Source organism: Dreissena polymorpha, chromosome 1, assembly GCF_020536995.1.
Source record: "Dreissena polymorpha isolate Duluth1 chromosome 1, UMN_Dpol_1.0, whole genome shotgun sequence".
In the NCBI taxonomy this organism is placed as follows: Eukaryota; Metazoa; Mollusca; class Bivalvia; order Myida; family Dreissenidae; genus Dreissena; species Dreissena polymorpha.
In genome coordinates, this window is record NC_068355.1 from 98,082,574 (window position 1) to 98,226,752 (window position 144,179).

At 35.6% G+C, this 144,179-nt stretch overlaps 5 protein-coding genes and 1 long non-coding RNA gene across 17 annotated transcripts; 4 read left to right on the forward strand and 2 right to left on the reverse strand.

Moving 5' to 3' along the window:
* The first annotated feature begins 30,694 nt into the window (after nt 1-30,694).
* LOC127839749 (uncharacterized) lies at nt 30,695-35,574 on the forward strand. Its single transcript, XM_052368169.1, has 5 exons — nt 30,695-31,150; nt 32,168-32,332; nt 32,890-33,000; nt 33,241-33,421; nt 35,492-35,574. The coding sequence occupies exons 1-5, from the start codon at nt 30,695-30,697 to the stop codon at nt 35,572-35,574; spliced, it is 996 nt and encodes a 331-aa protein (XP_052224129.1).
* Nucleotides 35,575-53,056: 17,482 nt separating this feature from the next.
* Nucleotides 53,057-80,645, reverse strand: LOC127841896 (protein moonraker-like). 11 transcript variants are annotated; one of them, XM_052371084.1, is made up of 20 exons: nt 80,527-80,645; nt 80,219-80,296; nt 79,616-79,848; nt 77,399-77,566; nt 75,771-75,926; nt 73,961-74,157; nt 68,940-69,170; nt 68,189-68,363; nt 67,244-67,297; nt 66,597-66,882; nt 66,114-66,326; nt 64,820-64,918; nt 64,237-64,297; nt 61,946-62,029; nt 61,126-61,296; nt 60,577-60,737; nt 60,203-60,340; nt 59,761-59,901; nt 56,965-57,010; nt 54,875-54,992 (listed from the first exon to the last, which is right to left on the reverse strand). In XM_052371084.1, exons 2-19 carry the CDS (start codon nt 80,278-80,280, stop codon nt 56,968-56,970), a joined length of 2,673 nt encoding a protein of 890 aa, XP_052227044.1. In that variant the 5' UTR covers nt 80,281-80,296; nt 80,527-80,645; the 3' UTR covers nt 54,875-54,992; nt 56,965-56,967. The 11 variants fall into 11 exon arrangements, with proteins under 11 accessions (XP_052227005.1, XP_052227015.1, XP_052226988.1 ...); XM_052371077.1 differs by lacking the exon at nt 56,965-57,010 and adding an exon at nt 57,169-57,214; XM_052371093.1 differs by lacking the exon at nt 56,965-57,010 and adding an exon at nt 57,305-57,350.
* Nucleotides 80,646-87,221: 6,576 nt separating this feature from the next.
* Nucleotides 87,222-101,468, reverse strand: LOC127841946 (uncharacterized). Of its 2 annotated transcripts, XM_052371108.1 has the most exons (6): nt 101,283-101,465; nt 95,072-95,197; nt 94,144-94,247; nt 90,858-90,911; nt 90,134-90,284; nt 87,222-89,019 (listed from the first exon to the last, which is right to left on the reverse strand). In XM_052371108.1, exons 1-6 carry the CDS (start codon nt 101,342-101,344, stop codon nt 88,830-88,832), a joined length of 687 nt encoding a protein of 228 aa, XP_052227068.1. In that variant the 5' UTR covers nt 101,345-101,465; the 3' UTR covers nt 87,222-88,829. The 2 variants fall into 2 exon arrangements, with proteins under 2 accessions (XP_052227068.1, XP_052227079.1); XM_052371119.1 differs by lacking the exon at nt 90,858-90,911 and having other exon boundaries at nt 101,283-101,468.
* Nucleotides 101,469-102,349: 881 nt separating this feature from the next.
* LOC127839851 (dCTP pyrophosphatase 1-like) lies at nt 102,350-115,040 on the forward strand. Its single transcript, XM_052368275.1, has 4 exons — nt 102,350-102,392; nt 102,613-102,757; nt 105,108-105,142; nt 114,612-115,040. The coding sequence occupies exons 1-4, from the start codon at nt 102,350-102,352 to the stop codon at nt 114,866-114,868; spliced, it is 480 nt and encodes a 159-aa protein (XP_052224235.1). The 3' UTR covers nt 114,869-115,040.
* Nucleotides 115,041-115,225: 185 nt separating this feature from the next.
* LOC127841951 (uncharacterized) lies at nt 115,226-121,539 on the forward strand. Its single transcript, XR_008031440.1, has 2 exons — nt 115,226-120,303; nt 120,449-121,539. It is a non-coding gene; the product is annotated as an uncharacterized LOC127841951 (long non-coding RNA).
* Nucleotides 121,540-139,150: 17,611 nt separating this feature from the next.
* On the forward strand, nt 139,151-139,540 carry LOC127839950 (uncharacterized). The gene has a single exon (XM_052368373.1). It carries the CDS (start codon nt 139,151-139,153, stop codon nt 139,538-139,540), a length of 390 nt encoding a protein of 129 aa, XP_052224333.1.
* The last annotated feature ends 4,639 nt before the right edge of the window (nt 139,541-144,179 follow it).

The following is a 144,179-nucleotide window of genomic DNA, read 5'->3' on the forward strand; positions in this document are numbered from 1 at the left end:
GAAAACATAAGAACAGTTATCTTGAAACTCTCTATTTCCTTCTTTATTGTAGCTCTAGTATTATTTTGTTGTTACTGATTTCGTTACTTAAAACGCGATACAACCGTGAAAGCATACACACAGGGCGGTTTAAAATGATTGACATATAAATTCTTACAGATGGTCTTAAAGCTTGCCGAATCAAATCATTTAAACATCATCTTTAATATAAAACATAACCAAATTTTTATGTGATTTCTTTGCAATTTCTTAATGATTTATTCTAAAAGAATCAGATTAAAGCCGACTATATATGTTCACTAGAAATTCAATCAGATTGTAGACGATATATTTAAGGTCCTCTGAACTTAAGTGAAACGGAGTTTAAAGAAACTTGTACAGATTTTTAGTAATATCAGTCACGTGAATAGTTTTCTTAAAGCATGGACAACCGACAGATAAAACTGTGTATGTTTCGTTCGTGTTTGACCTTTTGGTACTAACGTGTGGATGTTCTCTATTGCGTTGTTGTTATCATTGTTTGGTAATTGGTACCTTGCCATTCAAAGCACCACATTGTATAATACGGTTCCTTTCATGCTATTGCAACTGAAATTACAGTTTATGTGTTTTTCATAAATTCTTTAACTCTTTACTTATTATAAAGTTTTACATTTTGTCTGTGTAAATGTTATATTCCGTAACAACGTGTACATTTGAGTACATAACAACTATTAAATTTATTAAATTTATAAATGTACCAATAGTGTGGAACACCTATATAACCTAAGTGCCGGCATGTTATATAGTTTCGATTAATTAAACATAATAATATTATATATGAGTCAAATAATAGCGATTTTCTTAAAAACTGTACCATCATCAAAAGCATTGCAGGTGAATGGATAGTCGAAAGATTAGAAAAAGTTATCAGTCACACGAATTTTTACTATAATATGTTAAGGAATCAATCGCAATCTCCAGTCTGCCAATTTATATAAAGAAAAAAATAATTATGCAGAAACAAACATATTGCACAATAGGAATCTTATTTTGACAAAGACTTCGGCATCAAATGTTCAGTGAACCGTTTAGAATGGCACGCAATACCAAAACGCGTCAATGTTAATAATAAAAACATATCATTCCAAATGATTATTACTTTGTTATTATTCCGAACTTCAACTGATTTGAGTGATATTTAATGGATAAGAAGCCAACTATGTACTTGACATTTTATTTTTATTATAAACAAATAGATTTGTTAACACATAAGTTAATCACGCACAAATAACAATTTGTTTATTTAATCTTAAATGTTCCCATTGTTTGCATTTGTAAAACTAAGAATCACGATAGCATACCCAATAGTCATCATTGATTGCAAATCTTCAGAAACGACTTAAACATGAAAAAAGAGAAACATTGTGGGACCATTTTCGTCATAACAATTATCACTGTACTATTGTTGTTTTGTTCTTTTCTCTATATGTCGAAATCTATAACGGTACGTACAATGGGACCGCGTAGTTTATGTTTGTCGACAAATGTTTGAGCGTCTTATACATCATTTAAATATATTATATATATATAGATATGCGTGTAAAACTGTGTGTATTTTTTTTGTTATTTTTGTGTTGTTTTTTGAAAACACAGAATACGAATAATGATTTCAAAACTGATCATTCAATGGAATCTTCAAAAAATAAATGCCAATGTTTAAATGTGGTTTCTGCTTTCATGCTGAGCAAAACTAGTACAGAATCTCACGACCTTTCCATACAATTTATTACAATGCCGTTTGAAATAAGACATAAAACTGGCAGATGCACGGTATAGGGTCTCAATATAAAATTGCTAAAACTACACGGTTTCATCACGCCTTATGTTCTAAACTAAATTTGTATAATGTGTGTTCTTAAATGAACGTTTGGAGGCTCTTAAAAATATTAGTCGCGTATGTTCTTATTTCCAGTTACAAAACATTGTCTGAAACACATACCGTCGTAATAAAGGTTCACAAAAACATGGATTAATGTTAAACAGTCTCATTTTGCTACAAAAATAGCCTAGAATATAAACAGTTAGTATTTCTCATTTAGTTGTCTTATAGAAAGGAAAATAAACTTCATCTTCAAACGTGGAAACTGTTCCTATATCACCGAGCAATTAGGTCCATAGCTGCAAACCTCTTATATTTTCCTGCACGTGTCTTGAGATGACCATCAGCCATGTGTACAATATATAATAAACAATGTGTATATAATAAACTATGACCCGTTTGAAACACATTGATAGTTTCGAGTTATGTGAAACATAATATTAAATTCTTCTTTTAATGAATTAATCCAGATATTGTTATAATTTAAATGTATCAAAAGTAAATCTTTTACTTCCAATGGTCGCTTAACAGTATAAAAGATCGACGTTACTCTGGAAAACAACTCTCGGGGTCTTGAGATTTTCAGTAAAATCAAATAAAGTTAAATATGATTATATTTGGTAATTGACGCGTCGCTGAGTAGCGTAGCCATGTTAAATAAGTGTACACTTGCTTTAATTGAATGCAATATGTGTTGGTAAATGTTCCACGATGACTTCAGGTAACAAAATATCAATAATATATTGCGCGAAGAAAAACATGCTAAGACCTGCGTTTATAGTCTGATTATGATACTAGATTCATTTAATACCGAATTATACATTTACTCTCCAATTACTTGGATATAATTCGTACGCTTCTATTTCACAAATAACACTTAAAGTGTATGTGTATTCATTTTTTTATGATTTGCCTCTGTAAATTTCATTTCCCTTGGACGTTTAATGCAGAGAATGATATAACGAATATATTTAACGTTATCAAACATAAATACGTCCAATAGTATCAATATTTCTCCATCACGGAGATCGCTAAATCCTTTCTTTCTCGAAACATTCTCATCTCTCTTGGTCGACCAACGTTTAAAGCGCGTGCGGCCGCCATGTTTACGAAGGTTTACGAACGCTAAGAGTGGTCTTACCCAGTCGTAGCTTTAAGCACAAATCTTACGACATCTTAGCTGCGATTTCTTTGATAAAACGGTACGCAGTACTTACGATAAGCGTACGACAAAATCCTACGAATCTTACGTAAGATCATGCTAAGATCTTTTGATAAAACGGCCTCCTGTTGTATACTGTTGGGCTGCCAAATTGTATTTTGGAACATGATAATACAATAAGGTCGAAATCGTGTAATTTAATCATGGTTCAAATACTTTATGGGTATCCTGCGCATAGTTTTGCATATATTTTAACATGCTTTATCGGTGATTATCATATTGTCTTTTAGTACATGTATTTTGAAACAAACTTATATTTTAAATTGTAACGATGTTATTCCGATTTACGTTATTTTTTGTTTAGGCTTATAGTGAACGTATATCAACGACTGTTCATTCAGAAAAGTAGGATACGCCACTGCTACTACAGCGAAATAAGTTTTATAAAACGTGCGTATAAAATGAGGACCATCAATCATAACAACTGAACTCCTTGAGGATTGTTTTTAAGCCGACAAATTTCGGAATTTAGACAAAAACACACGACCAGAGCACTCTGGATCAGCAGACGATTTATTTCATAAATCAATCTTACGGAGGAATCCGAGATAGCCGATGTAACACGATTAACGACCAGAGCTGGAACGGACGTCTATAATCGGCCCGCGGCTGACATAACGGCCCGTTGAAAAGAACCGTTGTGTGCGTTCAATAACTAAGCCACATAAACACATTTTTTTCAACCCTTTGTTAGTCTTTAGGAATCTCGAAAATACAAAAACTCAAATATGTGTATGAGCGTCATTGAAAAACTCCTAGGGCAGCGTCATTTCCATTTTCTCCGTGAAAAAAATGTTTATTTGTTAAAAAAACTTCGCCACTAAAGATCGAAAATTTGTGATGTTTACATATTGATAGCTTTATGTCACTTCATTTCATCGAAAACAATGTCAACGTGACCTAACGAAATCAGTTTTGAATATATTATTTGCCTGTTGTATTTCGTTTTTTGTACGAGTAACATATCGCAAAATATACGTTTTTTAAGCCATATGGCACTTGATTTCGTCGAAAACAATGTCAACGTGACCTAACGAAATCAGTTTTGAATATAGTATTTGCCTGTGTTATTTCGTTTTTAGCTCACCTGAGCTGTGCTCATGGTGAGCTTTTGTGATCACTTTTTGTCCGTCGTGCGTCGTGCGTCGTGCGGCGTCAACATTTGCCTTGTGATCACTCCAGAGGCCACATTTATTGTCCGATCTTCATGAAATTTGGTCAGAACATTTGTCCTATTAATACCTTGACTGAGTTCGAAACTGGGACATGCTGGGTCAAAAACTAGGTCACTGGGTCAAAAGAGAAAAACCTTGTGAAAACTGTAGAAGTCACATTTCATGCCCAATCTTCATGTAACTTTGTCAAAATGTTTGTCTAAATGATATGTTGGTTGAGTTAAAAAATGGTTCCGGTTCGTTGAAAAACATGGCCGCCAGGGGGCGGGGCAGTATTCCTTATATGGCTATAGAGAAACCTTGTGAAAACTCTAGAAGTCCCAATTTTTGCCCAATCATCATGAAACTTGGTCAAAACATTGGTTTCATTGATATCTCGGACGAGTTCGAAAATCTGGATACGACGGTTGAGTTCGAAAATGGTCCAGATCGGTGGGAAAACATGGCCGCCAGGGGGTGGGGCAGTTTGAACAGAAAGCATTTGAACAGTCTAGTTCTGATAAGCCTTAATGTTAAAGAAAGATAACCTGTACATACTTTCTAATAGTTCACTAATAGTTAACTCCCTTGTATAAACCTGGGACTTCTTTCATAAAATGTGGTGTACATAAAGACAGTAGTTTGCACGCAATTTTATAAACCTATGTCATAAAATAACTGTACATGTACTAATGCACTGTAGAGCCTTATCTTTGATCTTTACTGATAAGCCAAGTTAACCTACTGTGTTTTGGTGTATTTAGCAGACTACTGTGCTATGAAACTGTTTCCATGGCAACCTTGTTATTTGGCATTTCCTAAATTAGAAAGACTCTTTTGATTGAAAGATCTTTTGTAAAAACTTCTTATTTTTTACATTTGTGTCACTGGAGTTTTCCACTCTCCATAAATTGTGTTCTTTAGATTAAGTTAGACTTATTTTATAAACAAAATTGTTAAAGCAACTTCTAGACTAACAGTAACTAATATTTATATCAGTTTTTTTGACAGATTGTGAACTTCTTTTTACGCCATTACGCCATAACAGACCACTTAATCACTATTTGTTTATAAATTATTGTATACGTTTACATTATTGAGGTTAATGAATGGTTTCCTATTCCGCTGTACGAAATGCTAAAATTAATTAATATATGAAAGGTTAGTAGTAGAAAATTGCAATAATTTTAATAACATGCGAATCCCACTTGTGATCGTTCCGGTAATATCTTGAAGGAGACTACCTCCAAGGACAGTCGGGTTTGTTCAGTTGAGTTGTATAGTATTTGAAGATGTAATTATCCTTATAATACTGTATAATTTTTCCGCAAAATGCAATATTTTACAATTTACCTCTATACCATATACATTTTGCTATGTAAGATAACTCATACAACTCTTCAATTTGCAATACATGCACATTTGTTAAGACCGACTGTGCACAAATGTAATAATGCAACGACAAACGGTCAACAAAAATGATATTATCCATTTCAAAACAATTATGGAACCAGACACGGTGCACAACCTGGACTCGGAGCAACTCTTACCGCTTAATTAATATGCTCACCAATTCGTGATTGGAATGGAAAAATTATTAACATGCTTTAAAAAATTTCTGTTCCATAAACACAAAGTCAAATCACATGCAAATACCCAACTACCATCTAGCAGCATTTCTTATTGATGATGCTGCGAAGCAGCTCGTCTAAGTTATCAAACCATGAAAAAATTCTTCTCAATGGCGACCTACGTAAAAGACCGAGCCGGACTGATTGAGATAGATCTATTTTTCTAATCGGCATACCTCGCTGATTATCATTGATAAAGGTATAGGAAGCTCAGCCATAAATAGGACAGCATATTCTGGGAAAAAGATTTAATGAAAGTTTGAAAACGTTAATTTCAAATCAGTTATATTCAATATATTATATGTTTATAGATCAATGAAACAACTATGAATTTTCTGTATTGTATTTGTAATTTGTCGTGTTCAGTAAATAAATTGCAAATTAAAACGTGTATAATTAACTTTCAACGCGATCATTAAAGTAAAGAAAACGAATTATTTCGAACCTGCCATTTGTAAACGTTGTAGCGACTATGGTATATAAACAGCATAATAACCGTATGACATCTGTGAAACTCGCTCTTATGCGTGCTTTCTCATTTTGCATATCTAATAAATAAATAAGCAGAAATTACAGAGCCGCATCAGTGCACATACTATGTTTGATCACTCATTCGTTTGTTGATGTTGTTTGATGTTTTAAACACATATTATGTCATATCGCGGAGATTTAGTTAACCTTACTATGTGTTCATGTGCGAACTCACGTATTCAAGTGCTCTTACGACTATGTGCTCATACCTACTTTCGGGAATTATCATGAAATTATTGCCGTACTTAACGAACAAACATGCCTAAGCTTATTGAATTAGAGAAAAAAACAATAATCAAAAGAGAAAAAATATATGTTCATGCACATGGGCGTGTGAAATCACGTCCGTACACATAGCTTCATTAACTTAGGAAAGGAAACAACGAAATATAAAGTTTGGTATGATATACATGTGAAATTAAAGAGCATGGTGTAATTAAAGAGCATGTCAAGTTTTCAATTTATATGCTGAAACGTAATGTTATGACCCACAAATGTTTTACTGTAAGAGAACGTTTTTTTAAGGTAAGTGGTACAGAAAATACACGTCGAATATCTTTTTAAAAATATTTCTTGTTATATTTGATCGAGAATGTAGCCCGCCTCCCAGTTTCGCTGAATGGATCAAGTTCCCCACGGGTACTACTTCCCCGTACCCCCAATTGTTTTCTCGTACCCTACATTTTTCGTACCCAATTGTTTTCGTACCCAATTTTTTTACCCACATTTTTGCTCGTTCCCAAATTTTATTTTCCTACCCAATTTGTTTTTCCTACCCAAATTTTGTTTCGTAACCAAATCTTTTTTCGTACCCATATTTTTACATAATTTTTGTACCCAAAATGTTCGTACCCATTTTTTACTTACCCAAAATTTTCGTACCCACATACACAATTGTGGCGATGTAGATAAACTTAAATAGATGCTTTTATATCAATCCTCTTCAAAAGCATCGTCACACCAGTACTGTCAGTACTTTGATTTAACATATAGCATACGGAAACCGTCAACAGATATGTTATTTAAGAAATCAGCATGATGTAATATTTTACTTAAATGCCATTTTATAACGTTTATTATACGCGAAAAAAGAAATGACCTGCCGAGGTGTCGGGTAGCAAAATCATTTACCGGCCTAACTTTATCTTTCAAAAACATCGATAGATTTTCAGATAATTAAGAAAACGTGTTCAGCAATGTGCTAAAACAAAAAACCTGACCCATAAGTCTATGGTTAATAAAGACAATAGTCAAATGTTAAATTTTGGAAGTATGTCCTTTAGATTTTTAACAGGAAAATAAATGTTCAACACACATTTTTAAATTTCAAATATTTTGCCAAATGATCTACCAAAAACATAAACAGCATGACACTTGTTGCAAGGTTAAGGCCAGTATTGTAAAAATTAGAACTTAAACATTCAGCATAACTGTTTCAAGTATAGATTGGATTATTTCTATGAAACCGGTTTCGATGCCTTAGGTCGTAATAAGGCTTAAAAGTTCAAATATCTAATTAAATCAAGCTCTATGACTTCCGCCGTAGTGCCACGTTTGGTTTTCTGTGTAAATCTTCAGGCCAAATCGTTCACCAAATCTTATTTTAACTTGTTCAAACTTTTAATCTGAATAAAATGCGTATCTTTGTGGCTTTCTTATCTGAATAAAGTCAAATCTTTGAATCTTTGAAAAACACTCGAGTAATTTCATTAAAATAATTGCAAATGCGATACATCTGTTTAAGCTAGCTGATGGCATAGCATAAGTACGGTGGCATAGAGTCGACATTCACTTCTCGTTTTTTAAATTGCTCTCCTCTTTAATCTATCTCGTGGCCTCGACATAGCTTAGAAAAAAGAGGAGTGCACAACAAAATAAAAGCGGAGTGCAATCAAAAAAAGAGCGGAGCAGTAAATAAAGGCAGAGTGCGTAATACAAAAGAGGAGAGAATTTTCGCTATCTCGAGATCCCGAGTTAGTCAGCCAATCGAATTTTGCGTAACATGCGTAAATATTCTGTACGCATATATATAGCTGGTCAAAGCAGGTACTACTACTACCACCACCACCACCACAACCACCACCACAACCACCACCACCACCACCACCACCACCACCACCACCACCACCACCACCACCACCATCACCACCACCACCACCACCACCACCACCACCACCACCACCACCACCACCACCACCACCACCACCACCACCACCACCACCACCACCACCACCACCACCACCACCACCACCACCCCCCCCCACCACCACCACCACAACACCACCACCACCACCACCACTACGACTACCACTGCTACTACCACTACTACTACTACTACTACTACTACTACTACTACTACTACTACTACTACTACTACTACTACTACTACTACTATTACTACTACTACTACTACTACTACAATTATCGGAGCGACAACAAACTTTAATAGCTAACATCACAATGCTTCCCATACACAAGAATCACGCACAGCGTGATACGAGTTTTCCCATTATATTGATTGGGAAATAATTTATGCTGTTTGTAATAGCACCATCTAAAATTTTAATGAGACAACAACTTGCATTTTAAAGACAGTGAATAAAATAAAATGTATCAGCTGTAATAATTCGATCGATCATCAAGTTATGTTTTCAAATCTAGAGTACAGTTCTGATATGATATCATCCGTTTAAGGTAACGTGACCGAGGAGTTTGATTTGCTGAACATCTCTGAACGTAAATGTCATTCGGCTGTAAAATAACCCAGGTTATTGTATATTACAATTGTCTTAAACGTGTGGATCCGAAACTCTAGGGAGTTACTTAGCTTTCCGCGCAGCAATACGAATCGTACGTGTAAGTTGTTAATATTTTAATATATTTGTGTTTGTCATTTGTTTGCAGCGGTTACTTTTCTGTTTGTGTGTTTAGTAAACAAATAAAGAAACAACCGAATTTCACTTAAACGACGGGTATATTTCGATACACATACTGTTAACGAACGTAAGCAGAGGGGTTACCATACTTAGCATGATTTTGATACTCAATAAGTTTCTGACTTGTGATAAATCAATAATAAGACAAGGCTGTTGTGAATTTAATTATAAAAGTAATAAAAACAATAATATTAATATAAGAAGTTTTTGTTTCAATCGCAACATGTTTTTTTATACATAAAAGATTGAAGATATGAACATTTTATGTAAAAAAAAATTAAGCGATACATCGCATTAAATTATGAGATCGATAGAACACGACTTTGACAGTTAAAAAGAGCAAAAATACTAAGGTAAGTTTCGAAATAATTTATGTTGAAGCGTTTGACGTAAAGAGTTAAGCGTGTTGCAATTGTGCTCCATACGGGTTCAACGTTAAAAATAAACATCAACGGTAAAATTATAATATAATAAGATATTAGGATATATGATATAGGATATAAGATACAATTCAGGGTACACAAGTAAAGAGTTAACTTTATTGCTACATTTTGAGGCACCGATTTTGAATTTAATACGTCGTTCCGTGTTATTTCGTGATTTGTTTTGCCAAATAGCCGGATGTTTTTTGAAGCTTTGGTTTTTGTTTGCTTATTATTTTACTCCATATGTTTGTCTGTAATACCATGGTCAAGGTAAAAACAATTACATTTTTCGCTTTATGAAGAACTTAGCTTGTCCCGGATGATATGTGCACAAGTGATATAATTTTAAATTCAAATGTGTATAATTTATAAATAAACACTTCATTTTGCGCAATTTCTGACCAGTCTCACAGGTGGTTAGCGTGTGGCTATGATATTAATTAGTTAAAACATCATTTTAAATGATAAATAATAATATAAATGTAAGGCCCTGGAATATTCATTAACTTGTTTATTATCTGTTATTTCATAATGTAAACAAACTGCTATTGTTATCCCCACGTTTTTCGGAGAAAAAGTAGGGATATTTTATTGATCTCAGTCTGTCCGTCCGTCCGTCCTGGCCACTATCTCCTCCTCATCTATTAGCACTAGAACCGTGAAACTTACAAACATTGTAGCTATGAGCATATGTGCGACCCTGCACTATTTGACATTTTTATCTGACCCCTTGGTAAAAAAATATGGGGGTTGGGGTGGGGCCAGGTCAGAGATTATCACTCATTCTTTATGTTATTTTACATTAACTTCTTAATTTCTACACGGATTTACTTCAAATTGATACTGAACCTCTACCCTGGGGCGCCCCGCCCACATAGACCTCACCCACCCAAAATTGCCTTTTACTATAATTTCTTCATTTCTACACCGATTCACTTCAAATTGATACTGAACTTCTCATTTGACAATACGGTCAATCTCAACTATGCATGGCCTCATTACCAACCCTGGGGCGCCCCGCCCACATAAACCACACCCACCCAAAATTGCCTTTACCATAACTTCTTTTTTCTACACCGATTCACTTCTAATTGATACTGAACTTCTATTATGACAATACGGTCAATCTCATCTATGCATGGCCCCATTTATAACCCTGGGGCGCCCCTGGGTCAAATATGCGACGTGGGGATACGCGTCGGCCTCTGCCGCGCCATTTCTAGTTTATATTATCATTTACTCAACCATTACACTATCCCATACACAAGATAATGGTTAAAGTGTTAAATTGTTATATTAACTGATAGAGTAATCATTTAAATATGTTTTATCTAATGATAATAAACAGAACTTTAATTCCAAAACTTACTGTCAATGTCCGAACTTCAAGGAATCTAGTCCAACCGTCATCTTGCAATGATTCTTTTGGTTATATTCATTTCTAAGTGACTTCACATTGTATAATTATAATAATACGACTGTAAGTTACTTTAAGACACTATTTTATAGACATTAAATGTTGATATATGTTGTTATTTGTGTAAAATTCGCCATTTCTAAAAAGCACTTTTCAGCTGTTGAAATATTTAGGATATATTATACCGCAATATTTCTTCTCTGAAATAACTGCATTTATGTTAAGGTCAGAGAGAAGTATATTTGTTTATTGTTAGATGAAGAATGTTTCGCTTATCTATATATGCTCCTAAAGTGTTTTTTTTTTGTTAGTTAAAATATAATTTTATTATTGAATGTTTGCCGCTATAGAACTTTGTTTAGGATTTAGGATTCCTAAATGCATTTGATTGGGTGTCGCAATCCTAAGTCGTTATGATTGGCTTAGCCAAATTCCTAAGACATTTTTCATTGGTTGGTGCGCAGAATCACGCAGAACTAAATCCTAAGTGCTTGGCGACAGGTATAAATAGCGCCGATAAACAACTTTTTGCATCTATCTGTCAAGATCAGTTCAGATCACTTTTTGAAAGTTCCTGTAAAATCTATTTATCTCTTCATTTAAAATTAGAGTACTATATCTTCGTATGGCATCATTCACCATTCCAAAGATGTTAAGCGTTATTTTGTCCGATTAAATGAGCGCTTCGTTAGGAACTCCAGAGAGTTTTAATTTATTATGAAAGTTTATCGGAATGATTAAACTTGTAATACTGTTCAATGATGTTTTGTTTATATGAGAACTGATGCGTATGGAATAATTGAAATATCTATTAAAACAAGAGTTTGAAACCGTGAAACTGTGTTCTTCACATTATTGAAAGTGCCATCCTGACACGGGCACTTGGACGACAATGAATAAAGTTAACATTGCCCGTACCTAAGGGTGGGGTATACTACATTATAACGAAAAATCAACTGAACAGCCATATCTTCATCAATTGTGCAGCGAGTTTCACGATCTCGGTCTTATTCAACTCAGAAATGATTTTCCTTTCTGGAAATGTACATGTCTTGCAATATTTTTTTACAAATGCTAGGTCAACTTTTAAGAAATAACACGAAACACAACTCGCGTGACCTACTTAACATCGATCAGACAGGATTCAAGACTGAAATCTTCACGGAGTAAAGGGCATTTTACCTGCAAAGTTCACGGACCTCGATACCATAATTCAATAAAACGTATGAAAGAAACATTCTTACCGTGCTTGCCGTTGCATTATGCATCTAAACTAACTGTCCAGCGCCGTTTGAAACCTTTTTACATAAATTTCAACTAACCGACATTTTAAAAACACGAGTGATTTCATTGGTCCAATGCGAAGGTGTGTCTTAGATTTCATTCATGAATCCTGTCTGATCGCCGTCAAGGTCACGCGAGTTGTGTATCGTGTTATTTCTTAAAATTTGACACAGCATTCGTAGCAATATAACAATATATATACATTTTCAGAAAGGAAATTCATTTCTGCGTTGAAAAAGACCGGGTTCATGAAAATCGCTGCCCAATTGATGAAGTTATGACTGTCCAAAGCGATGCACCCTGTTTTTCGGGTGATTTTTAGTTGGATACATTGTTATTTATATATATATATATTTGATAGTTATTTTTTTTTTCAGAAAAGTTGATTGTTTGTTAGAATATGGTTCTTTAACATTCAAAATGATGTTTTTACAAATTAATATCATAGTCACACGCTAACCACCTGTGACCGGTCTCATTACAATGTAAAACCAACCCACAGATTTATTGTAATTTACAATGTATCATTAAATATCATAAATCAGATCCATACAGCTGTGATTTTGTAGAAGACGGCACATTTTGCATATTTTTTGACGTCATTAACTAGTCCAACCAGTGCAAGTGATACGGATAGGTATACACAAGAATTACATAGAGGATATTTGTTGGATCCGGTGGATTATCGATTTTAATTCACGAGTGATCATAGAAAATAATATTTTTTCTATGATCACCAGTGAATTAAAATCGATAATCCACCGAATCCAACAAATTTTCTTTTTATTTAATGCATTTTTCACAGTTTATATACATTATTTAAGAGTTTAACTAAAGAATTTTGCTGGGATAATGACGTCATTTTCGATAATTCTCACTGATAATTTCACTGTTTGAAACAGTGAAATTATCAGTTTTAATTCACTGATATTTTTTTATAAACCACCGGAAAGCATTAAATAAATTCGGAATATGCGCATGTCATCATGACTTTCAATAATTGGTTAATTGATGAAAACTGCATTTAATTAAAACATCACTTATAAACATGTATAAACATTGCATTTAAGTCGATATTTAAACGTGTTACCTATTGTTACAGAAGATAGTAGTTTGAAGAAGTAATTTTAAAATTAAATAAAGATCATTAACGTTGTAATTAATACAGACGGGTGTATGGTCTTTGCACTTAACACATGGCTGCAAGGTTGTCTGTCGCTACACTAAGTTTCAACTCAATCCCTTTAATATTACCTATGGATCATTGTTTTTTGTCTTTTTTTTTTTAATAAAACAGAAACTCCACTATATTTACACTGGACAAGATTATAGTCATTGTCTATGTAAGTTATTGCGTTGTCATCATTCAAACAATATTGCTTGTCGGCGTTTTATTTGTTTCAACAATTATGCCATGAATCGATGGTTCATATTTATGCGTTCGATCGAAAGCAATTTGTAATACACATTTTATAATCGAACACGCAAATAATATGAAAATGTTAAAGTCAATCGTTACGAAAGTACATATGCAATATAAATAATCAGTTTAATGATCAAAGCAGTAATACGCAGACAAACCAATATATGGAGCGATATGACGTTAACAATTTGTGTAATGGTTAAAAAATAATAATTCCTAAATTGCTATTTTTTGTTAATTGATGTGCTTGTCCCATTTCAAACTGAGAATGTTTTTTTAAAATGTTTATTTAAATAAGTATTTAAGGCAAATTTGAGTTAAAAGCATTTTATATTGTATAAGAAAACTGGGTATGCGTCATGCTGTTCGGTTATCTGTAAACTCTTAATTCTCAAAGTCAAATGATATACGCTTAACTTAATATTGCGTATAAAACAAACGTTAAAATAATTGCCCTGGCTTGAGCTGTGTCGGTTATTAGAAGGTGTTATATATTATTAAATTGATTTTTTGGCATTTGTCGCTAAATATTACGTGGGGATTTTTATTAATATACTCCTAATTTGAGTTCGTGTGATTGTGATGGTGGTTGTTTGTATTATATCATGAGTTCGAGGACACCTACATTTTGGAATCATAAGCCGTACACCATTTAACGAAACAGTTCCAAAATCAAACAAAATAGTACGCACTTACAGTTCGAGATAGAACAGAACAGAAATTTTATTACGACTTGTACATAGTACATCGTCAGTCAAAACCATGTAATAATAAACATATCGAAGGGTCATGTGAAAAGAAAGAGATTATACAGTTTTAAAGTTGTACATACTACATAACATAATTGGTGACATTGGTGGGTAAACACAAAACAATTAATACAGGAAACACTCGAATATTTTCATAGTGTGTGTGCAACAGAGCGGCAATCAGCTATTAGCATGTATGGGAAATAAACTTACATCAACAAATGCTGTGTATCATAATGATTAAATTATAATAGAAAGAAATAGCTCACGAAATATGTATGGAATAAATTTGGCGCCAAATTTAACATTCAGACAGTAAATGGCAATTGGTTATCTTACATATATTATGCACAAATATATTTAATAAGTGAGTACATAAGATATGTCACATAACATAACTACAATAACCCAGTTTCGTACTTAGCATAAATACAATTAAATTAACACTTCTTGCGTAAATATAATTACACAAACCATTAAAATAAACAATTAAACACAATCAAACATAATCAAACCAGCGGAACATAAAATTCAGCTGGTGGTATTCGTATTATGTATATTTTATTATATACATACAATTATACAAAACAAATAGACAAGCACAAAATCAAAGCCGTGTAACATTACAATTCAGTTGGACGTATTCGTATTCTGAACAACATTCAATATAGACGTCCTAATTAAAAGAGCTTGTTTCACAAAAACAGCTAACTTAACAACTTCTTCTTTAGAACATGTTTTCATTAGGCTTAGAAATTTATATACTGATGGTCGCTTTAAATAATAAGTTTTTATGTATTTTTTTCTGATGTCGTTATAACAAGGGCATATTTACATAAAATGGTATTCGTCTTCAATGTCACGTGAGTTACAAAAAGTACAATATCTATCTTTCCTTGCTATGCGATTATTACTATACCTACCCGTTTGAATTCTCAATGGATGACTTGAAATTCTTAATCCTCAGAAGTAAAATCTCAGACTTTTGGGTAAGACATCTAAATATTTTTCATATTCAAACGATATTTTAAACTCTTTGTACAATAATAAAACTGGACTTTCAAGTGTGCGCAACCAATCTTGTTTAAAACAATCTATGACTCTGTATTTAAATTCACTGAGAAATGTATTTTTGTTAACAAACTGGTGATTTTCAAACACGTATGCAAATCCATAATTATTAAGGAGATTTTTTACATTGGTTACCCAATTTCTCTTTCCACTAATACAGTCTTTAAAAGCTTCATTATAAACAACACTTAATATAATATTATCAGTGTCTTCAATTTTAAACCAATACTTATTTATTCTGATGTATCTGTGGATATAGAGTGGATATCTGCCCAGTTCACCATATACTGCAGCAGAACACGTATTACTTCTTACTCTTAATAATCTTTCACAAAATTTAAGATGGATTCTTTCTAGTTCTTTTTATTTCGTATATCTCCAAACTTCACAAGAATAGTTAAGTATTGGTGTTACAAATGCATCAAATAGTTGACACAATGTTTTTGGCGAGAGATCAAAGTCGTTACATTTGCAGAAAAGAACATTTAAAGCTTTTAAGGCCTTTCCATTGACATATTCTATGTTTTTACAAAAGTTCCCTGTGTAATTAAAAACAGTACCTAGATAGTTAAAATCATCTACAACTTCGATTGGCTGGCTATTATAGATCAATTTTTCGTTTGCTAATAACGCCCCGCGTTTTCGGAAAACCATTATTTTAGTTTTTGTGATATTTACAGTTAGACCCCATGTGAAACACTATGAAAACAAAAGATCTAAATGCCTTTGAGTTTCCTTAGGGGTTTTACCTATAATAGCCATATCATCGGCGAATAACAATAAAATCACAATAATATCATCAATACTTAAGCCTGCGTTAATGTCATACTGCAGATAAATCTCAAAATCTTCAACAAATAATGAAAACAAAAGGGGTGACATCACATCCCCTTGCCGTAAACCAACAGCGTAGTTGAAATATTCAGAATAAGAATGACCAAACCTTCACAAAAGATTTTACTTTTTGATACATGTCTTTAACAATTCTAAGTACTTTACCATCAATACCTGTTTTATACATTTTTAGCCAAAGTGCATTTCTATAAATAGAATCAAAACATTTCATCATGTCAACGTTAATTACATAGAGCCTCGTATTTTCATTAAGATATTTTTGAACAAGAGAATGTAAAATAAAAATTAGGTCTACGTCCTTTGCGAAATCCGAATTGAGCATCCGAAACACTGTTATTGTCTGTACAAAATTTCTCAATTCGTTTATTTAGAACAGTAGTAAATAGCTTGGACAAACAACTTACAAGCGTAATACCACGATAATTTTTTACCTCGTTTTTATCACCTTTTTATGTAGTGGTATTATTAAACCTTCCATCCAGCTAACAGGGTAATACCCTGAATTTAAAATCCAGTTAAAAATATCACATACATGGCAAGCAAGGATATCAATACTACGGTGGCACTAAGGTGACATCACCGCTCCAAAAAAAGAGTCGGGAAAACACAAGTCATGTTTTCCCGTCGCCAAAAAAAAAACAACATAACTCGGGAAACACAAAATAAGTCTGTTTTCAGGAGTTACTATTTTTTTGGCAACGGGAAAACAAAAGTTCTGTTTCACGTCTTTTTTTTGGAGCGTAAAACACAAGTTCTGTTTTCCCGTCTCTTTGTTTTTGAGACTTGAAAACGCAATCGCTATATTGTGCGCACAAGATAATCGGCCAATCACAGACGCGGATTATATGGATGGAATATTTGAAAACGTCCTAAAGGCAAGTTCTGATATAACAAAACATACTACTACTACTACTACTACTACTACTACTACTACTACTACTACTACTAATACTACTACTACTACTACTACGACTACTAATACTACTACTACTACTACTACTACTACTACTACTACTACTACTACTACTACTACTACTACTACTACTTCTACTACTACTACTACTACTACTACTACAGCAGCAGTAGCAGTAGTAGGAGGAGGAGCAGTAACAGCAGTAGCAGTAGCGATAGTAGTAGTTGTAGTATTAACAGTAGTAGTAGTAGTAGTAGTAGTAGTAGTAGTAGTAGTAGTAGTAGTAGTAGTAGTAGTAGTAGTAGTAGTAGTAGTAGTAGTAATAGTAGTAGTAGTAGTAGTAGTAGCAGCAGCAGAAGCAGCAAAAACAGCAGCAGCAGTAGTAGTAGTAGTAGTAGTAGTAGTAATAGTAGTAGTAGTAGTAGTAGTAGTAGTAGTAGTAGTAGTAGTAGTAGTAGTAGTAGTAGTAGTAGTAGTAGTAGTGTAGATTTGCACAGATCTAACAATTTAAAACCGTGACTATTCAAAACATTATCAACCGAGGCCCGTTACAGAAATATCACTATTACAATTAGCCCATGATTCGTAAAGGAAGAAAATGTCAGAAGAAGCGATAATATTAACAAAATTAGATGATTGTTGTTTCACCTTTGTAAGTCCATGGACGTCCCAAGATATAATTGAAAGTTCACCCACATCGTCCTCCTAGTCACTGACTGGTTTGCCGTCCACATATAAGGTGTCGTACACTAGCAACGCACGTTTTCCTTTGTCCCTAGCATATTTCATCTGTTTAACTAGTTTCCCGCGCTTGTCAGATACCGCCTTTGGAAATTGCTCATACATGGAGTAATTGGTACCTTTGAGATGCTTCCATGCCCTACGAACACGATCGCGGTCCTGGAAATATGTAAACTTGGCCACAATGTTCCTAGTTTTACCGGTTAATGGGTGGCCAGTAGAGCGGTGAACTCTTTCAAACCTGATGGAATCGGTTATGTCCTCAGAAAGCTTCAGTGCTGTCTGCATATGTTTCCGCCGCTTCCGTTCCGTCACCTCTGCGGTCTCATTGCCCGACAAATTGTCCTCTGCAATGTTTGTAAATACGAGATTATTTCTCATTGACTGAGAATGAAGGTAGGTGACCTCTGCCTGCAACTCGTCGCGCTGCCACTCCAGGTCGCTGACTCTAGTGCTCATCATGTTAGAACCCATATCGACGAGCTCTACCCTGTCCTCTAGTCGGTTTACGCGCTCTTCAGTTGCTTTAGCACGGTCCTCGATCGCAACCCTTACTTTACGAATTTGTTTTTCAAAATCGGTCACCTTCTTCTCTATCGACTGGATACCGTCTAGCTTTTTTCAATGGGCACGACGCGCTGTACCAACAACTGTATTGTTTCAGTTAGAGCATTGATGGAGGGTTGCCCCCGGTCACTCGACATTTTCCCACGACCTATAGATGCATCCCCACAAACAAACACCTCACAGGAATCCACCGTCTGACTTAGTTCTGTATCGTTGCCATATAGGACAGAGTTAGTTTGATTTAATAATTCACTTAATCCACTTAATGATGCGTCCCAATCACTTGACGGGCCTCTTTGTTTACACTGTTTGCTTTTGTACTACACCACCACTATTCCCACTACTGTTCCGATCGTTTCGCTTACTTCCTTGATTTTTTTGGCATATTATCTTATATTGCCACATGATAATCCATCACTTGCAACATAAATATTCACTTTTGTACGCTTATTTTTTACCAAAAAAACATTTATTCTAATTTTTTTATGAGAGTTCGAAAAACACGACCGTTCTCGATCTAGTCACGTGAGAAAAATATGCCAAAGCGCTGTAGCTCGGTCGTGATCTCGTTCTTTTTGTGGTTGTAAGGATCGTAGGCTCGATCCCCCGCTCAATTCTAACCTCCTTACACGTCCGTTGTTTGTATATATGACATGTAAGTGTACAGGTGTTGTGTACTAGTTGCTGCACACAGCACACTTAAAAGAAACAAGAAATATTTTTTAAAAAGATATACGGCGTTGATTGTGGTTGCAGTTAATGAAAGGTAAAGACTTCAATGAATGAGATCAAAGATAGCGAATGTCTTTTTCTGTGCAGTTCTTAGCTGCAGCAAATGCAGTACGGGATGATACGCGGAGTTTTCGCGGCTTATTTTACATTATTACATATTGCTGGTCATAAACGTATAGATACAAAACAGAAAACCGAAAGAAGAATGGAAGTGAAATTAAAACAGATGAGTCAACCGGCCACACGCGAAGTATCCGTATATATTTTAAATATTTATACGCGCGTTCTTCGAACAAACCTGTTTTAGTGGTTTGTCTGGCGTTGCTATTTGATTCGATTTTTAACAGTATCGAGAATCATTGCGCTCATGCTTAATTCATTTGTCAATATGATGGCATAATTCTTGTTAAATTAATTAAAAATAATATTTATCATGGTATTGTTGTACATTAAGAATCTATTATTGACATACCATATGATATCGCTGGATATCTTCATTTAACATCTGTCTGGTCTAAAAAAAAATCCAGTTCACCTAGTTCACGCTATAGCGTCTTTATTATGTAACGATTATTTTCTTGGCCGCGAACTCCGATCAGCACATAGGGTAGAGACGCAGCGATGACCTGTATGTAAACTCTGACATTCACACACAGTGGCCGCAAATTGACCCGATATACCTCGCGAGTTGAAATGCAATGCATTAAAGTGAGTCTTCGCTTCCACTGCTCTCTATACTTTAACATGTTAACATGTTGACAGGAATATGGAAGTTAGTAATAAATATGAGAAAATAGCCTTTAATTGCAAACGTTCTCGCGCTGAAAATCTTCTGAAAATAAAAGGTGGACGCACAAACTGTATTGATGTCGAGATTGAGTATAAAACTGTTCTATCTATTAAGCCTTCTCATTAGATATAAAATTGCTTCATGCTGAACACGCAGTAAAACAGTGTTACAAAGACGCGGACATGTTTCCAATGTTCTGGTCGTATTCTCAAATCAGCCAATGCAGTCAATGAAGTGTATTCATCTGTACTTGGCCGCGGGAAGTTTTATTTGAATTCTATTGGACGCTAACAAAGGTCAGGCTAAGGTGAAAAGCTGGCTTAATACAGCTTACGCCGAAAAATATACGTATATAGTAATGGGTTAATTTTACCAGTTGAATTCGTTCAGAATTTAGAGGATTCCGTGTATTTTAATCGTAATCGAATACTGACCGACGGTGATGTGTTTTGTGTGACTTGTGTCTTTTCTATTCAGGCAATAAAATATACATACACCTTAATTTTAGAAAATCGTCAGCATTTCTGTTTTGTTAAAACGTGTGTAATTTCGTGTTTACAAAGTTTGTTTTAGTTGGGGGGGGGGGGGGGAGCAGATTTGCCCTATAATAACGTTTCAATTTATGCACATACCTTATGATATCTATAGTCTATTGTTGAAAAGTTTTGATGATTATGAAAATTAACACAAAACTTACAATTTACGCGGCCAATAAAGTAAGCGTTTTCTGGATCTTGTACACCGGCACACATGTGGCATGAACGCCTCTTATCAACGGATGTCTTAGTTATCCGAATGAGTTAATGAACACCATTTTTCTGTTTGATCAGCTTGACAGGCTACGATTGTCAAAAACTTTAACGTCGAGTTAAGAAACACGTATGTTAAGATAAACTTCAGTTCTAACAAATAATACATTTTAAAGGAATGCTGTTTTCAAACATTTTCAAATTATTCCAAACATTAATTTGCTAAAAATGAACGTTATTGAACAGTTAAGTCACATTAATACCTTGATGGAACAATCGACGGCTGTTAGCTAAAATGGCCGTTACAATTGTGTTAGCAACCAATTAGTATTTGTAGGGACTGAAGTTTATCAACAAGTACATTATTCATTTTTTCTTCAGATTTGTCATTTACCCCACCCACTTTCCTGTCGTACATATCACAATTATATTCAGATTGAATAATATGTCATATTATACCTAAGTTTCTTCGATGTTTATGAATGTAGTATGGTAATAATCCAGATTGCTTTTCAGGTACAAATTGAAATATATCTTTGGTAAAAATAAATCATTTTGTGTACTGATTGTTCGTGTGTTCAATCATGTTGTGTTCAATTAATTATATTATTTTATCAAAAACCTTATTTGTTTCAAAAAATAATATGTCTTAAATTTCTTAAATTCAAAAGCTTACCACACCGGTGGAAATTATGTTCTGTGTATGCCATTTGTGAAAACACAGTATTTTCTTTATTTATGAGATGCCACCTTGGCGGCCCGGTTGGATTTAAATCCGATGGGAGCAAAAAAACTTTTACCACAGATAATGTATATTATCTTCAGCATATTATTCAAATGAAACCTTCCAATCTTGCAGTGTGAGCCTCTTTTTCTTCTAGAACTGAATGTGAGATTTGTTATGCTCTTTATTGATGAATGTTTTTTTTTTTACTTTTACAATTAAAATTCAGCGAAAAGTATTTTATGTTTAAAAACAATGTGCATGCACTTTAAAGTATCAAAAATATCCAAATACATAAACATAACACGTTAAAAGACTAGCTTATCTCAAAATATATCAATATGCACAATGGGCATTTTTCCTTTATATTTGTAATTTACCTCACCCAATTTTCTTGTCTTATATATCACAGTTATTGATCATTTTGACATGAGCTATGTAATATCTTTATTCCTATCTTTATTCCTAAGTCCCATAGGTAGGTAAAAATGTAATTAGGATGATAATTGTATCTAAATTCTTTTTCAGGTACTCATTGAAACATGTCATAAGAAAAAAACATGTTTTTTGTACATATTTTTCATTGATATAATCATTTGTTCATAACATGTTTAATATTTCACCAAAAAACTTATTTGTATTATAAGAATAATATGTTCTCAATAGCTTAAATAAAAAAACTTACCAAAATCATGGAAAATATATATTGTTTGTGCCATTTGTGAAAAAAGGTATTTCCTAGGTTTTTGGTCAGGCATCTTGGCGGCCATCTTAGATTTAGACCCCGTGGGCATAACCATTTGCTTGGGAACACAATTTTTCTATAACCCAAGACAATGTAGAACATCATCAGCATATTAGGAAAAATACTTCCCAATCAAGAACTTCGCTCCTTCTAGACTATCATGCTAGTGTGAGAATAACATGTAAATGTTACAACAAAACAAGCACATCTGTTTCATCAGCTGCCACAGCATTGTCATTGCGTTATACTTCTACAGCATACACCATTTACCTGATGATAACGTCAGCTTCTACATGGGCTGTCAGCTCGATTGGTTATGACACCTGTATGTATTTCATCGGGCGTTTCATTTGATAATTTTGTGTTTGAGATAACAAGAGCTGAAATTCTTTATCTGTGCGTACATTTTTTTTAAATCAGAGAGATCATCTGTTGTTTGTTTTCAATGACACTAGTATAACATTCTGTGGTTGTAATGGGTACTTTCATTCTGTGGTGGTAATGGGTACTTTGAATAGGTATTACGCATTAATATTCAATATTTAAATGCAATACAACGATCTTGATCATGTTCGATACAAATGTGAAGAACAACATTTTTTATTAATATATATAACACAGTATTTTACATTGTGTCTCCATTGTGTTTTATTACATCAAATGAACAAAGCCAATACCTACTGAGCGGAGATCGGCGGCTGACAACTTACGGGAATCGCGTAAAAAGTCATGGTAAAAAATGAATATATATTTAAGTTAGCGTAGTGAAAATAATATATTGTCACATTTTACTTTACCACTTACGCATCTCAGGTCGATGTTGTATGTCAGAGTCAAACATATAAGTTAGCGTTGTGAAAATAATATATAGTCACATTTTACTTTACCACTTATGCATCTCAGTTCAATGTTGTTTGTCATAGTCAAACGACACATTCGTTGTATACCTAAAATCCTCAAGAACACGCATTCAAGGGCCTAATTTGACATTTACTAGTGGTAACGCATGTCGAATACTATACATAGGGTTAACGTATCCGATAAAGACAAGTCAGTCATAAGACGATTCCTGACGGCACTATGCTACACAGTGTAGTAATTTTCCGTTTTTCTTTGGAGGCCATCGTCAGCGGGACTTAGTGGCTTCAGCAAATTGTTTGTTATAATTGTTTCTCGGTCAAGGTAAACACAATGCATTTTTATATTCATTTACTTTATCGTATAATACAACATTCTTTTTTTTACAGTATTATATGAGTCTGCACTTGTGCTCTTACAATGTCTTTGTTGTGAGCGTACATTTATAAATAAATATACGAACTAATATATCTGCAAAAACATCGTATCAGTGGTAACATTTCTTTGTTTCTCATTATCAATATTTATGAGACCCACTGAATATGGTTTGTGATATTTAAATTTTGGACGACCAATCAAAGAGCATTGTTCTGTTATATGCACATCGAGCATTAACACACGCAAATGAAGAATTTAACTACTGGATCGTTAACGTTGAAAGTAAGCAAACACTCTGACAGATATGCTGGGCATTTAGGCAATGCACGTGAACAAAAGAAAACGTGATAATAAGTAAACACATAACATAGTTGACGCAAATCCGAAAAATACTTGAACCATAATAATTGTCATATAAATGTTAACAATTATGACATTTTTACCTTATTCTATTTATTTTTACTTACCTGGTCAAGCTAATGACGTTTTTCTATAGAATATTCTGCTGAATGCATTTAAAAGTGTCCTCTCGGGCCGCCAACACACAGGTGGTTAGCGTTTGGCTATGATATTAATTAGTGAAAACATCATTTTGAATGATAAATAATCATATTATAACGAAAAATTAACTTTTCTGAAAAAAAATATTTCACTATCATGTATATATATAACAAGGTATGCAACTCAAAATCAGCCCAAAACGGGGTGCATCGCTTTGAACAGCCATATCTTCATCAATTGTGCAGCGAGTTTCACGATCTCGGTCTTATTCAACTCAGAAATGAATTTCCTTTCTGGAAATGTTTATGTCTTGAAATATGTTTACAAATGCTGGGTCAACTTTTAAGAAATAACACGATACACAACTCGAATGACCCAGTTGACAGTGATCATGCTGTCTTTAAGACTGAAATCTTCACGGAGTAAAAGGCAACTTCCCTACAAAGTTCATGTAGTTCGATACCATAATTCAATAAAACGTATGAAAAAACATTATAACCGTTCTTGTCGTTACATTCTGCATCAAGACTAACTGTCAAGCGCCGTTTGAAACCTTTGTTTACATACATTTCAACTAACTGACATTTTAAACATACGAGTGATTTCATTGGTCAAATGCGGAGGTGTGTCTTTACAACTGGAGTTTCATTCATAAAGAATGCATGATCACTGTCATCTGGGTCATGCGTGTTGTGTATCGTGTTCTTTCTTAAAAGTTGACCCAGCATTTGTAAAAATATTGCAAGATATACACATTTCCAGAAAGGAAATTCATTTCTGCGTTGAATAAGACCGAGATCGTGAAACTCGCTGCACAATTGATGAAGATATGGCTGTTCAAAGCGATGCACCCCGTTTTGGGCTGATTTTGAGTTGCATACCTTGTTATATATATATTTGATAGTGAAATATTTTTTTTCAGAAAAGTTAATTTTTCGTTATAATATGATTATTTATCATTCAAAATGATGTTTTCACTAATTAATATTATAGCCACACGCTACCCACCTGTTCGCCAACATCGTTTCCCAAGCAATAACATCGATATCTCTTATTTTGATGATTGTACCGACCATATAACTTTAGCATCTTTGTTTATGATGTTGTTTAAAAAAACATTTGCGTGTGGCATGTAGATCTAAGCACAGAGTTTTTACACAGGGTTTCCGACATTCATATATGGATTTCAACCATTACGCGATATGTGTATCGTGTTATTTCTTAAAATTTGACCCAGCATGTGTAGAAATATAACAAGATATATACATTTCCAGAAAGGGGATTTATTTCTGCGTTGAATAAGACCGGGTTCATGAAAATCGGAAACATTGATGAAGTAATGGCTGTTCAAAGCGATGGACCCTGCTTTCGGGTGATTTCGAGTTGAATACCTTGCTATATATATATTTGATAGTGAATTTTTTTTTTCATAAAATTAAATTTTTCGTTACAATATGATTATTTATCATTCAAAATGATGTTTTCACTAATTAATATCATTGCCACACGCTAACCACCTGTGTGTTAACCTGGGCCAACATGATTACGGCTAGTGTGTCTATGCATGTTTTGTGTTAACCTGGGTCAATATGATTACGGCTAGTGTGTCTACGCATGTTTTGTGTTAACCTGGGTCAACATTATTACGACTAGTGTGTCAATGCATGTTTTGTGTTAACCTTGGCAAACATGATTACGGCTAGTGTGTCTATGCATGTTTTGTGTTAATCTGGGCAAACATGATTACGGCTAGTGTGTCTATGCATGTTTAGTGTTAACCTGGGCAAACATGATCACGGCTAGTGTGTCTATGCATGTTTTTTGTTAACCTTGGCCAACATGATTACGGCTAGTGTGTCTATGCATGTTTTGTGTTAACCTTGGCCAACATGATTACGGCTAGTATGTCTATGCATGTTTTGTGTTAACCTGGGCAAACATGATTACGGTTAGTGTGTCTATGCCTGTTTTGTGTTAACCTGGGCCAACATGATTACGGCTAGTGTGTCTATGCATGTTTTGTGTTAACCTTGGCAAACATGATAACGGCTAGTGTGTATGCATGTTTTTGTGTTAACCTTGGCCAACATGATTACGGCTAGTGTGTCTATGCATGTTTTGTGTTAACCTGGCTAACATGATTACGGCTAGTGTGTCTATGCCTGTTTTGTGTTAACCTGGGCCAACATGATTACGGCTAGTGTGTCTGTGCATGTTTTGTATTAACCTTGGCCAACATGATTACGGCTAGTGTGTATATGCATGTTTTGTGTTAACCTGGGCCAACACGATTACGGCTAGTGTGTCTATGCATGTTTTGTGTTAACCTGGGCCAACATGATTACAGCTAGTGTGTCTATGCATGTTTTGTGTTAACCTTCGCCAACATGATTACAGCTAGTGTGTCAATGCATGTTTTGTGTTAACCTGGGCGAACATGATTACAGCTAGTGTGTCTATGCATGTTTTGTGTAAGCCTGGGCCAACATAATTACGGCTAGTGTGTATATGCATGTTTTGTGTTAACCTTGGCCAACATGATTACAGCTAGTGTGTCTATGCATGTTTTTGTGTTAATCTGGGCCAACATGATTACGGCTAGTGTGAATATGCATGTTTGAGTGTTAACCTGGACCAACATGATTACGGCTAGTGTGTTTATGCAAGTTTTGTGTTAACCTGGCTAACATGATTACGGCTAGTGTGTCTATGCATGTTTTGGGTTAACATGGGCCAACATGATTACGGCTAGTGTGTCTATGCATGTTTTGTGTTAACCTGGGCCAACATGATTACGGCTAGTGTGTCTAAACATGTTTTGTGTTAACCTGGGCCAACTTGATTACGGCTAGTGTGTCTATACATGTTTTGTGTTAACCTTGGCCAACAGGATTACGGCTAGTGTGTCTATATATGTTTTGTGTTAACCTGGGCCAACAGGATTACGGCTAGTGTGTCTATGCATGTTTTGTGTTAACCTGGGCCAACATGATTACGGCTAGTGTGTCTATGCATGTTTTGTTTTAACCTTGGCCAACATGATTACGGCTAGTGTGACTATGCATGTTTTGTGTTGACCTGGGACAACATAATTACGGCTAGTGTGTCTATGCATGTTTTGTGTTAACCTGGGCCAACATAATTACGGCTAGTGTGTCTGAACATGTTTTTGTGTTAACCTGGGCCAACATAATTACGGCTGATGTGACTATGCATGTTTTGTGTTAACCTGGGCCAACATAATTACGGCTAGTGTGTCTATGCATGTTTTGTGTTAATCTGGGCCAACATGATTACGGCTAGTGTGTCTATGCATGTTTTTTGTTAACCTTGGCCAACATGATTACGGCTAGTGTGTCTATGCATGTTTTGTGTTAACCTTGGCCAACATGATTACGGCTAGTATGTCTATGCATGTTTTGTGTTAACCTGGGCAAACATGATTACGGTTAGTGTGTCTATGCCTGTTTTGTGTTAACCTGGGCCAACATGATTACGGCTAGTGTGTCTATGCATGTTTTGTGTTAACCTTGGCAAACATGATAACGGCTAGTGTGTATGCATGTTTTTGTGTTAACCTTGGCCAACATGATAACGGCTAGTGTGTCTATGCATGTTTTGTGTTAACCTGGCTAACATGATTACGGCTAGTGTGTCTATGCCTGTTTTGTGTTAACCTGGGCCAACATGATTACGGCTAGTGTGTCTGTGCATGTTTTGTATTAACCTTGGCCAACATGATTACGGCTAGTGTGTATGTGCATGTTTTGTGTTAACCTGGGCCAACACGATTACGGCTAGTGTGTCTATGCATGTTTTGTGTAAACCTGGGCCAACATGATTACAGCTAGTGTGTCTATGCATGTTTTGTGTTAACCTTCGCCAACATGATTATAGCTAGTGTGTCAATGCATGTTTTGTGTTAACCTGGGCGAACATGATTACAGCTAGTGTGTCTATGCATGTTTTGTGTAAACCTGGGCCAACATAATTACGGCTAGTGTGTATATGCATGTTTTGTGTTAACCTTGGCCAAAATGATTACAGCTAGTGTGTCTATGCATGTTTTTGTGTTAATCTGGGCCAACATGATTACGGCTAGTGTGAATATGCATGTTTGAGTGTTAACCTGGACCAACATGATTACGGCTAGTGTGTTTATGCAAGTTTTGGGTTAACCTGGCTAACATGATTACGGCTAGTGTGTCTATGCATGTTTTGGGTTAACATGGGCCAACATGATTACGGCTAGTGTGTCTATGCATGTTTTGTGTTAACCTGGGCCAACATGATTACGGCTAGTGTGTCTAAACATGTTTTGTGTTAACCTGGGCCAACTTGATTTCGGCTAGTGTGTCTATACATGTTTTGTGTTAACCTTGGCCAACAGGATTACGGCTAGTGTGTCTATACATGTTTTGTGTTAACCTGGGCCAACATGATTACGGCTAGTGTGTCTATGCATGTTTTGTGTTAACCTGGGCCAACATGATTACGGCTAGTGTGTCTATGCATGTTTTGTTTTAACCTTGGCCAACATGATTACGGCTAGTGTGACTATGCATGTTTTGTGTTGACCTGGGACAACATAATTACGGCTAGTGTGTCTATGCATGTTTTGTGTTAACCTGGGCCAACATAATTACGGCTAGTGTGTCTGAACATGTTTTTGTGTTAACCTGGGCCAACATAATTACGGCTGATGTGACTATGCATGTTTTGTGTTAACCTGGGCCAACATAATTACGGCTAGTGTGTCTATGCATGTTTTGTGTTAATCTGGGCCAACATGATTACGGCTAGTGTGTCTAAACATGTTTAAGCATTGACCTGAGCCAGCATGCTTGAGGCGAGTGTGTCTTTACATGTTCCAGTATTAAGCTGGGGCATCATGATAACATGTTTCAGTATTAGCCTCGGCAAATATGCTCAATGCGAATTTGCATATATATGGTCAAGTATGAACTTCGTTCAACATGCTCACGGCAAGTGTACTTATAAGTTCCATTATTAACCTGTACCAACATGCTCAGTTCGAGTTTTTTCTAATATGTTCCAGTTTACACCTGGGCCAGCATACGCAGTGTGTTTTTGCATGTTACAGAATTGACTGGGTGTCCATATATGTTCCAGTATAACCTGGGCTAACATGCTTACAAGAACCTGTCAAATGGGCGACAAATTTTGTGTTGCGTTGCTCCTGGTCGTGTTCGCAGTGTTTATATACCCGCTTATTTGGATAAGCGCTCATAGCGTTACCAATCCAAGGCACTACTCCCGTGACATCTTAGAACGGAAGGAAAGCATTACCGTACGTGTGATTACAGTGTATACAATTTTTTTAGTTGGACAAATTATAAATTATAGTATTACTTAATATATGGTGTTGAATAAACTCTGATATATCTTTGTTTATTGTGTGATAGTGTGTGTTATATAATGAATACATATATTTTTCATCAAAATCACGTTGTCTTACTGGAAAGCGTCTACTTCACTTTTTGTGTTTATTTTTATTATTAATACTATGGTCAAACGAAACAAATATATTTTATGTTAGACATTCAACTCAACAACAAAATGCATAACAACTATATATTTAATTTAATTATTAGTTTGCACTTCAAATTGTATATTAACCGAAGGTTATAATGTCCATTATGGACATTTCTTATATGTTTTTATTCTTCATGGTAGATCTAAGTTAATCAACTTTGCTTTGACAGAATGCAACTCACAGGCACGTGTACCATTTCAATGCAGTGATGAACAATACATTGTTATTGAATAATCGATGAGGGTCGATGAAACACCTCCGGCCGAGATATGTCGTGTGTTATCGTTTAAATTGCATATCATTATATTTTGTTTATTTAATAGAGTAGATTATAATACCATATTTCCGTGCTTTTATTTAATCGTTTAATTGACTTTCTTTACATCTGCAGCCTTTAGTGTGTTCGCCAAAGATGTTTTATAATACTGCTATATTTTGTCGTACGCGCTGCACGTTTAATGGATCGGTTTGAGTTCATTTAACTTAAGTCAAAGCAAACTTATACCCTATCCGTATTATGTTTGCTACACTCATGGAATGCCCATGAAACGTTTGTGCTAATATTTAAAACACAAGTGATTACGTATTGCTATGTACTTTTTTGGTAACTAAACAACAAACTTGACAGGCTGGATTGAACAATCAAATTAAAAAAAGTAATTACCAAATTTCAAAACCGTTCTAGACGTAAATCGAAAAATGTATACACCAATCTCAAAAGCGTTTAAAACCCAAACAATTGCTTGATAAATAACAAGGTATCAATGAGCTCTAGAAATAAACATTTCAAGCATTTTTTTTACCGACAGATAAGTTGATTTTTTTTCCAAATTCCAGTCAAAATCCGTATAAATCTGTTTAATTCCAGATCCATCCAGATATGTTAGAATTAACCACTGATACCCCGGACCCGAAAATAATTGGCAAAGGTATCGATCTTTTCAAACCCCTTTTAAAAAAGGTCCGACACTTTGACAACAACATCGTCCTGTTGTCTGCCGTCGCCGGAAACTCCTCGTCTGAAAATAACTGGGACACGATCGACATCCAGGGATGGGAAAATAAACATCTTATCAACAATACGTACAAGTGCTGTGTGCGGTATACATCCGGTAAGGTGCGGTCGGTTCCGGCGACCAGGACCATCTGGTCGAATGTTGTGTCAGAAATGACGGCCATGCACTTTGTCTGCTCTAATCTTACCTCCCGATCCGGAGAGATACCAGACGTTGCCACTCTAGCGGACCGCAAGCAGGAGTGCCATAACTTATTCGACTGGTACCTACCCTTGAAATTCGCGCATGCACATAAAAACGAGATCGCCGTTTGTGGTAAGGTAAGATTGTTGGAATGAACTTATCCATGGATTTATTAATTTTGAAATTGATTAGGATTATGTGAATACTTGTTTATGATAAATTACCGAAAGCATAACCATTGGCGTCGCTCTGGAGAGCGGCGACTAGTATCTCAAGGCCCCCGGTTCAATCCCGGGTTCCGGCACGAAAGGAACAGTTCGGCGGCTGACAATTTTTTCAGTCAGGTTAATAAATATAATAAAGCTATATTTTATGTAGACATTTTAAAATCCATTTAACTACAATTGGACATTTTTATTAAAATTAATGGATGTCGCGTAGTGACAACGTTAATTAAAATTTCTTATATCACTTAAATATCTTATAAAAAAATACACGTGTTTTTATATTAACAAATAAATGTAAACAACACATCTATTATCCATGTATTTTTATGGTTGTTTATCATAGGCCCTAAGTACTATCCCTACCACATATAGAGCGTGAACCGCGAAACGTATTATTGATTGTTACAATGAGTTGCGATAAAGGAAGCAGCCGCTTATCAAGAATGAGCTGTGTCCCAGCAATTTTTCTATTTTGTTTCAAATAATTGGCCAATATATTAATATTTACAGTAGAAAAAAATCGTTCCATTGAGTGCCTTTTACACTGAAATTTCCGACGCCCTTTGATGCTTTGCATCAATACTTATCTTGTAGGATGTTTAAACGTCAACTTTTTATTGTTAAAGGCTCTTTCGAAGGTTTGTTTATAGAACCATGTCTTTTTATGTCCGACTGACTCTGTTCGCATCTCAGCTTGGTAAAGTACAAACCCATCTGTTATAAATCGCACTCTTGCATCAAAAGCTTCATACTTGAAAACGCACACTGTCGATCCTGTTTGTTTTGAAAGATTTTAAAGAAACATGGCTTGGTGTCAATAAAAAGAACCTTATCTGATTGTGGATCGAAACTGTCATCACCATGTCGTATGGCGCATGCAAAGCGGGCTGAAATATCAACTTTATCGTAAGGACTTGTATTTTTCAGATCGCCTACGGCAGCTTGGCAGCCGATGACCTGCTCAGCTGGTTCGAGCTTCACCGCCGGCTGGGCGTCACCAAGGTGCTCGTGTTCACTCATGACCTGAACCCTGAGGCGACTCGGGTACTGCAGTACTACCGTGCGCTCGGAATGGCTGATACAGTTCCCCTCGTATTCCCAGCCGAGGGTAAGGCATGCTCTTATTAATAAATACTGTTCGATTTATTCGTAATTATTAGTCAATTAACATGCATTCGGTGCCTAAGAATTAACAAAGAGGGTATAAAACCAGGTTATGTCGTGGTTTCAGACAGAGGTGTGCATTAAACGGTACTTATTTATTTTATTATGCTTGGATCATAGGGTCATTGGATTTTAATTTAAAGACTTTAAAGATTTTGATAAATTTTTATTTGCGAAGAAATAATAGCGTTGCCAATCATACAGAGTTAAAACATAAGGCTCTAGCGATGACCAATGTGCGTAAATGTTTTGTCTAAATCTATTTATTTTAAACAAAACTCAAAAAAAAATCACTTCCTGAAATAAATTGTGTTCCTGTTTGAAAAGATTATGTCGAAAGAAAATGTTTTGCAGAACATCGCGTTTAGGTTAATGCCCGGTATACCGTCATAAACATTTTGTTCATAATTATGAAATGTCATTTACGCAGACCAAATTCACCATGCGATCGGTGCGAAAACTCTCAGGGGTGGAATGATGAGCAGGTAACGGTGTTTGAATGCCTGGCGCTCCTGCGCGGATACCGTTACCTCGCTCTCGTGGACACGGATGAGTACCTAATATCCAACCGGGGACTGACGTGGATGGACATGCTGGTAGGCAGTCTTCCTTTGGTTGTACATATAAGTCCAATAAAGAGTTTTCATTAATGAACATGCTGAGATAGTGTATACCATTGGTAATACAAATATGTCCACCAGCGGACTGTCTCTGAGGGCTGATAAAAAACGATCATAATCAGAAACGATAATACTATTGAGGCATAATCAGATGTGATTGTTTCAATATTATCGACGGCAAGGCTCCTTGTTTACATTACTTTCTTGTACTTGAAGGACGAATTGTTCGCTAAATATCCTGCCGCCGCGGGCCACAACTTCCTCGTGAAAGTGCACGTTATATCACCGAACTTGAAGAGCAATAGCTCGCAGTTCAAAGTAGGACAGTTCTTGAACAGCACGCGCCCTTTGCCTGACCGGATGAAGCACGTGACAATACCTGATCGACTGGCTCCTGGTGGAATGTCCACACACTCATTTACTCCGTATTTCAAAGGCGGGTTCAAAAGGTAATATGATAAGACACAAAGAATTGTGTAGTTTATACTTTAACACTGGTTGTAAAATCTGAAATTTTAGCACAATCATTGCCATCTAATATTATTCTAGTGCACAATGGCTCCCAGGCAATCGGTTCTGTATTTTGTAATTGTTACCATGCCATCTTACGTGCGTGCACAATGGTTGCGTTGTTATTTGATTGTATTGAAAACATGTTTGAAATCTAATGTATTTTCATTGTACAATGGTTGCCATTAACTCTGGTATTAGTTAACGATCGTTACAACGCAATTTGGCGTTAGTGTAAAAGTGTTGCAATATTTAATGACCTTGGTTGTCATACAATCTTACTCTAGTGCAAACTGGTTGCAACGATATTTGACGTTAGCGCACAATGGTTGCCATGCAGGCATGCAATAATGAACTTATCAACCGTTGATAGCAATGCAATCCGACTCAAGTTTACGATGAATTTCTTACTTTGTTTTAGTAGACAATGCTTGCAATGCAATCTCACTCTAGTGTACAAGTGTTACCATGCAATAATATTATACAGCTGTTCCCCTGTAATCTTACTTTATTTAACAATCGCTACCATTTTATCCAATCAAAGTGTTCACTCGTTTACAACGAGTCTGACTTGCGTCACAAAAACTTGGAAATTTCGAAATAGTTGGCCTCATATTTAATGAAATCTGACATCTGATGGCGTTTCTTAAGCATTGTTTCCTTTTATGCTATAATGATTGCAAATACATTTAAAAAAGTTCTGGAGGGGATGTCACCCTCTGGGATGCTTTACCACCCTGTAATAAGGTCAAAAGGTCAATGAGTGCAGTTTGTTTTAAAAATTGAGGTAATCTTGCCAAAATTGTGAAATATCAAATACTATTACTGATTTAATCCTCAACTGACTTATATTTGATACTTGAAGGGTTATCTCATTTTTTTTAACTGATTAGGTCAGATATAATCAAGTGCACTTTTATAACCCGTATAGAACGTAATTTGCAGTGTATGTTTAACCCAGGTAAATATCAATGTATTATTTCTTTTTATCGTATCAATATAATAACGAGACTTGAAAGTAAAGTTACAAGTAAACATGCATGATCTACGTTACAGTCTAAATATTTATATTGTTTTATATGCATATTATGCTAAATACTATTTTAAATAAAATATTTCAGCTAAAATAGTATACTCTTATGAAGGTCATAAAACTGTACGTTCTATAATGCCATATTTATGCAAGATAGGTTATTTTTACTTCACCAAATTAGGATTAATTGTAATAGATATGAATAATGAATAATGTAAAAAATATATTATTTTACCAAAAACAGTGATCTATTTAGTAATATATTTAAAAATCTTGGCGTACCATTTATGAAATAAAACAAATGTTCATCTGACTTCAATGCACTATAATGACCTACTGTATCATCATAATGTCGGCCTTGTGTGATAATTTATTTTACATACGTTCTATTAATTGGTTCAAAAACACGAATTACTATGGCATTATATGTTTCTCCGAATCTTTTATCGTTTACAATAACTATCTAGGGTTTGAACAGCCATTCGCTTCACATGCGCATTCAAACAAGCATCCTTGGTCAGATCGATAGCACTTACATCGTACGGTACTACACTTGGCTTGGCAGCCACATGATACTAACTGGACACATGCTGCGGGACTTTTGGTTTCCTCATCCATACCGGTTTCAATGAATTTTCTTCAAGTTTCCATGCGCCAGTATCAAGAGGATCGTCAGGCTGAAAATCCTTATCTGTGGCATTTATCCATATCTTTGCCTGATGATTTGCCCTATTAATAGGAAGTTCAATCGCATCATTTGTAGGAGGTAACAAATCCAAACTTTTCCTGGCTTAAAAAAAAAACCCGATACACGTGTCAATGTTTGATGGGTGATCCTGACAGTAGAGTAGCCATACAGCACACACAAAAATGAAGAAACTGCTAGAGCATCACCATCTCTACCAACACCCTCCAATGTATCAGGTTTTGCGATGTACTTCACACAGGCGGCTTTCTTACCTATTCCATTTAGAGCAGACGTGGTGTCGCATCCTGTCAATGCGTGAAACCCTAAAATGTTCCTCATGACATTTTCACCTAGTTTTTCAAATAGTGTGTGCACAGAATAGCATTTTCTTTGTTTGCCTGAACCAGAGAGCATATATACCTCGGCGTCAACCCCAAAGTGGTATATTAACAAGAGCAGAACGTCAGTGTCTCTACAATATACTTCTAAACGCTTGTAGGCTCTTTCAATAGCGTCCCTTGAGAGCAATATCATCCGCGTATCTGCCTCCTCATGATTTACACATAGGTTTGTTAATTAATCTTGCAAGAAGATTTTCTGATTGTTTTAGCAATTCGTTTGAGAGAAATTCAGTCAAGTCGGCTTTATTATCATCGTGTGTGATATACTGTTCCCATATTTGCGGAAGAGGAACGTTTGGACTTGTTATGAGCTTCCTAATAGGTCGACGCTTTCCTTTCCTCAAAACTCTCGTTGCTTCTTTGATAGATTTACTTCCAAAGTATCGATAAAAAGTCACATCAACTCGGGTAGTGTTTGCGCTGAAATGCCTTAAAACAGATATTTCAAAAACAGTTGCATATTGTCCAAATGTTTGAAAGTCCTATGTCTTACCTGAACTCTGTATTAGCGCGTGTCCATCAATTATTGCACATGTTGCATCAGTCGTTGTCGTAACAACTTGAGGCGTCACTAAATCATTGGGGTATGTATGATTTCTGGATTCATGAATTTTCCCACTAGCCTTTGCAAATTATAATGGTACATCAGAAAGTTCATGTTCTAGTAGTGATGCTGTTTCTACGGCTGTCCCAGAATTAGCTGCGTTTAAACGTCTCTGCATTAGCTTTCTGCCAACCTTTTAAATCGTTGTCACTTTCTGCTTTTCACTGACTGTCTCCTTATAGAGATATGCAAATGTTTTGGACTGTACCTTTTGAATAGGAGCATAAAATTCAACATTTCTTGATTAATGTTTTACCTCGACTTTCATAGGTTAACGAGACTATTGCCAAGTAATATATGTCCCCTACCGGCTCCACCATTGTCATTGTCAGAAATATATATTTTGTATTTGTTGCCAAAGCAACAAGAATTTTTGACGTAGGAACAAAATGAAATGACGTGCATAATGCACTTATTGCCATCTATCCATGTGTCAAGTTTCATGAAAAAATATTTAGAACTTTTTAAAGTAATCGCAGGATCCAGAAAAGTGTGACAGACTGACGGACCGACGGACAGACGGACCAACGGACACACAGAGCGGAATCCGGTGAAACCGGTAGGGGACAATAAATCATCTCTGATATCATAAGTTGCAACGTCCTTAGATGCTATGGAGAACAGTCTATTCTCCTCTTCATGTACTCCAAATATATTATATGAACCAAAGAGCTGCATCATTTTCTTGATGCACTCTTCCTCTGAAGAAACTCTCGAACGAGTTTCATCTGCTCTATTCATGAATATTCAAATATCTTCGACATCATCATGTTGATTGGACAATTTCATAGTACTCAGATCTTACTGACCACGTAATACAAAACCTATCTCTTGCCTGGTCCTGTCTTGTTATTCCAATAATACCCCCTGTCGTTTTACACATTCTGTTTATCCAATCAATAGCTTGGTCGACATGTAATCCGTTGAATGCTTTTTCCTTCGGCCTGACTATAAAGTGACCTTCAATAAACTCTTTGAACACTTCAGATGCTGCATTTTCTAATGTTTTTATGTCTGCTAGATATACAGGACCCCAACGGGCATAGTTTGTGTGATCGTACACAATTAGCCACGGTATCATCTCGGAAAAGGCTTCAATATGCAACAGCCAATCGCCTATTCTTTGAGCTATAATGAACATCATAAGGATGTCAACCAAATGTATGTAGGAATTCCAGATAGAAAAGTTATTCACTTCACTTTTCTCTTTGTCGATTTGATCTAGTAATTCATCTGTTTCTCCTTGACAACTTCAAGAAGATTATCATTTGCTTCGGAATATCATCTTCTTTCAAGCGACTTTTCATTTTAAAAGACACCTCTAACTCTCTTACTTCATGTTCAAGTTCTGGGATTTCTTCTTCCTTAGATTCTAACCACTGACGAAAATATCTTAACGTTAACCTCTAAATCACCTCATATGCAAGCATATGGCCACTAACCGCACGATAATATACCTTGCCATCCTAACCTTAGTAACAGCATTTGGTCCAAATACACCTGCTTCAAGAAATACGTCCTCCAATCCTGAACATTACTTATGATAACTAATAGTTGCTGTTTTAACCTTCATTTTATGTTTCCATCAAAGAAAGGCAGATAACACATATTGCAATTAAACTACATGTGCCAAAAGGTACAAACGAATGGTTCAAAGTGCACATTGCACTGATTTAAATGTTAAGCTAGAGATGTTTCTTACAAAGTATAGAAAAAATATCGAACTTTTTTCTGCTACTAAATAGTTATATATAAATGGAAAAAATAACTGAGTATTACTCCGTATAAAGTGGTGTACAGCGAAATTTGGCAGCATCATTTGAATGGATAACAATTATTGAACTCGTTCTGTTAAGACTTAAATATTTTAAAAACAACGAACCATACGACTCATGTCTGTGAAATTTTAAAATGCACTGAATTATTCAGCGAATGCTATTTTTTTCCATCAATTTTGTGTGATGAAATTATATTATGTACCTTGTTAATTAATAATAAATAATCTTATTTGCCCTGCAACATTGTATTTTCAAGCATTTTATATATATAACAATACATTTTAATTTATATTGCAAGCTATGTTAGCAATTTTTTACTGCTCATTCTAGTTGTCCTGTCAACACATATAATTGGATGTATGTATGCATTTGTATGTGTTCAATTTTGTTTTTACACAATTTTACCTATTTTTGTACATGTGAAGTCTTCTATATGCTTACATATTCAAGTCTCAATTTCATTATGGCGTTTTTGACAAATATGGGTACTGTTGTTTTTGCATCATTACCTTTTAGCTTTCTAGGTGACCGTTATTTGTTTGTTTTTCATTCAAAGATACATTGAAGAAAATGTGTAGGTTCAGACTTTTTGTGCAATAGCCATTTTATAACGTGTGATTAGAGATTGTTATTTGTCTGGTTTTCCTGGGGATTATGACATACATTGCATATCAACATTTTCTTTAAGCATTTTTTAACGTTATAAACTATCAATTTTTATATATATATTATGCATTCATATATAAATATTAAAAAGTATTGTTTAATCAATATTTTGATTAAAAAGAGTGATATTTGTAAATACATTCTTCAGAAAAATTGTAAAACACAATATGTTGGTTGAGGTTGAATAATTAAAATGACAAAACAATTATTGTGCGCTGATTCAGAAATCATTACATAAAGAACTATGCGAAGAAAGAACATACAATTAAAATGTCGCGTTAAACAGTAATTGTGAATAACAAACGTTCTACTATTAAGTCGGGAATACATTATTTCATCTGTTAAAGTGATATTGTGCGCATTTTTCACTGTTGAATTGAGCTGAAAAGAATTAACTGGTCAAAAGAGTTAGTTAGAATGTGGTAACTGGCCAATTATCTGCAACTCATCTTGCTACCAGTTGTTTATAAAAAAATAAACATTGTATTCGATATTTTACATGACTGTACAGTCCTCTAATCCTAGCAAAACTGTCTTTTTATTAGGATCGGAGTTATTGTTCGTGTGTCGTATGAATAGATATGAACGAATCTGCACTTAAACTATCTTAAGATTCACGTCGTACATGCATGATCAGCAATCGTGATACATCGGCTATCTCGGATTCCTCCGTAAGATAGGCCTCGTGGCTAACGGTCGCCATATTGCCTTGTATTACTACTTTACTACCCAAAAGGTTGTCAGTCTATTGTTATGAGGCTGTATACGATGCGCGTTGAAATAGCGCCAAACTTTTTACCGAAACTTTGATATTAAGAGCACTATTAATGTTCGTTTGTGTTGCATTTTGACCTATTATCCAAGCGATTTACTTTTCCATTATTATTTAATCACCCTATCATCCAATTTTTAAGATGAAATTACGGTGTTTACAAAACCAACCAAACCGAAAGTGAAACTGGATGCATTACGTTTCGCGATGTAAACATTAAATATTTGTTCAGTTTGAGGAAGCGAATCGATAATAGACGGTGGAATATTTATGCAATACAGACTATCATTGCCGATTGTAGTACTGGCTAAAAAATACCTTTTATGACAGGTCATGTTTAAAACGTTAATCAAAATAGTGACCATACATCACTACAAATGTCTGTGTTAAAACATTTTTTTCATAAATTAACATTACATGTTTTATTTTTATCATTATCATCATTAAATATTCTGAAAATAATCAAAGACCTATCAATATATAATGTATATTGATAGGTCTTTGAAATAATTTAAATTATCATGATTACTTAAAACAAAGACCTATAATACACTCTTATATATAGGTCTTTGCTTAAAAGTAGAATTTTTAAATTTTACTTATTATTTTTAATGAATTTTCACATTTGCTTGATTCAAAATAAAATGTATTAATAAGGGTTTCAGTTGTTAGTTTTAACCCATTTTTATTTCGATTAAATTTAAAGTACTAACTACGTACATGTATGTGAAATGCTCTTGAGTTTGTTTCCTGGGCTTAGAACCAGTACTTCGGTGTCTCTGGGAGATTTCTTAAGAATGCTCCCACACTGGGGATCAAACCAGTGACCTTCAGATCATTAGGTGAACACCACATCCATTACACATTAGCGACCTTTAATTAGTAAATTACTTTAGTATTGCAGCATTATATAATATAATGTTGCTACATATTTTTGGAAAATGATGAATGTGCAGTACTAAATAAATCTAAATGCATACAATTTTAATTGTGTATATTGTGTGATTATTAGTTACAAATTCACTTTTTACAGGTATACTGGATTATGAAAGACTGATAAACATAAAATTGACAACTCATCTCCCCAACGATACTTTGTGTGGCTCATTCTCAGAACAAACCCATAGTCAGTGAGAAAACTACAGTGTAAAAAGACCACTTGATTGTGACAATTATGGCTGACCAAGCAAATGTTATCATTTAAAATAAAGAAAACTTCCAGTTCAATATACATTTTATACCAATTATGACATTGACCATCACAGAAAATAATTATAAGGTTGATTTTCCCAAAATTGACTGTTACGATTGGATACTGTTTTAAGCTTCACTCTACTTTGTCTGAAAATATACATGTAAGTCCTAAATGATGTAATAGAAACATACATATTTAATTTTTAGTTTTACAAGTATATATATATATATATTATTATATCTTTTTATCGATGGTCAATCAATTTAAGTTTAACTAATATATATATATATATATATATATATATATATATACACATTATATACATGTGTATGCTTTGATTTTGCAAGCATGAACACGGTTTCATTTTTTGAGTATTTAAACAAGAGGGCCATGATGGCCCTGTATCGCTCCACTGCTGAAAAAAAGGCTGAAACAAATTTCTCTGCATGTGCAAATACTTAAATATAGGCCCTATTTAAGCACATGTACACTTTTGTGACCTTCTGGGCTGGGTCAAATTTAACCCCAGGGGCATAATTTGAGCAAACTTTGTAGAGGACTACTATACCTCACTTCATACAAAATGTGGTAGCCCTAGGTCCTAGAGTTAAGGACAAGAATATTTTTAAAGTTTTCACAAAATAAGCAAGATATAAGCGTATATAATGTTCAATTTTGTGACCCGCGGGTCAGGATCAAATTTGACCCAAAGGGCATAATTTGAACAAACTTGGTAGAGGACTATACGATGTTATTGCATACCAAATTTGGTAGCCATAATCCGAATGGTTTTCGACAAGAAGATTTTTAAAGATTTCACAAATTAGGCGCTTTATAAGCGTTTATTCAGTTTTGTGACCTCCTGGGGCAGGGTCAAAGTTGACCCCAGAGGCATTATTTGAACAAATTTGGTAGAGGTTTATTAGATGTCACTACATTCCAAATTTGGTAGCCCTAGGCCCAATGGTTATGGACAACAAGATTTTTAAAGTTTTCACAAAATAGGCCCCATATAAGCGTATGTTCAGTTTTGTGACCCCGGGCAGGGTCAAATTTGACCCAAGGGGCATAATTTGAACAAACTTGGTAGAGAACTATTACATGTCACTACATACCAAATTTGGTAGCCCTATGCCTTATGGTTAAGGACAAGAAGAGTTTTAAAATTTTCACAAAATAGGCACTATATAAGCATATAATTGATTTTGTGGCCCCCGGGGCAGGGTCAAATTTGACCCCTGGGGCATAATTTGAACAAACTAAGTAGAGGACTATACAATGTCACTACATAACAAATTGTGTAGCCCTAGGCCTTATGGTTATGGACAAGATTTTTTTTTAAGTTTTCACAAAATAGGCATTATTTAAGCATATGTTCAATTTTGTGACCCCCGGGGCAGGGTCAAATTTGACCCTAGGGATTAAATTTGAACAAATTTGGTAGAGAACTATTAGATGTCACTATATACCAAATTTGATAGCCCTAGGCCGGATGGTTATGGACAAGAAGATTTTTGAAGTTTTCACAAAATAGGCCTTATATAAGCATATGTTCAATTTTGTAACCCTCGGGGCAGGGTCAAACTTAATCCCAGGGGCATAATTTAAAAAAACTTTGTAGAGGACTATAAGATGCCACTACATACCAAATTTGGTAGCCCTAGGCCCAATGGTTATGGACGAGAAGATTTGTAAAGTTTTCACAAAATATACCCTATATAAGCATATGTTCAATTTTGTGACCCCCGGGGCAGGGTCAAATTTGACCCCAGGGGCATAATTTGAACAAATTTGGTAGAGGACTATTAGATGTCTCTACATACCAAATTTGATAGCCCTAGGCCCAACGGTTATGGACGGGAGATTTTGAAAGTTTTCACAAAATAGGCCTTATATAAGCAAATGTTCAATTTTGTGACCCCCGGGGCAGAGTCAAATTTGACCCCAGGGGCATTAGTTGAACAAATTTGAAAGAGGATCACCCCAGGAACATTCCTAAGAAATTTCATCAGAATTGGACCAGTAGTTTAGGAGAAGATGTTTAAAGGAATAGTTAATGCACGGACGCACGATGGACACAGGACCTTTGGCCAGTGGAGCTAAAAATCAAATTAAACATTTAGTTTTGATTTAAAATCAGTTTTTATATGCAAGTGTCTATTTCACTTATAAATTAAAACAGCATATTATACATTATTGAAAAGATTATTCCAAGCTTGATGTCATATTTCAACTTTGCATAGTGTAGTTAATTGAACATTGTATTGAACTGTATGGGCAGCTATATTTTTTAATTTATGTATGTTGTATTATACAAAATGAATTATTTCTACCACAAGTAGACCATATAAGGCCTACTGCTACTAAATAGGCACTGGTATGAATTTGACACTGTTTTTGATGCTCATACAAAGCTTTAATTATTACTTCACTTTAGTATATTAAATATTTTTAAGTTTTTGTTCAACATTTTTTGCAAAAGAGTGTCTTAATGCATTTGAAAATATACTTAAAACAAACTAAAAATGTATTTTAACATACCTTTTTCCTGGTAAAGTGTATTTGGGATGATAAAAAATACACTTGAAGAGTATTAATGCTGGAAAAATGCAGAAAAAAATACATTTGTTTCTGTTAGAAGTGTGTCTGGTCTGCATTTTTAAGTGTATTAAATGCACATCAAATGCAGATAAATACAATGCCAATACTGTTACATGTATTGTAATGGACATAAAATGCACTTGTTATTGTAATTAAATGCTTTAGTGAATAGAAATAACTTTTATAACGTTTTAACAATTAATAATACCTTTTTATATAAATTTTCTTTGAAATGTGACACTTAATTGATTTTTGCACCACTAGTAAGAGATATAATTTGTGCTCACAATGCTTTATCATTACACTATATAATATCATTTGTTGTATGAAAATTACCCGTAAAATTCATGTGAAAGCTCAAGAGATCAATAGCAGCGTGCTATACCCTGCTCCTTTTTACATGACTTGATGGTATTTAGTCCCCAATTCTACATGGCCAAGGGCAAATTAATGTGCAGATTTGACAAATAAGTCATAACTGGGATCCAATAGGCAGACTTTCATATTACTTGTATTTAATTTAAATCATGATCTGAATTGCTCTTTGGCAAATCTTCGTTGGTCACAGTATTCAACTGAATTTTGTTCACATTGTAGTGATTATATTTTCAAATTATCAATATTTATCAGACAACATCTTTCTTCAAAAGTTTAACATGATTGCTTGGTTAATTTAGAAACAAGATCAATGCATCATAACATAAAATGAAAAAATGTGTAATAGTAAAAATGGCAGCAAAAAAGCACTAGATTATCTGCCTTAAATCTGAGACGTTATGTTGATGTATTGGAATTTCTCATAAATAATGTGTTCCATAGTTGTATAATTGTATAGTCGCATGCATGAGTGTTGTCAATGTCACAATACCAATTAAAGCCTATAATTTACTTAAACAATTTGAAGTTTGATGTGTGTTTTTTTCAAGATCTGTTATATATAATTATATATATATATATATATTTATTTATATATATATATATATTGTTGAAAAGTTAACATGCAATAAGTTTACTGTAATTAAGTGACAAATAGTTTTACTGATTTGGTTGGATGCATATATGCAGATATATCATGGTTTGTGCAGAGGACAGTAGCAAAAACAAGAGCTGTCTCCGTAGGATGACATACGCCCCCGATAAACGCTTTGATATTAGTTATGAGCATTTTTCCAAACCTAAACGCCGACCCTAAGTTCAAGGTCAAAGGGGTCAAAATTTGTGTGTGTATGGGAAGGCCTTGTCCATATACACATGCATACCAAATATGAATGTTACATCTGAAGCGACATAGCAGTTATGAGCGTTTTTTCGAAACCTAAATGCAAAGTGTGACGGATAGACAGACGGACAGTGCGATCACTATATGCCCTCCTTTGGGAGCATAAAAATGTGTTTCATATTGTTTTGGTAAATTAGTAATGTAGTTAAAAGAACAGAATCATCGATTATAAAGTTATTGATTATAAAGTGTTGCTGGCATATTTGATGCATTCATCTAGCTATAAGAAGGTCCCTGTTTTATCCCCACTGGCACTGAGCGAGGGTTCTCAAAATCTTTAAGCAATATGAATAAGTACATATAGGGTCGAGAAAGCCTTGTTGATATGAGGGCTAAACACCTGAAATCAAAGCGATCCAGGTTAAAGGCCGAGGCCAAATAAATAAACCAGAGGCCGCATTAGCCTGCTATACTCTGAGCAAGTATTGTTTCTTCTCAGAAAACTGGCTTTGGTGTCTTACTAAGCTTTAGACTTTGAGTTTCAGTGCAATCTATCTAAAATAAATTGGTTAAATTAAATAATAATTTGTAAAAAATAAACATTCTGCACAAATTCAATTATTTACTTTACCTGTGTGCATGAATCATTTCAGTCTCGATGGTTAGTGAACTATGTCAAAAGCACCATAGCTATGAAACACTTGTATTTTGAATATTGCAATGTTCCACAGAAATGATGCTGATGATAATTCTACACGATCGTGACATGAAAAATGATGAATTATTAGATATTTCTAAATTCCATTTCCACCAACAATTCGGTTATTCCACTACCAGTTCACATGCTTCGTACACAGTTGAAAATAACACTATTCCACTCAACAACCGTGACACATGTACTCAATTTTTAAACTTTTCGCAATAAAAATTGTCTTCTACTGTTATTGTTGTTGTTGTACTTTTGAAAGTAGTTCGAAAGATGGCGACTATTAACCCAGAGATTGATTTATGAAATAAATCGTCTGCTGATCCAGAGCACAGGTGGTTAGCGTGTGGCTATGATATTAATTAGTGAAAACATCATTTTGAATGATAAATAATCATATTATAACGAAAAATTAACTTTTCTGAAAAAAAATATTTCACTATCAAATATATATATAACAAGGTATGCAACTCAAAATCAGCCCAAAACGGGGTGCATCGCTTTGAACAGCCATATCTTCATCAATTTTGCAGCGATTTTCACGATCTCGGTCTTATTCAACGCAGAAATGAATTTCCTTTCTGGAAATGTTTATGTCTTGCAATATTTTTACAAATGCTGGGTCAACTTTTAAGAAATAACACGATACACAACACGCATGACCCAGTTGACAGTGATCATGTATTCTTTATGAATGAAATCTCCAGTTGTAAAGACACACCTCCGCATTGGACCAATGAAATCACTCGTATGTTTAAAATGTCAGTTAGTTGAAATGAATGTAAACAAAGGTTTCAAACGGCGCTGGACAGTTAGTCTTGATGCAGAATGTAACGACAAGAACGGTAATAATGTTTTTTCATACGTTTTATTGAATTATGGTATCGAACTACATGAACTTTATAGGGAAGTTGCCCTTTACTCCGTGAAGATTTCAGTCTTAAAGACAGCATGATCACTGTCAACTGGGTTATGCGTGTTGTGTATCGTGTTATTTCTTAAAAGTTGACCCAGCATTTGTAAAAATATTGCAAGACATAAACATTTCCAGAAAGGAAATTCATTTCTGCGTTGAATAAGACCGAGATCGTGAAAATCGCTGCAAAATTGATGAAGATATGGCTGTTCAAAGCGATGCACCCCGTTTTGGGCTGATTTTGAGTTGCATACCTTGTTATATATATATTTGATAGTGAAATATTTTTTTTCAGAAAAGTTAATTTTTCGTTATAATATGATTATTTATCATTCAAAATGATGTTTTCACTAATTAATATCATAGCCACACGCTAACCACCTGTGATCCAGAGTGGCATGATCAGTTGTAAAACGAAAGTACGGTTGATATTCAAATGTTTTATTTTTCTCTTTCCGGGATATTGTTTTAGTATGTTGATGCTGCATTAACAAAAATCAGTGTATATGAAGTGAAAACACCAAAAATAAACACAGTTGCGATAGACACCTATTTACATAGCATATACTGTGAGATGCGCATAATATCAATTTAACTCTTAAAAATAGCCTTTTATCACATAAGTGGTCATCATCATAACCATCATCAAGAGTAATTCATCTATGGGAAGAAATATCCCCTCGTTTACATTATCCATCAAGCTTTTCTTCTGACGGCCTCGTCGTGGACCTCCCTCTAGCGTGTCGTGGAGAACAACCGTCCACAGAGAGCCCTGCCTGGTGACGTGACCAAACCAAGCCAACGTTCGTTGTTTGACGGTCGCCAGTTGGGGCTCTTGTGGGCCAACAAGTGTTGCAGTCATGCTCCGGACGTACTCGTTGGTATTATGCTCCGTATAGGAGATGCGGATCAGTCTTCGGAGATATGTAGATATCTATGCATGTATTATGCGTTCTGTGTCCGCGTGAAGCGTCAATGTCTCGCAGCCGTAGAGTATGAGTGCGACAATGAGGAACTTGTAGAGCCTGTTCTTGGTGGGGAAGCTGATGGAACTTCTTGTCCACAGCCTTGGTTCATCAGCGTCAGTCTGGCCATCGGTGCTGTTGCCATGGCAATTCTTATTTGGACCTCAGCGGTACTGTTTCCATCCTTGAACATGGCTGCGCCCAAGTACTTGAAGCTAGTCACTTTTTCTAGCTTCTGATGTCTGTACGGGTATTGTTCTTGCTGTTTATCATTACCTTCGACTTCTCCTTCCTGACAACCATCCCATATGCACTTGGTCTTTCATAGAGTTTGTTGGCGAGATCTTGAAGTTCCCTGATGGTGTAACCCATGAGGTCAATGTCATCAGCAAATCTCATGTTTGAGATGGGTCTTCCAACAATGGAAATACAGGTGTGGTGGTCAAGGTGAGTCCCCTGCATTATCTTCTCAAGAAAAATGTGTAACAGAGCGGCAGAGAGCAGGCATCCCTGACACCCACTGATGTCCTGAAAAGGCCCCCCTGCTGCCATTTGAGAAGAACTGCACTGATGGCGTTTCCGTAGAGTTCTTGAATCACCTTCACTAGCCCTTTCTCAATCTTAAATCCTCTCATAACATGGCATAGGTCATCATGCCACAACAGGTCGAAAGCTTTCTTAAAGTCAATGAAGTTGTGGAAGTGGTCACGTCGGTGTTGCAGGTGTTTCTTAATGATGATTCTGCAGTTGAAGATCTTTTTCACTGTACTCCGCCCAGATCAGAATGAGGCCTGCTCCTTGGCCAGCAGTTCCTCGGACTTACTTTTCAATCGATTAAGGATGATGCGTAGCATGACTGCTGTGATGACTAATAAGACTGATGGTGCGGAAATCTCGCATAACTTGAGGTTGGCCTTTTTCGGAAGGGGTATAACCAGTGACAGGGTCCACTCCATTGGCCACTTCTTTTCCTCCCTGATCTTTTGGCATAGTGCCGTCAATGCTGCAGCCGTTGCCTCTCCTCCGTGCTTGATCAACTCGGAAGGGACGTTATCCACTCCAGGAGATTGTCCTGCCTTAAGACTGTACTGCCTCCTCAATCTCTGCCTTAAGCATGGGCGGACTTTTGACGTCCGCATCAGGTCTGAGATCATTCTGAATGAGACAAGAGTCCGGTTGGAGCGGATAGTTGTAGAGGTCACTGCAGTATTCACCTCATCGGTTTAGGACTGCGGAACTCTCGTTGAGCAAATTCCCGTCAGCGTCTGATACAACATTTGTTTGGGGCTGACTCGTCTTTATGAGGGTGATGTAGGCCTTCTGCCTGCAGTAATCTCTTTGTCGATGATGATACCTTGTTCCTCAATACATTCCTTCTTGTCCTCTCGTCTTCTTCCCTACCTCCTTGTTCGTTTTATGTTGATTTGCTCTAGAGCCCAGGCTCGTGTTTTTCTCATTACTCAGCTCTCTTCTTTTGTCATATAGGTCCATGATTTCCGTCGTCACCGATGGCTTGCTGTTCTTTCTCTACCAAGCGCATCTTCAGCCGATGACAGAAGGACATCCTTGTTTTTGTTAATGGTGTCGATGTAATTGTCTATGATGTTCAAGGCTGCAAACGTAATACATATCTGAGCTTGATATACCTATGAAATCCATTGATCTTTCAATTTCTCCAAGTCAAATCTATCGCGAGGGTTCTTTGTTATGCGCTTGCTCCTTTACTTCAGCTTAATGGTGGTGAGCACTAAGTCATAGTCACTGCGTTCGCCTCGGTAATGCTGGACTTGAATCTTTGCGGCGCAAGTATGAAATCAATCTTGTTTTGTACCTGCCCGTTTAAAACATGCCAGTTTGCTGTTATTGACGGTTTGTGTAGGTACAGCGTGTTGGCCAGGATGAGTTGGTGGCTTCTAGTGAACTCCAAATCTACCTACTGTCTCTGACCTTTTTCTAGGTATGCGTTTGGTCCAACTTTGGTGTTTTAGTCGCCTTGGACAATGATGATATTTTTCTTGGGGACCTTGACTATGACGCGCTCTAATTCTTAATAGAACTGTTTAATCTCCTCGTCTTTGAAGTCAGCTGTTGGTGCGTAGACCAAGTGATTGTGATGTGGTTAAATTTCGCTGATAAACGAATAAGTAATGTATTTAAATCAATCGTATTAATAACACGTAACCTATTGCTTAATGACGTACCTTTAATGACAGTTTTTATATTATATTTGTCATCTTTCTATTATTATCAATATTTATATTGCCACTATATCTTTGGTGGAAATGTAACGCTTTACATGACATACTAGGACTAAATATATCACAAAACTTGCGGTAAAATAGTATCCCTTTAATTTCATAAGATGATGACTTTGTTTTTGTTTTCTCGTATTTTTGTACAATTGTATTGTACAATATCAACGTACAACAATTGACTTTACCAATTTTAGCAACGACAAGACACAAGGTGTAGAAATACATTAATCACCGACTTTTTTGTATTTTTACAATGCTTGCGATTTCAACATATCAAAATAGAGGGTGTCTTCTCTAAATATATGAGTCGTGTTCTGAGAAAACGGGCTTAATGCATGTGCGTAATGTGTCGTTCCAGATGAGCCTGTGCAGTCCGCACAAGCTAATCAGGGACGACACTTTCCGCTTTTATGGTATTTTTCGTTTTCAGGAAGTCTATTCTACACGAAAATCCATTTAAGGCGGAAAGTGTCATCCCTGATTAGCTTGTGCGGACTGCACAATCTGGGATGACACTTTACGCACATGAATTAAGCCCCGTTTTCTCAGAACGCGTATCATATTTCCGACTGTCGCGCGATCCCTTCCGAACGCCATGATTGATCACTCGTGTATGATCGTTGTTTTTCTCAAAGATAGCTGGCTAAGAATCGATGTGATTCGTGCGCTTTATGGTACAAAGTTAGGCTTGCACCCAGTTGTGTCTAATTCAGATAGGATAAATATGTTGGGAGTATGCTTAATAACTGATCGATTAGGTCTCGATCTGAACCGATCATCACAATCGGGTTTCCTAATTATACGTTAATTTAGACGGTGAAACGTTACCCTTCGAATATCAAGAATTAATATGCTCCGATACGATACGACACGATTGTGACTGCAATATATTTAAAGATTTAATCGACGTTATCTTCGGTAAGAGACACGACTTGACCCGAATGGTGTAAATATACAACACAAAAAAAACTATTGACTTCAGATGTGATTGAGGTTGCAACATATGATTATCGTGAAATAAATTGACGTTTTTCTTGTATGTATCGACTGCGGTCGGCACTTTGTTCCATTACAACGATGTTCCCCGAATAAGTGTGACATGAATGTATACGTACCACATAAATACGCCAGGACTGCGATTTCCATGATTATATGCTTCGATCGACCACGATTGGACCCAAGTTACATATACATCCCCACTGACATTTATAATTGAGATTACAACACATCGTTGCAGATTATTTTTTTCCAAACTTACATAAACTTCGATGATCGCTATGTTGAAGTTCAATAATATAATTTTGCACGCTATTAATTGATTGATTTTACGTCATACACTAGATTGACAGTTGATTCTGTAAAGTGTAGATATTTGATTACCGCTCAAATATTTTCCGGAGTTACCACGAATAAATCCAAATTAAGATCACGGCTTCAATGTTTAACATGACATTGAAGCCTATGAAATACCATATGGTACCTATTAAGTACTGTTATAGAGAGTAACTAGGTTTCTTGTACATAGCTCCTTACTCCTTATAAAAATAAATATTAAGAAACAGTTTTCATTGTGTATTTAAACTTAACATATTTTATATAAGCTTTTAAAGTAAAATATGAAGTCATATAGTCATACAATTCAACATACCGCTAATATTATTTAAGGATTAATCTTTAACTATTGTTTCGTTGTGGTAGTTCATTGTAAATTTTGTATTTTACCGTAGAAACATGGTGAGCGCGGATGACGCCGTCATTCACCACTTCCGGACCTGTCGCAAAAATTGGAAAAACGAGCACTGCACGTGCTCTAGTTGTGATCAAAGTGTAGACGACACTGTCGCAAACCTTTTCAAGAAAATAGAACCGGACGTGTTAAAACTGAAAGCTAAAATATTTTATTCTTATTGAAAGTGTTTGTTTGAGAGTGTCTTTTTGAAGTTCTTTCAATGTTTGTCTTCTGTGCAATAATACAAATGTTATATGTGCGTGTTAAATATATCAATTGTATTTGGAACTTCTTTCTGGGTGATTTTGTATAATACATAAACACGTTCATTAGTATTCCAACCACTTGTGGGTCATTCGTAGAGCGATTTACAATAAACTAAGCATGCGGGGCACCAATGGAAGACAAGTATATAAAAGTTCGTGACGGCGTGTTATTTCGTAACAAATCCATTACGCAACCATTTATTTTTGTCATTTTGTTATCAACTGTCGGTTATTAAATATTCAAAACAGTTTGAACAAGTTTTTGTATTAATTTTATGAGTCGTGTTCTGAGAAAACTTGGCGTAATGCATGTGCGTAAAGTGTCGTCCCAGATTAGCTTGTGCAGTCCGCACAGTCTAATCAGGGACGACACTTTCCGCCTAAATTGGATTTTTGCTAAGAAGAGACTTCATTTAAACGAAAAATGTCATAAAAGCGGAAAGTGCCGTCCCTGATTAGCCTGTGCGGACTGCACAGGCTAATCTGGCGACACTTTACGCACATACATTATGCACAGGTTTTCTAAGAACGTTACTCCTATTATAATGTAGTTGTCCCTCAGTACAAGTCACAGAATTGAGATAATAAACATACAATTTTAATTAAAAAAGACTACTCTATTGATATGGTTCATTGTTAAAACTGATTTGTATTCTTTATCTCTATGCAGTATATCTACTGTATAAAACAAGAGCACCGCATAACGGTTGCCAACGCTCGGCTGCGGGTGCAGTTTTGAAAAAATAAAAGAGTGTCAGGATATATTTTTAGAGGTCTCAGTGACCTTGACCTTTGACCTAGTGACCCCAAAAATGGGTGTGGCATGTAGAACTAATCAAGGTGCAGCTACATACCAAGTTTCAAAGTTGTAGGTTGATGCACTTTGATTTGAGAGTCAAAGTTCAAAACATTGACAACATGTTAAGGTTTTGGCACGACGCGGACGACACGACATGACGACGGACGAGGCTATGAAAAATACCACGGGTTTTCTCCGAAAATGGCCGAGCTAATAACTGAATGGATGGATTAGCATGATCGTCATCATACCAAGAGCAGACTAATGTTATGGCACTGGTGCTTTGTGAAAGTGACAGAGATATTTCCTCGATGAGATATGTTTGTAAATGGGACATCATCATGATTCGGTATCAATAATTAACCGTTTGTAAAGAGGCTTGCTATAAGCAAAATTAACAAGTTTGTCGGGAGCTTTAACAGGGTGCAGGATCACGTGACTTTGTTTGGTTTTCACAATTAAACGTTATTGGATGTAACACACCGGTAAGTGCTGCTTTTTGTCCAAATAACTTTTTCTTGACCCGGCATGACCCTAATTCGAACTTGACCTAAATATTGTCTAGACACGACTTCTGACCAAGTTTGGTGAAGATCGGATGAAAACTACTTCAATAAGAGAGCGGACACCGTGCTAAATCCTTGAAATTCACTAAATGACCCCGTGACCTAGTTTTTGACCCGGCATGACCCATATTCAAAGTTGACCTTATATGTTGTCTAGATACAACTTCTGACCTAGTTTGGTAAAGATCGGATGAAACCTATTTGAATTAGAGAGCAGACACTGCTGTGGACGCCGCCGCCCGCCAAGGGTAAAACTATAATACGTTCCGTTTTCAACTGACATATAAAATGTGTTGTCCTCATTTCAAGATCACTCCACTTGACCTTGACCGATATGCTTTTAAATATCCCATCAACAACATCTAAATGTTTTATATTCATTTTATTTATCACAGACAGTAAAATATATAAATATAATGTAATAAATATGAACAACTAATACAGAATTATGCGCACACAAAAACAGTCACAGGGATTTTGTTCGCCCAAATAAAAGACATACTAGTTTTTAAAAGTTAGCATAATGACATTCCTAAGCAACATTGTTTGAATTTTAACAAAGAACAAATACTGTTTTCAGTCTTATACAACAAACACTTTCTATTCTTTAAGGTCGTTCTTTAACAGATAAATCTAAAATAATTTTCAGGAATAAACAGTCGTTGCAATGAATAATAATAACAAGACTATTGCCAAGCAATAAAGTCCGCTACCGGCTCCACCATTGTCAGAAATTCCACCATTGTCAGATTTTTTTTAAACCGTTGCCACAGCAACCAGAATTTTTGACGTAGGAACAACATGAAATGACGTGCATAATGTCCATATTGCCATCTATCCATGTTTCAAGTTTCATGTAAAAATATTAAGAACTTTAAAAGTTATCGCAGGATCCAGAAAAGTGTGACTGACTGACAGACAGACAGAGCGCAAACCATAAGTCCCCTCCGGTGAAACCGTTAGGGGACAATAATAATATCATTCAACTGTGAGTGAAAGTAATGAATATATACTTGATTAAATGCTTCTATCCAGTTTCATCAAAACAACTTATTTAATGTGTGTAAAACATAACAACAGATGATTGAATTTGTATTTGCCTTAGGGTGATAAGAATATAAAGCAAAAAGTAAGATTTTAAAATATACAATGCATACAAATTATAAAATGTAACTCATAGTTCAATAAAAAATGAATCATACCTTAATTTTTCGATTCGTTTAAGAACCTGTCTAAAGTGAAACAAAAGTAACATCAAATCCTCTACAAGGCATGGTATTTCAGAATATAATTTCTCTGATTAACTATAATTATTCAACAACTGATCACTGAATGACTCTTCTGACAGGGTAATTGAAGCTGAAAATCTGGCAAACAGGTTTTAACATAGCAAAATAAACTTAAGGCTGTCAAAAACAGTAAAATGTCTGTTTGGTTTGAATGTTTTTTGAAGTCAATCAAGTTGTTTCTAATAAAAAGACTATCTCAGGACTATTCTACATTCAAATGTTGTTTAATAAATTAATATGTCAAGCATTGTCATATACAAATTAGTTTATAGACGTAAGTTAGGATGATGATGGATTGTGGCTGACCACAACATGTCACCCTTCCAAGATGTGAGCTCAAGTGAAGCAAGCTCTGACAAACTCAAGCTTCATCAGTAGAGTACTGCAGGTCGTCACTGTCAATAAGGGACACCTGTTCCACATCCTCATCCTCCTCCTCCTCATCATCATCCTCATCATCATCCTCTTCATACTCCTCCTCCTCATACTGTTCCTCTACACTGCGGGCACTGTCCTGTGGCCCACCATCATCCATCACTGCGTCCAGCTCAGCAGCGTCAAACACAACACCTCGGTTAAAACTACCCTCCTCATCATCATCCTCATAGTCACTTTCCTGGTCATAAGTGACCTCTTGGTCAAAGGTTACTTCTTTCTTAGAAGGTTTTTCACTTGATTTGAGCTGGGAGTCTTCCTTTCTGCTGTGAGGCAACGATCTGTCATCACTTGCTCTGACGTTAGCAACTAAATCCTGTATATCCCCTATCTGGTAAATATTGGCTCCACTTTCTGAGTACACTTTGTCTATGTCTTCTTCTACAACCTCATCCTCTGCTTCATACTGACTGTCTTGTACTGAGGGTTGTGGGTATGTGCGTGAGGGAGGGACATGGCTGGATTCAGGAATGGCAAACTCTGACTTGCAGACCTGGTGAACTATGTTCTCCCCAATGTCATCCAACTCATGCTCTATTTCTTTAAGGCACTCTGATAATATTTGATCAGATACTCTGCAAATCATGAAAGTGAATAAAAGTTAGCATAAAGAGTTTTATCATTGAAACAACATAAAACTCTATCATGAATATATATAATGAGACATGGACTGAAACTAACCCACACATTCTTTGAATGTGTGTCATGTTAAAGTAAGGTAGTATGCAATAAAAAAACTGCATACTATCATAAATTATGGATCAAACAACACCATCATCATAAACAGCAGCATCTAAGACCTAACACTACTTGATGAATCCTTCTAAGTTTCATCTTGAAAAGTATGATCACCTCCATTGCTATACATGTATTGTTAAAATATATTAATTTCCTTTCATTCAAATCATAAACATTGCAACCTATGCTTTGAAAAATAAATAATAAAACAATACTGAACATGTGTAAAGTAGGAAATGGATGCCCCCACATTCAGCTCTGTCTTTTATAACATAAAACTGAATCAAAATACGGGGTTGACAAGCTGGTTCATTTGTCTGTACCAATTCAGCCCCCTTGAAGTAACAGTTGTTGAGTAACGCATGACACAACTATAAACAAGAGGGCTAAAGACCCTATGTAGCTCACCTATGACATGATGGAACTATAATTCTGTTTTGATAAGAGTTTGCAAGGTTTTAAGAAGCATTTTAGAAAACAACTGACACACAAATGGCCTCTAGAAAGTGTGCAAGTTTTCAAATAAATTTTAACCAATGAATAGTTTCTAATATCACTTGACCAGGCTTAAAACTCAACCAAGATAGACAATTGTTCTGAAAAAGTTTCATGAATATTGGGAAATAAATCTGTCATATAGAGTGTCAGCAAGCCTTTTAATCTGATCTTTTGGCCAAGTTTTTTAACACATCTGATCCAGTTTCAAACTTGATTGACATTTCATGGGTAATAAATGTGACCTCTATGGTGTTTACAAGCTTTCTTAATATTTGACTTGTGACTCGGATTTTGACACAATGCAGCCCAGTTTTGAACTCAAACCAAATATTACTGGGATTAAAGTTTTGAGCAACTTTCATAAAGATTGAGCCATAAACGTGGCCTGTAGAGTGTTCACAAGGTAAATAATGATAACAGACGACAAACAACATACCACATACAACAACGAAAAAGTAATCACTCAAACTCACCATGAACAGGTGAGCTTACACGGGCCCATTAATCAAATATCAGAAAGAAACATATTGGTGCACAATTTGACATGCTGGTAAATACCTTTGTAAAGTTACAGACATAATGCAGCAATGTTTTAAGAGTTATTCACAACTCAAATTAAACAAAAAATGGGCAATAACTCAAATTATGTTGAAAACATCCAACCAAAAATAGAGATGTGCAAGTTCACATGCTTGTTGATATGAATGCTTAGTCTAATCATTCTAACAGCAATACTTTTCCAACAGATGGAAGGAAAGATGGAAAAATAAGGGCATCTCTATATGCCCTTCCAAAAGTGGGGCCACTTGTGCTCTGTTGAATAGAATAGTGTAACCTTTTAAACATGTAAGATGTTCAATTGGGATGGGGCCACTTGTGCTATGTTGAATAAAATAGTGTAACCTCTTAAACATGTAAGATGTTCACTTGGGATGGGGCCTCTTGTGCTCTGTTGAATAGAAAAGTGTAACCTCTTAAACATGTAAGATGTTCACTTGGGATGGGGCCACTTGTGCTCTGTTGAATAGAATAGTGTAACCTCTTAAACATGTAAGATGTTCACTTGGGATGGGGCCACTTGTGCTCTGTTGAATAGAATAGTGTAACCTCTTAAACATGTAAGATGTTCACTTGGGATGGGGCCACTTGTGCTCTGTTGAATAGAATAGTGCAACCTCTTAAACATGTAAGATGTTCAATTGGGATGGGGCCACTTGTGCTATGTTGAATAAAATAGTGTAACCTCTTAAACATGTAAGATGTTCACTTGGGATGGGGCCTCTTGTGCTCTGTTGAATAGAATAGTGTAACCTCTTAAACATGTAAGATGTTCACTTGGGATGGGGCCACTTGTGCTCTGTTGAATAGAATAGTGTAACCTTTTAAACATGTAAGATGTTCACTTGGGATGGGGCCACTTGTGCTCTGTTGAATAGAATAGTGTAACCTCTTAAACATGTAAGATGTTCACTTGGGATAGGGCCACTTGTGCTCTGCTGAATAGAATAGTGCAACCTCTTAAACATGTAAGATGTTCACTTGGGATGGGGCCACTTGTGCTCTGTTGAATAGAATAGTGTAACATCTTAAACATGTAAGATGTGCACTTGGGATGGGGCCTCTTGTGCTCTGTTGAATAGAATAGTGTAACCTCTTAAACATGTAAGATGTTCACTTGGGATGGGGCCACTTGTGCTCTGTTGAATAGAATAGTGTAACCTCTTAAACATGTTAGATGTTCACTTGGGATGGTAAGATGATTTTGCTGACTAATTTAACAAGAGCACCGCCTTGCGGGTGCAGACCGCTCAGCTATTTTCTTTTTAAAGGTAAAGGGACTCTCAATTTCAATCAAAAAGGAGGGAGGGGTGGAGTGAAGAGGGGTGTATACTGTGGGGGTGTGGACATTTATTACATTATCTTCCAAAAATGCAAAAAAAAAAATTGCAAAAATAAACAAGGGCTGTTTGCAAAACATGCATGCTTCCCATATGGGCTCTCCGTTGTAGTGAGAGCCATTGTTTGAATATGTTTTTTGTCACTGTGACCTTGACCTTTGACCTAGTGACCTGAAAATCAATAGGGGTCATCTACCAGTCACGATCAATGTACCTATGAAGTTTCATGATCCTAGCCATAAACATTCTTGAGTTATTATCCGGACACCATTTTACTATTTCGGGTCACCGTGACCTTGACCTTTGACCTAGTGACCTGAAAATCAATAGGGGTCATCTGCGAGTCATGATCATTCTACCTATCAAGTTTCATGATCCTAGGAATAAGCGTTCTTCAGTTATCATCCGGAAACCATTTTACTATGTCGGGTCATCGTGACCTTGACCTTTGACCTAGTGACCTGAATATCAATAGGGGTCATCTGCCGGTCATGATCAATCTACCTATCAAGTTTCATGATCCTAGGCCTAAGCGTTCTTGAGTTATCATCCGTAAACCATTTTACTATTTCGGGTCACTGTGACCTTGAGCTTTGACCTAGTGACCTCAAAATCAATAGGGGTCATCTGCGAGTCCTGATCAATCTACCTATCAAGTTTCATGATCCTAGGCCTAAGCGTTCTTGAGTTATCATCCGGAAACCATTTTACTATTTCGGGTCACTGTGACCTTGACCTTTGACCTAGTGACCTGAAAATCAATAGGGGTCATCTGGGAGTCATGATCATTCTACCTATCAAGTTTCATGATCCTAGGAATAAGCGTTCTTCAGTTATCATCCGGAAACCATTTCGGGTCACCGTGACCTTGACCTTTGACCTAGTGACCTCAAAATCAATAGGGGTCATCTGCGAGTCATGATCAATCTACCTATGAAGTTTCATGATCCTAGGCCCAAGCGTTCTTGAGTTTTCGTCTGACAACCACCTGGTGGACGGACCGACAGACCGACCGACATGAGCAAAGCAATATACCCCCTCTTCTTCAAAGGGGGGCATAATAAAAAATTTGTCGGTAGGGGGGGAAGGGGGAGGGGATTCTTGGGTGCGATGGTTGGACGGTATTTCAAAAATAAAATAATAAAATTAAATATTTGTGTTTTTTAACCGTTTCAAAAAAAATAATTTGGGGGGGGGGGGTATAGTGTGAGGGTGTGGTGGTCATTTGTGAGATGATCTTACAAAAAAAAAAAAATAGGGGGGGATTCGGGTGGGGGGGGGAAAGCACGGGGGATGGTTTGGGTGAAGTCTATTGTGGTATGTCAGGTATGAGTAGTTTTGTCAAAGTATCAATCAAATCTAATCATAAATAAAGAAGTTATGGCAATTTTAGCAAAATTTAATAATTTGACCTTGAGAGTCAAATAAGGGCCATAATTCCGTCAAAAATGACAACCAGAGTTATGCAACTTGTCCTTTTACTGTACCCTTATGATAGTTTGCGAGTGTTCCAAGTATGAAAGCAATATCTATGATACTTTAGGGGTAAAGTGGACCAAAACACAAAACTTAACCAAATTTTCAATTTTCTAAGTATGAAGGGCCCATAATTCCGTCCAAATGCCAGTCAGAGTTACATAACTTTGCCTGCACAGTCCCCTTATGATATTTAATAAGTGTTGCAAGTATGAAAGCAATAGCTTTGATACTGTAGGAATAAAGTGAACCTAAACACAAAACTTAACCAAATTTTCAATTTTTTAAGAATAAAAAGGGCCCATAATTCTGTCAAAATGCCAGTCAGAGTTACATTACTTTGCACAGTCCCCTTATGATAGTGAGTAAGTGTTGCAAGTATGAAAGCAATAGCTTTGATACTTACGGAATAAAATGGACCTAAACACAAAACTTAACCAAAATTTTCAATTTTCTGAGTATAAAAAGGGCACATAATTCTGTCAAAATGCACGCCAGAGTTATCTAACTTTGCCTTCCCAGTCCTCTCATGATAGTAAGTAAGTGTACCAAGTTTGAATGCAATAGCATTGATACTTTCTGAGAAAAGTGGACCTAAACGCAAAACTTAACCAGACCCCAACGCCAACGCCGACGCCAAGGTGATGACAATAGCTCATAATTTTTTTTCAAAAAATAGATGAGCTAAAAATGAATTAGGTTTGTTGAAGGATAGCTCATGTTGGTAACTCACTCTTCAACCAGTCTCCAAGGGTCAAAGTTCCCCTGCAACTGATGCGAGTTCTTTTTCAGGTTCCTCTCATATTTTTCCAGGTTGCTATGTATGCTCTTCACAGTGGCTTCCGAAATCTTCAGTTTCATCTTATATTGAAATCTAAAAATAGCATACCTTTTCATTGTTTTATTGAATTCTAACAGGAAAAGGAAGTATACAAAACTTAAATTCTTCATTTCATTTTATTTACATCAACTTGGTGTTAGGGAATGACAACTGTGATGTATTCTAGGCTATTTAATTTTTCACTGAACAAACATCGCTTGAACTTTTGTCCTTATCCTTATCATAATAAATAATTATTGATTTCACACGTTTCAATGAAATTTATATGAATACTCAAATAGAAATTAATCCAGTAAATGAGTTTTAATTTCATCCAATAGTAGAGCCAATTAACCTGGGGTTTGCAAGGGCAGCAGAATTGTAGACTTCAGAATCTTCGCCTGTCTCCAAGGGTTTGGATATGTGCTGGTAGGTGACAGGTGGCGCTGACTTAGTGAAGACAATTGGACCATCTGTTGGCTTATCAAAGGCTCTGAAAGCATGATAGAACACATCAGATTAATGACTAGAACAGTTTTATGGATTTTTTTCTTCAGAATGCGTATGTTGAACTGTTTGTCTTTGCATAATTCAGTAAATGTTTCTGTTATTGTTATTAGTCAATTTAAACTTGAAGTGGCAACAATACCTTTCTGCTCATTCAGTCTTGATCACTGACATTTTTATCCAGACATCCTTACGTGTGAAGCATTTTCTTCAGTTTCCTACCTGCTTGACTGTGCCCCTACTGACTGGGAAGGGGCACGCCTGGTAATCTCCATGGCTACGAGACCCTGTGGTCGCTCCATCTGCCTGGTCCTTACATGGGAGGAACGCTCATCTTCAAAATGAATAGTTCCCCATCTTTGTCTGATGTTTAACTGCTCTAGCTGTAAATGTACATACTTGAACATTTAACATAAAGTACAAAATATGTCTTATTTGAAACTGTAACTTCTTTTCAAAAAACTTAAATATGGCATGAATTCTGTGTTATCCAGAACTACAGATGAAAATGTAAATGTGGAATAGTGATAGGTTTTTAACATCTAATGCAACATGTTCCATATAAATACATCCGATCTTGACCAATGTGCTGAATTGTATATTACTAATATTCATTTGTTGAAATATGTGTAGCAATGTTTACCCAATGTATTAGAATAGAACTGTACTTTGTTTTGTACTTTACCGGCAAAAAAAAAATTCAAAAGAGGAGGAATCTCATCTCATGTATGGATACAACAACTGCCCCTCTTTATGCATACTACTACATACTTCCATCTGCTCCAGGCGCTGGTACATGTTCTCCAAGGTGGGGTTGTTCTGCAGAGCTGCAGCCTCCAGCCCAGCCCCCTCCCCCTCCTCCAGGGACTGCAGCTCAGAGGCCGTGTCATACAGCAGGTCATTGAGCAGCATCTCCGTCAGCATCTCACCATTCAACTCCCCCTGTATTTTAAGGATCTGATATCTTTTAACATCTTGCCATTCACCCCCCCCCCCCCCCCCCATGGGTAAAGATCTGATATGTAAATAGATTCGTCCTCACCATATTTGTATTTTATGTTAAAAAAAAAATCTGATTTGTTGAAATTTAAGAGGAAAAGTGTTGTAAAACTGCACAAACAATATTACCCATATTTTTCTGAATGTAATAAAAATATATTATTAAAGAATTGATAACTGATGCATGTGCATTTGTTCATGAGAGTTATCGTAAGAATGCCTTAGATAAACAAGAGATGTGTTTGTCAGAAACACAATGCCCCCTATTGCGCTGCTTTGAAGCCATATATTTGACCTTTGACCTTGAAGGATGACCTTGACCTTTCACCATTCAAAATGTGCAGCTCCATGAGATACACATGCATGCCAAATATCAAGTTGCTATCTTCAATATTGCAAAAGTTATTGCAAAACTTTAACCTTGGTTAAAGTTTTGGGACACACACATACAATGACTGGCTGACTGACTGACACAATGACAGACAGACAGACAGGCCAAAAACAATATACCCCCGATCTTTCGATCCGGGGGCATAAAAAGAATTAAATTCTTATACTCTGATTGTAAATTGGTGAAAATGCGAACACAAACCTTTTGGACAGCTTGTTCAGCAAGCAGTTGCCTCATATTTATTTGGGAAACCTCCACATCACGTTCCTTGACCATTGTAGCATCCTGAAAGAAGTCCAAGGCAACAAGTCCTGATACAAGTACTATCAATTGACGTTACACAACATGCATGTGTACAGTCCTTGGGCTTGTATTAGTCATTTTATTCGTCAACTTAACAAGAGTTCCATAGGCTGTATGTCGCTCACCTGAGACGGAGAAAGTTATCATTAAAACTAATGACCTCAGACAATTGTATGATGATGGAACAAGAGGGCCAATATGGCCCTAGTTCGCTCACCTGAGAGGAGTCGGTTCATTTAATCTTTACCAAATGTCAAACTTGATATTGATATTTAATGTCCACACAAACATCCTGGTCAAGTTTCATCATTATTGAACCATAACTCTGGCGTATGGAGTGTTTTTGTTTTTGTTAAATTTGACCTGGTGGCCTATATTTTGAGTTGACCCCCCTTACCAAACATCAAACTTTGCTTACAAAAATAAATATTATGACCAAGATTCATAAAATCTGAAACAAAATTGTGACCTCTAGTGTGTTTACAAAGATTTTGTATAATATAATGAAAATTTGGACAATCTAAGGGCAATAATTATGGCATTAATTATGTGATTTTGCTCATTATCAAACTTGACCTAGATCTTTCAGCAACTTTGATAAAGAATGCTTGAGAAATGTGAATGCTAGAGTGTTAACAAACCAAATGTGGACGGGCGAACGGCGGACAAAGACCAATCCTAAAACCTCACCTGAGCAATCAGGTGAGCTAAACAGTGTGTTTCACGGATCTGAGCCATTTTCCAACTTGTCCGAGAAATCAATAAAACCAATGTATTGACTAAGTTTCACGATGATTAGGCAAAAAATGTGACTTCTATAGTGTTTGATCACAAGGTTTCTCTCTAGTCACATAAGGAAAAATGCCCCCCCCCCTGCAGCCATGTTTTTTGACCGATCGGGACCATTTGCGAACTCATCTGAGATATATGTATAAAACCAATCTTTTCACCAAGTTTCATGATAATTGGGCAAAAAATATGACTTCTAGAGTGTTCACAAGCTTTTTTTACTATATAAATATAAGAAAACTGCCCCCCCCCCCCCTGGCAGCCATGTTATTCAACTGACCGGAACCATTTTCGAACTCAGCTCTCATATCAAGGAAACAAATGTTCTGACCAAATTTCATGAAAATTGGAACAAAAATATGACTTCTAGAGTGTTCACATGTTTTCACTATATACATATAGAGAAAAATGCCCCGCCTTCTGGCGGCCATGTTTTTTCACCGATCTGGACCATTTTCGAACTCGTCCGAGATATCAATAAAATGAATGTTTTGACCAACTTTCATGATGATTGGGCAAAAAATGTGATTTTAAGGAAAACTGCCCCGCCCACTGGCGGCCATGTTTTTCAATGGGCCAAAACCATTTTTGAACTCAACCAACATATCATTAAGACAAACATTTTGACAAATTTACATGAAGATTGGGCATGAAATGTGACTTCTACAGTGTTTACAAGTTTTTTCTTTCTTTTGACCTAGTGACCTAGGTCCTAAGTAACACACGGAGGCACTAAAACAGTGATTAACATATGACCGATAACATTGTATCCTTAAATCTACCAAAGCTAAAAAAACTTACGCACTTTGACTCATGAAAAGTTGTCAAGAGTTGGCAAACTTGATGGTGTAATTGTTACTTAAATCTTTAGCAAACCATTTTAAGCAAGTAATGCTGATGATAACTACCATTTGAGTACTTTTAATAGCCCTATTTGACACAAAATTGTAACTAAAGCACACTTTCTTTATTATTCTGTATGGAGTCCAAGAATAATTTGCTGAAATTCTTTCAAGCATATGTGCAAAACAAGAGATGTGTTTGTCAGAAACACAATGTCCCTTATTGCGCTGCTTTGAAATAAAATTTCAATATATTATTTGGCAGGTTTAGAAATTATCTCCCTTTAAAAGCTTATTACTTCCCTTGGATTGTTTTTTTTTACTTTTGACCTTGAAGGATGACCTTGACCTTTTTTCACCACTCAAAATGTGCAGCTTCATGAGATACACATGCATGCCAAATATCAAGTTGCTATTTTCAATATTGCAAAAGTTATTGCAAAACTTTAACCAAGGTTAAAGTTTTGGGACAGAATGACAGAAAGACAGGCCAAAAACAATATGCCCCTGATAATTCGATCCAGGGGCATAAAAAGAATACCGGAATACAGTAATAACCTTGACATTTCTCTGCAGTCGTTCTAGCCTTGACTGCAATCTGTGACCGTCATATCTTGATCTGGAAACACACAAATAATGTCTAACTTGAGTTGAAACATCACAGTTCATCAAACTTAACACATGTACTTAAAGTTGAAATATTATAAATATATATTGTCTTCGGAAATTATAAACATGTGTTTTCCAAATTGCATTAACATTTCTTTAAAGATGAAGTCTGACATTTTACTAGAAGACTAAACATGGTCAATGTTAACAAAAGGCAATCGTGTCAAAGAGTTGTAGCAAGCCATGTTGGTGCTGTACAAAATGGTAAAATTTTCTTTACCTGTCAAAGACAAAAAGATGGAAGAACAGTAGGCAGAACAAGACATTCTCTGTTTGCCTCCTGCATACTAAAACTCTCAAGAACTTAGAAAGAGATTTTTTCATTTCATAGTTAACTGCTTTTGTGTCTTTGAAGATTTGTTATTATGTTATCTACACAATGAGTTTGACTTTAAAATAACTAAAGCAATAGCCAGTTGAGCATTACTACCAATAATTGAATAAATGATTTTGTATGTTAGAGTTTTATAACCTAGTGGCAGGTGACCTTGTGGGACTCTGCCTCTGTGACCTTGGACTCGCTGACCTCCCTCTTGACCTTTGGCCGTCAACACCTTCTGGAAACAGTTCCCTGAAAATGTCATATGTCCATTAAATGTTTTAAAAGTCCATTCAGCTGCTTTAAATATAATATATTATATATGTTTCTGATTTTAGAACTGTCAAAGCATACATCTTATTTATCAATGAATGCCAGTGATTTCAATAATGGTGAATTAATCATAACAAGACTATTGCCAAGCAATATATGTCCCCAACCGGCTCCACCATTGTAAGATTTTTTATATATTATTTGTTGCCATAGCAACCAGATTTTTTTACGTAGGAGCAAAATGAATATGACGTGCATAATGTCTATATTGCCATCTATCCATGTTTAAAGTTTCATGAAAAAATATGAAGAACTTTTAAAGTTATCGCAGGATCCAGAAAAGTGTGACAGACTCACAGACAGACGCACAGAGCGCAAACCATATTAAACGGGCCTTTTCACAGATTTTGGCATGTTTTGAAGTTTGTCATTAAATGCTTTATATTAATTAATGTAAACATTGGATCTAAAAAGCTCCAGTAAAAAAATCAAGAATAAAATAAAAAAAAAAAAAAGTAGCCCTCAGCAGGGCTCGAACCAGTGACCCCCGGAGTCCTGGAGTAAAAACCAATTAGACCGTTCGGCCATCCTGCCAAGCATGTATGAGAGACGTATGTTATGCTTAATATAAGCAATCTTCGTAGTTTCACAAAATTAAACAACAACAACAGAACTCTCTTAATTATTCAATCGTTTCGCCTTGCAACGCTTTATAATTTTCAGGTCTTTAAATCATCAAAAGATGCATATAATGGCTATATTAGACCATGGTAAATGTTCAGTATTACTGTTTCCTCACAAATATCATAACTAAAACGAAAATTTGCGAATCTGAAACAACTTTTTTCAATTTTGTCAATTTACCAAAACGTGAAAAGGCCCCTTTACATGTAAGTCCCCTCCAGTGAAACCGGTAGGGGACAATAAGCTTATTAAATTGACTTGCCTGTCCTTTATATACAATGGCATATTCTACTCTGGTTATTTTGTCTGACACAAACTGATAACAGAGGTTTTCAGACCAAAACATATCAGTATAAACTCTTATTTATAACACATAATTATTTAAGCCTGTAATATTAATGCCTGTAGTTCCTATCTGATTTCTTAAAAACACACACACACAAAACTATGCAAAGCACTGACATAGGACCAACTTGATGTATTCACTCACTGCATAAGCTCTGTGTCCATGTCTTGTACTAGAAAGGCTCTGTGTTTGGACTTGGGACTCATAGACCTGCTTCTTTCCTTTGCCTTGTTCCCGTCTCGTGATAGACTCCTTGGTCTAGACTGGTTTCCATCTCGAGAGCTACTTCTTTGTCTAGACCGGTTTCTTGATGGAGACTTGTTAGAGGCACTCCCTCCAGGTTTCCATGGCTCACGCCTGATAAAATGTATAAATGACAAAGTGTACAGTCTTATGCTGTGTAACTTGATTTTTTAAATTTCATTTCAATTTTTTATGTCCAACTACAGCAGAAAAAACACAACTTAAAAAAAAGTTATATTGACTTTTATATTGTTTTCTGTATTGAACAATAAGGAAATTCCAGGTATTTTAAACTGAAAGTATCTACGTTTTACTTGCAAATATATAAAATACCAGAACATATGCACAACTATCAACAAGTACCACAAAATGTATCTTAAGTACCTGGGATATTCTTCTGTCTGCTGTACTGCTTTCTGACTAGAGGACAGGGTGGGATCTGCAAAGTGAGAATCCAGCACATCTAAGGCTACAGACTTCAGTGCACGCTCACGTTTGTATTGCAGTCCTTTGGGCAGGATCAAGCTGGTGTTGGCAGGCTCAGACACAGCACTATCGTCCGCAGTGATGTCCCAGGCAACAGCAGGTGGTCGCTTGGGGAGGGCGTTGTCGCGGAGCAGTGCCTGGATACCAGCCTGGAGCACCTGTTGTCTCTCTGGGGTTACCTTTCCTGAATGACCACTTGCATTACAGAAGTTTGTACTATACTCTTCTAACAGGGTTTTGAAATACAGACTTGTTTTATTGACTGTACACTCAGGATAGCATCTTAACTTTGTGTTAAATACTTTCTTCTGAGTAACTTAGATTTTTAGGGGAGACTCTCTAACAAAAATGAGGCATAAGTAATCAAGCAATTCTTTTGTCTTTGAAAAAAAAACACATCAAAGTACATATATTTATTTAACTACAATGTACACTTTAATAAAGTCTCAATATTAACAGAAACTCTAAGTCTTAAAATAAAGAACTAAACTGACTAAAGTACTAGCTGTAAATTTAAGCGATATATAGTTATAAAAAATGCATACTCTGTGATCTATGCGCGCCTTTGTTTGCCTTGAAAAAGTGCTTCTTTAGTAAACCTGAAATACAATATACAAAGTCAAACATCTTCTGAAAATATATGCTACAATTAGAAAAATGTAATTGAAGTCCCTGTTATAGATGACTGAAGCCAAAAGTTCATACTTACAACAAGATGTGTTTGTGAAACACAATGTCCCCCTATATGATGTTTGACATTGTAGGATGACCTTGACCTTGTGAAGGATGACCTTGACCTTTCACCACTCAAAATGTGCAGCTCCATGAGATACACATGCATGCCAAATATCAAGTTGCTATCTTCAATATTGCAAAAGTATTCATAAAATAAGCGATTTGGGCCACATATATTTGACCTCTGACCTTGAAGGATGACCTTGACCTTGACCTTTCACCACTCAAAATGAGCAGCTCCATGAGATGCACATGCATGCCAAATATCAAGTTGCTATCTTCAATATTGCAAAAGTATTCATAAAATGAGTGATTTTGGCCACATATAATTGACCTCTGACCTTGAAGGATGACCTTGACCTTGACCTTTCACCACTCAAAATGTGCAGCTCCATGAGATACACATGCATGCCAAATATCAAGTTGCTATCTTCAATATTGCAAAAGTATTCATAAAATGAGCGATTTTGGCCACATATATTTGACCTCTGACCTTGAAGGATGACCTTGACCTTGACCTTTCACCACTCAAAATGTGCAGCTTCATGAGATACACATGCATGCCAAATATGAAGTTGCTATCTTCAATATAGCAAAAGTTATTGCAAAATGTTAAAGTTGGCGCAAACAGACAGACAGACCAACAGACAGGGCAAAAACAATATGTCCCCCACTACTATAGTGGGGGACATAACAAAAATTAGAATCATTCCAAAACTTGTATTCCAATATTTGTTATTGTTCAAACAACATACCATTACCTTTAGGTTTATTTTCTTTGCCAAAGTTGCGTTTGGTCTGAATGTTTTGCCGTTGCACTTGAGGAGCATTTATGGCTGGTTTTTGCTGCCCCCCAAGTGGAGATTTTCGTCTCCTCTCTTCTTCTTCTTCACCAGCCACTCTCTCTGCACACCAGGCTTTATTCAATTCCTGCGAGTTCAATATGCAACATTGAGCGATTGCTGTGTTTACAAATCCATAGAATAAAGAAGGATGCAGCATAGCTAGATCGTAATTAATAAACACAGGAACATAACATTTCAAACTGAAGACTTTCCAATACCCAGGAAGACATCATAAGACAAATGTCCCAAAAATTATTGAAAGACTATCAATCTAAGGGCGATGTTTTTAATCTTTCAAATTTTCTCAAGAAAATATAATTTTTACATACATACAGCAAGTAATAAGGTGCTTTAACACTTAAATTCTGTAACATTTTAAGCTTTTAAGATTTTTTATAATGCAATCTTGTAAAGCTAAATATCAATACTTAACTCTTTCAGTGCTGGAACCAAATTTTGAAGGCCTTTGCAAACAGTTTGGATCCAGATGAGACGCCACAGAATGTGGCTTCTCATCAGGATCCAAACTGTTTGCTAATCTGATAGTATTCTTTGAAAAAAAATCGACAAAAATGCTAATTTGAGAAATTCAGCAGACGACATTTTAGCAGACGAAGAATTTCCCAGCATGCAAAGTGTATATATTAAGTGAGAGCTCTACCTCCACTCTGTCCAGCATTTGTACCAGGTCAGCCTGCACTGAGCTCTGGTCCTTCTCTGTGCGGATCTGAGTACTCAGCATGGCCAGCTGCCTGATGAGCAGGGACAATTCCTGGTACCCTTCTGGGAGACCCCTACGAAGGTCCTGTAGGGGCAGCTGCTGGGTTACAAAACCCTGGATGGCTCTCACTGCTCCACGATGGGCGGCAGCAAGACGTAACATGATCTGGCTCTATAATTCAGTAATACTCAATATAGTGGGAAGGCTAAGGTCCAGGAGAGACAATGCTTATAGCAATATTGATAGGTTTACAATAATGAACATCTAACTTCAATAACTTGACATCACAATGGGTTAAGAACAAGGATAAAACACCCTATCAAACAAGAGGGGCTAAAAGCCCAAAGCCACTAACCTGAGATACAAAAGAACTGTCCTGTTCTGTGCCACCCAAGATATAATTAGAAAAATATCCTCAGCAAGTTTCATGAAGTTTGAACTATGAATGTAACTTTTAAAGTGCTAACAATGTTTTACTATTATAGCCATATAAGGATAACTTCCCTGCCCCCTGGCAGCATTGTTTTTCAACAGACCGGAACCATTTTTAAACTCATCAAAGATATCATTTACACAAACGTTCTAACCAAGTTTCATAAAGATTGAAGAATAAATGTAACTTTTAAAGTGTTAAGAAGTTTTAAATATAGCCATATAAGGAAAAATGCCCTGATCCCTGGCAGCCATGTCTTTCAACCAAACGGAACCATTTTCGAACTCATCCAAGATATAAATACACTTAGTGGAATTGACTTCACCTACGAAAAAATTAGCTTTTGTAATTTTTAATCTGGTAATTTACCAAAAGCAGTAACTGTTGATTTCATTACATAACTGGCAAAAATTTTCATTAAAAAAAATAAGAATCAGGCACAGATACCCACAATCCATAACTTTACAGCTCTCCAGCGTAGACTTAGAATTGAAGAAATGATTGCTATAAACAGCAAGAGCACTGCATAACGGGTGCCATGCTCGGCTGGGGGTACAGTTTTGAATAGATGAAGCTTGTCAGAATTTTTTTATATTGTTTTAAGAGGTCACAGTGACTTTGATGTTTGACCCAAAAATGGGTGTGGCATGTAGAACTCATCAAGGTGCAGCTACAAATGAAGTTTCAAAGTTGTAGGTTGAAGCACTTCAATTTAAGAGCCAATGTTCAAAACCTTGACAAAATGTTAAGGTTTTAGCACGATGCGAACGCCAGACAACAGGATGACGGACATGACACGATGAGCTGGCTATGACAATACCTCAGGTTTTCTCCGAAAACAGCCGAGCTAAAAATTAATTGAATATATTTAGAGAACAATTTCAACTGATTTTAGCTTATATACAATAAAACAAATACATTTTTGGGGGCTCACTTTTTTGTGCGCTTTTTTTTCTAATTTTTTAAGATTTTTTTATGCCCCCGAAGGAGGGCATATAGTGATCGGAATGTCCGTCCGTCTGTTTGTCCGTCCGTCCATCACACTTTGCTTTTAGGTGTCGAAAAATGCTCAATACTTCTATGTCGCTTCAGATAGCAATTTCATATTTGGCATGCATGTGTATATAGACAAAGCCTTTCCATACGCACACACAAATTTTGACCCATGTGACCTTGACCTTGGACTTAGGGTCAGTGTTTAGGTTTCGAAATCTGCGTTTAAGTTTTAAAAAAAACTCATAACTTCTATCAAGCGTTTATAGGGGGCATTAGTCATCCTAGGTGACAGCTCTAATTTCCCAATATGTTTGTGAACAAGAGATGTAATCGTCAGAAAAACAATGCCCCCTATTGCGCGGCTTTGAAATAATTAAAAAAAAAAAGTTGACCTTTGACCTTGAAGGATGATCTTGACCTTGAACTTCCACCACTCAAAATGTGCAGCTTCATGAAAACGCCGCTTTCAGTTTATTTTTATTTTTTTGACCTTTGACCTTGAAGGATGACCTTGACCTTAAACTTCCACCATTCACAATGCGCAGCTTAATGAGAACGCCGCTTTGAATTAAAAATTTTTTTTTACCTTTGAACTTGAAGGATGACCTTGACCTAGAACTTCCACCACTCAAAATGTGCAGCTTCATGAGATACACATGCATGCCAAATATCAAGTTGCTATCTTCAATATTTAAAAAGTTATGGCAAATGTTAAAAGTTTTTGGACGGACGGACAGATGCCATATATTTGACATTTGACCTTGAAGGATGACCTTGACCTTCACCTTTCACGACTCAAAATGTTCAGCTCCATGAGATACACATGCATGCCAAATATCAAGTTGCTATCTTCAATAGTGAAAAAGTTATGGCCAACGTTTAAGTTTTTCCGGACGGACGGACTGACATACACACATAATGACATACTGACTGATGGACAGTTCAACTGCTTTATGCCACCCTACCGGGGGCATAAAAACCCTCTGTTATTCATCCCTATTTTTCCTAACTCCATGCGTTATTAGTTACAGATATTCTGAAACTATATATGATCTCTGTATTTTGGGTAATTGTGTAAAATGATTCGAGAATAAACTATTGAAACACACACACACAAAAGATATAATTGGGACAAACCTTCTGATCAAGTTTCATGGAGATTGGACAATAAATGTAGCTGATACTTACTGACAGAGGCGGAGAAAACTGTCATAAAAAATTAGCTTTAATTGTTATTAAAATTTATAAATTATTTATTTAAACCCTTTTTCCAAAACTTGCATATCAGCAATATGAGGTTCATTCAAACTATTATCGTTATCATTATTTTACGACATGAATAATTGAACAGCAATGTGTCCATGTACATGTACATATTCCATGTAAAAGATGACGCAAATGAAGATTTATAGTTAATTTATTATTTATTATGAGTATTAATGTGTGGTGAAAGACAGCATATAAAAAATATCTTAAAATTACTAGGGATGTCAACGAATATCCGAATACGAATACGCCCTCATTTAATTGAAAATATTATCATTGCTACACGAATAAAGTCAATCTCTGTAAAATCAATTTAATGCCACCTACACCTTCCGCTGCTTGGAAGTATTTCACGTAATTTCATGTAATTGTTTTGTCGCCATAAAAATATTATGTCTCTTGTTCTCTTGTTGAAATACAATATTACAATTTTAAAAACCATTTTGGCATTCAAGTTTAACATTAAACAAGAGATGTGTTTGTCAGAAACACAATGCTCCCTAATGCGCTGCTTTTATTTTATTTTTTGACCTTTGACCTTGAAGGATGACCTTGACCTTTCACCACTCAAAATGTGCAGCTCCATGAGATACACAAGCATGCCAAATATCAAGTTGCTATGTTCAATATTAAACAAGAAACCATCGGAGACGGGTGATGCTCCCCAAAGTTTTTTGTCACAATATTGCACTATATATTCAGATAAAAGGAAACGTCTTGAGGGGCATAACTTTGGACAAAATAATACGATGGATGGTTTAGCAACTTAAAAATTTCAAAGGGCCATAACTCTCTAAATAAATCATCTTACCAGAACCCACAAATAACATGCGCATCTCCTCAAGGTAGTTAAGCTTCCCATAAAACTTCATTGAATTCAAGTCAGTAGTTGGGGAGAAAAAGCTCGGACAAGAATTGCACTATATGTACAGTTTATAGAAAATTTCAAAGGGCCACAACTCTGTAAAAAATCATCCGACCATAACCGGCTGATAATATGCACATCTCCTGTTGGTAGTGAAGCTTCCCATAAAGTTTCATTGAATTCCCGTAATAAGTTGCTGAGAAATACCTCGGACAAGAAATGCACTATATGTACAATGGAAAATTTCAAAGGGCCATAACTCTGTGAAAAATCCTCCTACAAGAACAGGCTGATAATATGCACATCTACTCTTGGTAGTGAAGATTCCCATAAAGTTTCATTGAATTCCGGATCATTAGTTGCTGAGAAATAGCCCGTACAAGAATTGCACTATATGTACAGTTAATGAAAACTTTTCAAAGGGCCATAACTCTGTAAAAAATCATCCGACCAGAACTGGCTGATAATATGCTCATGTCCTCTTGATAGTGAAGCTTCCCATAAAGTTTCATTGAATTCTGGTCATTGGTTGCTGAGAAATAGCCTGGACAAGAATTGCACTATATGTACAGTTAATGGAAAATTTCAAAGGGCCATAACTCTGTGAAAAATCATCCGACCAGAACCCGCTGATAATATGCACATCTCCTAATGGTAGTGAAGCTTCCCATAAAGTTTCATTGAATTCCGGTCATTAGTTGCTGAGAAATAGCCCGGACAAAAATTGTGCACGGACTGACAGACAGACGCACACACACACACGCACGGGCAGACAAAGCGGCAACTATATGCCCAAAAATTTATTTTTGGGGAGCATAAAAAGTAATGAGCAAACCTAAACGAAGGTTAAAGTTTTAGGAAAGAAAAAAACAATGATATTTGACCTTTGACCTTGAAGGATGAACTTGAACTTTATTTTTCACCACTCAAAATGTGCAGCTCCATGAGATACACATGCATGCCAAATATGAAGTTGCTATCTTCAATATTGCAAAAGTTATAAAAGTTTAACCAAGGTTAAAGTTTTGTGACACACATATACAATGACTGACTTACACAATGACAGACAGACAGACAGGCCAAAAACAATATACCCCCGATCCTTCGATCTGGGGGCATGAAAGTAATAACAAAATCAACATCGTATTAGCGTCGGCAACGCTATGTCAATATTAAGTCACTTCCGTTGAACTTCCGGTAAAAACGAAAGTAGAATTAATGGAGTAATGGTTCGGTAAAAAAAGTTGATTTGTTTTCCAACAGATGTTGACCTAATATCCAGATATTTGTTCGGAAGGGTGATCGAATATTTGAATACCAAAATCGGTATTCGTTGCCATCCCTAAAAATAACTATGCACTCATCTTCTTGATTGTTCAACATGCACAAAATTACTCTAACCTTTTTAGTGTGTTTGACGTTGCCCCGAGATGTAATCTGGTCTTGCAGTGCTCGCACCTGCTGTCTGAGATTGTAGATCTGCCGGGCACTCCTGGTTGCCTGCTCCTCCTGCCGGACTGCTCTACGCGCTGGGTCCTCTTCGTCACTTAGGTAACCATCCTTCTTCCGGGTTTTAGGGGGCTGAGCTGATGTGTCGTCTGAAGAACAAAGCCAAGAATTTAATTAACAAAAGACTGCTAAATTTTTCTAATTATCCTAAATGTTAATTATTGCTTTTTACATGTAGTTTATGTTAACTAGTGTTTTTTTTATTTTACTGAAGATTTCATTTTAACCACATTATTGCACATGAACAGATTGAAAAGAAAAAGCAGTTTAAAAAGATATAACATAAAATTAAAGGAGACTTTCCTTGGTTTAGTCGATGTTTGATTGAAATTCTAAGAGCAATGGGAGTTTAGGAGGCCTTAAATGAGGTGTGTTTTGTACATGCCCAATCAGAAATGAAAAAAACTACATTATTTGGGCATTTATTAGTTGCTATGCCATTGTTTAAATCAATTAACATACAATTTATATAGTGCCTATGTTTAATATAATCAGCTGGGAGGGAGGACGGCAATTAAGAGAAAAAAACTGTAATATTTTCAGCCAAAACAGAATCAATGTCAGATGATGTAGTTTCATGACATTTAATTCTGTTCGCTACAGACAAAAAACAACTTTCAGTGTCAAAATGTGAATTATTATCATCCTGACCTTACTCAAGGGGTATTTTACTACTCGACTGCATCAGCTTTACTTGACAAAAATTGTAGTTACCGTCATGATCGATATTATCCTCACCTTCATCACCAAATACATCCTGCTGCTCCATATTTGCCAGGTCTTCGACCCTTTTACAGACATTATTTGACATCTCAGATTTGTCCGTTTTTTATTTCATTAAAAAAAATAATTGATAAGTCAGTTACTTGACTATCTGTGTTATTTTTATTTGAAGAGATTGTTTAGTAACAGCTATTTAAGATTCTTTTGTACTTTTATCTACTTTCTCCTTCAAACTCGTCTCCGGCAAATTAATGTCTGCCATTATGGAAAAAGTGCCCACAACATGCAGACACAAAAATGGCTTAAAAACACTAATATAAAACGCCGAAACACTATAAACCTGAAAGTGAACAAATGTATCATCAGTCACTTCACACTTTAAATATTAAGTGTCACACACAAAAACAACATAAACGAATCAAAAACTTCATTAGATAAATAATTTGCGAATCACGTCCGCCATATTGCGTCAGCACACTGATTGCCCATGCTCAGCACATATCTCATTTAAGGACGACTTAACTAGTTGCAGAGAAGTAAAAACAAGCGATGTGTTTGTGAAACACTATGTCCCCATATATATGACCTTTGACCTTGAAGGATTACCTTGACCTTTCATCACTCAAAATGTGCAGCTCCATGAGATACACACGTATGCCAAATATCAAGTTGTTAGCTTCAATATTGCAAAAGTGTACATTAAATGAGCGATTTTGACCCATATATTTGACCTTTGACCTTGAAGGATGACCTTGACCTTTGACCACTCAAAATGTGCAGCGCCATGAGATACATATGCATGCCAAATATGAAGTTGCTATCTTCAATATTGCAAAAGTTATGGCAAATGTTAAAGTTGGGGCAAACAAACAAACCAACAAACAAACGAATAAACAAACCAACAGACAGGGCAAAAACAATATGTCCCCCACTATAGTGGTGGGGGACATAATAAACAGATGGAAAATTCTATACCTACCTATCATTGCCTTCTGTTCAATGACTTGAATGTGTTGCAGATAGCCCTCCATCTCCCTCTGTAGGCGAGCTATCTCAGCATTTGGGTCTTCAGATGGTATCCCCCTGGAAACTGGGTACCGGTCGGTGTCACGTGTAGGTGGGGAATTTGTAGTGGCTGTGAAAAGTACATGAAATGTCCTGACCACACAAATCTGCTTACTTACAGGCCCTTTTGACAATTGGGATGTATTATGGGAAACTTTGTGGCTGCGTCCAGAAGTGGATGTCTCTCTTACCCAGTTTAAATTGGAAAATCAAACTTGTTGTTGTTTTTAAGCATATAGTAAGTCTCAGCAAAAAATAATTACTACCCAGATTCCCTGCAGAACTTCTGAATTATGGCTCTTATAATATAAACAAGAGTTCTGCGGTCGCAGACATATGCCTCCCCCCCCCCCCAAATAGGGCTTTGAACTAGTGACCCCAATTTCAAAAGTGGTCATCAACTGTCCAAGGCTAATGCACATGGGAAGTATCAAGCCAATTAGTTAATTCGTTGAAGCGTTATTGATCGGAAATGATTTTCACGCTAAGTGTGATAGTGACCTTGACCTTTGACCAAGTGACCCCAATTTCAATAGGGGTCATCTACTGTCCAAAGCTAATGTACATGTGAAGTATCAAGCCAAACGGTCAATTTGTTGATTAGTTATTGATCGGAAACAATTTTCACACTTAGTGTGATATAGACCTTGACCTTTGACCTAGTGAACCCAATTTCAATAGGAGTCATCTACTGTCAAAGGCCAATGCACATGTGAAGTATCAAGTCAATCAGTCAATTGGTTGACGAGTTATTGACCTGAAACGATTTTTGAAACTTGACCATTGACCTAGTGACCCAATTTTAATAGAGGTCATCTACTGTTCAAGGCCAATGCACATGTGAAGTATGAAACCAATCAGTGAATCAGTTGACGAGTTATTGATTAATAGAAACTGGTAACCGACAGACAGACCTTCTTCTTCGAAGAGGGTCATACAAATGGCTAAATCAATCTTGTTTATCTTAAATTCAAACAGTTTAAAACCTATCATCTTGAAACTTACTAAAAACTTTTCATAAGGTCAGCTTAGTTTGATTACCAGCCAGATTGTTTGAAGCACTTCTGAATTATGAAGCTTGATATGTAAAATTAACCTTTATCCCTCTCTAACTCAAATAGTTTCAATCAAACACAATATTTGCAGATATAACATCTTGGCCAAGTACGATAACAAGCTAGATTGTCAAAAGCACGTGCAGTCTGATCTCTTACTCAAGATGAATGTAACCCAGACGTTTAAAAAGGAATTTTTGTGTGACAAGCTGTCATTTGTTATAATGGTATTTTAAACATTAATCTTAACTTTAACTTTTAATAATTTTATCTTTTGTATGTAGTAATATCTGAGGAACAATTTAAATATTGTAATGAAAGAAAATTCTCATGAAGTCTTGATGAATGCTTCAATTTACCTCAATAACATTTATATTATTAACTTTATTTTTACTTTCAGACAATTAGCATTTACACACAGACATAATATAGAGAAACATTTGTTCATTTGAGCAAAAAGCATACAGACAGATCTCTGTGGTCTCACCTGGCAGGTTAGTTTGACTGCTGCGTGGTGGGGTGTGACTCCTGGTGGTGGCAATTCCTGCATTCCAGCCCTGCTCCCGCACCTTCAGATGGTTTCTATCAGCTCTCTTCTTCTCCAGGCGCTGTGCCCGCTCTTGTGCTGCACGTGTATACACAATCTGTGTACCTCCTGAGGAATAAATAAACTAAATAAAACCTTGTACGCAAAATCCCGCAAATTATTAAAGTTATTTAAATTTAGTTCATTATGCCAAGTCATGAAAATGTGGTAAATTATTCCAAGTCATTTTAATTTTGTCAATTATTCCAAGTCATGTACATTTGGTCAATTATTCCAGGTAATGTAAATTTGTTTATGAACAATGTAGCGATAAGTTTACTAATAAATGTATTGTGAACTACACTGTAAGTTGATATAGTAGCAATAAATAAATAACTATCGTAAGTAGTCTGTCAACTATCAAGTAAATATATGAAACCACAACGCAGAAATTGCTTTTCTCTGCCTCTAACAGGTGAAATATACATATGCATTAAGTTGTTTTTTTTTTACACTTTTTGAAATGGAACTATAAATGAGACTTTAACATTATACTAGCTTAGGTACAACACATAGTTATGAATAAGGGGATAGAGTGAATACTGGCTTACAGCATTAACTTAACCTTCCATTAGGATTTTTAGGCAGTCGATTTGGAAAAATATATACATGTACTTTTTGAGGTTGGGAAATTTGATTTTAAAACCCATATCATTGGTTTGGCTTATATTTAAAAATGTATAAGATTGAGTGACAACCAGTTTTCTGTTTTAGCTTCACTCATGATAAACATAGATTTTTTAACACTAACAACATTTTGATGTTGGCTGACTCAGCAAAAAACTTTGTATGTATATTTTCCTTGACACAAAAAAGCAGCAAAGTCCTCAAAAAAATAGCACACAAATATGATGATAGATTTATACTATTGCACTACAATTTTTTAGTGTTTTTAGCTATCATGTTACTGTTTTAATAATATTATTGGCTCAAAGTCATTACTACACATACATTCTGATGACAACCCTCATTCATCAATAATATATTGTGGGCAGGGATCATATTTTCCCGCAACATCAATCGGTCCGGATATAAATGGGGAAAAGTATCCGAAAATGTATATCCGAAATCATGACAAATTACGTTAAAATATATACCATTGATTTTGCCATTCATGAAGGTGGTATAATACATGTACAAGTAAAATTTCCATAGGCATTTTTTTAAACGGAACGAGTTTTCTCAACTGGTTTTATCATTTGGTATTTCATTGTTGTTTCGTGTGCTGTTTTATCAGACTTTTTTCATCGTTGTCAATATTATTAATCTGTGTAAGTCTATACTGATGTTTCTAATTGTTGTCGACTCGATAATAGCTTACAAACATGCACTGAACCAAACAAATGTCTGTGCGTAGGTTGGCTACTGACAACAACAACCAAATATTTAATAATAATTTGTTGTCAAATAACCCACGGCCGATAGTTTAGATGCGTAGGGATTTAATCACGAGAGCGAAGCATTTGAAACCACGCATCTAATTTTCCGGTCGTGAGTTATTTAACAACAAAGTATAAAGTACACGAATTATTTCGATTCTAACACGGTTTTACTAAAGATTTATTCAATGTATATTATTTTTCTTGTGTACTATTTTATGTGAAGTTCCGCCCATAAACATAACTTTCAGCTGTTCTGTCGATCAGATCCGCGACTTTCATTCATATTATATTACCGGATTATTACGCTGGTGGAAAATGTATTGGCATGTTTTGTTTAGTTACAGCGCGTGCATTCAGACGCGTCTTTTCGGATGCGTCTTTAATCCGCTGTTCACAAGTTTTTTATTCTTGGTCTGACGCGCAATAAACCGGTCCTGACCGGTTTAGAGACTGCAGCAAATGGTTGTCACACCTAATCGAGATAAGAATGTCATTAGGGTGTGTTAGCATGTACACTGTGTAATCGATTTCATGACATGGGAATTTTTAATAGCAAACAGAATCGGACCAACTGTTTGGGATTTTTAATCGGTCTTTCATGAAAAAAATATGATTCCTGATTGTGGGCTATGGTCACTGCAACCCTCCATATTTTTTAATTTTTTTATTTCTTACACCAAAGTATGCATATATCTTATTTTCCGAAAGAACAAATTAGACAATTATGTCATTGCACCTTTTGTAACCTTTGACCCTGATGCCTTCGGGGAAGGTGTGCGTGCTCGGGATGGTTGTTCCTTTTGCTTTTTAAAATCTCTCTTTGCTAGTCTAACAGCCAATGCCATACGATCTTCAGTAATAGATGAGTGAGCAGATTGCCTTCCCTCATGTATGACTGGTCCATTGAACTCCCGCACTCTGCTTATTCCACCTCCTCGCTCCACTATTATAGGACTGGGTTTGTGATACCTTGAAAAAATGAAAAAGACATTTGAGCGGGTTATGGTAAAGTCTAAACATTTAAAAGCTATTTTAAAGGGTCATGTATATATTTGACAACAAATTTCCACTAACAAGTTTGACAGTTGTAAGCACCTGATGCTCTGAAAACATATAGAGATAAGCTGAATGTGTACCACAATTTAATCATTATAATGGCAACACATGTCCATTGAGAAGGATGAGAGGGACTATAAGCAAATTAGAAGATCAGATTCCCGTATGTTGCGACCTTCAGATTAGAATTTAGGGATATGGAAAGTTCCAGACTCCAGACATAATTTAATGAAGACAATACTTAACTCAACTGGTATTCATGTCTTCCAAAGAACAAACTTACCTTGCAGCAATATTAGAGGCAGCGAGTGGAATATCCAGGTTAAATCTCATTTGGTTCTGCATTTTAAGTTTTTATGTACTATAAATAAGAAAAACAATTCTCTTATTGAGATGGCTTTAACAAACTATATATATATGGCTGAGCATATTTGAAAAAAGTCAGTATGAACTCTTTCTACATTTGACAGTTTATTTTAAGCAAACATGTATGGACCTGTGCATTTTTTAAATTTTGCTCACTTCCAAGAACTGAACGTATTTACGTTTATTATAACATGCTTTTCAACTAACATAAAGTATTGCATTTACATTCAAAATTTTGTAGTAGATAGAGTCATAGTTTTGTAAAGTTATTTCAAAGTTGGTTTGTGTGTTTTTGACAATTCAAACCGCCAGCTGATTGAATAAATCCATAGCACCAAGACGCTCTAATGCGGCAATCAAGTAGTAAAAGTTGAGTCAGAGGTTAAATACTACTATACTGATATTTTGTTCGTCTGCCAGCGAATAATGTTGACCCAAGCTTGAAAATGCATGAATTCATTATTTACTCGTTGCTCTTTAATGCACAAATCTTTGTTATAAAATTATGTATTATAACTGATCATACTTTGATCGTATATTTATAATAAACATTGATATAGAAATAAAAATACTTACTACTGTCTTCTTCTGGTAATGGGGCATGTTGACTTTCAGACTTTAATATCTAAATCAAAGCGCTGAAGGCACTGAAGATGTTCGCTATTGCATAATTCAACACGCAATTCATTTTTGAAAATCAATCGCAAGTTTGAAATGAACACACGCCATTCAACTTTATAAAGTGTGTGTCATAGCGCACGGGTCGAGTTTTGTGTGCACTTTTTATCATCCTTATTATTTCATAGAAATAACTAAGACAAAATAAAAACAACATGCTTTTTGGAAGTTCTGAAAGCATAGAAAGTATGATGAAAATGGTAATGATAACTTAATATAAAGAAAATTTGCAGACACCATATTAAAGGAATATTTTTTTCTTATATCAAATGACTATCTCACCAAGAATATAAATTCATAATGAAAGTTCCGTGTACAAAACTTTTGATTTTTTACACCATATACAAATTCAAAATATACAACAATCTTCGTATCTTGTATATGGAGGAATAAAAGTATATAAACATTGCTGTTTATGCTTTACTTATTACCCGAGCAGTTCACACGGTGTCAACAACGCTAACATAAACATAGGTATAGAGCACTCATGCGCTTTTAGGCGTAGCTGTTTCAGTTTTCATCTTAGTGACTTTTACATAACGCCAACAGACACGCATGAATATTTTCGAATATTTAATAAGCTGATTCGAGATACAACCTCTGAATTTTTGCTACATCACTGCGTATGTGCTCAGTTCAAAGGATGTAGCACTGTTCAGTGTAAGGAATTCCGGACTACTCTCTGTATGCTCAAACGACACAAATTGTGGCCCTGTTACGATTATGCGTTACAATCCATCTCGCAGAATTTCACTTTCGCCTCCAAGATGAGAAAACAATCATTAGCGAAATAGTAGTGTCACGATAAGAGAAAATCGTTTAATTATCATACCACAATGTTTGCCGTACTTGGTCAGCACGTCTGGAAATCATTCCTTAATGTGTGGATAGGCTGCCATTATTAACAAGTTTGCTATTTTCAATTCAATTTTGTATCAAAAAGCATTGTTCTTAAATGTGGCATTTTCAATTCGCAATGAGATTTGTAATGACCCTCGTCATGTGAAAATGGGTCTTATTCCATATGCGCCCATCATATAAATAGCCCACTCAGCTATCACTCCTTCTGGTAAGGAGAAACATAACATATTGAGTGATTTTAAAGCGAACAGCATCGCCTATGGCCTGACAGCGCAAAAGCACATGTTGGGTTTAACAAACGCTTGCCGAAACGCATAAGACCCATTTTCGCATGACGGCGCTATTGACGTGTGATTTAAATGTGTCGAAAGAAAACTGCGTTTAAATCAAATATAAACATACGATATATTTCGATAGTGAAGAAAGATACTCATAACAAGGCATATGAGGACACATATGAAGTGCTCTCCCGTAGTATGTTTGACAATGCTAACACACATTTCATGCGGTGAATATGCAGCTTACAAGTGAAAAACACAACACAATAGTTAAACTTTTGTTTAATTGTATTTAATTATTTAGAAAAGTAAATTGCTAATTTTATTTCATAGTCAGCGTATACGCCGACTACATTTTTAAAAGACATTTATTGTTATAAATATATTTAATATAATATATTAGGTTGTTTTCGGTTTTAGCGATTAAAAAGCATTTTCGAGGTTGTCTATAGTATGCCTGTAGTAATTCATGAACTCATATCCAACTGTCTATGTATTGAGAACTGTGAATATAAACAAGCTTAACCTTCTACTAACCTTCTGCTATTGCATTCGTATTATTATTATAAATTGTTTGTTATATTCGGGTTTAGCAATTATGAAACTTTTTTTTGTCTATCGTATCGCTGAAGTTATTGTTGAACTTATGTTCAACGTTTTATAAATTGAGAATATAAACAAAGACCTATAGATAATATGGGTCTTTGATATAAATAAGCGTCAACTTTTTCCCGAATCTCTAATTTTACGACCTGTACTACGTCATTGAGTTGTATGCGAGAGCGTAACCTATTGCGTTGTTATAACCCGTAAACTTTCCTTTGTTTATCGACAGACGCATCTATTAATAGCCTCATATATTATGAATGCCAAAACAACCGGGAAAAAGAACCACGTGACCAAATAGGACGCAAAACGCAAATACCATGCGACTACGACTTTTATTATGTAAGAAAGCTCCGCAATTCCTTTGAAGTCGGAGCCTGTGATTGCTATTACTTAAATAATTGACCTCTAACTGAAGTAAGCAAAGGAAACGCAGCACCTAATTGACCCATTCCCTCTATGTGCGAAGGCAGATTGAATTTTACTAATGTATGGTTTGCCTATTATAACACACATTATAATGCGGTAAATATGCGACTAACAAGTAAAAAACACGATAATTAAACTTTTGTTTTGAATTAAGTTATTTAGAAAACAAAATTCCAAACCTTATTTCAAAACAGCAAGACTACATTTTTTAGAGAATATTATTGTTATATTTAAATGTTTTTTTTAACAGTTTCAGCGATAATGAAACATTTTTTTATGTTGTCTATCGTATCCCTGTAATAATTGTTGAACTCGTGGTCAACGTATTATTAATTGAGACCTGTGAATATAAACAAGCGTAACCTTATACTACTGCGTTATTCTCACACGGACTCCCCTTTGTTTATCGCCAGCCTCAGATTTATGAATGAGCTGAGCGAAAATACTACGTCACGCACACGCAGCAGAAAGTGGACTATTTTAATCATTCATAAACAATCTCCTCCGCGACACGTACAATACGATCATTGTTTATTGATTCTTTTCTATAAAACACCGTTCGAAAATATTGAATGTAACACGATATTAATATAATGTTGCCATTTGTGAATACACATAATTGGAGAACTCAAACCTCTTGCATAAATTATACAGCTCTTTCTTGCGCGGATACGCAAGCGGGTATTGGGTTAATCATACCTAGTCGTATCGACCTGAATTTCACACTAAGCACTTTAGACGGGCGCTAAAGCGCCCATCTAAAAACTGCATAATTCTACTTCACGACCTAATATTCATATAATAGTCCAAGTTCAAAATTATCTTGCATAAGCATTTTACAATGTTAAAGCACAATACATAATATCGACATTGAGAAGTACAACGTGAACAGAACATACAAACAAGTATTTAGCAGCACATTGCTAACTATAGTGGCAAAAGTGAAGAATTATACATATATTATTCGTAAATGAAAAGTGAGGTTGATTCATACTAGTGAAAAAAGTATCTAAAAGGTCAGTGTCTATTCTTAATTTCTCGACATAATATATAAATTTTGCAATTATTATATTAGCTTGTACTACACGTTGATTTTAAAAGCAATTCGAAGTTATTTAGGATAGGCCAGTGACAGTAATAAGGTTATAAATAGTTCATTCAGAGCTTATTATACATAGAGCGAACAAGTAAAAATTGGTATTCTTTTTCAATTTGGTTCATGTTACATGATCGGCAGGTTAATTCGTTCATTCAGAGGCATGTTCGTGTATCTGCCGGTTTCAATAGCAAGTCTATGCGAGTATATGTTCTGAATCTTGAAAGAGCAAATCTCGAATTCTTTACAAGATTTTTTTTTTTGCAAATAGGACTCTTATATTTGATTGCTTGTTTAACAAGAGAATATGTTTTTAATTTCGATGACGAATTTACGTCGAAATGCCAGGTTTGGTGATAACTATCTATAATTATTCGCCTTTTAACAATTTCAAGAGTGGTTGATTACATGTTCTGTATTCAAAATTTCACCAAAACCATTAGTTACGAGGCGTTCCCTTATATTTGATATCCAATTGCTTTTGTAATTATTTCTGTTCCTTGGCGTATCTCTCTTAAGCATGTTATACACCTTTTTTACGATGTGATCGTTATGTAAATTGATCAGTTTATACCAATATTTTAGCGCATTAATTTGGCGACATACATGGACAGAGATCCTACCGAGTTCTTCGTTTAGTAGCTAAAATAACAATAAAAAGTATATCGCTATAGTAAAAGAATACTTTAATAGTATTGTGATATTATAATAACATTCAAACAATTTAAGATGTGCGTTTTAGCGAGTCCGCCTACATGACAATGTTGTCCGCGTAAATAAACGTTTATCAAATGTTAATCAGTAGCTTTATCAGAACCAAGCAGTTTGAGCCACTATATTAATTCGAATTGAAGCTATGCTGTCAAATAAAGGAAATTATGCCACAAGTCAGAGGCAGAGTAAGTGTCACCCTTAAGAATCATTTACTTTATTCTGTCGATTCATCTTGTCCTGAGAAGGATCATTCAGATATAGAAAACAAGGCCGAGAGACGCTCTAAAGACTTGGCCGACATGTCTCCAATGACAAGGAAAATCCAATGATTAAACCACTACGGAAACTGATGTGCTGGGCAAAGAGGACATAAGACAGGACAAGAAGAAGACATGGTGTCCATGATAAAGCTTTTCACAAATCTTAGTATTGCTAATATGTCACTTAAGAATGAAACGCAGAATCGGGGGCAATGCTGTCGGCTGCCTGATTTGTGTATGGTCAATTTATGATGCGATAACTGTCATACAGTGACATTAACAGTAACTCGGCCATGAGCTATATGCTTGTATTGCCGTTTTCACTTTGAGGAGCCCGTCGGTAATTGCGTCACATGAGCCGCGTCATACGAAAATGGGTATTATGCAATAAAAGGCCAGCGTTGTTCCAGACCATCCAAGCAGTCTTGTCAGGTGCTATTCTGTTCACTTTATAGGCAGGCCTGGTTTCGCGGCCTCTTTAGCGGACAGGGTGCCTCTTAACTTGGCTGCAAGGATGCGCAGGGTGGTCTGGAGCTACGCTGGTTGCATACGGTATAATACCCATTTGTCAGGACGCGGCTAATGTCACATGCATTAACAATCCTTATCAGTATACATGTACTGCATTCACCGGCAACTAATTTGGGAAACACTTTTAATCCTGTAGCAAACATCATTCATTAGTAACAAGAGATTTGTCACAGACTTGACGTATACCCCCATATGCTTCATTGACTTAAGTTAAGTTAAGTTACATGCTGTTTTCACAAAACAAGAGAAGCTAATTTATGGCGATTTTTATGAATTGTTATGCATTATCATTTATGGCCTTTTGACCTTTGAAATCTTGAATTCTTTCGCATGACACGCCGTCCAATGACTGTGAACACAATTAATGTACAGAGTCATTTTACAATCTCACAATGACTGACATAGTAATGGCTCGGACAAGCTCATTTATGGCCATTTTTAACTTTTGAACCCCAAGTGTGACATTGACCTTGGTGATATTGAAGTAATTCTTTTGTGTGACACACCGTCCAATGATGGTGAACAAATGTGCCAAATGATTTTAAAATCTCTAAATGAACGACATAGTTATGGCCCGGAAAAGCTCATTTTTGGCCATTTTTGACCTTTGAACTCAAAATGTGACCTTGACCATATCAACGTAATTCTTACTGCATGTCACACCGGCCAATGATGGTGAACAAATGTGCCAAATGATTTTAAAGTCTCACAATAAATGACAAAGTTATGGCCCGGACAAGACCATTTATGGACAACTCCAAGTGTGACCTTGACCTTAGAGATATCAACGTACTTTTTTGGATGACACACCGTCCAATGATGGTGAACCAATGTACCTAGTCATTTTAAAATCTAACGATAAAATGACATAGTTATGGTCCTGACAAACTTTGGGTATAAAACGCACTAACTGACCCCGTGACCCGGCATGACCATTATTCAAACTTGACCTAGACATAATCTAGATAACAACTTCTGACCAAGTTTGGTGAAGATCGGATGATATTTTCAGGACAGACAGACCGACCGACAAAGTGACTCCTATATAGCCCCCATTACCAATGGTAATGTGGATATAAATAAGGTGTTGCCCTGAATTAAACAAACAGAATTGCGTAGACTTTTCGAGGGAGTAACTTATCAATAACACTTTATGTTTTGAAAAGGTCATTAAGTGAACCTTTCTTAGTCCTATTTCTGGTCGCTTTTGGAAAATAACAATTGAATATTATCAATAACTTTAACAGTCAGTCATGGTTGTGTTAGGTGCTGACAGCATATCAAAGATTAAGTTTTATTTTTTATTCAATTACTACTCGTAATAATAATTTTATACTTTTCAAAATGATTGCTTACTTTTCTTTACAATTTCGCTTCATTAAACATATTTTCTGAAAACCAGATAATCACTACACATTATGAAAACCTGATTAGCTAAAGCCGTTATCATACATGAAAACAAAATGATGATATTCATACAACTGTTTTATTGAGCAACCATATTTGTTGGCTATGTGTCTACATTGTGTAGCAATGGCAATCTAAAATGCATTTAGAAATATGGAAGTGCTTTGTAAAGGCTAACTTAGTATGCAAAATCAATCTCATAAGACTAAATGTAAATGTGTACATATGAACAACGAAAAAAAAGCAACTGATTTTGTCATTTAAAATTGCATGTTTGCAAGTAACATCATTTCATTACTTAAATATTTGTATACATAACATAATATAACATAGTACACTCCAAAGAAATACATACTTTTTTGCAATTAAATGCAATATGGAAAATTATGAGTTAATACATATGTATATGTTGTTACTTAATCAGTAAATCAATGAAAATTTCATACATTGTTCTATCTTTATTTGCAAATTTTGCATGTTCAAAAATCGATATTATAATTGTTGCTTTACTCTATTGTCATTTGATGAAAGGAATAAATGCAAATGTATACAGAAACAAACAAGTTTCAAATATTTGCCAAGAATAAAGAATTTAAACGAATGCAGAAAAACTTTTTTGTAAAGTTGACAATTAACATGATGTTTCATAAAACAATACAAGCGAAATATGTGATTAAATTGAAATGATACATACAATGAAAACCATAATAATACTTGTATATACTTGGTTTTATTGGAAAGAGTAACATGGACTCTTTTAGCTGCATCCCTGAGAGACTAGTTAAATTCACAAAACACATCTATTTTCCAAACAATACATAAAACAAGATTCTTGGGATGTCCCTAATAGCCAGTTTACAGTTAACATGGATATCTACTATCTATAAAATCAGACAAGTTAGATACAATAATCTTAATTTTATGCATTAATTTATAGGAAAAGATGTGCAGAAAAACATAGCTTAGAAAAACACCTGATGAATAAACATTTTCTTGCTAAAACACAGCGTAAGTAAAATAAATTAATCAAGCCATAAAAAAAAACTTGTTAATTGAATTGAGTCATCATCAAACTATAAGATTAGTATGCTTTCTACCCACTTTATGCAACCCATCCGTATTTATAACTATTCTGTTATTTTTCTTTTTCTTTAGTTTAAACACCTATCACAACCAACCAAAGAAAAAAATACATATCAACCTTTTTTTTTAACCGAAAGAAAACCACAAGGTCAAAAATATATATTAGCATATCTTGTACAAGTTTTGCACATTATTGCTGCTACATGGTATCACTTTGTTTTAAGATCATATACATGTACACATTGTATGTGTTATATTGAATAATAATAAAAAAGATTAAAACACAACTGAAATGTAAGAATAAAATTTATAATTTGTATGTGGCTCTTGTGATGTCTTTTAAATCCATGCAATAGGTATTTAATCTAAAAAGAATATATTTTACAAATACACACTATTTTAATATTTATTTATTTTGGTGCTTTTTACTTGTGACACAGGTTATAATATTTTAACAAATAACTATCAATTTAGCTTATCTTTTTCCAAATGTACTTCAACAACATAATTCTTTGTAAAAAATCTAAACACAAAACTTAACAGTATTTATACAAACTATACAACATATGAAATTTTGGCTAGCAGCTATATTTCAGATTCTGGAGAATTGTCTAAATTTTCTGGCAAGAATGGTACATCAGCCTGCGCTGTTGCAGGGTGAGAGATGTTTGCTGCCTCAGTTTTGGGGAATGAATTTCTAGATGCTGATGAGTTTGCAGGAAGAAATACCACATGCTGTTCCCGAGAGCGCTTCTCTGTTAACTGCCTTCTTTTTCTGTAAAATTATCAGTGCAGGCTTATTTCAGTAATATGTGTAAGGGCATGGTTAAGAGATATTTACATGAACTCCCCTACAATTAGGAACAAGAGATGTGTTTGTCAGAAACACAATGCCCCCTATTGTGCCGCTTTGAAATAAAATTTCAATCTATCATTCAACAGGTTTACAAATTATCTCCCTTTTAAAACTTATTACTTCCCTTGGATTGTATTTTTTTGACTTTTGACCTTGAAGGATGACCTTGACCTTTCACCACTCAAAATGTGCAGCTCTGTGAGATGCACATGCATGCCAAATATCAAGTTGCTATCTTCAATATTTAAAAAGTTATGACCAAACTTTAACGAAGGTTAAAGTTTTGGTTAAAGTTTTGGGACACACACAATGAATGAATGAATGAAAGATAGACAGACAGGCCAAAAACAATATACCCCCGATCTTTCGCCCTGGGGGCATAAAAACATTGCTGTGTTTGTTACATGCTTGTTAAATTGGATAGTTGTCGTTTTTAACAGTATTTCAGTCTTATCCTGCAGTCAGTTAACCAACACAAACTTTTCCTGGGTAAGCTACTTTACCATCGCTAATTTCGCATAGTAAATGACAACTGCCCAACTTAAATCAGAGGTAAGGCGGATAATGGCAGTAGAAAGAATTTCATGATCAATGACCACACAAGTTTAGTTATGAGGACCGTCCATGAATGGAACCCACAATAATTGCATCAGGCCTTTTTTATTTTTCAATTGCATCTTATAATTATTATTTCTCAATTGTATTTCAATTGCATAAAAAAGTATATAATTATAATTTATATGATTTTGTCCTTTGAATTTGAATTATTACAAAGAGTTATATAAAATAAGTATTTCCCAAATCAGTGTTTTTTCCGCATGAAAACATTCCTTAACCTTAAATTGCATTTTCCCATAATGGCAAAGAAAAGGCCTAAAGATTTGTAGTCTAGCGTTCCACAAACTGGCACCACTTGTGTTGGTCGATGTTATAACTATCATATAGAAACTATATTTTGTTAGCGTTGTAAACGTTCATTTAGTTCAACAAATACTACTAGCAACAGCTTTCTGTACTGGACACACTAACCCACCTTTTTCGTACTGCTACTCCTATGAAGGCAGCAATGGTGGCCAAGAGTATGGTTCCACATGCAATACCTGCATACACCCCGACAGACATCTTGTCAGTTACACCTCTGCTACCCGCATCTACTGGCTCCCCTTTGACAAAAGCAGCATCAGCTGAAATGAAGAATTCATTGTTAAAGGCTGTTAGGATATCAACTTCTTTCATACAAATCAAATGTCAATGCATCCTTAGTCCCTTACTAGACTGCACACACTCCACAATACATCTTGGTAGACTCAAATAAGGACTGCAGAACTGAGGTCAGGGTAAAACCGCTTATTCTACGGTATTACAGATAAAGACATGATTGCTACTTTATTAACCCTTTGCATGCTGGGAAATTTGTGGTCTGCTAAAATGTCGTCTGCTGAATTTCTAAAATTAGCAGTTTCTTCCATTTTTTTCAAAGAATACTATCAGAATAGCAAACAGTTTGGATCCTGATGAGACGCCACGTTCTGTGGCGTCTCATCTGGATCCAAACTGTTTGAAAAGGCCTTCAAAATTCGGTTCCCGCACTGAAAGAGTTAAACTTTTACATAAACTTTTTGACAATAAGCTGTAGATCTACATAATATGCGATACATTAACAAACTTTCACTTCTGTTTTTATCCTGACTATTTCATGCATGAGCGTGAACTTTTTATAATGTTGTTCTTGTTCAATGGTGGACAGAGTTACAAACCTGTGGGTGATTCTTTGAGTTCATATATTTCATATGATACACCTGGTACTTTTTCTGAAACAATACAAAATGGAAGCATGCATACATTCTACGAAACTTAATAACAACACAACAGTTAATATGTTGAAGAAAATATTGAATCTGTGCAAAAGACGCAGATGAAAAAAGACACATACATATTAAACTGCCAGTAGATGCAAGTAGGTATATGATTGAGCCTGTTGTCATGAATGCTTATTATAAGTACATGCATATGAAAAGCAACCACCTTATTGTAATCATTAATACTTAATAGGAGTCTATTGTTAAATTACTTGAAGAAAAACAATGCCACAGTTCTGACAAGCTTTTTCATGCCTAAATTTCTACTCTGATCTCAGTGAAATTTCAGCTTGGAACTACTTTGTAGGCTTTTCCCAACAAAAACTTTAAGATCTATGGCACCACTGCCCCTGAATTTGCAAACAACCCCTGAACCTGCATATCCAAATAATGGAACACCTGTGACTGAATTTTCTATTTAGAAGTACCCCTGTACCTAAATTTCCAATTAATATTAGTTTTAGATTTTGACTAATGTTAAAATGAATACATAACACATTAATTTCAGAAAAAGGCAATAAATGAGGGTCTTTTTCCGTGTGCTGAACAAAGCCCATGCAACGACCTGAACAGCTTACGCACCTGTAATGCTGTCTTTACATAGTGACCATTTGTGGCAAGTCACTGTAAATGCCATATTTGACATTTGACCTGTAAGTATATAGCTAGGGACACGGGTCATGCCACTGACATGTTCTTTCCACATGGTGATCATTTGCAGCAGCGTATTGACAAATTTCCCATACTTGACCTTTTAAATGTAAGCATGTAATTATTTTTTTGTATGACAATTTCGTAAAAGATGCAGGTGGAACTTAGTCTAGTCAGAGTATAAATCTGTGGCAAGCTGTTTTCAAACTGTTCAAAGAATGATATGGTCCAAACAAGACCAATATGTATGACAGTATTTGACCTTTACCTCAAAGTGTGACCTTGGTAAGGTAAAAGCCACAAGTCTTGTGTCTGCCATGCTTAATCATGCAAATGTTTAATATTGTGTTAAGTCAGTTAAAAATTGCATGATGAATGATAAGGTAACAGTTTGAACAAGCTTTATGTTGTTAATATTTGACCTTTGTTCCCTAGTAGGAAATTCGCATGGGAGTTAAGAACACAAAGGTTTAATGTTACACACTGTCTCAAAATTATTATCTTCTATGTGAAGTTTTTTTATGAATTCATGTTGGCTGATAAAGATTTAGTTACTTTCCATGCAAGCTAAATAATGCCCATATTTGACATTTTATCTGTAATTGTGACCTTTAGCTATGAGATGTGAACATAGATATTGTAAGCAACAACATATAATCTATACTTCATAATTTGTGGATATTTTTTTGGTGGTGGAGGAAAAGATTGGAAAGAGAAAGGAAAGTATGAATAGAACCACAATTCTTACAGCTATAGTAAGCTGCCCACAAGAGGGCTGGACTATTACCTGATAGAATTCATGATGACAAAAAAAGTGATTCTAGTGATGAATGACTCCACATAAGCTTGGAGACTTTTCTATAACGCAACACTTTTTAAACTTGAATATCTCAGTAATTAGTTAAGATTTTGATTTAAAATTGCACATGTGATCATTTGACTATATTCTGTGCAAATTAACGATAAAATCATTCATCAGTGCGCTTTTGCACGTGGGGTAGGTGTTGTTTTATTGTTTTGCATGCGAAAATGGTGGACCGCAATATATTTCAATGTTTTCACTTTAGGTGGGTTGAAACACCAGGAAAAAATCAAATTAATTAAAAATCAATATTTCTCGTATACAATTTCAGGAGGGCAACAGCGCAATCAGCATGTTGCTGGCTACCTTCCCCAATTGCTGAAGCATCCGATCGTCACAGATTAATGCTTTTATCGTTTGCTTGCACTTATTGTAGTCAAATGATCACATGTACAATTTTAAATCAAAATATTTTCTCATATCTGAGATATTTAAGTTAGAAAAAATGCTGCTTTCAAAAAGTCACCAAGTGTAGTACAACGCTGCATGTATAATTCCAATTTTATTTCAATCTCATCATTCTCGTTGGGTTTTATACCTGGAAAACATTACATTAATTAGAAAAACAATATGGCTCATACATGAATATTCATGAGGGCAAATGCAAGCCGGTCGGTCATGAAAACGCGTAAGTTAATGCGTTTTACTTTTCACATTACATTGTATTAATTTATTATTTTACGATGCACCATTTTGAGAATTTTACTTTTCCAGTGAATTTTTAAATTTGTTATGTTAGATATTTTGATGTTGATCAATTTCAATTAATTTTTCATGACTTATTAAATATCTGTTGAATTAGACTGAGTGCAAATTTCAACAAAGCCGTTCTAAAATAAGGGAGCTATATTGATTTGCGCTAGAAAAGTCTCCAAGTGTATTGCTTTCCAACAGATGTAGAGTGATATTTTAACTTTTGACCAAAGTAGAACAAAAGGAAAGAAAATTGGGATTGAATATTCAAACAAAAGATGTGTTTGTCAGAAACACAATGCTCCTTACTGCTCCGCTTTGATTTATTAATTGTTTTTTTATCATTTGGCAGGTACAGATAATTATCTCCCTTTGAAGCTTATTACTTCCCTTGGATTAGTTTTTTGAACTTTGACCTTGACAAATGACCTTGACCTTTCACCACTCAAAATGTGCAGCTCCGTGAGATACACATGCATGCCAAATATCAAGTTGCTATCTGAAGGGACATAGAAGTTATGAGCATTTTTAGAAACCTAAACGCAGAAACCCAAACGCAAAGCGTGACGGAAAGACAGACAGTCCGATCACTATATGGCCTCATTCGGGGGCATAAAAAATGATGAAGACTTGCGAAAATTGTTAAAGGGGAATTTAACCGCAGACAACTAGAAATGGCGCAGCCGCGGCCCGACGCATATCCCCACGCCGCAGCTTTCAAAATTCCAAATAGTGCACTGTCGCACATATGCTCATAGCTACCATGTGTTTAAGTTTCAAGGTTCTAGTGCTAATAGTGTAGGAGGAGATAGTGGCAGGCGGACGAACAGACGGTTGAGATAACCACATAATCCCCCTGCGCCAATTTGGAGCGTGGCGATAACTACCAGTGCACATATCTATTACAAAACAAAATTGACAACATCACACAATGAAACAACAATTTGAAAAAGTGCCAATTTATTCCTGTGCACATACTTAGACATGATCCATTTTTGGCTTGGTAGAACCCTTCACAGCATGTGGTTTCAATATAGTACAATGTTATTGTTTCATTTGCCTTTCTGTCACAATATGTACTGCTGCAAATAAAGATAAAAATACAATAATTTGAGAAAAGATAAAAATACTATAATTCAAATATAACATGAACAAAATTAAATGTGGCAACTTGATTACATAAATTTTATAAAGCACTTCTTTTTTCTTAAAGAATGTGTATTGCAAGTACATGTATTAAATTTCATATTTAACTACAATTACTGAAGTATAGTACAGCTACTTTCAGGTAACAAGAGTGCAAGATGTCACATGAGATACAAAATAATTGAAATGTTCTGTGCAGCCAGAGCATATGTTCTGACCAAGTTTCATGAATAATGAACTATAAATGTAAATTTTTGAGTGCTTAACAAGGTTTTACTACATTGTATAGCCATATAAGGATAACTTCCCTGCCCCCTGGCGACCATGTTTTTCAACAGATGGAAACCATTTTCGAACTCATTTAAGATATCATAAAAAAAATGATCTGACCAAGTTTCATTCAGATTAGGCAATAAATGTGACTTTATGAGTGTTAACAAGTTTTTACAACAGCCATATAGGAGAAAATGCCTCGCCCCCAGGCGGCCAAGTTTTTCAACCAACTGGAACCATTTTCCGAGTCATCAAATATATTTTTGAGACAAATCTTCTGTCCAAGTTTCATGAAGATCGGACAATAAATGTGGCCTGAAGAGTATTAACAAGGTTTTGCTATAGCAATATAAGGAAAAATGCTCTGCCCCCTGGGGCCCATGTTTTTCAAGCAACCGGAACCATTTTCCAACTCGTTTAGCGTCAGTTTTCACAAAATGGCAAAATAGATGTTGAAAGTTGTATATATATAGTCCATCAATCTTACTGATAGAAGGTACAGTAGTTGAGACTCAGCCATCCACAACGAGCTGTGTACTTCTGTATACACGGCTCCTTCTTCAATACCTCTTGAGTCTCCTTTCGATGCAGCACATTGGTACATTTTGTAGCACTGTAAAGCAAAATTTCTAAATCAGTGCTCAAGCTAGGATTTGAAAAGGACAGTGGGGGATATTTTGTCAAAAGGGCACTTCTGAGCCCGAACTTTTTTCTCAAAAGGGTACTTTTTAGCGAGCCATTTGATACAATATATCATATCCTTTATTATCAAACATAATGAATAAAATTTCTACAATAAGGAATAAATGAATAACAGTGTAATAATATATTAAAAAATTATTATTTAATATATGTAATTGTACTGTGTATGTAATTAGATAAACAAGAGGGCCTGAAAGGCCCAAAGTCGCTCACCTGAGATAACAAGATATTATTGGAACAAATCTTCTGACCAAGTTTCACGAAGATTGGAAAATAAATGTGGCCTCTAGAGTGTTAACAAGGTTTTACTATAGCCATAAAAGGAAAAATGCCCCGCCCCTGGCAGCCATGTTTTTCAACCAACCGGCATCATTTTTGAACTCATCCAAGATATTATCGGGATGAATCTTCTGACCAAGTTTCATGAAGATCGGACATTAAATGTGGCCTCTAGAGTGTTAACAAGATTTTACTATAGCCATATAAGGAAAAATGCCCCGCCCCTTGGAAGCCATTTTTTTCAAGCAAACATAATTATTTTTTAACTCATCCAAGATATCATTGAGACCAATCGTCTGACCAAATTTCATGAAGATTGGACAATAAATGTGGCCACTAGAGTGTTAACAAGGTTTTACCAAAGCCATATATAGCTATATAAGGAAAAATGCCCCGCCCCTGGTGGCCATGTTTTTAAAGCAACAAAAACCATTTTCAAACTCATCCAAGATATCATTGGGACAACTCTTAAGACTAAGTTTCATGAGTTTCGGAAAAAAATGTGACCTCTAGGGTGTTAACAAGGTCATACATTTCAATATAATTTAAAATAAAAGTTAAGAAGAACATGTGTCGAAAAATGCGAAATAAGCCAGATATTTAATTCTGAAATAGAAAATGTCTGTAAAGTCGAATTTGCCAGAATGTATATCATGCATGTACAATGTCAATCTTAATTTAGTGTAATGGTTGTTTTTAAATTTCTGCAGCGATGTCTATTCATACGACACACAAACACTAACTCCGATCCTAATAAAAGGCTTCTTCGGTTATTGTAGGAAAATATGTACAAAATATCTTCGTCACCATCGGCTCGGGGCGCTAATTTGTCTTTGCTGCATTTTATGAAATTCGTCTTCAATGTCTTGCCTATTTTGTGTATTTGTAACATGTATTTAGCAATATATTACAATTTAATGCAAATAAAAATCGTATAGTCTCGCTTTAATCGTTTGACAAAAGAATGCCATATTGTACAGAATCATCAAACAATAAAAAACATATTCAAAAGTTTGCTATCTTCCAGAATGTAAAACTATCATTTATAATTAATTCCACTTAATCTTCTTGTGCTTAAAAATATATATTTTAAAAAGGGAGACAACTCTGTCAATTCAACATAATAAATGCTTGCTTTACTATATAAATATAAGGAAAATGACCCCCCCCAGCTTCCATGCTTTTTTACCGATCCAAACCATTTTCGAACTCAACTGTCATATCCAAAAAACACATGTTCTGACCAAATTTCATGAACATTGGACCAAAAATAAGACTTCTAGAGGGTTCACATGTTTTCACTATATATATAGAGAGAAAACTGCCCCACATGTTTTTTCACAGATCTGGACCATTTTCGAACTCGTCCGAGATATCAATGAACCCAGTGTTTTGACAAGTTTCACAATGATTGGGCAAAAATTGTGACTTCTAGAGTGTTCACAAGGTTTCTTTATAGCCATATGAGGAATACTGCCCCGCCCCATGGCGGCCATTTTTTTCAAAGGACCAGAACCATTTTTGAACTCAACCAACATATCATTAAGACAAACATTTTGACAAAGTTACATGAAGATTGGGCATCAAATATGACTTCTACAGTGTTCACAAGGTTTTTCTTTTTTTTTTACCTAGTGACCTAGTTTTTGACCCATCATTACCCAGTTTCGAACTCATTCGATGTATCAATGGGACAAATGTTCTGACCAAGTTTCATGAAAATCAGACAATAAATGTGGCCTCTAGAGTGTTCACAAGGCAAAATGTTGACGACGCATGACGGACAAAAGGTGATCACAAAAGCTCACCATGAGCACTTTGTGCTCAGGTGAGCTAAAAAATAATACAAAAAGGACAGAATTAAAGTGCAGGGCTCAGCTTCAGAACCGAAGGGTGACAAGTCCTTCCATTTGGGCCTAGCTGGAGCACTGTTTAATACACACAAGAAATAATAGGTTAATGGATTTCCTCCTAATAAAATGTAATGATGCATACAAAATCTTTGAATTTTATCAGTGTTGCACGATTGGTCAGTATTATAAGTTGATATTTTTAATCTTCTATTATACGTCTGCATTCAATATATCTTAAACTCCACCATGCCACAAATTATAAAGGTTCTCATGTTTTAAAATAGGTGGAGAATGACTGTTTGTGTATATTTTTTATTAATTTATCTTTGCTGAATGGCACTACATTGGACGTTTTTTTTTTTAATTATGAGTAAAAGTGTTCAAAAAACATAAAAACCTAATCACCCTGTAAAACTATTCATTAACTTTCAAAACATCTGGGCCTGAGCGCAACCTCGGAAGTAGCATTGGCCCAGTTATTAATGCATCTCAAAACAAGAGCACCGCCTTGCAGGTGCAGACCGCTCATCTATTTTTCTTTTTAAAGGTGAAGGGACTATCTCAATACTTCAATCAACAATAGCTTGTCACAGTAGTGCCAAATCCCCGCTGAAATGTGTTTGCTGTATGACAACATTAGTTTTAGAGAGTAGAATAATATTTGTAAAATCAAATAAAGGGAGATAATTCATTATGCTCCAGACAAAAAATTACTTTGAAATTGAATAAAGAGAAATAATTCAAACACTATATATCTAAGGTAGATAGAGTTATGGTTCTTAGTCACTGCACTTCTCCTACTTGCCATCTGTTTATATTTCAAGTTTCAAGTAAATCCCTTTAGTACATTTAGAGTTATGCTGTGGACAAAAATTTACTTTAAAATTATATAAAAGGGGAGAAAATTCAAAAAGTAAGGTAGATAGAGTTATGGTTCTTGGTCACTGCACTTCTCCTAGTTGCCATCTGTTTATATTTCAAGTTTCAAGTATCCCTTTAGTAGATTTAGAGTTATGCTCCGGACAAACATTTACTTTAAAGTTATATAAAAGGGGAGAAAATTCAAAAACTAAGGTAGATAGAGTTATGGTTCTTAGTCACTGCAATTTTCCTACTTGCCATCTGTTTATATTTAAAGTTTCAAGTAAATCCCTTCAGTAGATTTAGAGTTATGCTCCGGACAAAAATTTACTTTAAAATTATATAAAAGGGGAGATAATTCAAAAACTAATGTAGATAGAGTTGTGGTTCTTGATCACTGCACTTTTCCTAGTTGCCATCTGTTTATATTTCAAGTTTTAAGTAAATCCCTTTAGTATATTTAGAGCTATGCTCCAGACAAAAATTTACTTTAAAGTTATATAAAAGGGGAGATAATTCAAAAACTAAGGTAGATAGAGTTATAGTTCTTGGTCACTGCACTTCTCCTAGTTGCCATCTGTTTACATTCTAAGTTTATAGTAAATCCATTGAATAGATTTGGAGTTATGCTCCGGACAAAGTTTCGGCCGGCCGGACAGATGGACGGACAGACGGACAGGACCAATTACTATATCCCCTCCGAATTTTTTTTCGGCGGGGATAAAAAAGATGGATGGTTGGGGTGGAGAGGGGTGTTTAGTGTGGGGGTGTGGTCATTTATTACATTATCTTCCAAAAATAAGAAATAAATATGCAAAAACAAAATAAAAATAAATTATTTTTTTTTGGGGGGGGGGGGGGGGATATTCTTGGGTGGGATATTTGGACGGTCTTTCAAAAATAAAATAATAAAAGTAAATATTTTTGTTTTTTAACTATGTTTCCAAAAAAAAATAAAAAATTGGGGGGACGGGTTGGGTGGGGTCAGGGGGGGTATAGTGTGAGGGTGTGGTCATTTATAAGATGATCTTTTAAAAAAATTTTTTAAAAAAATTGTTTTTTATTGGGGGGGATTCGGGGGGGGGGGGGGGGGCATGGGGGATGGTTTGGGTGGAGTCTATTGTAGTACGTCATGTAAGAGTTGTTTTGTCAAAGTATCAATCAAATCTGATCACAAATAACGAAGTCATGGCAATTTTTGCAAAATATAATTATTTGACCTTGAGAGTCAAGTTCATTCAAAGGTCAAGGTAAAATTCAACTTGCCAGGTACAGTACCCTCATGATAGTATGAATGTATTTGAAGAATGAAAGCAATAGCCTCGATACTTTAGAAGTAAAGTGGATGTAAACACAAAATTTAACCATATATTCTAAGTTACTAAGTCAAAAAGGGCCATAATTCCATCAAAATGACAACCAGATTTATGCAACTTGTTTCATACAGTCCCCTTATGATAGTTTGTGAGTGTTCCAAGTCTGAAAGCAATAGCTATGATACTTTAGGAGTAAAGCGGCCCAAAACACAAAACTTAACGAAATTTTCAATTTTCTCAGTATAAAGGGGCCATAATTCTGTCAAAATGCCAGTCAGAGTTACATAACTTTGCCTGCACAGTCCCCTTATGATAGTAAGTAAGTGTTGCAAGTATGAAAGCAATAGCTTTGATACTTTAGGAATAAAGTGGACCTAAACACAAAACTTAACCAAATTTTCAATTTTCTAAGTATAAAAAGGGCACATAATTCTGTCAAAATGCACGCCAGAGTTATCTAACTTTGCCTGCCCAGTCCCCTCATGATAGTTAGTAAGTGTACCAAGTTTGAATGCAATAGCTTTGATGCTTTATGAGAAAAGTGGACCTAAACACAAAACTTAACCAACTTTTCAATTTTCTGAGTATAAAAAGGGCACATAATTATGTCAAAATACACGCCAGAGTTATCTTACTTTGCCTGCCCAGTCCCCTCATGATAGTAAGTAAGTGTACCAAGTTTAAATGCAATAGCTTTGATGCTTTATGAGAAAAGTGGACCTAAACATAAAACTTACCCAAATTTTCAATTTTCTAAGTATAAAAAGGGCACATAATTCTGTCAAAATGTCAGCCAAGTTATCTAACTTTGCCTGCCTAGTCCCCTCATGAAAGTTAGTAAGTGTACCAAGTTTGAATGCAATAGCTTTGATACTTTATGAGAAAAGTGGACCTAAACACAAAACTTAACCAGATGCCGACGCCAAGGTGATGACAGCTCATAATTTAAAAAAAATAGATGAGCTAAAAAGGTGGCGCCCCGCCCCGTGAAACTTAAATTAAACATCCTGTTCCAGCTATAGTTTCTTGGCCACATACATGTTTACAACAAAAATTTCTCTTCCTCTGACAGCCATCTTTTTATTATTTATCAGCATTTTCAACCTGGGCCTAGATATCATTAGAACAAATCTTCAATAAAAGCAACTGTGATTTTGGACTTAAAATGTGACTTCTAGTTTTATTAAGGGTTGACAATAGTTCTTCTTGAATGCTCTGAGCTTTTATGAGTACATACGTACGGAGGGTCAATAGCTGGGAGTTGGATTATTGCAACTAGGGTTGACAATATCCGGGTTGGCGCCACAATATCCTGCCATATTAGGAAAACTGCCCTTCCCCATGGTTGCCATGTTGTTGTTTTTTAAACAAATATTTACCATTTTTGAACTCATCTGAGATAAAATTATGACAAAATCAATTCAATGACCACATTTCATAAAGATTGAACTAAGCATGTGTCTCAAAGTCTGACATAGAGTGGTAAAAACGTTTCACTACAGCCATAAAATTATAACTGTCCAGTCCCCTTAACAATATCTATAAAGTAAGTCTTGCTCAAACTTATATAGATGTTGGAAATGATTATTTGACTTGATTGGGTAAATTGTGAGATTTTACTTCAGTATTCAACTGATATTGTACTAATGTTAATTATATATTTAATTTCTAATCGAGTTCAGCTTACCTGGCTATGCCAACAAATAAACACATCATCAACGGAAACCAGCCACTGAATGCGGAAAGCATGGTCTGTTTTTACTCTGTTACAAACAATTAACGACAAAAACACGTCATTTAATAACATCAACGTGATGGTTACACTATTCAAACCCTAGAATGGACTTCGTTCTCTTGTTTACTTATTTGCGTCATTTGACGTACGTTCACCTTTGACTTGACTGGTTTTGATAGATTCAAACTACAGACAGCATTGATAATTTATAACTAAATAAACAAACCCGTCCGTACACTAAATATACGGATTGAGGTAGCACGTTGTGTGCTACTTTCAGTTTCCTTTCAAAGGCGTCAAGTGGAGGATAAGACGTTTACTTTTTTAGTGAACCATACATTAGAAGAAATTAATTAATTTTCAAAATGTTTTTTGTTGGGCATTGACTTTCAACATGTTTTGTGGTTGCATTTGACTTTTTATTGTAAACTAGGAGTAGAAGAAGCGACGTGAGAGCTAGAGAGATAGAGAGAGAAGCGACTGAAAGAACAGAACGACACGAAAGGCCGACAGCCTATCTCTCTCTCTCTCTCTCTCTCTCTCTCTATCTTCTCTCTCTCTCTCTCTCTCTCTCTCTCTCTCTCTGTCTCTCTTCATGCATGCAAAGCTTCTGATGATCTGTTGTGAAAAACATATTGACCTTTAATATAAAATGACTCCATCTTATAACATTATGTATAACACTTAGCTGATCAAATAGCATGGGACTTTAAAGGGGGCCTTTTCAAGCTGTTGGGGATAATTCGACAAAAATGCAAACAAGTTGTTTTCAGATTCGCAAATTTTCATTTTAGTTATGATATTTGTGAGAAAACAGTAATACTGAACATTTACCATGGTCTAAAATAGCCATTATATGCATCTTTTGACGATTTAAAAACCTGAAAATTATAAAGCGTTGCAACGCGAAACGAATTAATGATTTGGAGAGTTCTGTAAGTTGTTGTCGTTATATTTTGTGAAACTAGGAGGATTGCTTATATAAAGTATAAAATACATCTATTGCTGTGTCAGGAAGGATGGCCGCGTTGTCGAAGTCGTTTTTACTTCAGGGCTCCAGTGGTCAGTGGTTCGAGCCCAGCTGAGGTTACCCTTTGTTTTATTTTTTTAATTTTATCTTGAATTTTTATTGGAGCTTTTTAGATCCAATGTTTACATTTATCAATACATTGCATTTAATGACAAACTTCAAAACATGCCAAAATCTGTGAAAAGGCCCCTTTAAAGAGATGAGTTGGATTATTGAAACCAGAACAAAATTTATAATGTACTTTATTGTGAGTGTGTTTTTTCAAATCTTTGTCATATTTTTTCAGCCGGAAGATTCAGCATGACTTTGCTCAGGAGCGAGACTGGGACCAGTATCATTCTCCTCGAAACCTACTTCTTGCACTTGTGGGGGAAGTAGGAGAGTTGGCAGAGATCTTGTAGGATTTTACCAACACTAGTAGTCTAGTCAAAAATATTAAGCAACTTTTTATTCTGGCAATATTGTCGTTTCTAATTAAGCTAATGTGGCCCCGTTTAAAAAGTAGAACTTTCTTCATATAAAATCTTGAATGTCTAAATTATTAGACAAGTACACTAACTTTAATTTTACCATGAAAAGAAACTCAGTCATGAAAAGTTTGTGAAAGAAAAAATATGTAAACAAATCCGTATATAAGTCACTTTAATGATCCACTGGGTTTTTCCGGTTCTTATTGGGATTTTTTAAAGACATATCATATCACTTAAAGCCACACACCTTGAAATGAAATACATGTTTATCAATACAGATGCAATTTGAAAGTGTGCAACATTGTCATAAAATCTCAAGCCTAGTTAGCAAGTAATTTATTATTTTTCAAATGGTTCCGCTTTTAAAACAGAAAGAAGGATTTCTAAATGTATACGTCCATTTAGACAAACGCAAATTATTTTTAAGTTTTAAAGCGCAAAAAAGACAGATTTCTATCTTGTAACAACCAGATATATTCTTATTGGCATAGATAACATTATATCTACCCGTACGAAATAATGGGGCGGATTCCGGGCGTAATCGGGGCGGAATTGGCACGTAATGTTGGAATTACGCCCGTACAACTGGCGGAATGAGTTTTACGCCCGGAACTAAAACTATTTCTGGGCGTAATTCAACTGTTTTTTCCGGGCGTAAAACAAATCCGGGCGTATTTTTATACTTAGAATTTGTATGATGGCGATTTGTGGACGGAATTTTGCACTTTGTTTCTTTTGGCTGGGGCAGAATTTCATACTTATAAAATATTTGTGAAGCCACATGATGGAATTTTGAACTTAGTAGTTTTTACAGAGAGTAATATTGGACTTAGCAAATGTCTATGAAGCTGAACAATAACTTTATAAATTTAATTTAAACCAAAGTACTGAACAAAATATTACCAGTAACTGATAACTTAATAAACGTTTTTAAATAAAAATATTTAATTTTATTTATACATATGTACAATCAATGAAAATTCATTATAGACACAACTATTTCAGTCAGAGTATAATTAATTCAGCATAAAGCTTTGATCTAATTTATGATTTTCATGTTCAGATTCGAAAACATATTTTGTAGTATTGTTATACTTAATTTGTGAGAAGCTGAAAAGGAGACAGACTTGTGAACTCCCGGAATTTAGTTTGCGATTCCGTGCCGATTCCGGGCGGAACATTTCGTACAGGTATATAGCCTAGTTAGCAAATAATTTATTATTTTTCAAACTTTAATGCTTTTAAAACCGAAAGTGGTTTTTCTATACATGTACGTCAATTTTGACAAACGCCATTTTTTTTAAGTTTTAAAGCGCAAAACAGACGGATTTCTACCTTGTAACCACCAGATATATTCTAATTAGCATAGATCAAATATGTTTCTTATTTATACTTAAATTTACTATGCCAAATAAGTTGTGTGGCTTTAAATAACTGATTAAATGAGAAATGAAAAAGCTAGTGTAAGTTAACTGCATGATTGTTTTTAAATAAAATGTTTATTCAATGTTGGGAAGAGACCTTTTATAGAGCTCTGTTCTATCAGATGGAAAACCCCTGCTGACCTTTTTCTAATGTATATAATGCTCAAAAGCATAAAATGTTCAGACAAATTGTTTTATCTGTTTGATAATTATTATTATCTGACATTGTCAAAGGAGGCAGTTTACACATTTGAATTCACAAAGGGTTCATGAAATCATTAGTTTTCCTTTAAAATCATCAAATAACTTGTTAATAGACTGAAAACAAACAATTATCATCAGTATATTTACGGTTTAAAATGAAGTCCGAGATTCAGTACATGTTTGTTTTCCTTTAAATTTTGGTCTGGTCAATAGGAAAAATTAAATATTTTATCCAAATGAGACCTAAAAATTTCCAATTGAAGGTTTCCAAAAAAATGTATACCGGTATATATATTTTATTATAAGTCTCAACATTTATTTCATCTCCTATCCAGTTCTATAAATCAAACCTTATTAAATATAATATTAAAGTCATTATAATTCTCAAATTTAAAGTTTTTTTAGCAAAAAAACACACTAATTTCTCAATTTTAGTCAAAACAATATGATTTTTACTTATCAAAAGGGATCTCTAAATGGTTAAAAAAACACACACTGGAGATCTGTTGTGATTCACACAATCACAGAATGATTTAAGAAGGTGTTCAATCTGATTAGGATCCAGGTTTGGTTTATGATGGGGACTTTATATATTGTTTACCGGGGTATTGGGTCTAGAATTAACACATCATGTTTTATCACATTTCAGTCAGTGGAGAGGAGAAGTCAAAGAAGGCCTGCCAGGTATATAACTTATGTTGACTAAATAGCTTACAAGATTTTTATTAGGAATGGGGGAAGGGGTCCTAGCCTTCAAATATGGGTACATGTACTAATATTGCATGAAAAAAGAGGATACATTTCATAAAATGTATCTTATAAATGGAATGGGGCTAGAGCATTTTGAGAGAAACTGCATTAATTAAAAATTAATATCTGACTAAATATAGCCTATATTTGGCTATATCAATAGACTTTAAAAAAACTGACTTTATTGTAGCCGAACACTTTTATCAACAGTTCAGTTTATTAAAACCCCTTTTAAAGATAGTGGTATATTGCTTTGCACCTGTCTATTGGATGGTGAGTCGGTCAGAAGATCATTCAGTTTCCTAATGATAATCAAAAGAGCTATTTGACCTACAATAAGTGTCACTTGTTTTGACAGTTACTTGTGAGGAAAGGAAAACGCCAATTGATTTTGAGGTCAATGTGTAAAAAGTCAATCAAGGTCCCATGAAATTCACTTCGCACTTATCTTGAAAACATTAACCTATGACCATGCAATTTTGTATGATGATTACTTATGAGGTAAGGATAACGCCTTATGATTTTTATGCAAAAAGGTAACAGTTATTGAAAATATACTTAAATTACTTTGGGCATGATATATTTTTTTAAACTTTCATCTATCATTATGCACATTGTTACAATAGTTGTTTGGGAGGTTAGAAAGATGCATATTAATGTTTAGTTTAAAACTTTAAACTAGTTTATTTTTTGGCTTGATTCCATCAAAAGCCTCGGACTTATTGAAGCGCTCTTGAGTCCGTTTTCTGGGCATAGAACCAGTACTTGGTGTCTTTGTGGGAGATCATAAGAACATGCCACGATTGGGATTGAACTGCTGACCTCCTGGTCACTAGGTTGCGACCTTGGTGATGCCTATTGATTCCCAGGTCAACAAGTAAAGGTCATGGGTTATTGTAACATGAAATGTATTTCCCCACCATGTCTAGAGAGTTTATTTACCTTCCATTATTTTATTTGATACACTCGTTTCTGGGAGAAAGAAACATGCCTTAAGATTTTGTGGTAAATAAATCAATGTAAATAGCGCTTTAAACATTTTTATGCTCCCCATATAAATATATATGGGGAGCATATAGTTGCCAGTTTGTCCTTCCGTACTTCCTTCCGTAACACTTTTTTTTACAGTTTCTCAATAGTTTACTGATCTCTTACATATTTGGCATGTAAGGTACCTTGCATGGAACTCTACTTTTTGATGAGGTTTGAGGTCACTGGGGTCAAGGCCAAGGTCACCGAGGCTGATAATAATAGATTTTCCGTCACACTTTTGTTACAGTTTCTCATAGTGCATTCAATATTTTACTGATCTCTTACATATTTGGCATGTAGGTAACTTGCATGGACCTCTACCTTTTGATGAGGTTTGACGTCACTGGGGTATAGGTCACCAAGGCAAAAAATAGATTTTCCGTCACACTTTTGTTACAGTTTCTCACAGCACCTTCAATATTTTAGCGATCTCTTACATATTGGACATGTAGATACATTGCATGGACCTCTACCTGTAAATGAGGTTTGACGTCACTGGGGTCAAGGTCATTAAGGCCTATAATAGATTTTCCATCACACTTTTGTTACAGTTTCTCATAGCGCCTTCAATATTTTACTGATCTCTTACATATTTGGCATGTAGGTACCTTGCATGGACCTCTACCTTTTGATGAGGTTTGACGTCACTGGGGTCAAGGTCACTGAGGCTAATAATAGATTTTCCATCACACTTTTGTTACAGTTTCTCAATGCGTCTTCAATATTTTACCGATCTCTTCCATAATTGGCATGTAGGTACCTTGCATGGACCTCTACCTTTCGATAATGTTTGAGGTCACTGGGGTCAAAGTCACCGAGGCTAATAATAGATTTTCTCAAAGTCATTTTTAGCTCATCTATTGTTTGAAAAAAAAAGATGAGCTATTGTCATCACCTTGGCGTCGGCGTTGGCGTCGGCGTCCGGTTAAGTTTTGCGTTTAGGTCCACTTTTCTCAGAAAGTATCAATGCTATTGCATTCAAACTTGGTACACTTACTTACTATCTTGAGGGGACTGGGCAGGCAAAGTTAGATAACTCTGGCGTGCATTTTGACAGAATTATGTGCCCTTTTTATACTTAGAAAATTGAAAATTTTGGTTAAGTTTTGTGTTTAGGTCCATTTTATTCCTTAAGTATCAAAGCTATTGCGTTCATACTTGCAACACTTACTAACTATCATAAGGGGACTGTGCAGGCAAAGTAATGTAACTCTGACTGGCATTTTGACAGAATTATTTGCCCTTTTTATACTTAGAAAATTGAAAATTTGGTTAAGTTTTGTGTTTAGGTCCACTTTATTCCTACAGTATCAAAGCTATTGCTTTCATACTTGCAACACTTATTAACTATCATGCAGGCAAAGTTATGTAACTCTGACTGACATTTGGACGGAATTATGGGCCCTTTATACTTAGAAAATTGAAAATTTTGTTAATTTTTTGTGTTTTGGTCCACTTTACCCCTAAACTATCATAGATATTGCTTTCATACTTGGAACACTGGCAAACTATCATAAGGGTACAGTAAAAGGACAAGTTGCATAACTCTGGTTTTCATTTTTACGGAATTATGGCCCTTTTTTTACTTAGTAACTTTGAATATATGGTTAAATTTTGTGTTTCGATCCACTTAACTTCTAAAGTATCAAGGCTATTGCTTTCAAACTTCAAATACTTTCATGCTATCATGAGGTTACTGTACCTGGCAAGTTGACCCCCCCCCCCCCCCCGAATACCCCGCCCCCCCTAATTTTTTTTTTTTTTTTTTAAGATCATCTCACAAATGACCACCACACCCTCACACTATACTATACCCTCCCCCACCCCACCCCCCCCATTTTATTTTTTTTGAAATGGTTAAAAAACACAAATATTTATTTTTATTATTTTATGTTTGAAATACCGTCCAACCATCACACCCAAGAATATTCCCCCCCTCCCCTCCCCCCCCGAATTCGCCCCCTAATTTTTTTTATTTTTTTTTTAAGATCATCTCACAAATGACCACCACACCCTCACACTATACTATACCCCCCCCCCCCCCACCCCACCCCCCCCACCAATTTTTTTTTTTTTAAAAACACAAATATTTATTTTTATTTATTTTATGATTGAAATACCGTCCAACCATCGCACCCAAGAATACCCCCCCACCCCCCTCCCCCCCCACCCTGAATTCCCCCCACCCCTAAATTTTTTTAAATTTTTTTTTAAGATCATCTCACAAATGACCACCACACCCTCACACTATACTATACTCCCCACCCCCCAAAATTGTTTTTTTTTAACGGTTAAAAAACACAAATATTAATTTTTATTATTTTATGTTTAAAATACTGTCCAACCATCGCACCCAAGAATACCCCCCCCACCTCCCCCCGCCCCCCCCCCACCCCCACCCCCGAATTCCCCCGCCCTAATTTTTTTTTCTTTTTTTAAGATCATCTCACAAATGACCACCACACCCTCACACTATACTATACCCCCCTGAATCCCCACCCTAATTTTTTTTTTTTTTTTTTAAGATCATCTCACAACTGACCACCACACCCTCACACTATACTATACCACCCCCCCCCCCCCCCCCCCCCCCGAATACCCCCGCCCCCCTAATTTTTTTATTTTTTTTTTAAGATCATCTCACAAATGACCACCACACCCTCACACTATACTATACCCTCCCCCACCCCAACCCCCCATTTTATTTTTTTTGAAACGGTTGAAAAACACAAATATTTATTTTTATTATTTTATGTTTGAAATACCGTCCAACCATCGCACCCAAGAATATCCCCCCCCCCTCCCCCCCCCACCGAATTCCCCCCCCCCTAATTTTGTTTTTTAAGATCATCTCACAAATGACCACCACACCCTCACACTATACTATACCCCCCCGCACCCCCCCCCATTTTTTTTTTGGAAACAGTTAAAAAACACAAATATTAATTTTTATTTATTTTATGATTGAAAAAACGTCCAACCATCGCACCCAAGAATACCCCCCCTCCCCACCCCCACCCCGAATTCCCCCCCCCTCCCCCACCCCCGAATTCCCCCCCTCCCCCACCCCGAATTCCCCCCCCTCTAAATTTTTTTTTTTTTTTTTTTAAGATCATCTCACAAATGACCACCACATCCTCACACTATACCCCACCCCCCCCACCCCACCCGCCCAATTTTTTTTTTTTTGAAATGGTTAAAAAACACAAATATTTATTATTTTATGTTTGAAATACCGTCCAACCATCGCACCCAAGAACCTCCCTACCCCGACCCCCCCACCCCTCCCCCGATTTTTTTTTTTTTGCATTTTTTTTTCGCATTTTTGGAAGATAATGTAATAAATGTCCACGCCCCTACACTATACACCCCTCTTCACTCCATCCCTCCCTACTTTGTGATTTAAAATGAGAGTCCCTTCATCTTTAAAAAGAAAATAGATGAGCGGTCTGCACCCGCAAGGCGGTGCTCTTGTTTGAATACAGTTTCTCATAGCGCCTTCAATATTTGACCAATCTCTTATATATTTGGCATGTAGGTACCTTGCATGGATCTTTACCTTTTGTGAGTTTTGAGGTCACTGGGGTCAAGGTCACCGAGGCTAATAATAGATTTTATCAAGGTCACACTTTTTTTCCACACAATTTACCCATATATTGACAAGCATCATCGGGGAGCACCCATCAGTTTTACTGATATACTTGTTTTTTCTGCATCATATCTAGAGAATGCTTTTACTTGTGATCATATAAATTGGTATGCTGGTTACTTTGGGGAAAAGAAAGTTGCCTATTCATTATGAAGACAGCAAGTCAAAGGTCAAAGTCATGTTGGCTTTTAACAAGAAATTTGTTTCCACACCTTGTAGAGAGAATTCTTTGACTTAAGATCATCCCATTTGGGCTTAAGGATACTTTTGAGAATGGAGCATGTGTAGTGGTTTTGAGATCAACATGCCACAAGTCTAGGTTACAGGGGCATGGAATCCTTAACAAGTTACATGTTGAGCTTAATGTAAATTATGTTAGCATTAATTTAACAAACACATTTAACCTTCTGCATTTAATGTGACCTTGACCTGTGACCAATTTGACACAGTGTCTACACGTTACATAGTTAACATTGCTTTGGAAATCATTATAAGATTAAATGATGGATGATCCAGTTACAGTCTAGACAAGCTGTTATATAGCCAAATATAACCTTTGGCCTTTTAGTTTGCCCTTGATCTTTGAGGTAGGGAGATGGTTTTTACATCTGACACACTTTCCCAACAAGATGAACATTTGTGGTGAATTATTTTAAAATTGCATGATGGATTATGTTACAGACCAGATGGCAAAATTTAATGTTGATCTTTATATTTAACCTTGATCTTGAGATATAGGGAATGGGATTTTACATACAACACATCTCCTTATAGTTAATATTTGTGTTTTTTTTTTTAATTACATGTTGAATGATGCGATACAGTCTGAACAAGCTGTAAGCAACAAAATTTGATATTTTACTCTTAGTGTGACCTTCGGCTTTGACATAGGGTTACAGGTTTTACACCTAATGGCTGGCATTTATGGTTACTTACCAAAAAAGTGCATTATGATAACAAAGTTAAAGTCTGGACAAGCGGTTTATGGTTAAATTTGACCTTTGACCTGTAAGTGTGATCTTGGCATTTAATGTAATATGCGGCATCGTCATATCTTATTGATGTTCATTTTTGGTGAGGTATTTTAAAATAAAGAGGCTGGCGTAAAATTAGACATGCTGCTCCTCATTGTTGTGATTTGTGGAAATTATTTTAATGAATTTAGTTACAGTCCGAAAAAGTCCTTGATAAGCACAATTTTACCTTTTGACCTCTAAGTGTGACCTTGAAATTTTGAAGTCTGGAGAAGGTTTAACACGTGACACATCTCATGATGGTGAACATCACGAGGGGTGAAAGCGAAACAGCTCTAAGTGCATTTTTAAAAAAATGTTCAGGAGAAGGTTTAAACTGTATCACAAGAACAGTTCAAACAATGAAGGCTTTAAAATTTAAAGTTATATTGAGAATAGTCTGCTATAATCACATTTTTTTTTAAACATGTTTGTATTTTCACAAATTAAGAAGTTATTTGAAAAAATGTCACTTAGACCTTTTTCGCACTAAAATTTCACATTTTTTTTACTTAAAGTTAAGAGCTAAAAAGTTCTAAGTGATTTTAAAACAACGTTTAATGATCAATTTACAGTATTTATTTCATATGCAATAATTTCTACATTTTGAAACTAAGAATATTATACATAAAATGCAAAAAATGGCACTTAGAGCCTTTTCGCACTGAAAAAATATTTTTTTCAACTTATTTTTCAGAGTGAAAAGTTCTAAGTGACATAAAGTGAAATGAAAAGTATTGGAAATTCTCACTTTATTGCATATTTTTTAAATTTCATACTCTTAACATTCTTAATATGAGTATTTTGAAATATATTTAGAAATATTGTTTCTTAGAAACATTTTGCTTTAAACAGATAGCATAAAAATACTGTTCTTATATCATTTAATAGTGTTGAAAAGGTCAAATTGACAATTTATCTTATTTTATTCTCAATACTTTTTTTTGCAATTGTTTGTAATCAAATGTCCCAAAACACTGAATGGATTTTTTTTATATTGTACTGTTTTACAAAAACAATAACGAGATACACTTTGACGAAAGTATAGTAGATGTTGTGTGTGTTTCCAACAATCAGTAACATGTTAGAAAAAGTGAATTGTACCAACAAACTTGATTGAACCTTAATTTGTTCATTCCTTCTTGAAACACATATTGGAATTCAATGTTGATTTATCCATCATTATGCTATATTCTATCATATTTGTTATATTAATTAATACTTTGGCAGATTTTGGACTTATTTTGTAGGCAGTCATGTCCATTAAACAACGAACGTTATGGGAAAGTTATTTACAACTTTATATTTTTAAAGATTTACAATAATAAGTATAAGCATGCTGTTGTTAGTTGTATAATTCATAACACACCTAGTATTTTTAGAAGGGGCATTGCAACTTAGATAGGTAACTGAACTGTTATAAGGCAATAATTAGCAAATTTACAAAATATTGTAATTTGCACAAATTGACATCATTCAGTTGTTTGATTACATCTCATCAGAATTGTAACCTGCTGATTTACATCCACTGGAACCGATACCAAGCAAATCACATCACACCAGAATAGAAACTGATGATCATCCCTTAGCAGAGTTACCAACCGAATCACATCACACCAAAATGGTTACCTACTGATTCACAATTACCCAGATCAGTTACCAACCGAATCACATCACACCAGAATGGTAACCTATTGATTCACATTTCAGTTACCAACCAAATCACATCACACCAGAATTGTTACCTATGGATTCAGTCAGCTCCTTTCACAAACACAGTAAGCAACCCAATCACATCACACCAGAATGGTTACCTTCTGATTCCTATTTCACCATCTCAGTAACCAACCGAATCTAATCACACCAGAATGGTTACCTACGTATTCTCATTTTACCAACACAGTAAGCAACCAAATCACATCACACCAGAATGGTTACCTATTGATTCACATCTCACCATCTCAATTACCAACCGAATAACATCACACCAGAATGGTTACCTACTGATTCACATTTCACCAAAACAGTAAGCAACCAAATCAAATCACACCAGAATGGTTACCTAAGGATTCACATTTCACAATCTCAGTTACTAACCGAATCACATCACACCAGAATGTTTACCTACGGATTCTCATTTCACCAACACAGTAAGCAACCAAATCACATCACACCAGAATAGTTACCTACTGATTCACAACTCACCATCTCAGTTACCAACCGAATCACATCACACCAGAATGGTTACCTACGGATTCTCATTTCACCAACACAGTAAGCAACCAAATCACATCACACAAAAATGGTTACCTACTGATTCACATTTCACCATCTCAGTTACCAACCGAATCACATCACACCAGAATGGTTACCTACGGATTCTCATTTCACCAACACAGTAAGCAACCTTATCATATCACACCAGAATGGTAACCTTCAGATTCACATTTCAGCATCTCAGTTACCAACTTATCACATCACACCAGAATGGTTACCTAAGGATTCACATTTCACCAACACAGTAAGCAACCTTATCACATCTCACCAGAATGGTAACCTACTGATTCACATTTCACCATCTCAGTTACCAACCGAATCACATCAAATTTGAATGGTTACCTAAGGATTCACATTTCACCAACACATTAAGCAACCAAATCACATCACACCAGAATGGTTTACTAGTGATCCACAATTCACCATCTCAGTTACCAATAAAATAACATATCACTAGAATGGTAACCAACCACATCACAATTCACCAGCATGGTAATCTTCTAAGTTACATCATAGCAGCAGAGTTATGAGCACAGTTTCCTACAAATTCACATCTTTCCAAAAAAGTTATTAATGGATTGACCAACTTATTCACATCTCACCTCAGTTACAAATTAGTGTTTGTAAATACCACAAAAGCAACTAATTTACATTCATGTTTGTTACTATTTATTTATTGAGAAATGTTAATAAATATGTTTCACTGTCTATGCATACAACTAACTAGGTTCTCAGTAATTCTGAACACATTTTTCACGAGAGAGCAAAATAGAAATATATAAAAGTATCTGACATTTACACAACTTAACATTCTTAACGCAACACACTTTAATGAGTTTATTCTTCTGTTGTAAGCTTTTTCAAATTATATATGAATGAAACAGTTACAGACCAGATAAGCTGGGGCTCACAAATGGACCCACGCACATGAATGCAACCACAGGTGGTTAGCGTGTGGCTATGATATTAATTAGTGAAAACATCATTTTGAATGATAAATAATCATATTATAACGAAAAATTAACTTTTCTGAAAAAAAAAATTTCACTATCAAATATATATATATATATTTATATATATATTTGATAGTGAAATTTTTTTTTTCAGAAAAGTTAATTTTTCGTTATAATATGATTATTTATCATTCAAAATGATGTTTTTACTAATTAATATCATAGCCACACGCTAACCACCTGTGAATGCAACCAATGTTTCTGCTATATTGAGCTTTCCACATTCAGACTTGACACAAATATTGTAACAAAGGCACAAAATGAAAACTTGACTGCTAGAAAGAAAATGCGGTTTTACAAATATCTTATCTAAATAATTTTTATAAAATTGAAATAATACGTTTAAGTATTTATATTGGAAGATTTAAATTTAATAGTAGAAAAACATAAAAACATGTAATGTATTCTTGTCCCTACAGATTTTAGTGCGAATGAGAAAGAACATGTAGGTCAAGAGATTAGTGATATCATGTTGTACCTGGTACGTCTTGCTGAAAAATGTCACGTCAATCTCCCAGAGGCAGTTATGAAAAAAATACAACAGAACAGAAACAAGTATCCAGCCAGTGTTGTGTATGGCAGGAGTGAAAAGTATACAGAATATGCTCACGGTACTAAGATCAGCCACGAGATTGCAGACGAAACAAGGAAACTGGACAATGGCAGTAATTCTTGATATGTGTGACAGTGTCAATTTATCAGTTGAACATTTTTTTTCGTTTTTTAAAAACAACATAATGACAATTAATTGAACATTGTTATACATATTTTTGTATAGGTAAAAATAAGCATATAAACAAAACAGCTTTCATTGTGTACATCAAAAATCATTCTAAAAAATTGTCTGAATATAGGATTTGATAGGATTTATTTCCAAATACATCGGGGCAGAAATGCCCATGAGTACACAAAAGTATACAAACGATGTTCTACACATATCAAAGTCAAGGTCATAATAAAACATGCATATTGTCACACAATGTTATGAAGTACAATATATTCTCTATAAAAATACAAATGTAAATACATATAAATGTATTATTTATACAAATTTCGGTAATAAAAACTTTAACCACTTGGTAGTTTTACATGCTTCGGTGGGAATTCTTGTTCAGTGTAATTTTGGGCCACAATCAATACATTTCAAGTCATAATAAGCTTGTGTCTAGTAATAACGACATCTAAAAAACGCATAGAAATGAACATTCAGCTATGACATGGAATTCAACCACTAGATTCATCAACACTAACAATGCGCATATGAAATCCCTAAAATTGTATGAGGCATTCTATTCAAATATTTCATGCTTTGTTTAAACAATTGCGTGAGGAATATAGTAACTGTCAGTCACTGTGGTGTGATGCAAAGGATGTGAAATGTGATACCTGGAGAAATTCAGGTTTTACAGCGTTCCTAGTTTTTTCGGTAAAAAAAAAATGGCTGCCAGGGGGGGGGGGGCAGTTTACCTGATATGACTAAAGAGAAACCTTGTAAACATGGAAGTCACATTTTGTGCCTAATAATTGTAAAACTTAGTCAAGACATTGGTTTTATTGATATCTCCGACAAGTTGGAAAATTGCTCAGATAAGGGGCATGTGGGGTCAAAATCTAGGTCACCAGGTCAAAGCTTGAAAAACCTTGTTAACACAAAAGATTCCACATTTGTAACTCAATTATGCATCATGTAGAATATGCATCAAAACCGTATTTCCATTTTTTCTTTGGATATTCTTATGTTTTAAATGAAACAGTTGTATGTGTGTGTGCGCGCGCATGTTTGTGCGAGTTTATTTGCGTGGGTATCTGGACTATCTTCTGTTGACATTTATAAACCCTTTTTTGATCCGTAACATTCATGTATATTGTGAAGAGACACTTTAGTTTTATGTTCTTTTATGTTCTATCTTCTTGCATAGTCCATTGAGCAACTTTTCCTGCATAAAGTTTACATAGCTTCAAGTGTAAATACGTTGGCATCCTATGCTGTTTTAGAATTTTACTTCTTGTTTTTTAGTAATTAGAGTAGAATATGCATCATATCCTTATTTCCATTTTTTTCTTTGGATATTCTTATGTTTTAAATGAAACAGTTGTATGTGTGTGTGCGCATGTTTGTGAGGTTTGTTTTTTAGGGCATCTGGACTATCTTCTGTTTACATTTATAAACCCTTTTTTGATCCGTAACATTTGTTTATATTATGAAGAGACACATTAGTTTTATGTTCTTTTATGTTCTATCTTCTTGCATTGTCCATTGAGCAACTTTTCTTGCACGAAGTTTACATAGCTTTAAGTTTAAATACGTTTGCACCCTATGCTGTTTTAGATTTTTACTTCTTGTTTTTGTAATTAGAGTAGAATATGCATCATATCCTTATTTCCACTTTTTAGCTCACTTGAGCGATAGCTTGGGGTGAGCTATTGTGATCACTCACCGTCCGGCGTCCGTCCGTCCGTCCGTCTGTCTGTCTGTCTGTCTGTCTGTCTGTAAACAATTTGTAAACATCTTCTTCTACTAAACCATTGAGCCAATTTCAACTAAATTTCATGTGGAGCATCCCTCGGTCATGGGACAAAAGAATTGTAAAAAAAAATTTGATCACATAACCAAGATGGCCGCCATGACCATATATGGTAAAAACCTTAAAAAATCTTTTTGTCAGAAACCGCTCATCAGATTTTCAAAAAATTTCACAGGGATGACCTTTGAAGGCTCCCCTGAAAAAGTTGTTCAAAGAAATTTGATTCGTCAAAAAACATGGCCGCAGGAGCTCGTTGAACTTTGCATGTTTATTCGTTTTTGCCTATTTTGTGAAAACTTTCAAAAATCTTCCACATTTTTTGTCCGATCCTTTCCAAATTTGCACAGTGTCTTTATATCAATGAGGACACGAACCCTACAAAAATGAGCATTATTGGTCAATGAAGTACAGAATTACCTCCCCTTGAATTGAGAAAATGGTGTTTATGCAATTAAGTCCAAATTTTTCATCCAATTCTTTCCAAACTTGCACAGTGTCTTCATATCAATGAAAACTTGAGCCCTGTCGAGAATGAGCAACATCGGACCATTTAGTCCAGAATTATCTCCTTGAGATGGCAGATTTAGAAATAATTATAGTGAACTCTTTTTTCCAATTAATAGTGCTATTAGAGTAAAGGATTTGCTGGCTACAGGCCAGGTTTCTCTGACACGATTCTCTTCTGATGGCTTTGCTGCAGACCACATAAACCCTTAACCCAGAACAGTTAATTCTTTCTGCAAATGTTTGTGACTGTGGAAATCATTGAAATAAAAGGAGAAATTGCTGAAATTAGCATTTTCTCCTTTCATCACAATGCTTCCTACCCTATTAAATAAGTTTCTTCTTATTCCATAATAATTTAATTTGTCGTCTGCAACCTCTTTCAATTTGGAAAAGGGTTAACTACCAGAAATCAATTAATGCTGTAGTTTTGTTGATGAGAAATTATTTTTCCTTTAAAATGGGAGGTGATTATTGCTTAGGAAATTGCTCTGGTAGGGTTGAATCATTGTGGGAAATTGAGAAATTGTTCAGTCCAAAATATGTTGATTGGTAAAGGGTTAAATGGATACCATTTTTAAAATGGGAGGTGATAATTGCTTAGGAAATTGCTCTGGTAGGGTTGGATCATTGTGGAAAATTGAGAAATTGTTCAGTCCAAAATATGTTGATTGGTAAAGGGTTAAATGGATACCTTTTTTTTCCAAGTTACCCTTTTCCTTATGCGAACATGGGTTGCCTATTTAGTGGATGATATCTTGTCAATTTTGAGAAAAAAGAGGAATCTCTTCAAAACAAGCAAAAATTCCTTTTATCTCAATGTTTAAGTCCACTTTTTAGCGTACCTGAGCTGATCATATTTTCCTCCTAAACCATTGAGCCAATTTCAACCAAATTTCATGTGGAGCATCCTTACGTCACGGGAAAAAATATTGTTAAAAAAAAATTTGGTCACATAACCCAGCTGGCCGCCATGCCCATATATGGTCAAAACCTTAAAAAATCTTCTCGTCAGAAACGGCTCGTCGGATTTTCATTTTTTTTTACAGGGATGATCCTTAAAGGCTCCCCTAAAAAAGTTGTTCAAGAAAATTTGTTTCGTTGAAAAACATGGCCGCAGGAGCTCTTTGAACTTTGCATGTTTATACGTCTTTGCATATTTTGTGAAAACTTTGAAAATCTTCTTGTCCATAACCATAAGGCCTAGGGCTACCAAATTTGGTATGTGGTGAAATCTTATAGTCCTCAACCAAATAGGTAGAAAACATGGTGTTTAAAGGAGATTTTGCTTGCTATGAGCAATTTCTTCTTTTGTCTTCTTAAGTCATCTGAGGTAGAAGGGTAACTCCCCTAACAGTACTTCAAGAAATCCTTCATTGCATAACACCTGTGAAGATGTAAGTTCAACTTCTGTTGAACCCATAAACCCTTTACCAAATGACAACTTTTGGACTGTCCCAAATTCAAAGAGGTCGCAGATGACAAAGAACATTGTAATGGAATGTGAAGAAATAGCTTTGGTAGGGTTGAAATCATTGTGATAAAAGGAGAAATTGCTCAAAATAAGCAATTTCTCCTTTAATCACAAATGATTTCTAGAGTCGTCTGCAATAAACCAGTAAATTCTTGTTATTGTTTGTAATGGGTTGATCCATTTCCACATTTTTGGTTGGAATAACCCAAACGGTAACAGGATTTTATGGATTTGGTGCAGAAGACTGTATAAATCATTGTGATTAAAGGAGAAATTACTCATATTGAGCAATTTCTCCTTTTATCACAATTATTTATACTCTTCCAAAGCTATTTCTTCATATTCCATTATAATTTTAAGTGTTGTCTGCATCATCTTTCAATTTGGGACAGTTCAAAATGTGTCATTTGGTAAAGGGTTAATGCTTTACCAAATGACACATTTTGGACTTTCCAAATTAAAAGACTTAAATTGTAATGGAAAATGAAGGAATTGATTTTGGTATTTTATAAATCATTGTGATAAATGAAGAAATTGCTCAAAATGAGCAGATCTGGCATCATCATTTAGACATTTTATATTAGATATATACTTCACTTTAATGTTTACATGTTGGAGTATATAGGGTCTACCATTCCCTTGGTCCTCTTGTATTACTTTTTATGTTAATTCAATAATAACAAATGTGCGCAAATATAAATGTACATTATTTGATTTATTTAGTTATCTGTGTGAAATTGTACACATTTTTATGCCCCTGGTAGGGTGGCATATAGCAGTTGCACTGTCCATCTGTCTGGCATTACATTTTCCGGACTTTTTTCATAAATGCTTTGAGATATTAACCTTATATTTGTTGTGTTAGTCTACCTACATGACTTACAGATGAATTGAGAGGTCCATTGAGTTATGGTCATTGGACTTAGGATTTCTCTATTATAAATGTTTTCCTGAGATTTTTTTTTTTACAAAAGTCTTTCAGATATTTAGCTGATTTTTGGTATGTAAGTCTATCGACTTGACCTTCAGATGAAGTGTTAGTTTTGTTCTGGCCCATTGATTTTTGGTGATGTTATGGACCTTTGACTTGGAAATTAATTTTCTCTATAATAACCGTTTTCCTGATGTTTTTTTATGAAACGCTTTATGATATTCACTGATATTTTGTTTGTGAGTGTACCTACATAACTTAAAGATCAAGTCAGACTTTCATTTCGGTCCATTGATATTTGATTAAATCAGCGGCCTTGGGCTTTTCTTAAAAATAACACTTCGGGAGATTTTTCCAAAACGCTTTCAGATACTGTCCAAGGCCCTAAACTTTGTCATATATCAATGGACCATAACTTTGTAGTGATTTTAAGCTCATCTGTCACTAAGTGACATAGTGAGCTTATATGACCGTGTGATGTCCGTTGTGCGTCCGTCCGTCTGTCAACAATTTGTTTGTGTAGACAGTAGAGGTCACAGTTTTCATCCAATCTTTATGAAATTTGGTCAGAATGTATATCTTGATGAAATCTGGGTTGGGATTGTATTTGGGTCATCTGGGGTCAAAAACTAGGTCACTAGGTCAAATAATAGAAAAACCTTGTGTAGACAATAGAGGTCACAGTTTTCATCCAAGCTTTATGAAATTTGGTCAGAATGTTTATCTTGATGAAATCTGGTTTGGGATTGTATTTGGGTCATCTGGGGTCAAAAACTTGGTCACTAGGTCAAATTATAGAAAAACTTTGTGTAGACAATAGAGGTCACAGTTTTCATCCAATCTTTATGAAATTTGGTCAGAATGTTTATCTTGATGAAATCTGGGTCGGATTGTATTTGGGTCATCTGGGGTCAAAAACTAGGTCACTAGGTCAAATAATAGACAAACCTTGTGTAGACAATAGAGGTCACAGTTTTCATCCAATCTTTATGAAATTTGGTCAGAATGTTTATCTTGATAAAATCTGTATTGGGATTGTATTTTGGTCATCTGGGGTCAGAAACTAGGTCACTAGGTCAAATAATAGAAAAACCTTGTGTAGACAATTGAGGTCAGTTTTCATCAGATCTTATTGAAATATGGTCAGAATGTTTGTCTTGTTAAAATCTTGGTTGGGATCAAATTGGGTCATCTAGGGTAAAAACTAGGTCAATAGGTCAAAGTTTAAAAAAAACTTGTGTAGACAGTAGAGGTCACAGCTTTAATCAAAACTTAATAAAATTTGGCCAGAATGTTAATCTTGATGAAACCTGGGTTGGGATTGTATTTGGGTCATCTGGGGTCAAAAACTAGGTCACTATATCAAATCATAGAAAAAAATTGTGTAGACAATAGAGGTCATAGTTTTCATCTGATCTTTATGAAATATGGTCAGAATGTCTATCTTGATAATATCTGATTTTAAATCGTATATGGGTCATCTGGGGTCAAAAATTAGGTCGCTTGGCCAATTCTAGTAAAACCTTGTGTAGATGAAAGAGGTCACAGTTTTCATCACATCTTAATGAAATTTTGTCAGAATGTATTAATTGATGAAATCTGGCTTGGGGTTGTATATGGGTCTGATAGAATTTAAGTTGATGTAGCAAGGTAAGTCAGGTGAGCAATTCAGGGCCATCATGGCCCTCTTGTTCTTTGGATATTCTTATGTTTTAAATGAAACAGATGTATGTGTGTGTGTGTGTGTGTGTGTGTGTGTGTGTGCGCATGTTTGTGCGTGTTTGTTTTTTAGGGTATCTGAACTATCTTCTGTTGACATTTATGGTTCATAATTAAAAATTGCTCGGAGTGTTTTCAATACTAGCTTGTTTGTTAAAGTTTTCAATTTTCTTCAATAAAAAAGTGAAATTTGATCGGTTTTCATTGTGTTTTCTTAACATATCTCCTTTTTGTGATTGCATACCCTTTCTTGGTGTTTTACATTTAATAAGCCTACCAAAAGGCAGCATGTAGATGGAGTCTGGAGACAATACGTGATTGATGCCTTTCACTTTCTTTTGTCCATATATCCATTCGTCCATCAACTATAACTGTCCTTAATGAACTCAGCTTTAGAAGCTGTATTTTTTATGTCCCCCAGTCTATACTGGGGACTTATTGTTTTTGCCCTGTCTATAGGTTTGTTGGTTGGTTTGTTGGTTTACGTCAAACTTTAAAATTAGCCATAACTTTTGCAATATTGAAGATAGCAACTTGATATTTGGCATGCATGCGTATCTCATGGAGCTGCACATTTTGAGTGGTGAAAGGTCAAGGTCCTCCTTCAAGGTGAAATTTGTTGGTTGGTTTGCTTCAAACTTTGGTCATCACTTTTGCAATATTGCAATATTGAAGATAGCAACTTGATATTTGGCATGCATGTGTATCTCATGAAGCTGCACATTTTGAGTGGTGAAAGGTCAAAGGTCAAATATATGGGGGACATAGTATTTCACAAGCACAGATTGTTCACCTTATACTTAAGTATTTTAAGAGAACGATTTTCTTGATGCAAATCAAAGTAATAATCGTATCTGACTCATCAAGCTCAAACACTTGATCACTATGCCATATTTTTGACAAAGATCGAATGAACCGACCCCTCTCATGTGTGCGAACTAGGGCCATCGTGGCCCTCTTGTTTAGTTTTACTATGTTTTCTTTTAAAATGTGCAGCTAGTGTTTTAATGCTCTTAGTATTCCTAGTTGTTCATGTGCTGAATCAATGTAGAGTAGTTGCTCTTGCGCGCGTTTGGTGATGTGTGTTTTGTGTCTGACAGAAAGTTTAGCATCCGCCCATTATAATTTAAGGTAAATCTCAGCCGGAATAATTCTACTAAATACATATTTGATCAAGTTACTAGCAGAGCCATATGATTATTGATCAGAATATAATTTAAAACTGTTCGAGCTTCCTCTATAATTATGCAACCTTCGATTGAAATCGACTCACTGCGGTGTAATTTCAAGCAATTTATTATGTTTACATATTTATTAAAATCTCCATAACTACATCGACCATTTTGCTTATAAGGAGACTTTTAATAAGATGCTATTAAGTTAAGGATACATTTTCTTGGACAATTATTTCATCTTCATTTTTTAGTTTATATGTTGTTTGATGTTTGATGGCTTTTCATCTTCTAAAGTCCACTGGCAATTTGATCTTATCTTACAGCCTTTTAATTGTGATCTTTGTGTATTATTTATTTCAGATTTAAATTGTCTTTTTCTTTTAATGTCAGCTGATAATTGGATTAATCCGTCCGGACATTTTCAGAAAAAAAACATTTTGTTATCTGTGCCAATTATCTGGATTTACGCCATGGGTGATGAAGCACTACCAGCAGCCGCGATAGCAACGCCAGCGACAATGCAATCGTTAATACCGTTTCCGGGAAAGCTCGGCATGGACGGTAACATTGCCACAAACTGGAAACAAGAGGGCCATGATGGCCCTGTATCGCTCCACTGTTTTTTCTTTGCGAAAAAAAAACGTGTAATGCGCATGGGTTGAAATGTACTCAAGCATGTGACTTTCTCTTTCTATCCCTCGTCCCACTGGGCGCTTAAAGTTGGAAGGGTGAGCATTTTTATACATGGAAAAAGTTACTACCGTGTTAACTAAACAGACAAAAAAGCCTCGGAATTTTTGCACAGGTCGTTTGCTTATAACGTAGGTACATTTATCTCTCCAAAAGATATTGTCGTTCTTTCTATTTCACATATTTTTAGATGCTGAAGATCAAATCTACGCATTTGATTTGAAACAGATTCACAAGACCCATTGGAATCAAAATGCCTTAACCCTTTACCAAACAACACATTTTGGACTTTTCCAATTTGAAAGAGGTTGCAGACGTCAATTGAATTAAAATGGAATATGAAGGAAATGATCAGGTAGAGTAGAAATAATTGTGATAAAAGGAGAAATTGCTCATCAACCCACACATCCCTAAGACCAACAGGCCTGAGAATATTATGATAATCTAAAGATTATTTCTTTATATTTATAAATGTATTTAATTAAGTAATACATTTGACTTCTAAGATCAATTCATAACTTATATTAAGAAAATTATAAAATGGTCAGAAATATATATGGATTGTTGAGCAATTGACAATCATTTCAACAATTCATGATCAGTCACGATTCACAAATGGAACAATGAATCATTAGTTATTAAAAAGCAGCATATACGATAGTTAAGAACATTGCACTTCATTAATTTCAACACCTTCTCTTGGATACAAAGTTTGAGTTTACCGTGCAGTATCATATATTGACTTTCCTATACAATTATGTTCATGAAAGTTGTGTTTTTAAAAGCAATAATATATTATTAAACTGGTTTTAACACTACAAAAAAGACATGAAATTAACATGTCATCCAAAATATTATCATCCGGATATATGGTCACTTTCGACATATTTAAATAAAACCCGACTTTTTTCAGTTTATAAGAAAAACATTCATAACACATGTTCTTACTTCAATGCCTTTGTAAGCAGTCACCATCTGACCTAAAATGGCACTAAATGACAGGGTTTTATCTCATGTTTACAAGATGTTGATGTTGTTGTTGGTCACAGCCAAACGGCCGCAGTAATCTCCACTGGTAAACGTCATATGTTCAGTTTTGTGACCCCCGGGGCCGGGTCAAATTTGAGCCCAGGGGAATAATTTGAACAAATTTGGTAGAGGACTATTAGATATCACTACATACCAAATTTAGTAGCCCTAGGCTCTATAATTAAGTACAAGAAGATTTTTAAAGTTTGCACAAAATAGGCCTTATTTAAGCATATGTTCATTTTTGTGACCCCCGGGGCAAGGTCAAATTTGTTCCTAGGGACATAATTTGAACAAATTAAGTAGCGAACTATTAGATGTCACTACCTACCGAATTTGGTAGAAATAGGCCCAATGGTTATGGACAAGATTTTTATAGTTTGCACAATATGGGCCCAATATAAGCATATGTTCAATTTTGTGACCCCTGGGGAACGGTCAAATTTGATCCCAGGGGCTTACTTTGAACAAACTTGGTACAGGACTATAAGATGTCATTACATACCAAATTTGGTAGCCCTATGCCATACGGTTATGGACAAGAAGATTTTTAAAGTTTGCACAAAATAGGCCTTATATATGCAAATTTTCGATTTTTTGACCCCCCAGGGCAGGGTCAAATTTGACCCCAGGGGCATAATTTGAACAAACTTGGTAGAGGACTATAAGATGTCACTACATAGCAAATTTGGTAGCCCTAGGCCCAATGGTTATGGACGAGAAGATTTTTTAAGTTTTCACAAAATAGGCCTTATATTAGCAAATTTTCAATTTTTTGACCCCCCAGAGCAGGGTCAAATTTGACCCCAGGGGCATAATTTGAACAACCTTTTTTTTTTTTTTTTTTTTTTTATTCAATATCATACATACAATGTAAACATGTATATGATCATACAACATAGTGATTGTACAAAGCAATAAAGTTCAGACATGTTATACAAGATATGCTAATATAGTATTTATTTTTTTAGAGAGAAAAGAAAAGAACAGCAGAGGAATAGTTATGAAAAATGATGAGTTGTATAAAGGCGGAAGAAAGCATACTGGGCTTGTGTGTTTTGTTGTATATTCACAATGGTCTTGTTAGATTGGAAAAAAAAATAATAATAAAAATAAACAAAACTATTTTAGAGAGATAAACTAACATTAGAGTGAAATGTATATAAGTGGACAAACATCATGAGAATTTAATCCGATTCCATTTTTGTTCAAAGATTTGTAATGTGTCATTTCTGAGGGCTATTTCTTTCTCAATCTGGATTTTTAGTTTAAGACTATGGACAAAACAATTAAAATTTGGTACTTGTTTTTTGTACTTCATGTTTAAGATAAAATATTTCATCAATATAACCATAAAATTCACAATATTATTACAGTCTATTGATTTCAATGAGTTAATTCCGAAACTTACGTTTAAGAAAGATAGTTTAACGTTTAGTTGATGTTTTTCAAGAAAAGATATTAATTGATTCCAAATAGGCTGGATGTGTTTGCACTCCCAGAAAAGATGTTCTATAGTTTCAATATTTTCACTGCAGAAGTCACACAGATTTGAGTTAGATAATTTGCATTTAAAGAGATATTTATTTGTAGCTATAATTCTATGGATGTATTTATATTGAAAATTTCTCAGTGTGCTTTCAATAGTTGCTTTATATGGCATGGTAAATATGTCTTTCCAATTAAGTTCATTTTCTCCAAAAAGGACTTGCCATTTATTTTGGATTTTGGAGTTTTCTGTAGTGTGTAAAATATTTTATTTGTTTTGTTTTTTCTTCCAAGTATGTTTTCTACAAATGTTGTTTGAGTACATGGTGTATTATTTGTATTGATTTCAGATTTAATATGTATGGGTATGCTTTTGATTAGTGTGTAGAATTTCAGAAAATTATTTGAAGGTATTCCGTATATGTAGCATATATTATCAAAAGAGTAGAAATCCTTAATTCTGTAGTCATATAATTGGTCGACATATTTAATGCTTCGTTCAAACCAATCTTTATAGAAAAACGTCTTATTGTTTGAAGTTATGTCTTTATTGTTCCATAAAATAGTTTTACTGCTGTTTTGGGTTTCTAGATTATGAGTGACATCACTCCATGCTGATAGAACATCAGACAGAAATATGTTTTCGTTTGCAATTTCATGTAGGATAGTATTGTTGATGTTACATTCAAAGAGTTAAGAGTCACCATATTTTTTTAGGATTTTCTGGTAGAATAATTTCCATTTACTCGTATTGGTACTATCTAGGTATCTTTTAACCCAGCTGCATTTGATTGCATTCAAGAATGAGTCAATGTTCGTTAATTGGATACCTCCATTTTCTACAGATTGAATTAACTGAGTTCGTTTTATTTTATCAGGCTTATCGTCCCATATGAAATTAAATATTGCTGATTTTATATCGTTAATAACATCATTTGGTGGATTTGGGAGGACTGTTAATACATAAATTAGTTTAGGAAGTGCAAACGTTTTCAATACTGTGTTTTTTCCGATAAGTGTAAGTTTACGGTGATGCCATGATTTTAAGCAGTTTTTAAAATTTTGTAATTTAGGTAGTATGTTTTTAAGAACTGTATCCTTTTCATTATTTGTGAAAGTAATTCCTAACGTTGTGGCTTCATCGGATGTCCAATGAAATTTCATTTCTTTTTTATATTGGACATTACTTTGTTTAAATTTACCTACTCGTAGCACAATACATTTACTTTTGTTTAGTTTAAGACCCGATGTCATTCCGTACAGGGTTAGCGATTCTATTAGGTTATGGAAAGAATCGTAATTGTCGTTCAAAAAATAAGTTGCATCGTCAGCAAATAGGGACTGTTTGATTTCTTCGTCAGGTTCTAGTGATATGCCTTTTATGTGTTTATTTGATTGGATGTGATGTGATAGATACTCGATACAAATAATAAATAGCGATGATGAGAGTGGACATCCTTGTCGAACCCCTCGTTCGATGTTGAAACTGTTTGAAAAGAAGCCATTGTTAATGATTAAACTGTTAATATCCGTATAGAATAGTTTGACCCATTGAATGAGACTTTCACCAAAGTTCATATTTTCTAAGCAAGAGAACATAAATGAATGATCAAGCGAATCGAATGCCTTTTCGAAGTCTGCAAAGAATATTAGACCAGGATCATTTGGATAAGACGAACGTTTTCACCAATGTAACGTCCTTTTATGAAACCAGATTGAGATTTTGAAATGATTGATGGTAATATTTTTTTTATTCTGTTTGCTATACTTTTAGTTGCAATTTTATAATCATTGTTAAGTAAACTTATTGGGCGCCAGTTCGATAAGGATTCTAAGTTTTTTCCAGGTTTTGGAATGAGTGATATTATACCTTGTTTTTGAAGCGTAGTTAGGTTTTCATTATTATATGAATAGTTTAGTGATTTAATTAAATGTGTTTTGATATCATTCCAAAATATTTTATAAAACTCAACGGTGATGCCATCAGATCCTGGACTTTTGTTATTTTGCATTTCTTTTAGTGCTAATCCACATTCATATTCATTTAGTAATCCGTCACACAATAGTTTTTCTTCTTGATTTAAAGCGTGATGTGTATTTTTAAAAAGGGTGTTATTTTCAACATTTTTTCGTTTATAGAGGTCTTCGAAAAATAAACGTTGTTCTTCTAGTATTTGAGTTCTGTTTGTTATATCTTTGCCATTGACTACTAATTTGTGTACAGTTTTTTGTTCACTTCTACGTATTTCAATGTTTGCGAAGTATTTTGTATTTTTTTCATTGTGTTCAACATGCTGTGCACGCGCTCTTAGTATTATTCCATTGAGATGTGTATGATAAATTTCATCTAATATTTGTTTTTTTAACGTTATTTCAATTTTCAATGTCGGTGGTATCGTTTGTGTTTGTTTGATGCAATTGTTTTTCAAGGGTTTCAATGGTTTTGATGGTTACAGTTTCAAGTTTGTGTGTTTCTTTTTGTTTCAATGATGTGTATCTAATTGTTGTGTTACGTATATTTCCTTTAATTACTTCCCATAAGGTATTTGGGTTTGCATCTTTATTATTTTGAACTGTATTTAATATTTCCTGTTTTATTTGTGTTTGATATTGTGTATCTAATAAGATGCTGTTGTTAATTTTAAAGTATCCTGGGCCTCTTTCAGGTTGTATATTGTGCAGTTTAAGTTCAACTAGAGAGTGGTCAGTCATAAATCCTGGTTTTATGTTACATGTGTCAATAATGTTGCAAAGAGACTCAGATATTAAAAAATAGTTTAATCTACAAAATATTGTTGGTTTTGTGTTTGAGTGCCAGGTGAATTTGCTTTCGTTTGGATATATTGTACGCCAGATGTCTATCATATTGTAGTTTTCAATTATGTGATTTAAAATGTTTTTATTTTTAGGATGAGTATAAAGATTGCCCTTCTTTTTATTAGCTCATCTATTTTTTGAAAAAAAATTATGAGCTATTGTCATCACCTTGGCGTCGGCGTCGGCGTCTGCGTCGGCGTCGGCGTCCGGTTAAGTTTTGCGTTTAGGTCCACTTTTCTCAGAAAGTATCAATGCTATTGCATTCAAACTTGGTACACTTACTTACTATCATGAGGGGACTGGGCAGGCAAAGTTAGATAACTCTGGCGTGCATTTTGACTGAATTATGTGCCCTTTTTATACTTAGAAAATTGAAAATTTTGGTTAAGTTTTGTGTTTAGGTCCATTTTATTCCTTAAGTATCAAAGCTATTGCTTTCATACTTGAAACACTTACTAACTATCATAATGGGACTGTGCAGGCAAAGTAATGCAACTCTGACTGGCATTTTGACAGAATTATGTGCCCTTTTTATACTTAGAAAATTGCAAATTTGGTTATGTTTTGTGTTTAGGTCCACTTTATTCCTACAGTATCAAAGCTATTGCTTTCATACTTGCAACCATTATTAACTATCGTAAGGGGACTGTGCAGGCAAAGTTATGTAACTCTGACTGGCATTTGGACGGAATTATGGGCCCTTTATACTTAGAAAATTGAAAGTTTGGTTAGTTTGGTTAAGTTTTGTGTTTTGGTCCACTTTACCCCTAAAGTATTATAGATATTGCTTTCATACTTGGAACACTCGCAAACTATCATAAGGGTACAGTAAAAGGACAAGTTGCATAACTCTGGATGTCATTTTTACGGAATTATGGCCCTTTTTTGACTTAGTAACTTTGAATATATGGTTAAATTTTGTGTTTCGATCCACTTTACTTCTTAAGTATCAAGGCTATTGCTTTCAAACTTCAAATACTTTCATGCTATCATGAGGTTACTGTACCTGGCAAGTTGAATTTTACCTTGACCTTTGAATGACCTTGACTCTCAAGGTCAAATTATTAAATTTTGCTAAAATTGCCATAACTTCTTTGTTTATGATTAGATTTGATTGATACTTTGACAAAACTACTCTTACCTGACATACCATAATAGACTCCACCCCCCCTCCCCCCCCCCATTTTTTTTAACGGTTAAAAAACTAAACTATTTATTTTGATTATTTTATGGTTGAAATACCGTCCAACCATCGCACCCAAGAAACACCCCCCCACCCCCCCCCTCCCCCCACCCCCCACCCGAATCCCCCCCCCTAAATTTTTTTTTTTTTTTTTTTTTTTTAAGATCATCTCACAAATTACCACCACACCCTCACACTATACCCCCCCCCCTCACCTCATCCCCCCCCAATTTATTTTTTTTGAAACGGTTACAAAACACAAATATTTATTTTTATTATTTTATGTTTGAAATACCGTCCAACCATCGCACCCAAGAATCCCCACCCCCCCCCACCCACCCCCCACCCCTCCCCCCCCCCCGATTTTTTTTTCCTTTTTTTCGCATTTTTGGAAGATAATGTAATAAATGTCCACACCCCCACACAATGCACCCCTCTTCTATCCACCCCTCCCTCCTTTGTGATTGAAAATGAGAGTCCCTTCACCTTTAAAAAGAAAATAGATGAGCGGTCTGCACCCGCAAGGCGGTGCTCTTGTCTAATAATGGGTTAAGAACAGTATTGAAATCACCACCGACTATTATGTTTTTATCTTGATTATTATTTATAAAGGATTGTAATGTTTCGTAAAAAATTTGAACAAACTTGGTAGAGGACTATAAGATGTCACTACATACCAAACTTAGTAGCCCTTGGCCAAATGGTTATGGACAAGAAGATTTTTAAAGTTTTCACAAAATAGGCCTAATATAAGCAAATGTTCAATTTTTTGACCCCCGGGGCAGGATCAAATTTGACCCCAGGGGCATAATTTGAACAAACTTAATAGAGGACTATAAGATGTCACTACATACAAAATTTGGTAGCCCTAGGCCCAATGGTTATGGACAAGCAGATTTTTAAAGTTTGCACAAAATAGGCCTTATATAAGCAAATTTTCAATTTTTTAACCCCCGGGGCAGGATCAAATTTGACCCCAGGGGCATAATCTGAACAAACTTGGTAGAGGACTATAAGATGTCACTACATAGCAAATTTAGTAGCCCTAGGCCCAATGGTTATGGACAAGAAGATTTTTAAAGTTTGATTTTGTGCAAATTTTGACAAAATAGGCCTTATATAAGCAAATTTTCATTTTTTTTAACCCACCGGGGCAGGGTCAAATTTGACTCCAGGGGCAAAATTTGAACAAACTTGGTAGAGGACTATAAGATGTCACTACATAGCAAATTTGGTAGCCCTAGGCCCAATGGTTATGGACAAGAAGATTTTTAAAGTTTGCACAAAATATGCCTTATATATGCAAATGTTCGATTTTTTGACCCCCCAGGGCAGGGTCAAATTTGACCCCAGGGGCATAATTTGAACAAACTTGGTAGAGGACTATAAGATGTCACTACATAGCAAATTTGGTAGCCCTAGGCCCAATGGTTATGGACGAGAAGATTTTTAAAGTTTTCACAAAATAGGCCTAATATAAGCAAATGTTCAATTTTTTGACCCCCGGGGCAGGATCAAATTTGACCCCAGGGGCATAATTTGAACAAACTTAATAGAGGACTATAAGATGTCACTACATACAAAATTTGGTAGCCCTAGGCCCAATGGTTATGGACAAGCAGATTTTTAAAGTTTGCACAAAATAGGCCTTATATAAGCAAATTTTCAATTTTTTAACCCCCGGGGCAGGGTCAAATTTGACCCCAGGGGCATAATTTGAACAAACTTGGTAGAGGACTATAAGATGTCACTACATAGCAAATTTGGTAGCCCTAGGCCCAATGGTTATGGACAAGAAGATTTTTAAAGTTTGATTTTGTGCAAATTTTGACAAAATAGGCCTTATATAAGCAAATTTTCAATTTTTTAACCCACCGGGGCAGGGTCAAATTTGACTCCAGGGGCAAAATTTGAACAAACTTGGTAGAGGACTATAAGATGTCACTACATAGGAAATTTGGTAGCCCTAGGCCCAATGGTTATGGACAAGAAGATTTTTAAAGTTTGCACTAAATAGGCCTTATATAAGCAAATATTCAATTGTTTAACCCCCCCGTGGCAGGGTCAAATTTGACCCCAGGGGCATAATGTGAACAAACTTGGTAGAGGACTATAAGATGTCACTACATGGCGAATTTGGTAGCCCTAGGCCCAATGGTTATGGACAAGAAGATTTTTAAAGTTTGCACAAAATAAGCCTTATATAAGCAAATTTTCAATTTTTTAACCTCCCGGGGCAGGGTCAAATTTGACCCCAGGGTCATAATTTGAACAAACTTGGTAGAGGACAATAAGATGTCACTACATACCAAATTTGGTAGCCCTATGCCATACGGTTATGGACAAGAAGATTTTTAAAGTTTGCACAAATAGGCCTTATATAAGCAAATTTTCAATGTTTTGACCCCCCGGGGCAGGGTAAAATTCAACCCCAGGGGCATAATTTGAACAAACTTGGTAGAGGACTATAAGATGTCACTACATAGCAAATTTGGTAGCCCTAGGCCCAATGGTTACGGACAAGAAGATTTTTAAAGTTTGCACAAAATAGGCCTTATATAAGCAAATTTTCAATTTTTTGACCCGCGGGGCAGGGTCAAATTTGACCCCAGGGGCATAATTTGAACAAATTTGAAAGAGGTTCACCACAGGAAAATTCCTGAGAAATTTCATCAGATTTGGACCAGTAGTTTAGGAGAAGAAGATGTTTAAAGAAAAAGTTAACGCACGCACGGACGCACGCACGCCCGCACACACGACGGACACAGGACCATGACATAAGCCCCGCTGGCCTTTGGCCAGTGGAGCTAAAAATTAAAGCGCTCATGGATTAACTACGAAAAGCATCAGGACTCAGTGCCAAAGCAAATGATTTACGTGCCGCTACGTTCCTTACATGTATAGGACCGGAAGCTATGGACGTGTTCGAGGGATTCGCATTCACTCAGGACGAAAACCAGGAAGACATAGACGTCATTCTACAAAAATTAGAAGCATTCTGTGTTGGGAAGACTAACGTTACGTGCGAAAGATATCTGTTTCATACGTGCGTACAAGGTGAGATGGACTCATTCGACACGTTTTTGTCAAAAATACGCCAATTTGCCAAGATATGCGAATAAGGACAATTGAACGATGACTTAATCAACGACCGATTGGTTATCGGAATACGTGACATACAGGTGCGTAAACGTCTTTTACATGAAGACAAATTAACTTTTCAAAAATGCATTGATATTTTTTTAGGGGCGCAGAAGCCTCAAGTGCAAAAATCAAGACAATTAGCAATGGTGCGTCAGGTGTGTCCGATGATGTGCATGTTGTGAAAACAAAATCGAAGCCGCGACAAAAGCAAAGCAACCACAGAGGACCAAAGACAGCCGTCAAAAAATGTTCTTATTGTGGAACAAATTGCATGCCAAACAAGTGCCCGGCCTTTGGAGTTAAGTGCCGAAAATATGGAAAGCTTAATCATTATGCGTCAGAATGTCGCTCAGCCAGAAAATCAAAACAAGCCATGTGAAACAATGTGACCTTTCAGATGATGGGCATTGCGATGACATATTTACACTAAACGCAGGAAAGTGTTTTCAGAACAAAATTTATGCAAATATGTTACTAGTGAAACTCTTAATTCCAATTAGATTCGGGCGCGACAACAAACATCATTCCACGTTTACTAATCACAGGAGTTGAAATTGATTGCACTGACTCAAAATTGAGAATGTATGACAAATCAGTGATCAAAGCTGAAGGGAATGCCAATTGATGATAAAAAGTCCAAAGACACATGATAGATACAATGTTGAATTTTTAGTGATTGAAAAAGATGTAACCCCGCTACTGGGCGAAGAAGCAATCCAAGAAATGCAATTCAATATCAAACATATGCCCTGTGGACAACTCTGATGGTTTGTGAATGCATGATATTGAACAGAAATTTTCAACAGTCTTCTTTGGTGAAGGTGAATTTTCTAAGCCACTTCATTTGAACGTTGATGATACTGTTCAACCAGTGAAAATGCCTGAACGACGCGTGCCGTTATCATTGAAACTTGAGCTCAAAAAGCAGCTAGATTAATGGGACAATTGCGAAAGTTGACACCCCCACTGACTGGTTATCTAGTTTGGTAATTGTGAAACGTGCTTCTGGAAAGATTCGTCTATGCATTGATCTTAAGCCCCTAACCAAAGCGCTGAAGCGTAGCTACTACCTGATGCCAGTGGTTGAAGATTTATTACCAGAGCTCCCACAAGCAAAAGTATTCAGTAAATGCGATGTCAAAAATGCTTTTTGGCATGTCAAGTTAGAAGAAGAGTCTAGCTATTTAACATAATTTAAAACGCATTACGGAAAGAACCGTTGGCTCAAGATGCCGTTTGGAATATCTCCAGCACCGGATACTTCCAGCAGTATTTGCAAGAAAGCCTTAGTGGTCTCAGTGGAATATGCGCAAAAGCGGACGATATAATTGTCTGCGACAAAGGCTCCACATACGACGAAGTCGTCAGAGACCATAATAACAACTTGAAAAAAAATTGTTGCAACGATGCATAGAACGCAACATTAAGCTTAACAAGGACAAGTTTCAGCTACATAAGACAAGCATGCCGTTTGTTGGTCATTTATTAACGGACAAATGTGTTAAACCGGACCCCGCGAAAGTTGAAGCAATCATACAAATGCCGAAGCCAACAGACAAGAAGGGTGTGCAGACACTATTAGGTCTTGTCAATTATTTGACAAAGTTTCTACACAAGCTCAGTGACATGTGTGAGCCACTACGCCAGCTTACACACAAGGACAACTTATTCCAGTGATCCCATGCGCATGACGAAGCACTACATGCGATCAAGCAAGCAGCGTGTAATGCCCCTGTGCTACGATATGTCGATTCAAAGCTCGAAACTATTATAATCCAATATGATGCATCCGATACCGAATTGGGGTGTGTGATGTTTCAAGGTGGACAACCTGTTGCTTTTGCAAGTCGAAAAATGCCAAAATCGGAGAAAAACTATGCGTAAATCAAAAAGGAACTGTTATCTGTGCTATTCGGATTCGAGAAGTTTCACCAATATGTATATGGTCGGAAAGTGACTGTAGAGAGTGACCATAAGCCGCTTGAAATAATAAGCATAAAGCCTTTGATCAGAGCTCCGAAACGTTTGCAGATCCTATGATAGCATTACTTAATTTCAGGAGTTCTCCACAACAATCTACTCGCTATAGCCCAGACTCGCTATAGCCCAGCGCAACAGTTGTTCAATCGAGCAACAAGAACACTGTTACCCATCAAGTCTTCGAAGCTTCAGCCTGCAGTTCCCAAATGACGTACACCGAAAGCTCAAGGAAAGTAAAGAACGTCAAGCGCACTACTACAACCTCAATGCTCGTGACATAAAGCCATTACACGTCGGTGACACCGTTCGCATAAAACCAACGGAACGGAACATGGGAATAGGGAACAATTGAGGCAAACCTCAAATTCGTTCTTATGATGGTAAGCACAGAATATGGCGGCGTAATCAATAGAAATCGCAAACATCTGAGAAAAACACCAGAACTCCAAGGGAGGAAAATCGAGAAAATGAACAATTCTTTGATGCACCAGAATTACCTCCCATTGAACTTCCAAATGATAAGGGCCCAGAGAAACAAACACCATCTTCTGTTGAACCACTAATAACAACAACAAGATCAGATCGACAAGTTAAGCCACCTGAGCGGTTCAAAGACTATGTGCTTAACTTTGTAAATAGTGTGTTGTAATTATGTGCAGACTTTTGACATTACACATGCGTTACTTGTATTTTATTTATCAATTGCATGAATTCGTGAAGGCAACTTGAGATCATTTATACTGCTTATTATGTGCATATGCTTAAGCAAATAATAATGACTTTTATAAATTACTAGTACGTTAAAGATCATGTCTATCTTTTGTAAAAGAGAAAGGATGTAACAGCCTTAAATTTAATGCATGAGTCATACCCAGTGCCACTCTGTTAGTATATACATACATGTCTCCGCAGTTTACTCAGTCTATTGTTAGCGCTCACCACATACACGCGCACTTTCAAGTTGCCTGATAATATTCATTATGGATGTATAATAAACTTATAAGCCATACGTAGTTTATTAAGTACACCATAAACAAAGTTGATCACTTAAAGTAATCTGTAATTTACTGTCAGGAATGTCATTTATATATTCATAAATTGTAGGGTATATTTAAGTTCAATATCGTCAATTATTTTGTTTATTTCCTGTACATACAACATTTCTGACAGTAGGGAAGTATTATGTTTCCAAATATCAGTTTTGTGAGAAAAATCGCTAAAAATTAAGTTTAAAGTGACGATTGAGTGGTCCGATTGAATAGTTGGTTCGATTTCAATGGATTTAAAATGCTGTAAAAAATATCCTGTGATTATAAATAGATCGAGTCTACCCTGTTGTATTAGATTGGATCTACGCCACGAAAATCTTTTCTTTGACCAGTTGTTTTGTATGAAGGGATCTACAAGATTATAGCAATTAATTCATTTTGAGACTTCATTTCGAGCCTTAGGGTTATTAGCATTTTTTGTGGTTAAAGTAATCTTATTCAGGATTTATAACGAGGTTGAAATCACCACAAGTGACAAATGATTCATTTTCAAGTATTTCAATAATTTCAAAGACATCAGTAAATAGGATAGTGAGTCTGTATTTTGCCCATATAACGTAAGCAACGTAGAGCGGAAGCCGTTAACAGAGGTTTCAAGTGCAAGAGTATTACCATGCGAATCAACAACAGGGCTACGTATTTTATAATATTTGCTGCTCGATTTGAAAATACCTGTTCCTCTACAATTTGCTGAACCATAGCTTAAAATGAATTGCCATCCCCATTCTGAATAAATATTATTATGCATATCGGGCCTGAAATGTGTGTCCTGCAAGCTTGATCCTATTTAATTTCCCATGGTAATGTTTACAGAAACAATGTTCAGATTGGTAGTCATTTTGCTAAACTAAGAATAATGATGCACAACTTCGTAGTACATGCGTTTGAATTGTATTAATAAACGAGCACAAGGGAACTGGAATGTGTCTAGACATAAAAAAACCCATAATAAACTCACAATACAAGGGGTGAACAAAGATTAATAGTAACATATTAATCATGAGATATCAAAAGGAATAAAGACACATTTTAGAGGAATATGACTATATGTTTATTGTATTGCTCATTGCAATCTCATTCTGTTTTATTCATTATATCATACCACGTTTTAGTTCTGGATGAAAGATAAAGATTCATGAAACAGTAGTCAATGCTCATTTACATTCGGATCAAACTATAAATTTCAATGCAACAATAAAACAACAGTTTATATGTAGTAAAAGGTATACTAGTATGTATAATGAAACAAAAGAAGTCACCAAAACAATACAAAAATACATTCACATCCTTGTTAAAAAACACAGTTTAAACCTATTTATTTTAGCCCGTTTGCATAGAAAGCCTTTAGCTTATTGGAAATGCTTTCGAGTCCGTTTCCTTGTACTAGAACCAGTATTTGGCGTCTTTTGGGGGAAATGTAAACTAAAGAACTCTCCCATATTGCAGATCGGACCCGTGACCTCCAATAGAAACACACATACCTTATTAACTTACTAGACTCTAGAAAGTCATGACGAATGTCGAACTTTATCTAGTATTCCAGCTGTTTTGTTGTTACTGAAAGATATTCAATTTTTGAATTGGCCTGTGTGTTGTATAGGGAAGCTAGAGAACCCGGAGGAAACAAAACCCGTCCGGTACGGTGACCACCAATCAAACGCATATGCTTCTTGGAACAGAGATTGAAAGCATCTCTTTGTTCTATTCCATTCCCTCGACTTAGTAAGTCGTTCCCATGACATAGCTTAATCGTTCCCATGAGTAGGAGATGCGGGGCAGTCTTCGGAAACATTTATGTTCAAATGACTGTATCCTTCGTTATGTGTCTGCGTGTAGCGTCCAGCTCTCGCATGCGTAGAGTAGGATGGATACTATGTGGTTGGTGGGGTAGATGAAAGAACTGCTTGTCCAAAGACTGCGCAGTCTGGTCATCGCTGTTTTTGCCATGGCAATTCTTATTCGAAGCTCAACGGTACTGGTATCATCCTTAGACAGTGTTGCTCCCAAGTACTTGAAGCTGGTCACTTCTTCTAGCTTCTCGCCATTATTTGAGAGGTCTGCACTAGTGTTGGTCGTGCTGTTCACCATTATCTGCGACTTCTTCTTGCTTAGCTTTATCACGTGTGCCCCTTCTCTTTCACAAAGTCTGTTGGTGATGAGGTAAATGAGGTACCCATTTGGTAAATGTCATCAACGAATCTCAAGTTGGAGATGGGCTGTTTTGTTGTTACTGAAAGAGTTTCAATGTTTGATGTGGCCTTGTGTTGTATAGGGAAGCTAGAGAACCCGGAGGAAACAAAACCCGTTCGGTACGGTAACCACCAATCAAACGCACATGCTTCTGGGAAAATGGATTGAAAGCGGGTCGCCTACTTGAGACGAGCGTCTGCCAACCACCGCGATACATATACAGCAATGACTGCACATTATTAATTCAGCAAAAAATATGTCAGGCGTCTAATTCTCATCTCGTGTGGAGGATGATCGCTCCACTCACGAAGTAACGTGACCTCAGCACATACAGTTGGCCAGTTTGCAGCCCTGAACATCTAAGAAAATGACATCGACACCATTACCAACACAATTAAGGATATCCCACTGCCATCGGCCGAAGAAAAGCTTAGGAGAGACAAAAGAAATAACAAGCCATGTGTACCAACCGAAAATCAAGAACTTATGTGCCAAAAAAAAAGAGCTGATGCATGATATATAAGTATAACAACCTTGACCATAGGGAAAATTACTAGAAAGCGAACAGGGAGGTTATAAAGACAAAGAAAGAGGCTAAGGATGAATTGATTGAGGAACTTTGCATCATCATCGACAAAGAGATGAGCGCAGACAGCCATAAGAAGGCCTACATCAACCTCCAAACCCTCACGAAGGCCAGTCAGCCCAAGGCCATAGTTTTATCAGACGCTGACGGGAATTGCCTTACCGAGAGTGCCGCAGTCATAAATAGGTGGACTGAATACTGCAGTGACATCTATAACTATCCGCTTCAACCAGGCTCCAATCTTCTTCATAAGGATCCCAGACCAGAAGCGGAAGAAGAAAGTCAGTCCACACTTAAGGAAGAGGTGGTGGAGGGAGTGCGTAGTATTAAAGCAGGAAAGCTTACGGGGTGGACAACGTCAATTTCGAGCTGATTTAGCACGGAGGAGAGGCAATGACTGCAGCAATGACGGCACTATGCTAAAAGATCTGGGAGGAGAAGATGTTAGTCAAAGAGTGGACCCACTCACTGGTAATGCCCGTACCGAAAAAAGGGCAATCTCAAGTTGTGCAAGAATACCGCACTATCAGCCTCACCAGTCATCACAGCGAAGTCATGCTACGCATCATCCTTAATCGATTGAAAAGTAAGGCCAAGAAACTGCTGGCCGAAGAGCGGGTTGTAATCAGAGCTGGGCGGAGCACAGTGGAACAAATCATCAACCGCAGAAACATCATCGAAAAACACTTGCAACACCCGCGTGAGCTCTTCCACAACTTCCTTGACTTAAAGAAAGAGATCTATCGCGACTGGCATTATGGCCTATGGCATGTTCTGAGAGGATTCAACATTGACGAAGGACTTGTGATAGTCATTCAGGAACTCTACGGAAACGCAAGCAGCGCAGCACTTCTCAGAGGATAGCAGGGGAACTTCTTCAGGACATCAGTGGGTGTCCGTCAGGGATGTCTGCTCTCTCCAGCCCTGTTCAAAATTTTCATTGAGAAGATAATGCAGGAGAATCTCAATCATTATTATTGCCACTACATATAAATCTCCATCGATGGAAGACACATCTCAAACTTGAGATTCGTTGATGACATTTACCAAATGGGTACCTCATTTACCTCATCACCAACATACTTTGTGAAAGAGCAGGGGCATACGGTATAAAGGTCAGCAAGAAGAAGTCGCAGATAATGGTGAACAGCACGACAAAAACCAGTGCAGACATCTCCAATAATGGCGAGAAGCTAGAAGAAGTGACCCGCTTCAAGTATTTGGGAGCAACACGGTCTAAGGATGATACTAGTACCGTTGATCTCTGAATAAGAATTGTCATGACGACAACAGCGATGGCCAGACTGCGCAGTCTTTGGACAAGCAGTTACATCATCTTCCCCAACAACTACAGGCTCTACAAGTTCCTCATAGTCTCCATCCTACTCAACGCATGCGAGAGCTGGACGCTTCTCGTGGACAGAGAACGAAGGATGCATGAATTTGAATACAAATGACTCCGAAGACTGCTCCGCATCTCCTACTCGTGGGAACGATTTAGCTAAGTCTAGGGAATGGGACAGAACACAGAGGACTGCAAAATTAAATAAAAGAGGAGTGAATTGAAAAAAAAGCAGTGCATGAAATAAAGGAGCAGTGCGTTAACAATTTACTGCATCGCTCTGTTTTATCACCCGACATCGGATTCATTATAAGTATATCATGACGATCTTCGTCCGGCGTCCGTCACTCATCGTGCGGAGGCCCTCCGGCAGTCAGACGGCCGATGAATATGTCCCTGGAAAATATCTTATTTTTTGCCGATACACGTTCAATTAATCCGATGTCGTGCAATCGCCGGGCGATAACCGTGCGTTGATCGTCTGATCTTTTTTTCGATCTCAACTCGATTCCCTCCCGGGCTCGACGTCGGGTAAAATTAAGTGAGACGTAAACTTAATCCGGGCGCCAGCCCGATGTGCAAAAAAATACGTCGTCCTCTGTACAATATATCCTTTTGATTAATGTACTATTTATTCAGTACTGGAAATTACGCTACTGTACGACAATCGTGTGTACATACATGTGAATTTAGACATCGGATTTGCCTTTTGGTCGTACAGATACAAAATAGTAACGTATAAACTTACATCCAGAGAGGGCCAAGCTTGGAAGGGGATGTGAACAAGATGTGTTCAACTGTTTTAATGAAGTGGTCGGAAAGACGTCAGTGTACACTGAATGGTTATATATTAATATGTTGATATTTAATAATGATGCTTACATACAGATGTTTAATAACATGTTGTGTATTAAATATGTTTAATAGGTATGTTTAATCTTGGTTTGAATTGTAATTGATCACGGTTTAAAAAGTTAATACAAATTCAATAACTAACGTAAGTTGAATGAGTATCTAGAAGGTTTATAGAGAAAGGTAGAGGAATAGTTCAGTGCATAGTTCTTACACATGATGAACATTCCTGTAAACAAAATTTACCCACCATCGGCAACTGATAAATATATGCAACAGCTTTACTAAAGGGGTTTCAAAAAACACGCTCCAAGCGGAATCTTTTAATCTGCTGTGTTGTAACCACCACTACCACAACTTTTGAACCAGAATCACCATCACCACCACCACAACAACAACCACAAACCAACATCACTACCACTACCACCTTCACTTCTACTACTTCTTTTACTTATAAGTAGCATAATTATAAGAATGTATGTACTAGTATATGTATGTATAAGACGAATGATTAGCATCAACAGCAACAACAACGCCATCAACATGAACATCCTAGTAATTAGTATACCGTTTCTCTTGAAGACAACGATAGCAAAAGTCTATATTTTATATTTCCTTGATCTGTGGAAACAGTCGTATAACAACAAGGCGTGGAATACTTTGCGTTGCCAATTTATGTTTTCAGTACAAAGTGTGTATGTTGCTGTGTTTCTGATCTGAGATTATTGTTTGAGAGACTTGGTTTGCAGCGCTTTCATAGGGAACTCTCACTTGAGGTAATATTTAATGAGGAAAGCAGTCACCTACCTGCATCATGGGTTGTGGCAATGCTCGATTTGTGAAATTAATCACAGTTATTTTTGAAGCATCTCGATGATTTATTACCGCATTATAAACTGGAGCACTGTTATTGCTGAATTGCTGATAAGCGCTATATTAGTTTATGAGTTTGACGTCACAACTTGAAATAATTAGGTGCGTTTAAAGATGCCCATACGGTGCTTGGATACATTTTACGTATATTCTTAGACTGACATAATCATGGTGGTATTGAAAGACAAAATATGTAAAGCTCAAATTGTTTTCACAAAACTGAAAAGTGAAACAATTTAATAATTGTATATGAAGCTACCAACACATTTGTTAAAGCTCTTAAGAGATACACAAACGATAGTTAATGATACTTATAACATATATGCAAAGCATTAAGTATTATGTAAAAAAAACAAGAAGCTACACACAAAATACTGCATTTCATGTTAAATATTTTATAACTTACTGTGTTACAATACGAATTCAAGCAATAAACAAATGTGAATCACAATCATAAACATGATTTTGAATTTCGATGTTTGATGTGTGACAATGTTCTATAAAACATTTATGACAAACAAATATGTGTTTAACTATATAATTCGCATGCGTTATGCATCGCTGTGTTTTTGCGATTCAATATAAGTCAGTAATATAAATTAGTGTAAGAACTGACATGCTGCTTGCATTCAGGACGATCTGATGACGGGTTCTAAATGAGAACCATATGCACACGTGTTCACCATAGCAATTCCACCAGACAAATGTAGCTCTTCATTAAAGCTAGTCATTAAACATTCTGATGGAGAATCATTGTGACAAAAAGTCGGATGTTCCACAGTCATAAGTAATTATTGAATCCCTGTTACCGCAAATGTTAGCTATAAAATATCCTTATGACATTTTGGTTATCTTATGCATTGGGTAAATTCATTAAATTGCTGGTTTATTCGCTGTTTTGGTGAAGTTGTTTAGAACCTTTGAGGTCAACAAAGATCAAACACGACAAAATTTACCGTTTTAAATATAAAAAGCACTCAGCCGACAATTAACAAGTTGATATACTCACAAACTGTACCACATGTACTCCACTGAAATAATAATTTAGAATAACATTTAATGAAATCGCACTAATTATTAGAAAAAAGGATAAATTCCCTTAATCAAAAGACACTTCATGCATTTTGTTTTGATTGAAGCCCTTTTATGTATTCGTTCAATAATGGTTTTAGTTTTAACAAGAAATATCTTTAAAAAAGATATACGGCGTAAATAGTTTAATGAATGAGATCAAGTATAGCGAATGTCTTTTTCTGTGCAGTTCTTAGCTGCATCACACGCAGTACGGGATGTTACGGGGAGTTTTCGCGGCTTATTTTACATTATAACATATTGCTGGTCATAAACCTATAGATACAAAACAGAAAACCAAAAGAAGAATGGAAGTGAAATTTAAACATATGAGTCAACCGGCCACACGAGAAGTATCCGTATTTATAGGCGCGTTCTTCGAACAAACCTGTTTTAGTGGTTTGTCGGGCATTGCTATTTGATTCGATTATTAACAGTATCAATTATCATCGTGCTAATGCTTAAAGTGATATTATGGGCATTTTGCACTGTTGAATTGAGCTGAAAAGAATTAACAGGTCAAAATAGTTAGTTAAAATGTGGTTACTGATTAATTATCTGCAACTCACCTTGCTACCAGTTGTTTATAAAAATATATTTTATATTCGATATTCTTACGTGACCCACCCAGTCCTGTAAGCTGAAATGATCCGTAAAACAATTTCGTGTCTTTGTGTCGTATGAACAAATCTGCACTAAAACTAAATTTAGGTTCAACTCGTAAACGCATGATCAGTTGTCAAACGAAAGTACGGTTGATATTCAAATGCATTATTTTTCTCTTTCTGGTATATTGTTTTAGTATGATGATGCTGCATTAATTAATATAAGTGTATATGAAGTAGAAACATCAAAAATAATCAACGGTTGCGATAGACACCTATAAACTGTTACATGCTCATAATATCACTTTAGTACATTAGGCAATATGGACGAATAATTATTGTTAAATTTATCAACAATAATATTTATCATTGTATTGTTGAAAACACATTTAGAATCTATTATTTACATACCATAATTATATTGCTGAATATCTTCATTTAACATATTTCTGGTCTAAAGAAAATTCCAGGTCACCTAGTTCACGGATAGCGTCTTTATTATATAACGATTATTTTACTGGCCGCCAACTCCGGTGATGACCTGTATATAAACTCTGAATGTCCGCAAAATGGCCCGATATACCTCGCGGGTTGAAATGCAATGCTTTAAAGTGAGGCCTCGCTTCCATTGCTCTTTATACTTTTACATGTTAACATGTTGACAGGAATAAGGAAGTAAGTACTAAATATGAGAACATAGCCTTTTAAGTATAAACGCTCTTGCGCTGGTAATACTCCGAAAATAAAAGGTGTACGCACA

Bases quoted from the DNA above. Each gene is read 5' to 3' on its own strand.
- LOC127839749 (XM_052368169.1), top strand. From the start codon at position 30,695: ATGTTAGAATTAACCACTGATACCCCGGACCCGAAAATAATTGGCAAA. The intron at 31,151-32,167 runs GTAAGATTGTTG...TGTATTTTTCAG, and splicing joins AGATCGCCGTTTGTGGTAAG to ATCGCCTACGGCAGCTTGGC. The intron at 33,001-33,240 runs GTAGGCAGTCTT...TTGTACTTGAAG, and splicing joins TGACGTGGATGGACATGCTG to GACGAATTGTTCGCTAAATA.
- LOC127841896 (XM_052371028.1), bottom strand. From the start codon at position 80,280: ATGCAGAACCAAATGAGATTTAACCTGGATATTCCACTCGCTGCCTCT. The intron at 79,849-80,218 runs GTAAGTTTGTTC...CATTTTTTCAAG, and splicing joins GCCTCTAATATTGCTGCAAG to GTATCACAAACCCAGTCCTA. The intron at 64,298-64,819 runs GTTATAAAACTC...GTGTGTTTCCAG, and splicing joins ACAAGGTCACCTGCCACTAG to ATCAAGATATGACGGTCACA.
- LOC127841946 (XM_052371108.1), bottom strand. From the start codon at position 101,344: ATGCTTTCCGCATTCAGTGGCTGGTTTCCGTTGATGATGTGTTTATTT. The intron at 94,248-95,071 runs GTAAGATTGATG...CTTTATTTGCAG, and splicing joins AACTACTGTACCTTCTATCA to CAGTACATATTGTGACAGAA. The intron at 89,020-90,133 runs GTGGGTTAGTGT...ATAATTTTACAG, and splicing joins GGAGTAGCAGTACGAAAAAG to AAAAAGAAGGCAGTTAACAG.
- LOC127839851 (XM_052368275.1), top strand. From the start codon at position 102,350: ATGGCCGCGTTGTCGAAGTCGTTTTTACTTCAGGGCTCCAGTG. The intron at 102,393-102,612 runs GTCAGTGGTTCG...CTTTATTGTGAG, and splicing joins TTTACTTCAGGGCTCCAGTG to TGTGTTTTTTCAAATCTTTG. The intron at 102,758-105,107 runs GTAGGATTTTAC...ATCACATTTCAG, and splicing joins GGAGAGTTGGCAGAGATCTT to TCAGTGGAGAGGAGAAGTCA.
- LOC127839950 (XM_052368373.1), top strand. From the start codon at position 139,151: ATGCCCGTACCGAAAAAAGGGCAATCTCAAGTTGTGCAAGAATACCGC.